We start from the raw sequence: 141,277 nt of genomic DNA, 5'->3' as shown, positions 1-141,277 counted from the left end.
GATAGGATTTCTTTGTGGAGCCTTGGCTGTCCTGGACTGCTTTGTAGACCAGGCTGGCCTTGAGCCCACAGAGATCCACAGAGGTCGGCCTGCCCCTGAGCCCCTGAGTGCTGGGATTACAGGCATGTACCAACCACCACGCCTGGCTTGGATCTGGGTCTTACCTCATCAATTCTGTCCCAGCAGAATTTGGTGACTTAGATAAGTCACTTAGCCTCTCTGATTATCAGTTTCCGGGTCAGTAAAATGAAGCGAACAACCCTCAATGATCACATCCTAAGTTTGTCACAGAACTCAAAGGAATAATTTAGTGGGAAAACAGTATATGAATTTTAGTAGGGTTTTGTCTTGCTTTAAAAACAAAAAAACAGGATCTCTCTCTGTGATCCACGCTGGACCAGAACTCACTACGTACAGTCTGTGGTTGCCTCTAACCCACTGAGATCCCTCTGCTTCATCTTGCTGGCTTACAGATGTGTGTACACACGCGAAGAGGCCAGAGGCTGATCCTGTCTTCTTTATTTTGTCAGACAGGGTCTGACTAAACCTGGAGCTCACCGATTGGCTAGACTGGGTGGATGCTGAGTTCTGGGGGTCTGCCTGCCTCCATCTCCCCAGCCTGGGACCACAGGTGTGTGCCACTGAGCCTGGCTGGGAATGGAACTCAGTGCCTTATACTTCCCAATCTCAGCTTTTCTTGTTTCGTTTTCTTTTTGAAAGAATTTCCCTTTGTAGTCCGTACTGGTCTCAAACTTACTATGTGGAAGAGACTGGGTTTGAACTGACAGTTAATCCCACTGCCTCAGCCTCAAGGTGTTGGCATTCCAGTCATGTGCCACCGTGCCCAGTGCAGTGGATGAATTGTGAAGTGTTCTGTAAAATGTAAAGCATTTTGGAGCTGAGGGTGTGGACAGCAGAGGGTCTTCAGGAATTTCTTTCTTGGTTTTCAGAAAAAGATTTATTTACTATGTATATGACTTCCATGTATGTATGTGTGCCGTGAATGTGATGCCCACAGAGGCCAGACAAGCATCGAGCCCATTATCTTCCAGGAAGCTGCCAAGAAGGCAGTGCTCCAACCTAATTGAAGCCAGAGTTTCTCCCAAGCTTTTACCTTGGCACCTGGCAATCCTTGGAGAATGGGGTGTTCTTGCAATTGGAAAAAACCAGGCTACTTTCTCAGCACTCCTGGGAGGGACCATCACTCCCCAAAGCGCTTGGGAAGGTAGGAAGTGCTGGGCCCTGGGGCCAGGGAGGGAGATGCTTTCTCACACCACACGATGAGTGAGAGTGTTGGCAGTAGAGGCGGTGATCCTCCCTGTCCAGGTCTGCCGGTCTGCCAGGGAACTCAGCCTCTGAAGGAAATGGAAAGGTCGTAATAACAATTTGGTGTGAGGGTGGGGGGCAGTTGAAAGAGAGAGAGAGAGAGAGAGAGAGAATATGAATGAGCTAGCCTAGATGGTCCCTCACCCACTGTGAGGAACAATTAGCTCTGTCCTCTCGTGAGCTGCAAATTAAGGATAAGTTCAAGGGCCTGTTGTGGAAGTTTTAGCTTATGATTTGTGAACATGTTTGTTTGTTTGTTTGTTTTAATCCCAGGTGTGGGCTATGGGACTGATTCAGACGGTCCACAGCAGCCAACTATGCCTCGTGCGGGCTCTGAGAGGGGCTCTTTGCCAGCTGCAGATAGTTTAAATCTGAGGACCCTGGAGAGTGAAATAAATGCCAGAGGCCAGAGAGTGCTGAGGGGCTCCAGGAAGAAGGCTGCTGGTGCTTCCCCCCTTCCTGCTCCTGGCTGCTGTTGCTGCAGCGCGATGAGAGGTTGCTGGTATCCTGAAATGAGGATTGGACTTGCCCCAAGGAACCCACCAACTCCAAACAGCAGGAAGTAGCTAAGGAAAACTACAACCCCCTCTCACTACTAACTCCTTTCTCTCCTACCCAGTATTGGGGTGTTGGAAAAGATTGGCGCGGAGAAGGAAGGAAGAGGCATAAGAAATGTAAATAAAATAGTTTTAAAAACCCACAAAACATTCCAGCAAGGGCCCTGGAGAGATTGAGTGGGTAAAGGTGCTGGCCACCAAGCCTGATAACCAGAGTTCATTCCAGATCCCCATGCCGGGAACTCACATGTGGAAGAGGAGAACAGACCCCAGCAAGTTGTCCTTTGACCACACATGGTACTCCTATGCCCTCCTCCCTACAAATACATTAAAAACCAAAACATGATAAAACAAAAATTCCAACCCCAAACCCAGAGACGCAAGGGAGATGGATAAACTGGCAAAGTGCTCAAAACACAAAAATGGAGAACTGAGTTCAAATTCTTAACTTCCACATAAAGGCCAGATACAACAGCTTGCCTGAGGGTGTAATCCCAGTGCTGGGTGTGTGTGTGTGTGTGTGTGTGTGTGTGTGTGTGTGTGCTGGGCAAGGACAGCTGATCCTTGGAACTGGATGGCCAGCTAGCCTAGCTGAAGTTTTGAGCTTCAAGGTCGGTAGAGATCTTATCTAATAAAACGAGGTGAAGAGCTGTGGAGAAGGATCCTGGACATTGACCTCTGGCCTCTGAGCACAGACGTGTACACAAATACAAGAACAAGTACCTAACTCACCACCACGGAGGGGTGTGTGAGGGGTATGATCCCGGCAGTCCAGCAGAGCCGGTGTAGGAGTCATACTACCTATCTCAGCACTTGGAGATGGAGGCAGAAAACTTCCAAGTTCCGAGGAAGTCTGAACGAACTCCAAAACCAGCCAAAGGAACCAGAGAAAAGGCGAAGGAGGGGGAAATCACCTTCCAGCATCCTTTGTTTCCATTGTAAATACGCCAGCAGCGCCAACAGCGGTTCTCAGCGCCTGAGCAGACAGACTGCCAGCTGCTCCATCCCCGCCAGTGTTGGACCTGACACCTTCACACCCACAGGCGAGAAAGACAGGCAAGGCCGCAGGTTTGCTCTGGGCTAGGAGGAGCTCCAAAGGTGGAGGAGACAAACAGCCCAGCCAGGGCACTTTAAACCTCAGCGGAGCTCGAGTCCTTCCATGGCTGGGGACAGAGCGGAATTCTGAGCTCTGACAAAGCCTGGAGGTGAGAAGTGGCTGGTGCTTGATGTGGAAAATGAAGTGTTATGGGCTGGGAGCGAGGCTCTGTGGCAGAGCACTTGGTCCGCATTCATGAGACCCCGGGTTCCATCCCGGGCACAGCAGGAACATAAAAATAGACTGTAATACTCTAGCCCCCATCCCCAAAGCGTCCGGTGCGCCTTTTCCCTCCAGAAGCAGAGGTGACTCACTAAGCTGAGGAAGCCTGGAAGGCTGCAGGCAGTGTGTGCTGGGCTTCTGGTGTGATGGGAGAGCGCTAGTGGGGGGGAGGGGGGGCCCACCTGTGCTCTCCTTTCTCTGGAGACCCGGGGTTAGAAACTGGATGCGAGTTAGGTATGGTGGCTCAGACATGCAATCCCTGCACGTGGGAGACTGAAGTAGGAGAATCCTGAGTTTGGGGGCAGCCTGGGTTACACAGGGAGACGTTTCCACTTAAATGTATGTGTCTGGGGCCTGAAGAGCTGGCTGAGCGGTTTAAGAGCACTAGCTGCTCTTGTAGAGGAATCTCGCTAAGTGTGTGTGTGATGTGTGTTTGCAAGTGTGCTTGCACATCTGTGTGTGTGTGTAAGCAAATTACACGTGGGTACAGTACAACATGAAGAAAAGAGAGCAAAGAAAGGCGAATGAAGAAGGGCCAAATGCAAGTGATGGGTATCCGTTATGAAAGAGGATATGGTATTTCTGGTTCCAATTCTCTCATGGATTCTTTTTTTTTTTTTTTTTGGTCTGTAAGTACATAAAATATGTTAGCTACTGAAAAGGTACAATTTAATGTGAAGCACCACAGTTTCTATTCCAAATGCCTGTGCAAACTCTACAGACGTTCATTGAGTTGTGTAGGCTTTCAGTCAGGTTAAATTTGATACGTAATTTTTTTTCCCTTTAGTTTTTTTTTTGAGACAGACTTTCTCTGCACAGACCTGGCTGCCTAGAACTCACTCTGTACATCAGACTGGCCTTGAACTCGGAGATCCGCCTGCCCCTGCCTCCCAAGCACTGGGGCTAAAGGAGTGTGCCGCCACTGCCCAGCAGTGTGTGGTATTTTAATTTATGTGGAAGTGCTTTGTAATCAGGTTTATAAAAGTAGGGCATCTTGGGGGCTGGAGAGATGGCTCGGTGGTTAGGAGCACTGGCTCCTTTTCCAGGGGTACTGGGTTCAATTCCCAGCAACCACATGGTGGCTCGCAACCATCTGTAATGTGATCTGAAGCCCTCTTCTGGCACGCAGACATATGTGCAGATAGAGCACCCAGAGACGTTAAATAAATAAATTAATTTAAAAAAATATGCATCTTGGGGGCTGGAAAGCTGGTTCAGTGGTTAAGAGCATTGCTTTCTCTTGCAGATAATTCAGGTCAGAACTCACAAGGCAGCTCACAACCATCTGTAACTAGCTCAGGGTGTCCATCACCTTCTTCTGGCTTCCAAGTGCTCCTGCCTTTATGTGGTACACATAAGCTCATGTAAGCACACACACATACACAGAGGTAATAAATACATAATTTTAATAAATACATACTTGTATTTGTTTGCTTGTTTTTATTTTATTATTATTTTATGTGTATAAGTGTTTTGCCAACATGTATACCTGTTGTAGTAAATATAAAAAAAAATGAGTGTTGGGCTATATAATGTCTATTATTAGCCCTAAGATTATTACGGCAATATTGTTTAACCTGCTATCACAAATAATAAGACACAGACACCTGTTAGATTTTATAATTGCCTTATTTACCTTGGGCTGGGCAGATATTTCGCTTACGCTGTCTCAATAACCTTGTGATCCATCTCCCAGCCTCCATCCAAGGCCATCCACCTTAATCCTCCTCATTTGGTCTTCATTTCATCCATAATCCCTCGATAGTTGCTTGTATTCTCTATCTGGGCCTTTTTACGCCATTACTGGAGTCCTTCCTCCCAGGCCACATGGTTTCTTCTCCATGCTAAACTATCGTGGCGTCCTCTTTCCTCCTCTCTTCCCTACCCTCTGTTTCCCATGATCCTCTCTTAAACCCAAAAGCCCTGGAACCTTAGCACCATCTACCCCATTCTGCCCTGCCCAGGCATAGGCTGTTTAATCAACCAATCAGGTATGTCTCAGGCAGGGTGGGTGTAGCCAGATCTTGAGGGCCAGTAACATGCATCAGACCAACCAACCTCCAACATGCACCTGTACACAGCATGCATGCTTTTTGTCCACAACGATCAGAAGATGGTACTGGATCTCCTGAAGCTGAGGTTACAGGTGGTTGTAGGCTACCATGTGGGTTCTGGGAACTGAAACTGGGTCCTTGGCAAGAGCAACAGTGCTCTTGACCACTGAGCCGTCTCTCCAGGCTCTGTCCTTGAGTTGTGTGTCCTCGAATTTGGGTTTGGTTATTTACTACATTGTCCTGATCCAGGATCCAAGCACGGGATTATAAAAGATGATTACAGAAAACAAACACACACATACACACACACACACTCTCTCTCACTCTCTCTCTCTCTCTCTCTCTCCTTTTTCTTTCTTTTTCTTTTTGAGACAAGGTTTCTCTGTGTAGCCTTGGTTGTCCTGGACTCACTTTGTAGACCTCAAGGCTGGCCTCAAACTCACAGAGATCCTTCAGCCTCTGCCTCCCTAAGTGGTAGGATTACAGGCCTGTACCGCCACACCCTGCCTCTCTTTCTCTTTCTGACAGAATTTCTTATACTCCATGTTAGGGTGAGTTTTTTTTTTTTTTTTTCCCTGTGTAAAGATTGTCCTTGTCTATTCAAATGCTGATTTCTGTACCAGCAGAAAGCTGAGTAGAGACCAGACTTTGGTATTGTTAAGCATTACCTGCCTCAGCATTTTCTAAACACTCCCTCCAACGCCTTCTGATCAGTTTAAAAAAGAGCTGAACAACCACTAGTAAAGACAGGAGAGAAAAGGCAGGAATTCCAAGCAGAGCGAGGAACTCTGGGAAAGAATCTAAGGTGCTAGCCAGACACAAAGAGGACACAGGAAGCTGGGATTGAGGGGCTAAGGTACTGAGAAGAGGTAATGAGCCATATGGTGGAATGTAGATTAATAAAAAGGGATTAATTTAAGTTTAGAGCTAGTTGAGGGACAAGCCTAAGCTACAGCCAAGCTTTAATAATTAATAAAAGGTGTCCGTGTCATTACTGGGAGCTGATGGCCGAAGAAATTCCCATTATATTTGGCACCCAGACGTTTATAATTGACCTTAACATTCATAAGTCCAAGTTGGCCTCAGACTCTGAACGTAGCCAAGGATGATTTTAAACCGATCTTCCTGCCTCTCCGTCCAGAATGCTGATGCTACAGGCTATGATTCCCTGTTTTTTGGTTCAGGATCAAAGTGCCTGCTGGAGCAGTTCCACATCGACAAGCCTGACGCATGAAAAGCGGTTAAGGAACGTAGAGCAAAACTGCAGAACCACAACGAAGGCTTAAACACTACAGCAACACCCACAACTACCCCTGAACCTTGTACTTAGAGGAAACAAAATACCATCATGTTCCCCTTTCTTCTTCTTTTGAAACATGTAGCCCAAGCTTGCTCCAAATTCACTATATAGTCCTGGTTATCCCAGACCTAGAGCAATCCTCCTGCCTCAGACTCTCAAGCACTAGAATAAGGCATGAGGTACCAGGCTCTACTTACTATCCCCATTAAACAAAAACAAAACAAAATCTTGGGTTGCCTGGCAATAATGATGCGTACTTTTAGTCTCAGCACTCAGGAGGCAGAGGTAGATGGATCTCTGAGTTCGAGGCCAGCCTGGTCTACACAGTGAATTCCAGGACAGCCAGGGCTACACAGAGAAACCTTGTCCCAAAAACAAAACAACACACAAAAAACCCAAACAAACAAGCCAAACAAAAACAAATAACCCAACACTGCCCCCCACACCCCAAATCTTGGGGTTGAAGAAATGGCTCAGCAGTTCAGAGCACGTGCTGGTACTACAAACCTGATTTGGTTCCTAATACCCATGCTGGGCAGCTTATGACTCTGGGACTCCAGCTCTCCCTGGGTGTCGCATATATCCTGTGTGTTCTCTCTGTTTCTTAAAAATTAACAGTATGTATTCACTGTTAGCGCGTGTGTGTGTGCGTGTGTGTGAGTGTGTGTGTGTGCGCGCACGCAGTGGCACTGTTATGACACATATGTGGAGTTCTGAGGATAACTTTATGGAGTTCTCACTTTTCACCTTGATAGCAGTTCTGGGAATAAAACTGTGATGGTCAGGTTTGCTTGGCAAGCACCTTTATCTGCTGAGCCGTCTTGCCAGCCCTGTGTCCATGTAAGAGATGGGAAAACGGAGGCTCCGAGGAGTTAAGTGACTCCTCCTAAGGTCAGATAGTTAGGAAATGGCAGGCTCAGACTTTGAATCCAGGTTCAGGAGCCTCCATATGCTCTTCTGCAGCTGGGTGGCCAACTTACCCAAGTTTACCCAAGACTTCCATGTCTTGGGACATTCAAAATCCCCTATCCTGAGGCACCCCAAGAAAGTTGGTCACCTTGTGTCTCAAACACAGCTTTTCAAGGTCGGCTATCAGGTAAATAATGTAATTATCTCTCATTTGTGCGGCTTCCAGTTTGCTGATCTCTACTAAGATAAGGGGCTATAAAAAAAAAAAACAAACCCGACCTCTTGGGCTGTTGCTATTAAAGGAGATGCTACAGAGAAGAAACTTGTGGATGGGACAAAAACGGGGGCCAAGGAAAACAACTCCAAATGAATGATAATGACGGGGAGAGAGAGTTCTTGGCAAGCTGGCGGCTGAGAGGAGGGTGAGGACAGCCGGCAGGAACCTGGGGCCAGGAAAGGCGATGAGGGCGATAGCTTTGCGTCACGTGCCAGCGTCTGTCTTGTCAGCTCTCTCGGGCAGCCAAGAGATGACACGCGACAGGGATCCCATCATACAAAGATGAGATGGAGCTCGAAGAAGTTAACTGAGAGGAATCCTTTTTGCAACAGTGGAAGCCGCCCACCCTGCCGGAGAGTGAGAAGGCCCCGGGAAGGAAGGAGGAGCTAGACCTGGGCTTGGTCTCGCCCTAATGGATGCTTCCAAATGTTTCCCTTTTTAATTTTTTTTCTTATTTATTTATTTTTTTTCGAGACAGGGTTTCTCTGTGTAGCCGTGGCTGTCCTGGATTCGCTTTGTAGACCAAGCTGGCCTCGAACTCACAGAGATCCACCTGCCTCTGCCTCTCCGATGGCTGGGATTACAGGTGTGCACCACCGTGCCCAGCTCCAAATGTTTCCTAGAGGAGTTTTTTTCCAGGCTTCCCCCCCGAAAAACACAGAAGCACGTTTTCCAGCCCTGTGGTCTTGCCCACATTCGGAGTGGAAATCAGGACAAGGATCAAAAGCCAGTGTAGCCGTTTTGCTCACCAAAGACATTACATTCCTGTTGTTGGTCAGCCTTCTCTTCTTCAGAGTTTGGTGCATGACCCAGGGTCTAAGAGCCAGCCATCTCCTGGGTGACCAACTGGGCTGCATACCTGGCTGTTAAAGAGTGCCGGAGGAGAACTCCCGGAAACGGGGGTCCCACGATGTGTCCGGTTGCCGCAGGCTAAGCGCCATCCCTCTGGAAGAGAGATTTCAGCTCTTGTACCGTGATGTATTAGTCATCTATCACCCTGGAAGGTTTGCAGTTACTCTCCTTTTGTCGCAGCCTCTCTTGACAAGGGGATTACAATGGCTCCCTTCCTGCTCTTCCATAAGAACCTTTCCTTTTCAACTGGAGCGATGGCTCGGTGGCCAAGAGCACATACTGCCCTTGCAGAGTCTGTGAGTTTAAGACTGTCCTGGTCTACATAGTGAGTTCTAGGACAGCTAGGGCTATGTAGAGAGACCCTGTTTCAGAGAACTAACCTTTCTCTGCCCCTGGGGTGGGGGTGGAAGAGCGAGTGGGAGTGGGGACATAGGATGACAGCTGAGTCCTTTAAAAGTTTGCTTTGCAAACATGAGGACATGAGTTGGATTCCATGACCCAGATAAAGAATCCCTGGTTTCGTGGGGTTTGGTGATACATTGCTTTAAGCCCAGAATTTGGGAGTCATTAGGATCACTGAGTTCGAGGCTAGGCTGTTCTATACAGTGAGTTACAGGCCAGGATAGTTAAAACCTATCTTAAGAAGTAGAAGAGGAGGAGAAACGAAAAAAGAGAAGAAGAAAGAAACCTGGGTTTGGTGGTAAATGCTGTAATCTCAGGAGTTGGGAGGTGGAGACAGGTGGATTCCTGGAGCTTGCCAGCTCTCTTAGGCTGCTTGATGACGTCCAGGCCAATGGGACACCCTCTCAATAAAGAGAAACAGATCAATAATACCTAAGAATAAACGGACTGGCACGGCGAGCCAAGTGGGCAAAGCACTTGCCCAGAAAACCTGATGACCTGAGTTCAACCGCTACAGTCAGCATAAAGGTAGAGGGAGAGAACCAGTTCCACAAAGTCCTCCTCCGACTGCCACACACACACACGAGCCATGGCACAAGTGTGGGAGCGCACACACACACACACACACACACAACATTAGGAAAGGAGCTGCTGTTACTATCGGAGAACTTTGCTTTTTTATTAAAAGTTTTGCCTCAGGCAGATCTGTGAGTTCTAGGACAGCCTGGTCTACAAAACGGGTCCCAGGACAGCCAGGGCTACCCAGAGAAACCCTGTCTCGAGACAAAACAAAACAATTAGAAGTGTTGCTTTATTTATTTAGTTTCCGTAAGGATTATTCTAAGGACCCAATGTGCGCATGCGCTATCCCGGAGCCGTTCCCCAAACCCTCTTTTTAAAAGCACATGGATGTGTGGGGTATGATTTAGTAGTTTGGCACGGAAGAGTGGCTTTCGTCACGTCTCTAAACATTTGTGACAAAGTACACGTCAACAAGAAATTTACCTTCTTGACCTCTTCCCAGAAGTTCAGTGGCACTAAATGCATTCATGCTGTTGTATAACCACTGCTCCCTGCCATCCACGGACTCTTCTCCTACAAAACTGAAAATCTGAGAATCATAAACCGTAACTCCTCATTCTTCTGCTCCTACTTTAACAAAAAAAGTTTCTTTTAGGAGGTTCCTAAAGAGCGTTAAAAATAGGCAATTCTGGGGCTGGAGAGATGGCTCAGTGGTTAAGAGCACTGGCTGCTCTTCTGGAGGACTCAGGTTCAATTCCCAGAAACCACCTGGCAGCTCACAACTGTCTGTAACTCCAGTTCTAGGGGATCTGACACCTCTCCACCAATGCACATAAAATAAAATTAAATATATAATTTAAAAAAAATAGGCAATTGTCTCCCTTAACTGGCTTCGATCTCTGTTCATCGTTTCTGGGAAAGCTATACAAACATACATACATACATATAGATATACATACACACATACATACATATACATACATACATACATATAAACATAGCATCTACCTATATGGAAGTTAAATGCTCCTGCACAGAGGTGGGCAGCAACGGGACCTTGAAGTCATAGTTCTCTGAGTCTCATCGAGTTTAACAGCAAGTTACTGGGTAATCAACAGTTCAGATGATAGGTAGGTGGGAAAGACGGGTGCTAGGCTGATAGCGTTGGCTTTTTTGGGGTGGCGGGTCAGAGAGGGATTCAGTGCTGAGACGGAGCTCAGGACCGTCCTTGCACATGCTGGAAAGCACCCTACAATAGCAGTCTGGAAGGTGGCCCTCCTCTTCTTGAAATAGAGTCTTGTTAACATAACCCAGGCTGCTCTCAAACTTGAAATCCTCCTGCCCCAGCCTTACAAATGTTAGGATGACAAGTGTGAGTGACCCTTGCACATGGTTTGTTTTTTTTTAATTCTTTTTTCCTTCTCTCTCTCTCTTTTTTAAATGTTCATTGGATGTTTTGCCTACATGTGTGTCTGAGTGAGGGTGTCAGAGCCCTGGAAACTCAAGTTACAAACATGTGAGCTGTAACTTGTGGTTGCAGGGAATTGAACCTAGGTCCTCTGGAAGAGCAGCCAGTGCTCTTAACCACTGAGCCATCTCTCCAGCTTTCAGTGGGAGTTTTAAAATCGCTTTTAAAAGGCCCACAATAGTTAGTTCTCACTTCTCTCTTTCCTTTTTTTTTTTTTTTTTTTTTTTTGAGGCAGGGTCTTATGTAGCCTAGGATAGCCTTGAATTTATTATATAACCAAAGGGCTATAGAATGCTCTTGCAGAGGGCATGTGTTTGGTTCCCGGCACCTATATGGCAGCTCACAACCGTTCATGACCCCAGTTCTAAGAGGTCTGATGCCTTCTTCTTACCCCTGAGAGCACCAGGCAGGCACTTGGCGAACACCTGCTTAACGGCAAAATGCTCATGCATGTAAAATAAAGGAAATAAACGCAGGAAAAGAAAAAAGGAAGCGGAACGTTGGGGACTGGGTTGCAGCTTAATTGGTACAGTGCTTGCCTAGTGTGCATGGAGACCCAGATTCCATTGCCCAATGGAGGCGCTGTATGCTCTGTAATCCCATCACTCTGCAATTGGAGGGAGGAGGATCAGGAGTTTAGGGCCAGCCTTGGCTATGTGCGAAGACCTTCTCAAAAAACGAAAACAAACAAGCAAAAAAGTAGACTAGGGCTGGTGAGATCACGCAGTGGGGAAAGGTGCTTGCTGCCAATCCTGACAGCCTGAGTTCAATCCCCAGGACCCACACGGCAGAAGGAGAAAAACGACTCCTTTTGGATTGCCTTCTGACCTCCACGTGTGTATGTACCTTGATATGAGTGTGCCTCCCCTCCTAGAAAAGGAATAAAACGCAGTCAAACTTGTTTTAAAAGCAGACTGACGGGCTCAAATGGTCAAGCCTGTGGGCAGAGAGGATCTAAAGGTGTTTCTGCTGAATAGCTCCCTGGCTTGTTTGCCTCTCCCATCACTTCTTTAACTGAACCATAGGCATTTGCCCTGGTGCTTAGTGACTCAGATCCTATTTTGTGGACGCTGCTTCTCCTCTTCTTGGCTCTTCGCTCTTACCTGGGATGGAGGACTGCCCTCAACTCTGTGTCCTGCCTTGCCTGGGATTTGTAAGTCAAAGTCTTTGCCTGCCTTTCCGGTCGTAGTAAATAAATAATAATGTGTTGGGCTACATAATGTTGATTATTATTTGCCCTGTGATTATCACAGTGGTATTATCTAACCTGCTATCATAAACAATAAGATACAGACACCTGTTAGATTTTATAATTGCCTTATTTACCTTGGGGCGGGCGGGTAGATATTTCTACCTTTGCTGTCTGAATATCCTCACCATCCATCTCTCAGCCCCCATCCAATGCCACCCACCTTAATCCTCACCATCTGGTCTGCCTTCCATAGATATTCCCATAGTACTTGCTTGTATTCTTCATCGGGGCCTTTTTACGTCATTACTGGAGTCCTTCCTCCCAGGCCACATGGTTTCTTCTCCATGCTAACCCATCGTGGCGTCCTCCTTCCTCCTCTCTTCCCTACCCTCTGTTTGCTGTGATTCTCTCTTGAACCCCAAAGCCCTGGAACTTTAGCACTATCTACCCCATTGTGCCCTGCCCAGGCATAGGCTTTTAAATCAACGAATCAGGTACGTCCTAGGCAGGTTCACACAAACAAGGATGGGTGTATCCGTGGGGCAGGATCCAGATCTTGAGGCCCAGTAATTAGCACTGGACCAACCTCCAACACTTGCCTTTTGTGGCTGTTTGTTGCATGTGTGGCTTCTGCCTGAAGAGCTAGCAGATACCACCGCTGGATTTTCCCCAGGGATGCCGGGGGCAGGGGCACTATAGTAACAGTCACATAGGTGGAAGTGAGACACGGGTCAGCTAAGACACAGAGAAGAGTCTGCCAGGAGAAATCAGTTTCCCATGTCAGGGATCCTCTCCACCCCCAGCTGTGGGTCAGGTGGCTGAGTATTAAGCTGTAAAAGGCACACTGCACGCACTGAAACCCAACTCCCCTTTCTTCCGTGCTACGGCATGGTGGCTAGCTGCTCTGCTGTCAGAACCCCAGTCTAACTGGGTTTCTCCAAACACCAGAGAACAGAAGCATCTGTCATGTGCCAGGAGGGTGAGTGACAGATGCCTCTCAGGGGACTTGAGAAGAGAAGGCAGCTTCAGCTGCGGGAGATTCCCCGAGTGACAGCTACGCCTCTCTCCACATTTACATCTTGATCTAATTTCTGCATGTGACTTCAGAACCCATATTCTTCTGGTGGCGAGGGACTCAAACAGTGACAGGCCTGAGTCATGTCCGTGCACAGAGCAGGGACTTCACATCATCCGTTCCCGGGATCGCCTGTGAAGCAGACCTCCCTGGGCTTGAGGAGATGGGATGCTCTGCTGTCTCCTTCAATTAATGTCATGTGTCATAAAGAGCAACAATAAAAAAAAAAAAAAAACGTGATCCTGGCTTGCTGGCTCCTGCTATTATCCTGTTTTCCCCTCTGAACATTTTTTTTGTGCTTGAGTCTTAGGGTCCTGATAGAATTTGCTTGAGAAGGAAGACCTTGCAATATTAGATCTGGGTTGTTGGGCCAGCAAGCATTTTTCTTTGTAGAATGTTCTGCAGTACTGGCAGGTGTGAGAGGTATCTGGTTCTGCAGTGGGGGAATTAGGGTCTTTGGACTTGTACATGGATTCCTGACTGGGTTAGGAATGCTTACAGTTTAAAAAAAAAAAGAAAAGAGAGTGTTGGGGGCTGCATCTCAGAGAAGAGCACCTGTCTCATGTATCTGAGGCCCAGGGCTCAACTGCAAACAAGCAAAAGCAAACTAAACCCTGGGCTCACTGGGCAGTCAGCCCTTACTTGTAAGGCAAGTTCCAGTCCAGTGAGAGACCCTGCCTCAAAAAAAGCGAGGCAACAAAGTGGATGGCTGACACTGGGGCATAAAACCTGAGCCTCCTCTACAGGAACACAACACAGAGGGGCAGGGGGTTAGTCATAGCTTGGGACCCAGGCTCAGTGCCTCCTCTCTAGCTGCTATATTGGTTTTTGAAACAGACTCTCACATAGACTAGACTGGTGAATTTAGTATTGAATTCCCCATAGAGTCAACTTTTGTGAAATGTAGTCAGGACTGTACCTGCTTTCTGTCCCCCCGGGCTTGCCAGAGAGTCAAGATAGGACCACAAATGGGAAAGTGCTTTGCAACAGCAAAGGATATAATCTTGTAGAGGCCTGTACCTTTGCCTTTTGCTCTGATCTTCTCCATCCTGTTTTGCCCTCTCATCCTTCTGAATCTGCAGGAGTTTGCCTGGGTGTGTGCTTGGTCTTCGAGTCCAAGGCTGACTGTCACCCTGGGAATATAGCCCTTCCTTCTGAACTCATGCCTCGAGGCACACAAGTCATCTTGAAATGTTCGACATCAGTGAGACACCAGCTTCCCAGAGAGAGCAGATTAAGGCTGAGCTGTGTATGAGTCAGTGGCGCTGAAGGGGCTGGGTTTGGTGGCTTTGCCCTGCTCATTTCCATATTGTCAAGGGTTAGATCTGTACCTGCGATCTTGGTCCAACCACATGTAACTCCAGATTCTGGGGATCTATGCCGTGTCATGGGCTCCCTGGGTACTAGGTATGCATGTGGTGCATAGACATGCATGAAGGCAAACCACTCATAAACATAAATTAAAAATTTATTTAAAAAAAAAAGGGCCAGGTGGTGGTGGCGGCACGTGCCTTTAATCCCAGTACTGGGAGGCAGAGGCAGGTGGATTGCTGAGTTTGAGGCCAGCCTGATCTACAGAGTGAGTTCCAGAACAGCCAGAGCTACACAGAGAAACCCTGCCTTAAAAATAAATACTTTAGGGGCTGGAGAGATGGCTCAGAGGTTGAGAGCACTGGCTGCTCTTCCACAGGTCCTGAGTTCAATTCCCAGCAACCACATGGTGGCTCACAACCAACTACAATGAGATCTGGCGCCCTCTTCTGGCATGCAGGTGTACATGCAGGCAGAACATTGTACACATAATAAATAAATAAATATATATATCTTTTAGGGTTGTGAGCCTAGCCTTCAATGGCCGAGCCATCCCTCAGCCCTAAATAAATATTTTAAAAATAACATAAATAACTAAAAATTTTTAACAAAAGTACAAGTTTAACAATGAGCTAATAACAGAAATCACAAAAAAAGACACTAGTGGAACCTTAGTGACTGTGAAATTCTGTTTTATATAACCCAGGTTTCAAACTCACAAAGGGGAAGAGAATGTAGAAAATTAAAGAGATTCTTAATTTTTTTTTGAGACAGGGTCTTATATATAGTTCTGTTCTGGAGCTCACTATGTAGACCAGGCTGGCCTTGAACTCACAGAGATTCTCTTGCTTCTCTTTCTCCATATATATATATATATAATATATTTATATTTATATAATATATATTATAGATTATATATTTATTTTTATATTAGATATATTATATATTTATTTTTATATTATATATATATTTATATATATCAGGTTTGGTGGCACACACCTATAATCCCAGCACTTGGGGAGGCAGAGGCAGGTGTATTTCTGTGAGTTTAAGGGCAGCCTGGTCTACAAAGCAAGTCCAGGACAGCCAAGGTTACACAGAAAAACCCTGTTTCAAAAAAAAAAAAAAAAAGACAGGCCTGGTGGTGCTTGCCTATAATCACAGCTCTTGGGGGGCAGAGGGAGGAGGATCAGCTGTAAGTTCAAGGCTTCCATGGTTTCCACAGCAAGTTCCAAGCCAGATGGGGTTTCATAGTGAGATCCTGTCTTAAAAAATAACTAAGAGACGAGTGGGTAAGTTGCTTGCTATGCAAAGGTAAGGACCTTTGAACCCCTAGACCCTGAATAAAGCTGGGCGAGGCAGTGTTGCCTGTAAGCACAGTGCTCCCATGGTGACATGGGAGGCAGAAGTCCCAGCAGCCCCTGCGCCATCACCTGGTGCACACAGCAGCAAACAACGAGAACCGCTGTCTCAAACAGGAAGGTGAGGACCGACCCTCGAGGTTGACCTCCATTTCCACATGAGCACACCTGCGCTCACACATATGCATGCAGACGCTCACATGCATGCATCTTTTATACACACCACATATGCAAAATACATGGAGAAAAAAAAAAACACCTTACAGTTCTAGTAAGCCAATTCATTAAAAATAGCATTTTGGGTCTTGAGAAATGGCTCAGCGGTTCAGAGCACTGGCTAGTCTTCAGGGCCCTGAGTTCAGTTCCCAGCACCCACGTAAAAGCTCTTAACAACCAGTAACCCAAAATTTAGAAGATCTGACATTTTCTTCTGGCCTCCACAGGCACCAGACTGACTGCAAATATCTTACTATAAATGCCATTCCTGTCGCTCAGCTATTGGCCACGGTGCCCTTTGAATTGTTTTAACTGTTTTCACAGGATCTTACTGTGTTCTCAACTAAGCCAGAGCAAGCTCGTTTTTTGAGAGCTGTCTTGTTCTTTTAAATGTTTTCCTGGCCTGTGAAGAATCAGGCAGGCATCTAGTCCATGACAATATTTTAAAAATGCTTATATTATTTACATTGCATGATACAGGCACTCAAGATGGTAATTATAGCGTACGGCATGCCAAAGACTCAAAATAGCGGAATGGCGTTCTAAATTGCAGTTTAAGCATTCTCAAATCACTACCTTTTCCTAGCAAGCCCGTGTCCTTCTGACACCGTCAGCACAATAAAAAAGGAGGAGCGATGGAGTCTAGCTTCTGAATCTATGTCTTCCACCATGTGACAGAATATTTGTGACGGGCCACGTGGCTGTGGGCAAAGCCACAGTATTTTCCATTTGGAAAAACATTCGTATGTTTATGGCATGTGAGGTTTTGAGGTGAACTTTTGGGAGATGGCTCACACGAGCCTTTAAAGAAGGGCGTGATGGGTAGGGGCACTCAGTAGTTCAGAGTCTGCAGTTGTTTTAGAAGCATAGGACACCTTCAGGAGTGGCGCCAGAGCGATGTGTAAACTGATTGAAGCATCCAGGACGTGGCGAGAGTATGGCGGGGGGTAGGGTGCTTGGAAACTGTTAACTCACAGGGCCCTAAAGGACTATGGCTCATTGAGTCCCAGAACTGCAAAATAAGTAAACACGTAAACGGGTAAAGGAAGAAAGCAATCCTAGCTGGACCCCAGCCCACGCCACCACCAGCCTTCACCTTTAATGAAGATGGTGAAGAAGATAGAGTGTTTCCTGGCCGGCTTGGTCTTGGGGGCAGCTGGCAAAAATGTGTATTGTGTATGTATGTGTGTGCACATACCACATACATGTAGAGGCCAGAAATCACTGTCAGTTATCTACTGAACTACAGGCTCCTCTTGTCTCTGCTTCCTCAGGAACGAGATCTCACACGCAAGCCACCTTTTGCTCCTGCCTGGCTTTGGATTTTCTCTTTCTTTCTTTTGATTTTCTCTTTCTTCCTTCGTTTTCTTTTCTTTCTTTCTTTTGTATTTTTTTGGCTTCTTGAAACAGGGTTTCACAGCCCTGGCTATCCTGGGACTCACTCACTCTGTAGACTAGGCTGGCCTTGAACTCACAGAGATCTGCCTGCCTCTGATTCCTGAGTGCTGGGACTAAAGGTGTGTGCCACCACCGCCTGATTTATTTCTTAATTTTTTTTTAAAAAAAGATTTATTATGTATACAATGTTCTGCCTGCATGTACACCTGAACCCCAGAAGAAGGCACCAGATCTCCATAGATGGTTGTAAGCCACCATGTAGTTGCTGGAAATTGAACTCAGGAACTTGGGAGGACCAAGCAGTGTTCTTAACCTCTGAGCCATCTCTCCAGCCCTTATTTCTTAATTTGTAAAGTGAGTGGTAGGCATTGAATTCAGGTCTTCATGCTTGGTATGGCATTATCAGCTGAGCCATCGTCTCGTGTCCCTCCTGATGGAAATTCAACTGACATTAAAATTTGAGAGTAGCCTGTGAAGGTTAGAAAAGATAAGTGTCTCTCTGGGTCATGAAAAAAGCCAATACATGGCAAAAGAAAGAAAGAAAGAAAGAAAGAAAGAAAGAAAGAAAGAAAGAGAAAGAAAGAAAGAAAGAAAGAGAAAGAAAGAAAGAAAGAGAAAGAAAGAAAGAAAGAAAGAAAGAAAGAAAGAAAGAAAGAAAGAAAGAAAGAGAAAGAAAGAAAGATAAAGGAAGGAAGGAAGGAAGGAAGGAAGGAAGGAAGGAAGAAATCATCTTTGTTCCAGACATACCCACATAATAGAGGGCTACCTCCCCTTCTTCCCCTTCTTGCTCCCTTTCCCCTCCTTCAGTCAATTTGCACTTAAAAAAATGAAACAAAACAGGGCACGATGGTCATATCCTGGAACAAATGACTTTGAAAGGCTGAACAGCAAGTTGGTGTTTATGACTGGCTGAGATTCATACTAATGTGTGGCGATTGGAGAACTGGATCCTCGGTTAGGGCCCAGGATCACTATGGGGGTGGGAGTGGGGAACCCAGCCCCCCTCAACTCTGGGCTCCCTCCTAATTGCCCCACATGCTGGTTTTATTTGGTGGCTCATCTGGGTGGAGGAAACTCTGGGAAGAGATGAATTCATTCTCAGTTACCTCACCAGATTGCTAATTTTCACTGTGGTGGCATAAATCACCATAATTACTTGGGTCCCCAAATGGACAGGCAGCTATTCTGGCACAAGGGCAGCAACTCTTGCTTCTGTTAAAGCTGTCCCACCGCGAGCACGGGGCTAGCTTTGTGGAGATGCTCTGGGATTTGGGATGGAGGGCAGTTACTCTCCATCGCCAGGGAAAGGACAGCAAAGGTTAATGGCAGGAGCCTGTGGCTTATCAGAGACCACTGGGAGCTCAGTGGCAGATATCATACTTAGAATGTCCAAGGTCCTGAGTTCAATCCCCAACACCTAAATAAATAAGCAAACAGCCCTTGGCTCCAGGCTGCCTGGAGGATGCTTCTGTGTTTGCCTCACAAATAGAACGTCAGCACACTTCAGCCTCTTCTCTTTCTTTTTCTCAGGAACTCACTTATTGGAGTGGCTTGGACTTTGTTTCTCTCCTGAGGAAAATGACCTCAAGCCAAAAACAGAGGCTGCAAAAATATCCAGTCTCTAAACGGGGATGCTCAGTTTCACTTGGGGGCGGGGCAAGAAGCCTAGTAAGTAGTTACTTTGTCTTCTACCCGTAATGTTGATTAAACACACACATATATATATACACACACACATGCACACACACACACAATAATGTGCTATAAACTTCTTGGAAACAAAAGAAGAAGATGAAAAGCTGGGATTGAGAATATAGTTCAGTGCTATGATTGCCTAGCCACTGCAAGCCCAGGCACCAATCAATCTTAGCACTACGTTAACAGATAAACAATAAACAAACAAACAAATTAATCTATACATCTATAGTGAGATGGAAATGTGACCTTTCATAAATAACGACTCAGCATTCCCACAGAAGGTAAAGAGACGGAGATAGCACAAGAAACACACTCTCTTTGTGGCCATTGCTGTTTTCTTTCTCTGAGACGCGGTTTCACAGGCCTCAGGATGGCCTCAAACTTGTTCTGTTGATCTGGGGCATGCAGGAAGCCCTAGATTTCCTCCCCAGGACTGCACAAATGACCCAGTGTATGGTTGGCCCCTAGTTGTGATACCAGCATTCTGGAAGTAGAGGCAGGAGGATCAGATTTTTTTTTTTTTTCAAGACAGGGTTTCTCTGTGTATCCTTCACTGTCCTGAAACTCACAGACACCCCCCTGCCTCTACCTCCCAAATACTGGGGTTAAAAGTCTGGGCCACTATCTTCTGGTGAGGATCAGGAATTCAAGGTCATTCTCAACTACACAAAACAAAACAATAATGAACAAACGCAAACAAAAAAATCTTTTTCTGTAGCTGGGAATGACCTTGAACTCCTGATCCTTCTGCCTCCACCTCCCAAGTGCTGGGCTTGCAGGCATTTGACACCATGCCAGCTAAATACAATTTCTCTCTGCCTCTTTTTTGCCTTTATACTCTCCCTTTCATTACCTTTTTTTTTCCTTTACATTGATTTGTGTGTGTGCTTGCGCTCGTGTGCACGTGCCTCTGTTTACCTGCTGGGCCACTCTACAGCTCTTTCTTGTATTTTTGGTTAGCATGTAATGAAAGGTTTTCACTGTAACATTTTCATATATAGAAATCGGCATATGAATCATATTTTGTTCTTATTCGCCCCTCCCAGCTTTCATGACAGATATATTCCTTTACCCCTTCTTGTCCTCCCGGCTTCAAGCCTCTTCCTTCCTTTTCTCTATCCTCTCTTTACTTCATTGTCCTACATGTACATATGAAATATATTGTTTGTTTTATTTTTTAAGACAGGGTCTCACTGTGTAACCCTGACTGGCCTGGAGCTCACTATGTAGACCAGGATGTCTTCAAACTCACAAAGATCCAGCTGCCTTAGCCTCCAGAATGCTGGGATGATATATGAGAGAAAACGTGCAACGTGACACAGTTCCTCAACAAGTCCGTATCGTAGTGTCTGGTTTTTGTTTTGTTTTGCCTGGCATTTTAAACACAAAGGGGGAAGGTTGGGGGGGGAGGCTGGGGGAAAAAAAGGCCCGCTGAGGAGGAATGTTTTTTGCCTAATACCCCAAAGCCTGGAGGGATTTAGAGCACAGAGCATCTGTTATTATTGATGGCAGGTTGATGGCCTAAGAACAGAGAGAATGTTAGGTCAGGAATGCTTTGCGCAAAATCAAGGCTGCGCCTGGCCACTGGAAGATAAGACCGATAAATAATGGATTTCGACAGGATAAATGGTTCTGTCTAGGGTCTGCTCCTCCCTCTCTTGCCCCAGCTGCTCTCTGAAGACAGGGAACAGACCTGCTTTGTGTGCTCTTGCCTTCCAATCACCTGCCTTCGTGTTTAGGCAGGGGACAGACCTAGGTTATAAACACAGCTCTGCAGAGAGCTCCCTTGGCCAAGTATGGCACTTAGAGTATTCTGATTCTCTTTTGATGTTTTCCACTGTCCTTTAGGTCCCTTATGAGCCTGTCCAGAACACTCCACAGTGCCGAGATACAAAGTAGGTGTTCAATACAAATTTGATATATAGGTTCCAACTGGGAGAAGAATTTGAGGGAGAGAGTTGTAGAGGAACAAACAGCTCACTCCTCTGGAGTCCGTCTCCCCATAAGTACCTAGATGAAGCGGCTCTTGGTACGTGTGGGGTGTGGGGTGTGGGGTCAGGCCATTTTCTTCTGAAGCATTCCTGCCTTAAAGACAATGAATGTTTGGATGGTAGTTACACACTTGGAAGCAAATAACTGTGATTTTGCCTTCTAGAATGCAGGTGTTTCCCTCAGCGTCTCAGTTTCACACCTGCAGAAAAGGCCAAAGGCCGGGGCTTGCTTGGTCACAGCTACACTATTTGTTTTGGTGTCAGGAAAGCCTTTGACTTTCCTCACCAATTTCCCTAAACACTATTTTCCACCTTTAGGTTATATCTCCTTGCTCTCATGGCTACAGGGCCGCTACAAGGTCCAGTACTTTGTTCTCTGCTTCTTATTTCTTTCCAACCCCAAAATTCTTTTCTCTCCCCCCCACCCCAAGAAAGGGTTTCTCTGTGTAGCCTTGGCTGTCCTGGACACACTTTGTAGACCAGGCTAGTCTTGAACTCACAGAGATCTGCTTTCTTCTGCCTCCCTGAGTCAACCCCCGAATTCTTACCCAGATGTCAGCCTCTGGGACAGGGCAGCAACAGTGTGATAATTAAGGTTAGGGTTGGACATTTGCATCAGTCTAGGAAGAAGCACAAAAGCTGGAGCTGAGGATGCAGCTTGGTGCTTCAGTACATAAGCACAAGGCTCTGGGTTCCAGTTCAGGGCAGGACCGAGGGATGGAAGAACACCTCAAGGACAATAATCACGTTTTCATTTCATTTCTAGTCTATGTGTATGCCTACATTTATGTGTGCCATATGTATGCAAGTGTCCACGAAGACCAGAAAAGGGTTTCAGACTGGAGTCATAGGCATTTGTTAAGCTACCTCATGTGGGTGCTTGGACTCAAACTGGTTCCCTACAAGAACAGTGGGTGCTTCTAAATCACTAAGCCATCTCTCTAGCTCCAAGAAAAAGTGTTTGCTGTATTTATTATTGTGCATGTACGGGTGTGAGTGTGCAAGCGCCGTGGTGTGCGAAGTTCAGAGGAACGGCTTGCGGAAAGTCAGTTTTATCTTACTACCTTGTGGGTCTCAGGGAACGAACTCAGTTGGTCAGGCTTGGCCGCAAGTCCTTTCACCACTGATCCATCTTACTGGCCTGGAAATAATTTCTTTCTTTTGGCAGGGAGGGAGATTTGAGACACAGTTTCTCTGTGTAGCCCTGGCTGTCCTGGAACTCACTCTGTAGACTGTTGCAGGATATTTGATCCCATTGTGAACCCCAAAACTGTGAACTGTAAAACCCTGTTTCTTGGTTTGTGTGGTTGAGCCCTACCACACACCTTTATTCCAAGAAGTTTCTGTTTATTCTAAACAGGTGGTATGCTTCAGCTAGCCCTACTACGCACCTTTAATCCAAGCGCTTTCTGTACACAGGATTTAATAAAGTTAGCACTAGATCAAGAGGCAGAGCAAGAAACTAATGGACAGAGTAAAAAGTAGAAGGGACTTTGAGTTAAAGGGGTATTTAAGACAGCATGAAGTAGAAGGACCTTTGGCTCTCTGGTCTTTTGGGCTTTGAGTTAGTAAGCCTTTGGACTTGGGTTTTTGGCCTTTTCCTCTTAGGCTGTCAGTTGAGCTAGTGAGCCTTTTAAGCTTTTTCCATCGGGATGTGAGCTGAGAAGGAAGGTCAGCTGGGTGCTTTCTCGGCCTCTGAGAGCAAGCAGGTTTTCACCCCAGCATCTGGCTCCTGAGTCTTTGTTGGTAATATAGAATGGCTGGGCTTTTAATTTTTTTATAACAACAGTAGACCAGGTTGATCTCAAACTCACAGAAATTCTGCTTCTACCTCCCTAGTGCTGGGGTTAGCAGTGCCCATGTCTTCCAGAAGAGGGTGTCAGATATCCTGGAACTAGCATTACAGTTGTGGGTGTTGGGAATTGAATCCAGGTCCTTTGGAGGAACAGTCAGCACTCCAAACCACTGAGCCGCCTTGTCTGCTTTTATATATTGTTGGAGACTGAACCTAGTGCTTCCTGCATGCTGAGCAAGCACTCTCCCAGTCCTCAAAATAAAATGAAATGCATCTTTCTGTTCATATTTACTATTGACAAATACATGCAGCAATTCCCAAACAATTCTGAAAGCTCATACAGTACTTACTATGACTACGTGTTATGATTCTGAAATCCTCTTTGTGTGTTTGTTGACAGGGTCTTTCTTGCTATGCCGCTCAGCCTGGCCTCAAACTCATCATGTAGCTAAGGCTGACCTTCAACGCACACTGCTCCTGTGGCCTGCAAAGTGCTGGGATTTGTCAGGGATGTAACACTCCTGGAACACAGAGTCTTTTCTAGCTGTCCTGGGACTCACTGTGTAGACCAGGGCCGGCCTAGAACTCACAGAGATCTACCTGCCTCTGCCTTCCAAATACTGGAATTAAAGTTGAGTGCAGCCAAGCCTGGCTTGGAGTCTTTTCTGACAGAGCTTAAAAAAAAACATACCCCTATACTTTCCTCCTTCCTATGAAAGTGCAGCCAGATAGCAATATGAAGTTTTATTAGCAAAGGGTTGCAGAGAAAAGAGAGTCAAGTGGAATAAGCTCCTGCAATCTAACTCCACACTGGCAGGTGGGTATGAGGCACCAACGGCCGGCTTTCCCAAGGGAAGAGCATCAGGAACTCAGATGGCAAAGTATTAAATGTTTAGGAACCTGGAAACACGGAGCTGTTGGAGGCAGTGAGAACCACTACCCTGGTATTCCTCTGCCTGCAATTTTCAGAAGGGGGGGGGGGGAAATGCTGCTTTTACTACGTAGCTTTGTCTGGCCTCAAACTCAAGAGGTCGGCCTGATTCTGCCCCACCAGGGCTGGGATTAAAGGAGAGCACCACTGTGTCCAGTTTGCCTGCATATCTTTATCATTGAAGTGAGAGTTCAAAGATACAATAGTGCAATGGAGTCACAGCAAAAAATAGTGGAGAAAGCTAATATTTTTTTTTTTTCCTTTTGATTGATGGGAGGCGTTTTCTTATTTTTCACACAGAATATTGTGATATGAGAAACCCTTCACCTCCACCATAAAGGCTCTGCCAAAGGGGGGGAAAAAAGATTCAGTTGGGACCCCTGAATTTAGGCCCTCAGGTTCACAACCCAGCTGACATTTAGAGAAATGGGTTCTAAGAGGACTGAGGGTATTGGCAACAGGAGTGTTTGCGATCAGCCTTACTGGGACACTGGCAGTTTTGGGGGTATTAACAGCAACTCAACTACAGTCTGCAGTGCGCCTACTGTGTGGGCCGGCCACTTTGCATAGCTATTAGATTTAGTCTTTACCTAAGCCATTTAGAGCGTATTATCCCAGTTTACAGACGAGAAACCAGAATCTATCGTTTCCTGGTGTAAGGTCACTTGAGATCGCTTGACGAGAGGTCACCAACCAAGAGGATCAGAGACAAGTCAATTTGTATTTCCCAGGTGCTGTTCCATCTGACCCTCCCTGCAGTGATTCTAATGCGCAGGCGCGCGGACTCTCCAGCCCTGCGTCTTCGGGAACCCCTTGCGCAGGCCACGGTCGCCCTCTGCTGACGTAGTGCGGAAGCGCGCTGAGCGTGAACGTGAAGCAACCTAAGGGCGGGAAGAGTCTTCTTGCCCGATAGAGGGCGCCACGCAGCGCACGACGTAACTCAGAGCGTCTTGCCCTTCTACGAGGGCTTCCTGTCTGGTCTCGCTGATCCATACAGCGACGCTCTACGTTCTCGAAGTCATTGTAAACAAGAGACGAGCGCCGACCCGGAAGTGGAAGCTGTAGCTTCGCCTTCTGGCCTACCGGAAGGAGGCCGAAGGGAAGTTGTAGCCATGACTGTGGCGGTGGCCACCGCCGGGGTCCTGATGGGCTTGGAGCCCGGCCCCGCGGAAGAGCTCGCTAAACTCGAGTACTTGTCTTTGGTGTCGAAGGTTTGCACGGAGCTGGACAACCACTTGGGCATCAACGACAAGGATCTGGGTGAGCAGGAGGAGGTCCCTGTGGCCTCTGAGTTTGGGGTCGAGGGAGGCTGGAGAAAAATGGTTGATAGGCTTAAGGTTGGTGTGTCCTCCTGACTTGGGCTCCGAGAACCTGAGGCGGTGGTCTCTTCCTGAGAGCCCTCTAGACCGAGCTGTTACAGACCATGTCTCAGAGCTGCCAGTGAAGGCTGGGGCAGCGGTCAGCATCTACTTTGAGCTTGTGCTTTGAGCTGTTTCTAATTATCCACATATTCTTATCTATTGGATAGTAGTCATTAGATTTTTCGGGGCAAACCATGACTAGGGGAACCCAAACAGAATTTAAGAAAGGCTATGGACCCAAACCGTGTATACCTTATGAAAATGAGAGGGCGTGTATGCGAATGAGCATGTGGGGAGCAATCCGATTGATAGGTACAGGGTTACTTCATTTGTCGTCAGAGGAGAAGACGGTTGTAGATGGAGGAAGATTTAGAGATTGGTGATTGAAAGATGGGTGAGAGTGTGTCACCTTTTTTGTTGTTGTTGTTTTTAGTTATATTTTTCTTCCTTTGTTTTTATTTTATGCGTATGGGTGTTTTTCCTGCATGTGTTTCCATGCATCATGGGGGTGCCTGGGGCCTGAAGAGGTCAAAAGAGCTTTTCAGATCCCCTGGGACTGAAGTTACAGACACACAGCTGCGAGCTGACATGTGGGTCCTGGGAATAGAACCTGAGTCCTGGAAGAACAGCCAGTGCTCTTAACCTATAAACCATCTCTCCAGCTCCAAGTATTTTATTTTATGTGCATGAGTGTTTTTGTCTGCTCGTATGTCTGTGTTATCACCTGTATGCCTGGTGCCCACAGAAAGTTTCAGATGATTTGAAACTAAGTTATAAATTGTTGTGAGGTGCCATGTGAGTTCTGGGAATTAAACCCAGGTCTTGCTCTGTTTTTGTTTGATATACATTGATGTTTTGACTACATGCATGTCTGTGTGAGAGTGTCATATCCCCTGGAACTGGAGGTACAGACAGTTATGAGCTGCCATGTGGGTGCTGGGATTTGAACCTGGGGCCTCCGAAAGAGCAGTTGGTACTCTTAACCTCTGAGCCATCTCTCCAGCCCCTGTTGTTGTTTTTTGAGAGACAGGGTTTCTCTCTGTAGCCTTGGCTGTCCTGGAACTCACTCTGTAGACCAGGCTGGTCTTGAACTCACAGAGATTAGTCTGTTTCTGCCTCCCAAGTGCTGGGATTAAAGGCATGTGCTACTACTGCCCAGCTAAACCCATGTCCTCTTAATTGCTGAGCTATCTCCAGCCCCCCTCCTATCTCTCTCTGTCTGTTTGTCTCTCTCTATTTATTGAGACAGGGTCTCAATATACAAGGTCACTGTATATTTCTTACAGGGTTGGAACTCAATGTAGAACAAGCTGGCCTTGAACTCACAAACATCTGTTGGCCTCTGTCTTCCAAGTGCTGGAATTAAAGGAGCCAGTCAGCAAATAATGCGGACTCTGTTTTGGTTTTTTTGAGACAAGGTTTCTCTGTGTAGCCCTTGCTATCTTGGACTCACTTTGTAGACCAGGCTGGCCTTAAACTCATAGAGATCCACCTACCTCTGCCTCCCTGAGTGCTGGAATTACAGGTGTGCACCGCCACATTTGGCTTTAAAAATTTTTTTTAATTAAATTATCATATATACAGTATTCTGCCTGCAGGCCAGAAGAGGGCACCAGATCACATTATAGACGGTTGTGAACTGGGAATTAAACTCAGGACCTCTGGAAGAACAGTGAGTGCTCTTAACCGCTGAGCCATCTTTTTTTTTTTTTTTTTTTTTTTTTTTTAATTAAAAAATTTTACTGCCTGTAAAATTGGCTCATCAGTTAAGAGCACTCACTGCTTTTTCAGAGGACCTGAGTTCAGTAACCAGCACTCACATCAGGAGGCTCACAACCGCCTTTAGCTGCAGCTCCAGGGAATCTGATGCCTTCTGGCCTCTGGGGGTATCTGCATGAATGTGTGCATACGTATTGTCTTAGGTACCGTTTTATTGCTGTTAGGAGACACCATAACCAAGGTAGCACCTAAAAAAGAAAATATTTTGTTATAAAAAATGAAAAGCACAACTGTTCAATTTTATCAATGAGGACTCAGAAGCCAGGTGCTGGGGTGAAAACCTGCTAGCTCACAGAGGCCGAGAAAGCTCCCAGCTGATCTTCCTTCTCAGCTCACAACTCAGAAAGAAAAGCCCAAAGCTAAAAGCCCAAGAGCTTCTCCTCTACAATGTCTTAAATACTCCTCAACTCAAAGTCCCTCCTTTGTTTTCCCTCTGCCTCTTGACCTGCGGTTACTCTTGGTAAATCCTCTAGGAAAGCTCTAGGACTCAAGGTTTGTGTTAGGGCTGAACCACACCATAATCACCTGTTTAAAATAAACAGAAAGTTCTTGGATTAAAGGTATGTGTTTGGGCTGAACCACACCAAACAAAAGCCAGGTTTTTACAGTTCACAGTTTCGGGGATCACAGTGAGATTGAATGTCCTGCAACAGTGTATAATTGGGGACTTGCTTATAGTTTCAAAGGTTTAGTCTGTTACCATTATGGCAGGGAGTGTGGTGGAAGGCAGGCAGGCATAGTGCTGGAGAGTTCACATCCTGATCCGCAGGCAGACGGACACAGACACACACAAACACACAAACATACAAACATGCACAGGACCTGACATGGAGTTTTGAAATTTTGCATCTCCCCCCCCAACACACATACCATCTCCAACAAGGCCATACCTGTAATCCTTCCCAAACAGTTCGACTAGCTGGGAACCAAGCATTATGAGCCTCTGGGTTCTCATCCTCATTCAGAGCACCACACTTACTCAGCTTGAAGATTCCATCATCTAGTAATAGCTTACTTCTTTTGTATAGAAAGGGTCTGATCTTCCAGAAACTATGAAAAATATTCTTGTGTGTGTGTGTGTGATGTGTCTTCTTGTGTATGCATGGACTTGTGCTTTCATATGTTGTCTCCTTAGAGAAAGTGTGGCGGTGTGCATAGTTGCTAGTTTTATGGTCAGAGGGTATGTACCATCTTGGACAAATCAGTCTTCTCAGTTTAAATACATTCGAGCTTGGTTGAACATTTTGGAGTAATATCTTTTCATTTATAAAACCCCCGAGAACATACACAAACTGTCTCAGCCATTTACACTTTCTTCCTCTGGAGCAAAACAGCCCACTGGTCCACTTCTACCCCCAGGAATGGTTGTTTTGTTTTATTTTGAGGCAGGGTCCTCCTAGATAGCCCTGGCTGGCCTGGCACTCAGTGGATAGAGCAGACCAGGCTGGTCTCAGACTCAGAGTTCCATCTGCCTTTCCCTTATGAGTGCGGGGATTAAAGGTGTGCACCACTATGCCTAGTGTTTTGTTTTTTTTTTTAATTTTTTTTAAATTTTTTATATGTGTGTGTTTTGCCTGCATATATGTTTGTGTACCACTTTTGTGTGGTGCCTGTAGAAGCCAGAAGAGGGTATTGGATCCCTTGAAACTTAAGTTACAGACAGTTGTGAGCCTCCTTTCAGGTGCTGGGAATTGAACCCAGGTCCTCTGGAAGAGCAGCTAGTGCCCTTAACCACTGAGCCATCTCACCAGCCCTGCTTTTCTTAGTCTGCGGTCTTTATTTCGATGTCTAATCTGTGTCCCTGGTGCAATTCTTGGTCCTGGGACACAAGAGCTTGGAATGGGTGGGCTGGTACTAAGCATGCTTTTCCCTTTCTCCTTACCTCATTTTCAGTGACTGGTCAAGAACTAATGCCTGCTTTCCATGGTGCTCTGGGCCTTCTCACTGTTTCTCTGACCTCCATGCCTAAATTAAAAGACATGGCTTTTGTCTCTCCCTGCAGCTGCCAGGAATTTCAGTTTGTCTGTCTGGTTGCTTGCTTTCAAAAGCTAATAAAATTTTTCTTGAGCTTCAAAAACTAAATAAAAATAGATTTTGGGGGTGGGTGGGTGGAGCTAGAGGGATGACTCAACAGTTAAGAGCAGGGGCTGCTCTTCCAGAGGACCTGAGTTAGATTCCTGGCCCATGGGCATGTGGTGGCTCACAGCCATCTATAACTCCAGTCACAGGGTCCTTGTCCTCTTCTAGCTTCTGCAGGCACCGGGTGTGAATGTGGAACACAGACATACTTGCAGGCAAAACACCCATACACATACAATAAAATATTTTTTTAAATAGATGTTCTTCCTTTATTTTTTTTTTTCTTTGCTCCAAGTAGATGATAGTTCTTAAGACAATTGGGTAACCTGATTAGTTTTTAACATACTTAAAAATTTTTTTGGATGGAGTCTGCATTTACAATTCCTTAAAAAAAAATTTTTTTTTCTCATTTACAGCTGAATTTGTGATCAGTCTTGCTGAGAAAAATACCACCTTTGATACTTTTAAGGCTTCTCTGGTCAAAAATGGTGCAGAATTCACAGTATGTATATCTGAAGATTCTTTGTCTTCTTCCTTTTGTTTTGGTGTTGCCTCTGAATTTAAATTTTAATAGGACTAAAGGATTTTCAGGTAGGAAGGAGAGGAGACCCTTTGTCCAAGTTAAGTAAGCCATCAAATGTGTAACGTTGGCATGCTGGTTAGGGAGCCGCATTTCCAGCCATACTTTCTAGGAGAATGCAGTAGGATTCCATCATTAACTTTCTGAGGATGTTTACATTCTTGTTCTGCGAATCAGGAAGTCAGGAACAAGAGTCTAAGTTCGGAGACAGTTGTAGAAGATGGGAAATAGAATGATCTGTGGGCATGGTGTAAGCCAGTGGTCCCTGACCTTCTAGTGCTGCAATCCTCATATTGAGGTGACCCCAACCATAACATTATTTTTGTTTCTACTTCATAGCTATATTTGTGCTACTGTTATGAATCATAATGTAAATATCTGTTTTTCAGTGGTTTTAGGCAGCCCCTGTGAAAGGGTGGTTCCGCCCCTCAAGGGATTGCAGCCCCTGTGAAAGGGGTTCCGCACATTGAGAACTGCTGGTCTAGGTTATCTCTGTCCCAGGTTGACCGTCTCTGTCTTGCTCTCGTCGGCGCAGGTCGAGTGCAGAAGCACACTCCTCTGCAGCACACCCTTTCCCTTCCCTGTTGAAATAGTTAATCACTTTATCTGGGGGCTGACATGCTCTGTCTTGTGCTTCTTTTCTTCGAAGGATTCTCTCATTAGCAACCTGCTGCGTCTCATACAGACCATGCGGCCTCCGGCAAAGCCTTCTACTAGCAAAGGTAAGTGGACCCCCAGCTGAGCCGAGCCTCCGGAAGGCTCTGGGTGGTGGCACTTGCTCTCAGGTGTTGCTAAGTGAGAGAATGCTCCAGTCACATTCTGAGACATTCAGAGGACTGACATGTTCCCTCTCCTCCTTCATGGAGACAGCTTGTTGAGGCTTTCATAGTCAGTGAATTCAGAAAATTTAAATTGTTAAATTGTTTCTCGTAGTTATGTGATATATGTAGCAGGAGCAAAATAGTATTTGTTTTTTTGCTTGATACAAATCTAATGTTGAAGTTATTTTATTAACCTGTAATAATATTGAATATGTCTCTTTTTTAACCCTTTCCATGCTTCTTAATGAAATAAGATCCAGTTGTTAAGCCCAAAACTGAAAAAGAAAAGCTGAAGGAACTCTTCCCTGTCCTTTGCCAGCCAGACAACCCTTCAGTTCGGGTATGGATGCTATTTGGGGAATGTCTGCTCTAAGTGTGTGTCTTCTGTCCTTATTCTTTTTCTTCTTGGCTTGAGTGTATGGATTTTAACTTTGTATCAGTTGTATGAAGTTTTTCTGAGCAGAGAGTAACATTAAAGGGACCTATGCTTGGGAACTTGGGGAAGCAGTAGTGAGGGATATCAGATAGGTGTGAAATGACTTCTCCTGACAGAGATGCCCAGTGTACAAAATTAGAATTTCTTTCTCTATTCCATGTTAAGAAGTATACTTTTTTAAAATCTTTAAATTGTTAAAAAATTTCATTTTAAGATAAGTGTGCTATGAATCCTTTTAATTTTGGCATTTGGGAGGCAGAAGCAGGAGGATCTCTGTGAATCCAAGGCCAGCCTGGTTTACATATTGAGTTCCACGACAGCCAGGGCCACGTAGAGAGAAACTCTCAAAGTTTGTTTTTAAAACATTTTAGAATTTACTGAGTCCCTATTAACCTCAGATATTTGAGGAGAAAGCCCATTGACCCAAGTCCAATTAATTAATGAAAGCAATTAATTAAAGCAAGCTTTTTTATTCTGTGTATATGTCTGCCTCCTGCTAAGGTGAGGTTCAGAGGTCAGCCTTGGATATTGAGAAAACAGTTTTTATAGCTCGGGAGTAGGGAGTTTCCAAATGGGGGATTTTTTTTTTTAAAGATTTATTTATTTATTATGTATACAGTGTTCTGCCTGCAAACCAGAAGAGGGCACCAGATCTCATTATAGATGGCTGTGAGCCACCATGTGGTTGCTGGGAATTGAACTCAGGACCTCTGGAGGAGCAGCCAGTGCTCTTAACCTCTGAGCCATATCTCCAGCCCCCAAATGGGGGATTTTGCAGGCAAATAGGTGGGCTATAGGAGCAGAACATAGCAAGATGGTTGTAATAACAGGTGTCATAATAACCTTTGGAAACAAACATGGTTGCCTTCTGGGAACAGGCACTTCAGAACCATTTGTAAGTAAGGTTACAGGTGGACATAGCCCACTCCTTGAGAAACAGAGGTTTAAACAGAAACAGGAACGAACCTAGTCTATTTTTAGTATAAGATGGCTTTTGAGCCCAAGATAGAGGCAGGCTGATTTATCATACTTGCTGTGTGCCAGGTAAGTAACAGTAAAGAGAGCAGATAAGGTTTTCTGCTATTTTTGGATGGAGAGTAGGAAATGAGCATGTAAGCAGCCTGCCTAGTGGGAGAGAAAGATGGATAGTAAACAAATGGGTGTCAGTGTACCCTGATACCTACAGGGGATTGGTTCCAGAACCCCTGGGTACCAAGATCTGATGCTCAAGTTCCTCAGACAAAATGGGTAGGATATTTGCAGATAGCGTATATACATCCTCTCACATGCTTTACATTGCTAGATTACCCAATACAGTGTAAGCACTTACGTAGCTACTAGACCACATTGCTTAGGGAAGTCAAGGAAACATGCAGTTGCTGAGTCTAGTGTCCCGTCCCTTGGGACTTAGTTATTCGTGGGGGCGAAGGGGGTCAATCCTGGAAAAGATGGGCGAGAGAGAGAAAGGACACAAGCAGACGGTTGCCAGTCAAGTGTCAGCTTTATTGAGCTTCAGTGTTTCTTTTAAAGCACGGTTCTGGCAGGGCGGGGGAGAGGGGCGAGAAAAGGGGAGTAGTAGTGGAAAAATACCAAGGCCCTTGGTGGGAAGTCCCCAAGATTGAGAAGGTGGGGTAAAGGGTCACAAGGCCCAAAGATAACATCTGCGGTCATAGATGTGTCCCGAAGCAAACAGTTTCGGGAACAATGGGTCTTAAGAAACTATGGCCTGCTGACATCCGGTGCTTATCTGGCAGGCCAGGCCCTCAGGGAGGGTCCCAGGGCTCAGCTCCCAACAGTCTAGGATATAGACCTTGCCCATGGTCTGTGTCACAGTGGACAGCAGTGAGAGCTGTAGAATGTAAACGGGGAAGCAGGAAAGGGAATGCAGAAAGAATGTTGCTATTAGAAAGTTTTGACGCTGAGCGTGGTTGCATACTCCTTTAATCCCTGCACTTAGGGAGGCAGAGGCAGGCGGATCTCTGAGTTTGAGTCCAGCTGGTCTACATAGTGAGTCCAGGACAGCCAAGGTTACACAGAGAAACCCTGTCTCGAGAAAAAAAAAAAAAAAGAAAAAGTTTTGCTATCTGGGGGTGGAGAGATGGCTCAGGGTAAAGGTGTTTGCCATTATGTCTGACAATGAGTTTGGTCCAAAGGACCCACATCCTACCGGAAGGAGAAAACTGACTTCCACAGGCTAGTGATGTGAAAGTGGGCAGATTTTTTTTTTTCTCCTTCTCATTACTTTGCTGATTTCTGACTGATAGACCATGTTGGATGAGGAAGACGTGAAAGTCGCTGTGGATGTTTTGAAAGAGCTGGAAGCCTTAATGCCCAGTGCAGCAGGCCAAGAGAAGCAAAGAGATGCTGAGCACAGGTTTGTCCTTTACATCCTGTTCCTTTGCATGCTTACTATACTATGACAGTTGAATTTTATGGACCAGTTAAGCAGACTGTGAGGCAAGGGTGTAGACTCTTACCTGGCTGTGTACTAGATTGGGTTTCATTGCTCCGTGCCAAATGCATTTATACTGCAAACAAGTCAGGAGGCCAACTACAGGTGTGGAATTCCTGTTGGGGTCAGCCGTGAGAGCACATCTAGCTTATACACAGCGGCTCTGTCCTGGATGCTTGCGGATGCAGAGGTGAGATCGGGTTGATCTAGTTTTCAAATGGGTACTTGCTGATTTATTAGGGACAGGACAAAGAAGAGGAAGAGGAGTCGGAGCCGAGACCGCGACAGGGACCGAGACAAGGACCGAGAGCGAGACAGAGCCAGAGACAGAGAGCGAGATAGAGACAGAGACCACAAGCGGAGACACCGCTCCCGCTCCCGGTCGCATTCCAGGACCCGGGAGAGGACTAAAGGGAAGTCTAGATACCGGTCCAGGAGCAGAAGCCAGAGTCCCTTCAAAGATCGGAAGGACCGGGAAAAGTATGGGGAGAGGAATCCGGACAGGTGGCGCGAAAAGCATGTGGACCGCCCTCCCCCTGAAGAGCCTGCCATTGGGGACATTTACAATGGCAAAGTGACCAGCATCATGCAGTTCGGTTGCTTCGTGCAGCTGGAGGGCCTAAGGTAATGGTTGGCACTCATTCACGTCAGTGATGGCGAGCCGGCGCTGAGATAGGGTGTGCATGTTCCGAGGAGCTGTGACTAACTCCACTTCAGTCAGCTCAGCTCTGCCAGCTGGACGTCTTGGTTTTTCTGTTTGTTTTGTTTTTGAGATGGAGACTGTCTTCCATGGCTGTCCTAGGATTCTCTGTGCAGACCAGGCTGGCCTCAAACTCAGAGACATCCACCTGTCTCTGCCTCCCAATTGCTGGGATTAAAGGTGTGTCCTACAAAGTCCAGCTTGTTGATTATTATTATTATTATTATTTCTAGGGCCTTGAGTATTCTAGGCCAGCTCCCTGCCACATCCTTAGCCTTCGATTCTTTTTTGATTTTGAAATGTCCCATCATTCCTTCCTTTGCTCTCAGGAGATCTGCCCTTTGCTGGTTGTGGCAATTGAGAATTGATCTCTCCTTCCCCCTCAGTCAGTATCTTTCTTTGGGAGGGTGTTGGTGTCAACACAGTTTCATTGCTTGACCAGCTTCTCGGTGCTGTGAGTTTAAGCCCCTTCCTCGTCCTTTCCTTCCTTATGTGTGTGCTGTATCCATGTGCGCATGTTCCTGTGTGGCACTTTACCAGCTGGGCATCTTCCCTTATCTTTTAGAGACAAAGTCTCACCATTGTAGGCAGTGTGTGCAGCCTCAGACTTACGCATGGAATTCATGATGTCCTTCCTGCGTTATATCCTAAGGCAGAGGTTTCAGTCCTGTGCAGACTGTTTTGTTCAGTTGCAGCGGGAGTAGAGCTCAGTTAGGGAAGAGGCATGTTGAGGCGTATTTCAGAGCTGTCTGACTTTCTCTCAGGAAGCGGTGGGAAGGCCTGGTGCACATCTCTGAGCTCCGACGGGAAGGCCGTGTGGCCAATGTGGCTGATGTTGTGAGCAAAGGGCAGAGGGTCAAGGTCAAAGTACTGTCCTTCACTGGGACCAAGACCAGCCTGAGCATGAAGGTGGGTGATGTCTAGTCTGTTCCCACAGCTGATGGCCCAGGGCGTGTCAGAAGACAGTGAGTGAACAGCACCCTTCTTATTGTGCCTTAGGATGTGGATCAAGAGACAGGAGAAGATCTAAACCCGAATAGACGTCGGAATCTGGTCGGGGAGACCAACGAGGAGACGTCTATGAGGAACCCAGACAGACCCACTCACCTGTCCCTCGTCAGCGCCCCTGAAGTGGAAGATGACTCTCTGGAACGCAAGCGGCTCACCCGCATCTCTGACCCTGAGAAGTGGGAGATCAAACAGGTCAGGGTCTCAGCCACTCAGCACACAGTGTGCTGCTTAGGAGTGTGGGCCCTAGGCGTGGCAGCCTGTGGCGTCTTCTGTCCACTCAGTGGTTTTGTGAACCAAATTTTTCTACCTACCCATTGTGCCTCAGTGTCCTTCATCTGTCCACCAGGGCCAGTGGTGGCAGTGTGAGACTAACAGTGAACAGAGGTGAACCTAGGGCCTAGCCTAGGTAGGTGTGATCCTGACTTCATTCTTTTCCTCTTTCTTCAGCGAGCGTTAGAATGATGGTGTGTGGGGGCTGGAGAGATGGCTCAGGTAAAGAGTGATGGTGTGTGTAGCACTAGGCTGCAGAGACAGTATTTCATGGTTCCTGCCCGTGAGCTCAGCATCCTGTGGGGCAGAGACAGGGGTAAACACGTAACTACACAGTGATATCCATATGACGGAAATGTGCCCAGTGCTGTGGCGATGGGGAAGGCGTGGTAACCTTTCCCAGAGAAAATGCCTCTGTGCCCGTGCCTTCAGCACCATGTTGTGCTGGTCCCTGGGACAGGATGTGTGCCTCGCTCTGACTCCAATGTGCTGGACTCCAGGAGAAGACAGTTTGCTTGCCTTGTGTGAAATCTCTGGACTTAATGGAGAATAAAAGGATTTTGGGGAGCTGGAGAGATGGCTCAGAGGTTAAGAACACTGCTCCTCCAAAGGTCCTGAGTTCAATTCCCAGCAACCACATGATGGCTCAACCATCTATAATAAAATCTGGTACCCTCTTCTGGTGTTCAGGTACACATGCAGGCAGAATGCCATAAAATAAATAAATCTTAAAATTGAACTCCAGTGATCTATGAGACGGGGGTGGGGTGGGTGTGCATCCAGGATGATTTAGGGCAAGGAGTGGGGTGAATATGATGAAAATACATTGTATGCATGTGCCTAATTCTCAAAGAACTAATAAAATATTATATGTATATGTATATGTGTATATATATAGATATAGATATAAAAGGATTTTGGTCCTAGCTACAGCTCTTCTTTACAAGTGCTGCCTTCTCTCCTTCACTAGATGATTGCTGCCAACGTGCTTTCCAAAGAAGAGTTTCCAGACTTCGATGAAGAGACTGGCATTCTCCCGAAGGTGGACGATGAAGAAGGTAGCCTGCCCCTGGGGTTAGCTGCGGGATTGGGACAGTGACTGCCGAGGTGTGCTGCTAGAGCGGGCTGTTTTTAGTTTAACTGAGTGGGTATTCGTCATTTGTTCCCTGGGCTCACCACTCATCTCGGGGTAGAAGCACATGCTTACACAGATCAGTGTACCTGTTGAATTCGTTTTACTTTTTTTGATCCCAGTACCATTTTAAAAAATATTTTTTAAAAGGTTTATTTTTTAATTCAACTTTTTTTTAAGGCAGAGTCTCTCTATTATGTAGCCCTGGCTGGCCTTGAACTCACAGAGATCCGTCTGCCTCTGGCTCCTAAATGTTGAGATTAAAGATGCATACACCATGCCCAGCTAGATCGATCATTCATTCATTCATTCATTCATTGGTGTGTGTGTGTGTGTGTGTGTGTTTGACCTGTATGTAAATGCACCATGTGTGTGCAGTGCTTGAAGAGGCCAGCAGACAGAAGTCTGATTCCCTAGAACTGGAGTTAAAGAGTATTGTGAGCTGCCATGTGGGTGTTGGGAATTGGGTGGGCATGGATTATTTCTCTGCAAGAGAAACAAGTGCTCTTAATCACTGAGCCACTCTCCAACCCCTTAATATGTTTATCTAGGTTGGCACTTAAGAGTTACATTTAATTTGTTTCATTGCCTTGGAGTAATTCACATATAAATTTACTTGCCCATTTTTCTTTTTTTTTTTTGCTTGGGACTCTCATTATGTAGTCTAGGCTAGACTTTGACTCTTGATCTTCCTGTCTCAGCCTCCTGAGTATCATATACATGTGACATACACCCAACTTTTCTGTTATACTTTTTATATGCATATATATTTAGTTTCTGGGTGTGTGTGTAGTATTACTATTGTTATTATTTGTTTTTCTGAATCATAGTTTCATGTAGCCCAGGCTGGCCTGTAATTTATTATGTGGCTAAGAATGTTTTTGGACTAATGATCCTCCATTTGCTTCCACCTTCCAAGTGCTGGGATTTACAGGCATGTGTTACCACTCCTGGCTCTTAATTTTTATATAATATTCTCTCCTTAATGGTGCTGGGGGTTGAACTTGGCCTTGTATATACTAGCAGGCACTATCACTGAGCCACAGCCTGTTTTCATCTTCAGGAGTAAGATTATACGAAGGTCCAAAGTTTGTCTGTTAGTACGTGTGTAAGACTCCTTATTTTTCGACATGTAGAAAAGCTAGATGTGATGGTGCACAGCTGTTAAATCAGCACTCAGAAGGTTGAGGCAGGACCATTACAAGCTTGAAGCTAGCCTGGGCTACATGGTGATGCTGTCTTAGAGAAAGGAAAAAAATATTATTCCGTATTGAAGTTGGATGACAAGAGTCTTAGTGCCATCTAGAATATCAGTACAGTATTCTCCCATAGGCTTGGCTTCTTTTGAAAGCAGTTCTGATCAGTTCTTTGGTTACAGTACAAATGTCCTAGAAATGGCTAGAGGGCCCTGGAAGGAGAGGGACAGTCATCTTGGGTAGAATTTCACTTGTACTGCTGTCTTTTTTTTCTGGGAAGCTATTTTTTTATTTTTAAGTTTTAAAAAATTGTATTTGTTTTGTATATGCATGCATTTGTGTGCATGTAAACACATATGTGCCAGGTCCCATATATGGAAGACAGGATAACTTGCTATAGTTGATTTGTCCTTTTACCACATAGGTCCTGGGGACCAGACTCAGAACATCAAGTGACTTTACACGTTAGCCATCCTGCCAGTCTTGGGAGGCTGTGTATGCCCACGTGCTTCTGTGTGCGTGCCTGCCTGCCTGTGTGTCTGTGTGTCCGTCTGTCTGTCCATGTGCACATGCAGAGCTTTCAAAGGACAATTTGCTGTATTTGGTTCTCTTTTTCCACCATATTCTTGTATTGGTTCCACCTCATTCTCACCTTGGTTCTCATATTCCACCACTCAGTTACCCGCTGAGCCATCTTGTCAGCCTGAAATTAAATTTTTTTTTTTTTAAATGAAAATGACTGGTCATTTCTTGTTTATGGCTACTTTTCTGTTGACTTTCAGATGAGGATCTTGAAATTGAGCTGGTTGAAGAGGAGCCTCCGTTCCTGAGAGGGCACACCAAGCAAAGCATGGACATGAGCCCCATCAAAATTGTTAAGGTGAGAAGAACAAGCTCTCTCCCTGGAGCTAGCCACGAGCCGGTCTTCCTAAAGCAGTGGTGTCAGCATCACAGGATTCAGGCGTCCTGTTGGTAACCAGGGTCCGCTGTCTTGTAAATGGAGAGTAGCTCAGCTCTGTTGCTCCTGTCTGCTTAACCTTTGTGTGCATTGAGAGAAAGCCGAGATAAATAGACGTGCTTGCTCAGCCATTATTGCTTTGTTTAGGTCCCTCAGGGCTTGACCCTTTGGTGTCCTGGAGGGTAGAACTGCCAGAATGTAAACCAGAATCCTTAAAAATTTTGATATGGAAATGATTATCTTAAAGCCTGTCTGTCCAGCAAACCTGTATAATTCTCGGAATGGTGGTTTGTTTGTTTTTTGAGGACAACTTGAGGCATCAGTGCTCACCTTCCACCTTGTTTGAGACAGGGTCTCTTGTTCACCATTTGAGTACACCAGGCTAGCTGGCCCTTGAACTTTGTGGACTTTTCTGCATCTGCTTCCCATTTCCGTGCAGAAGTGCTGGGATTATACGTGTCTACAACATTGTGCCTGGGTTCCCATGGGTTCTGGGGATCCAAAGTCAGGCCCTCACACTTGTGGGCCCTGTGCTTTCCCACTGAGACAGCTGCCCAGTAGTCCACTTTTTCATTGTTGCTTTTGTTTTTGAATCAGGGTCCTGCTGTGTAACCCTGCTGGCTTAGCACTTGTATTCTAGCCAAGAATGGCCTTTCCCGCACAGTTCCAGGATCATAGGCATCTGTACATGCCTTGCCCCTGCCTTCTCTGTCTTTTACGAATCTAAAAGTAACACCCCTTGCTCTGAGGGTTCTCATCTTCAAGCCAGAAGTCCTCCCGCTGATTTTTACTTGTCTGTATTACAGGAGATTCATTTCTTTCCTGCCCTGAGACACTCGCGTGAACTTCATTTTTCCTCGTGTTTTAGGTGACAGTAGTTTAACCATGTGCTCTTTTCTACATTTTAGACCATCTCAGTCAGGTGGCTGTGGCTGGCCTGACACTCACTGTGTAGACCAGTGTTTAAAAGGCAGAGCGGTGGTGGCGCGCACCTTTAATCCTAGCACTCAGGAGGCAGAGACAGGCAGATCTCTCCGAGTGCAAGGCCAGCCTGGTCTACAGAGTGAGTTCCAGGACAGCCAGAGCTACACAGAGAAACCCTGTCTTGAAAAACAACAAGAAGAGATACTTAGTGCTCGCTGCCTTTTCCTCTGTCGTCTTAGAACCCAGATGGCTCACTCTCCCAAGCAGCCATGATGCAGAGTGCCTTGGCCAAAGAAAGGCGGGAACTGAAGCAGGCCCAGCGGGAAGCTGAGATGGATTCTATACCCATGGGACTCAACAAACACTGGGTTGACCCCTTGCCTGATGGTAAGGAGTGTGGACATGAATAAATCTGAGGCTCTATGTATATGTAACAGTTGGCAGCTGGGCATGGTGGCACGCACCTTTAATCCCAGCACTCAGGGAGGCAGGCGCAGGAGGATTACTGTGAGTGTGAAGCCGGCCTAGTCTACTAATTGAGTCCAGGACAGCCAAGGCTACATAGAAACCTTGTCTCCAAAAACCAAAACAAACAAACAAACAGCTGATACTACAGACAGTGAAAAATTTGCCTCAGTTTCCCTTTTACCTTGTTGCCTGTTCAGAAATACTTTTTCTAAAAGGAATTATTTTCTAAAAAGAATTATTTTAGCCTCATGGTGGTGTACACCTTTAATTCTAGCACTCAGAAGGAAGAGGCAGCCAGATCTCTGAGTTCAAGGCCAGCCTGGCCTACAGAGAAAGTTCCAAAACAGCCAGGGCCACACAGAGAAACCCTTTTTTGAAAAAACAAAACAAATCTATTTTCATTTATTTTTTTAAAAAGATTTATTTATTTATTTATTATGCGGTGTTCTGCCTGCATGTATGCTTGCATGCCAGAAGAGGGCACCAGATCTCATTATAGGTGGTTGAGAGCCACCATGTGGCTGTTGGGAATTGAACTCAGGACCTATGGAAGAGCAGCCAGTGCTCTTAACCACTGAGCCGTCTCTGCAGCCCAACAAATTTATTAAAGATTGATAATTAAATTTATTAAAAATTTAATAAAGATTGATTTATTGTGTATATATTGCTCTGCCTGCATGTACACCCTCATGCTAGAAGAAGGCCTCAGATCTTATTATAGATGTTTTTGAGTCACTATGTGGTTGCAGGGAATTGAACACATTTATTTTTAAAGATTAGTTTTTTGTATGTGTTTGTATGTATATGAGTCTAGTGTGTGTGTGCGCGTGCACATGTGCATACCTATGTGGGTGCATACCTGTCTTCTGAGGTAGAAGATGGTGTTACAGGCAGTTGTAACAGACTCTGGTTTTCTTGAAGAGCAGTAACCAGGTCCTTTGAAAGAACAGCAGATGCGCTTAACAACTGAGCAACTGAGCCACCTCTCCAATGCTCGCTTTATTTATTTACCTATCTACCTATGTGTGTGTGTGTGTGTGTGTGTGTGTGTGTGTGTATTGAGACTGGGTTTCTCTGTGTAGCATTGGCTGTCCTGGACTTGCTTTGGAGACCAGGTTGGCCTCTGCATCCCTGAGTGCTGGGATTAAAGGCATGCACCACCATGCCTCCCTGCTTTATTTTTTAAACAGTTATTTAAAATAAGTGTTTCAGTAACCGTAGTCAAGTCATTAGAGTGGCTGAGTTTTTCCTCTCAACAGCTTTAAGACTTTTATTTTAAAGATAGTACAGTATAAAGGCTGGACATGATTCTCAGTAGTAGACTGCATGAAGCTCTAGGATTAATTCCCAGAACTGGGGGAAAAAAAGAGTACAAATGGGGGGGATGTGGTTGCCTGTGCTTATAATTGCAATCCTTTGGAGGTAGAGGCAGGAGAATTAAGAGTTCAAGGCCAACCTTGAGAGTTGTGGTACACATCTTTAATCTCGGCTCTTAGGAGGCAGAGGCAGGGTTCTCTGAATTCAAAGCCAGAGTGAGGGCCAGGACAGCCAGGGCTACACAGAGAAATTCTGCCCTCCAAAAAAAGGAGGGGAAAAAAAAGAGTTCAAAGCCAACTTCAGCTACAGTCTCAAAAACAACAAAAAGCAAAAAGCTAGTCCAGTCTTTTACTGATGTGTGTGCAGGCTTGAATGTATGTACGCATGTGCCCTTAGAGACCAGGATGGGCCATCGGGTCCCCTGGAATTAGAGTTTCTCGTAGTTGTAAGCCACCTAGTACAGGTGCCAGGAACTGAATTTGAGTTTTCTATGAGAGTAGTGAATGTTCTTAATGGCTGAGCCATTTTTCCAGCCCTTGTTTTTGTTTTTTAACTATGTGTGGCTGTTGTGCCTGAATGCTACCTCTTTACATCTGTGTGTGCCTGGAGCCCGACAGGGTCTCATTATGTAGTACTGGCTGGCTTTAAATCTCCCAGCTAACCCTAAACTTGCAGCAGTCCTCCTGCTTCAGCCTCCTGTGTACTGGGATTGCAGCTGTGAGCTGCCATGACTGGTTAGAACCTAGACTCTTAGAGGGGTTTGGCGGGTATGTGGAGGTTAGAGCGTCAGGGGAGCGGTAGCCGGTGTTAAGAGCTTTGCAGTAAACAAACCTTTAGGAGGTCTGTATGCATGGAGTATTGTGTTGTGCGGGATGGCAAGGGCAAGGCAGGGCTTTGTATGTATCTAGGTTAATCCTCAGCGCATCATGGAATGGAACAGTGTTGGAAACAGGAGGATGGCGTGATCAGAGTTGCATTCCCAAAGGATCATCAGAGGCTCTGTAGGAGGAGTTGGATAGGACAGAAATAGATGCTTCTAGTGGGTTAGCAGGCTTATGTGACAGTGAGAGGAGAGGTGAGTGACGGCCTGGACATAAGGTATCAGAGAGTATTTGAGAAGCTTGTTGAAAAAGGGGGACATGAAGTGGGAGTGGCCAGAGATAGTTTCCAGGTTTAATGTGAGCAACAGAGTGACTGGTGGTGCCTGCGGGGTAAGAGACTGATGAGGAACAGGTGTGTGGGGAAGAGTGCGAATGCAGGTAGCCAGAAGACATCTCAGTTGCAGTATCAGGCATGTTCAGAAGAGGGGTCTGTGCTGTAGAGAGAATTTGGGGCATTGTTGGCTTAGGTAACAGTTTAGATTGTAGCACAAATGAATTAGCATTTAAGCGTTGGAAATACTCTTTTGTTTTAATACAAAATCTTCCGGAGCTGGGAAGGCAGCAACAGATGAATCCATGAGACTTGCTGGCCAGCATAGCCCACCTAGCTAGTTCTAAACCAGTAAAAGACCCTGTCTCAAGAGAAAGAAAAGGTGATGACACCTGAGGGACACCTGATGCTGTCCTGGAGGTTCCACAGGCATGGGCACATAAACACATACATGTACACGTTGGTATACATGTGCTCATGGTGTTGTATTGAAGTAAGAGAGACTGTGTTTGTGTTGAAAGAGGGATTTACTTTGTAGCCCTAGTTCATACTTACATATATATGTAGTTAAGGATTTACTTTTATTGTTTTAAGTTATGTGTCTGTGTGTGGGTATGTACCCACAGAGCTAGAGGTGCAGGACCTCTCCTGGTGCTGAAGCTACAGGCAGCTGTGAGCCACCTAAGTTGGGTGCTGGAGTCTTTTGGGAAGAGAAGCTCACAGAGCCATCTCTCCTGTTCCTGAGACTGAAGTATATTTTTTATGGGTGTTTTTGCCAGCAGATTTGTAACATTTACATATTTGCAAGAGCCACCAAAATTCTCTTTATCTTGCTCATTCTTTTGCTCCCAATTCAAGCCATAAATTTTAGGGTTAACCTTGAAAATATGGAAGCAGGTGACGCTGCCTGAAGTATTCAGAATATGCCAGCCCGAGAGAGAAAAAGCAGACTAGTGCTGTCAAGGGAAGGCAAGAGGAAAAGAGGTTTCCTTTGGGGTGATGAAAACGTTGTAAAGTTAGGTGGCGGTGATCTGTGGGAGTAGATCAGAAGCCACTGAGCTAGCACTTGAAAAAAATGGTGCAGGAGTAGTTTGAGGACAGCACTCTGTTCATTTTCCCTTCCAGCGGAGGGGAGGCAGATCGCTGCCAACATGAGGGGGATTGGGATGATGCCCAACGACATTCCCGAGTGGAAGAAGCATGCGTTTGGGGGCAACAAAGCTTCTTACGGGAAGAAGACCCAGATGTCAATCCTTGAGCAGAGAGAGAGCCTGCCCATCTACAAACTGAAGGAACAGCTGGTGCAGGTGGGAGACGTTTTGGTGTGAGGGGATGGGGTGTGGAGTATTTTCTAAATGGGGTGTGTGCTGGGGTGCTAGAGCTCAAATCAAGCACTGTCCTGTGAAGCTCCCCAGACTTCTTTATTTATTTATTTGTGTGTGTGTGTGTGTGTGTGCACACGCTTAGTATTTGTGTGTATGATGTATGGGCTGGGGCACAGGCCACAAGGCCTGTGTGAGGCTCAGAGGACATTTTGTGGGTTGGCTGTCTCCTTCTACCCTTACATGGGTTCACACTCTGGCTTGTTTTAAAGTGCTTTTAGCTACCAAGCCATCTCAGACTCCTTATTTATCTTTTTTAGGCATGGCTGGCATTGTTCTAGCTAGCACAGACTGACCAGGAGCTCACTCTGTATCCCAGGCTGGCCTTGAACTAGTGATCTCAACCTTTCCAATGCTATGATTACAGGTGTGAACCACCACACCTGCCTTCCAATTTTTTGTTGTTGTTGTTTTTGTTTTTGAGCTGGGAATCTCATGTGTTTTCCAGCTGGCCTCAAACTTTCTGCAGATGATCTTGAATACTAATATTTCTGCCTTAGTTCTGGAATTATGGCCATGGACCACCATGTAGTCCTAGAGATCAAGCTGGCAAACATGCTATCAACCTGGGGGTGTGAGCCACCCCCCCACCCCCCCAGACCTTCCTTTTGGTCTTTTGAAACACAGTTTTTTACCATATCCGTGTTGACCTAAAACCTACTGTGTAGCTTAGGTTGGCCTCAAGCTCAAAAAAAAATCCTCCTTCGGGCATTGTGTTCTATCTGTGTGTGTGTGTGTACGTGTGTGTGTGTGTGCATGTGTGTGCAGCATGTGCGTGTCTGTTGCCTGCAGAAATCAGAAGAGGTCACTGGGGTGCTGAGCTGCCATGTGGGTGCTGGGTATCTAACTTAGGTCCTCTATAAGAGCAGCCAGAGCTCTTAATGGCCGAGCCATTACTCCAGCCCCGTGGCAAATTTTAATAACTGTATTTATATTGTATTGCTTCCAGGCTGTGCATGACAATCAGATCCTAATTGTAATTGGAGAGACCGGATCTGGGAAGACAACACAGATCACCCAGTACCTGGCAGAGGCAGGCTACACTTCCAGGGGCAAGATTGGGTGTACCCAGCCCAGAAGAGTGGCAGCCATGTCCGTGGCAAAAAGAGTATCAGAGGAGTTTGGTTGTTGCCTGGGTCAAGAGGTAAGTGATTGAGAAGCTGATGTGTGTATTTCAGGAGAAAAATACATACCCTATCTGTAAAATGGGAGTGTTTTATACCTTTTAGATTTTTCCCAAAGGAGAGAGATTTTCATTGTCATCAGGTTCATCAGGTCAAGTCCAGGGCAGGGCAGACTTTACTAGAGGAAGGCACTGTGATCTTGGTTAATTTTCTCTCTGATAGGAGTAGGAGGGCCAGTCTGATAGGTTTTCTTCTTCTGTCCTGCTGTAGGTGGGCTACACCATTCGGTTTGAGGACTGCACCAGCCCAGAGACTGTCATCAAGTACATGACGGATGGCATGCTGCTGAGGGAGTGTCTGATTGACCCTGACCTCACTCAGTATGCCATCATCATGCTGGACGAGGCACATGAGAGGACCATTCACACAGATGTGCTCTTTGGACTGTTGAAAAAGGTAAGTAGGTAAACACTGGTGTCTGGGAATAGGATTTGAGTGCCCTCTGACACTTGGCGTAGTCCTTTGTAGTAAGCCACCTTGTATTTCCCTTTAGACAGTTCAAAAACGACAGGACATGAAGCTGATTGTCACCTCAGCCACGCTGGATGCAGTGAAGTTTTCTCAGTACTTCTATGAAGCACCCATCTTCACCATTCCAGGTCGAACCTATCCAGTGGAAATACTGTACACAAAGGAGCCCGAGACAGACTATTTAGATGCCAGCCTCATCACTGTCATGCAGATCCACTTAACAGAACCACCAGGTGAGGGGAGTGGGACGCTTTTTTCTTAGGCCAAAAATCCTTCTGTGAGTATATCTTTTGCTGGTCTTGTAAAAACACATTTTAAATATTGTTCTCTCAGGCATGGGTATTTGGATGGTGGTAGAAATATTAAAAAGTGATGTGAAGTTTAAATGCACTTATTCAAGTTTAGATGGATGATAACCTCTTGGTTTATTTATTTTTGTGGTTTTTTGAGACAGGGTTTCTCTTTATAGCCCTCTTGGCTTATTTCGAGTTCATAGTGTGAGTTTTCTATATGTATGTTAATATGTTAATATGCTGTTGGTGTTGCCGCAGCCTTTCTCACACAAGCAGAATGTGGAGGTTTGTACCTGTGTTCCCAGCTACCAAGAGGCTGCTTGAGCTAGAAGTTTAGGACCAGTCTCGACAACATGGTAGAACTCTCATTCAGAATAAAACAGATCCAAGCCTGGTTACAGGCTGTAGTCCCAGCTGTTTACTTGGGAGGCTGAGGCAGGTCTCAAGTTCAGGGGATGCCTGGACAACTGACTGAAACCTTGTCTCAAAACCGAAAGAGTGGAAAGAGGGCTGGGGATGTGGCTCCAGTGACAGACAAGCCCAAGACTCTTAAGTTCTACCTCCCATTCCACAGAAGAAACAACAGAGCATCCCCTTCCCTGACAGAGGCAGTAAATGATGCTTCATTCTCTTCCTAGGTGATATCTTGGTTTTCCTGACTGGTCAGGAAGAGATTGACACTGCTTGCGAGATCCTGTATGAAAGAATGAAATCCCTGGGTCCTGACGTTCCCGAGTTGATCATCCTCCCAGTGTACTCTGCCCTTCCGAGTGAGATGCAGACCCGAATCTTTGATCCAGCTCCTCCTGGCAGCAGAAAGGTAACGTGGGGCTAAAATGAGGTGTGCCACATACGCTGAAGTCACGTGAACTGCACAGCCAGGGCTCTGCTTGTCGCGGCCTCCCTGGTGATGGGCTTACAAGCACATGTTGCCATGCCTAGCACTTTTATATGGTTCAGGCCTTCAGACATTTGAGGCAAGCACGTTAGCAACTGAGCTATCCCCTGCCTTCATTTATCATTTTTAAATTTAAAAGTTTCATTTTACGGCTGGGCGTGATGGCATGTGGACATCATTGTACACGTGTGGTTTCAGAGGGCCCTTGCAGGGGTCAGTTCTTTCCTTCTACCATCATTCAGATCATCAGGCTTGGTGCCAAGTGTTTACCCACTGAGCCATCCTGCTGGGCTCTGGATGTATTGTATTTTGAATATTGCGTTCGTTACTAGATAGACATTAGGTTATTTCTACTTTGAGACACACCGTGAGTACTTCTGCTGTGAAAACTTGTTTACCAGCTCATTGTGATGTGTGTTTCTCTGAGTATACATCAAGCAGTGGAGGTAAGTGGGAAAATACTCCAGTGTCAAGAGGTGGAGTGGTGAAGAGTGAGGGAAAAGTCAGGCGTGGCTCTCAGACTTCTAAATTGTGTAGCTGGGTGGAACGTGGTTCTAAGAGTTAAACATGGAGAAGGAGAAGGTTTGGGAAGGATGGTTGGGGTTCTTCCTCTGTTCTGTTCTGTTGATTGGACTTGTTTCTAAGTAGTGCCTTTGTGGCTGTATGGCAGGTAAATGCCTTTCAGGGCCGGTAAGATACTGCCATGATGTGAGACATTTTGGTACCTCCTAGCAATGATTTTTCTAAGCAATTGTCTTTTATGAGCTGAGCCTCCGGGTGGAAAACCAGTGGCAGAGCCAAGCTGAGAGTAATAATCTTCTAGATCACATATACTGCTGCACACACACAAACCGTGAAATCCCTCTGTCCCTCGTGGTTCATTTTACGATGAGGAGAAAAGATCCAATCCTCTTCTTGTTCCACATATATGAACAGCCCATTCCGGAGTCCAGATGTCTCTGTGGGAGAAAGAAAACTCTCATTTTGCAGTGGCACATGTGATGCCAGGAAATCGGTGCTTTCCCAGGGAGCTAGAAAATTAAAATTATAGTAATCATCTGCTCTAGCCAGTGAGATACATAGCCATTTATACAAATGAGATTGGCTCTGAGCAGCCTGGGCCCTTTGCTGCTTTATAGCTCTGAGGTACCACCACTTCCAAAGGAACCCTTCAGATGCGGACCCCTTCCCCTCTGACCCCTGGGGACCTGGACTGAGGTTAAGTGTCAAGTGTGTGGAGGGAGATAACAGCAGATTACTTGGGAAAGCCTAAGGCCTGTTTCAGACTCAGCTCACTGTGGCTCCGTCTTTCTCATCTGTAGGTCGTGATTGCCACCAACATTGCAGAAACGTCTCTGACCATCGATGGCATCTATTATGTGGTTGACCCTGGATTTGTGAAGCAGAAAGTTTACAATTCTAAAACTGGGATTGACCAGCTTGTGGTGACCCCTATCTCTCAGGTACGGCTGTGTCTGTCATAAACCTTTCTCAGACTTCTGCTGAAGGCCTTTCCGGGATTTGTTATGGTCCCTTCCTCCCTTTTCCCCAATCTTTCTTCCTTTCCTGTTTGTTTCAAGACAGGGCCTTGCCAAGATCTCTGTAAGTTCTAGACCAGCCTAGTCTACATAGCAAGTTTCAAGGTGGCTAGGGCTTCGAAAAGAGACCCTGTTTAAAAAAAAGTAGAGGGCCAGGACTTGCTGTGTAGCTTAAGCTGAACTTAAATGTGGAATCCCCTTGCCTCTGTCTCATGGGGTTAGAGCCACTTGACACCTAACTTGGTTCATGTTTTGAACCTTATTTTCCTCAAAAGTGAACTTAGTGGGATAAGGAAAGGCTTCTTCATATGATGTGTGCTGGCTGCTGTGTGTATATGCTTCTCGGGGTTAAATTTATTCCCTACACCTGTCACTGAGCTATAGCCCAAGCCCTGTATTTATGATCATTAGAGTGGAATTTCAAACTAAAATTGCCCCATAAACTCCAAATTTTTTTTTAAAGATTGTCTTACACGTGTTAAATATTTTTATTATTTGTGTATGTGTACGCACTATGGAGGCCAGAAGAAGGCTTCAGATCCCTTGGAGCTGGAGTTATAGAAGGTCATGAGCTGACTAAGGTGGGAACTCTGGTCCTCTGCAAAAGTAGTATGTGCTCTTAACCACTGAGCTGTCTCTCCAGCCTACACACACACACACACACACAGTGTTAAAGTTTATCTTGTTAACCTACCTATTCTGTTTCTAGGAACATATTGGAGAGTTACATATGATTGAGTACATATTCAAGGAACAAAAATGGCTGTTCGTGGAAGGATGGCTCCTAGATCAGCCAGAAGGGGAAGCAGTTTAATCCACTATAGTATAACCATGCCATAGAGTATTGTGTGAAATTAACTGCTGGTGTGTATTTATATTTAATGTTGTAAATGTGTAACTGTGGCATATTAAAGGAAGTGAGCTACAAAATATGAATGAAACAATCCAATTTTTGTTTAAAAAAAATACATGGTGTGCATTTCTGGGCTAAGCATATGGCTGTGTTCCACACTGGAAATCTGTAGGCAGGATGTTAGTGAGGGCTTTTTTGTGGGTGCTGCTATGCTATTGATTTCTGTGTTGGTAGATGGTGAGGTTTTTTTTTTTTTCTTTTTTTTTTTCTTATACACTTTAAGTATTGTGTTCATCTTTTATAGCAGGCATGCATTAACTTTTATAGTTTGTAAAAACCACAAAGCTATTTTCATTCTGCTCCTTCAGTAATAATAATGACTAGCGTTCACCAGGTGCTTATCAGGTGCCAGGCACTGTCCTAAGTATCTCACATGCTCATATCTAACGTGGGGCATCCTCACACCAGTCCCTAGCTGGGAGGAGGTTAGGACGTAGAGCGAAGGACTTGCCTGTTGTCACACAGCCGGAAGAGGCTTTACTCTACAAACCCTGTACAGCACCTGTGGTTTGTGCAGCTTCTTAGGACAGTGTCTGTCATGATGACCAGATAATTGGCTACTTGTGCCTGTGCTGATCTGGAGAGGAGCCTTCGGGTGCTGCAGTCCCAGCAGTGTGAATGCCACCTGGGTTGGTATGGCTCATTGTCCTTTCATGCTTCATTTTGTTGTTGTTTTGTTTTTCTTTTTTCTTTCTTTTGAGGCAGGGTTTCTCTGTGTAGACTTCGCTGTCCTGGGACTTGTTCTATTTAAGGCTGGCTCACAGAGGTTCGTCTCTTTCTGCCTTCTAAGTGCTGGGATTAAAGTTGTGAGCCACCATGCCTGACCTGTTTTGTTTTTTCTTTTTTTTTTAAGGGCTGATTTTCTTCACTGTTAACTATTGCATGTTCTACACTGGATGTTTACTAAAGTCTTAAAATAGAAGTCATATAGTGCTGGAGAGATGGCTCAGCAGTTAGAGTGCTGACTGCTCTTATAGAGGACTCGGTTCTGTTCCGAGCACCAGTGTGGTGGCTGACACCCTCCTATAACTCCAGGTCTAGGTGCAGTGCCCTCTTATGGCCTCTGAGGGCTCCTGTGTGTGTGTGTAGCGCACATTCACATTGACATAAAAATAATAAGGAAATACAAAGAAATAAAAGCCATGCATAAGCCACCCACAGCCTAAGCCACTGGCAAAATGTAATGGTGTTTCATCCAGTCATTTCATCCTTATATATACATCAGATATTTCATAAGCTAGACATGATGGTTCATGCTTATAATCTCAGTACTTGGGAGGCCAAGGTAGGAGGATCTCTGTGAGTTCTAGGATAGCCTAACCTACATATCAAGTTCCATGACAGCCAGGGTTAGGTAGAGAGCCTGTCTTTAAAAAAAGCCCCCAGGCATGATGGCACACACTCATCTTTAACACTAATCACTTTTCATTTCAGGCAGCCTGTCTCAAAAAGCCAACAATTAATAAAGTTAATGTCAGATTCATTGTAACTTGTATTTTTTTCTTTTTTTTGTTTGGTTGTTTTTAAGACAGGATTTTTCTGTATAGCCCTGGCTACCCTAGAATTCTATCTATAGTTCAAGGCTGGCCTTGAACTCACAGATCTGCCTGCCTCTGCCCTCCAAGAGCAGGAATTAAAACTCATGTACCACCACTGCCCAGCTGTAACTTGCACTTTTTATCTGATGAGTGGTCACTTTTGTCATCAAACACTGCAAACCTGATTTTAGAATGGCTACAAAATTATTGGCGTGGTCTACATGATTTATTTAATTTGCTTCTAATTTCGGTCATAACTTGGGGCTGGTGTTTTATTGTCTGTTCTGCTCTCTGTATTTCTTGGGTTTACCCGCCTTATATGTGCCCCTGGAACAGACGTCGTAGAAGTACTGAGAGTTGGTAAGAGCATTTCTAGTATTGGAAATGTTCCTAGAGGAAGTGGTTGCTCAGGCCTGCCCTATGCTCTGGTGTGTCTGTCTTTCTGAGTCTCCCTTTCCCTAAGGCTCATGCTTAAAGTCTAGACTGAAATATCTTTGTTAAACTCTGCCTCTGCCTCATAGAAAGCAAACAGAAAACATTTGCCAGTCCCCTCCCCAGCAGATTTCCTGGGTAGAGCTGCCAAGTGATGTTTTACAGCTGGTACTCTACATGCTCACCCTCCAGGCTCAGGCAAAGCAGAGAGCTGGCAGAGCTGGGAGAACCGGCCCAGGGAAGTGTTACAGGCTGTACACAGAACGTGCCTACCGAGATGAGATGCTCACCACCAATGTGCCCGAAATCCAGAGAACCAACCTGGCCAGCACGGTGCTGTCCCTCAAGGTAAGAACCACTGACTGTCTCCTGGGAATGCCCTAGGGAACCAGCTACTTCATGGCCTGTACTCATGGATTTGAGTGAGATGCAGTGTCTGTGCTAACAGCTCCCTGTGCAGGTCTGCACCGAAATTGCATTCTTCTGTGAATGCACATTTGTTTCTTGCTGTAATAACCAGCAGGATATTTGGTTGTGCTAGGTTTTAGTTAGGAGGCATTTTCTAAAAAGAAATTAGACAAATATAATCAGAGCCAAACTGCAGGCCAGCACATTTAAACCCATATACTTTAGCTTTCAGATATAAATCATCTCTTCTTCCCTTGCAGTGTGTGTGTGTGTGTGTGTGTGTGTGTGTGTGTGTGAGAGAGAGAGAGAGAGAGAGAGAGAGAGAGAGGTGGAATTACAGATGGTTGTGAACCTGACATGGCTGTTTGTTGGGAATTGAACTTGGGTCCTCTGGAAGAACAGCAAAACTGCTGAGCCATCTCTCCAGCTTTGAATTCTGGTTTATAAAAGGGGAAAAGATGTGCTGGTTCTGAAGCTTTGAAGGAAGGCCTGTCTGGGCCCAGCTGTCCTGTCTTCCTGTCAGGGCTCCAACGAGGATCTTCACTCTCTTCTGGCAGGAGGAGCCACATGAGTCATTTCCTAACTCATGGCTTATCCCCCCACACCAGTGCTGCCCTGGAGCCCTGGCACTTCACCAATGCAGAGTGCTCTTTTATCATTCATTATTCATTTCATGTAAGAGAGGATAAAACAGAGCTGCAGAGAAAAGCCCACTGTGGTCCCCAGAGGGCTGGCAGCAAGGCCTCGGTGGCCCTGACTTTGGACTTGGCCACATGAATTTGAGCAAGTTTATCTGCTCAGCCTCTGTTTTGTGATCTTGTCCTAAAAAGGGAACTGTTAATAGTGTTTGCTGGGGAGATGGGTGGAATGAGGTAGGCGAGGGGACTTGGCACAGTGATTGCTGACATAACTCTTCATGGTTATTATTCACACAATAAGCAGTTATTAGATACCTGCTGTGCTTATGATCACAGACACTTTATGAGGAAGAAGTAGAAAGCACATCACCCTTCATACGGACATGAATAGAGCATCATTCAGACATTTCTTCACCAAATTAGCTCTCGAGTATATTAGCCCGTTTTGTGCCGTACACATGTGTCATACTGTGTGAACATAGTTCCCATACACAGAACTCTTGGGAGCAGGAGCCATGTTGGCGCTGTCTTTATGTCCCTGCCACCTCTTGTCGTATGAAGCACTCCACAGATCTGCAGGAGACAGGGCGGAGATTCTACACTGTCTTTAATTATTGTAAAATATGCATAATATAAAATATATAACTTGCTCTAAGCTTTTGTTGGTCTGTCTTTTTTTTTTTCCTTCTTTCTTTCCTCCTCTTCCTTCTTCCTCTTCATACTGTTCCTTCCCTCTTCTTGTCTGTTTCTTTTTAAGAATGGACTTCACTGTGTAGTCCTGGGTGGCCCAAACTCAACTTGTAGACCAGGCTAGCCTCAGACTCTCACAAAACCTGCCTGCCTCTGCTTTGAGCACTGGCATTAAGGTGTGGACTGCCGTGCCTGGCTGGGTTTTAGACCTACAGCTCTAGCACGCCAAGCTCTTACTCCTCCACTGAGCTCCACTAGCCACTGTGGCTTCTTTTGTTGTTTTTGTTGTTATTTTGAGGCAGAGTCTTGCTGTGTAGCTCACGCTGGCCACAAACTTGTGATCCTCCTGTCTCTACTCCCAGAGTGTCAGGATTATAGATGTGTGCCATTGTGCTTGGCCAGTGTAAGCTTTGAAGTGTTAACTCCACAACATTAGGTCCAGGTGCAGCTTTGTGCAGCTATCATACTGATCTGTTCCTGGAGTGTTCGCACTGTCTCTTTAGCCAATTTCCCTTTCCCCATTCTCCAGCCTTTGTAACTATACTACATTCTGTGTGTGTGTGTGTGTGTGTGTGTGCATTTACGCAGTCTGTATGAGCGACTTCATGCAGTATTTGCCCTTTAGTGTCTTCTTGACTTCACTTAACAGAATGAAGTGTTTGAAGTGTTCGCAGGCTGCAGTGTGTGCTGGGGTTTCATGCCTGACTTAGGGTAATATCCCATTCAAGTATTCAGTGTATTTTCCCTTCATTCATCTGAGGGTAGTTATCTGGAGTGTTTCTTCCTTCAGGCTTTTGTGACTTCTGCTGCTGTGAACATTAGGATACAAATATCTGAGTTCCTGCTTTCAATATATGTTTTAAGTCGTTTATTTATATGTGTATTGGGTGCTTTGTCTGCAAGTATGTCTATCTGTTTACCGTGTATATGTGGTGCCTGAGGAGGCCAGAAGAAGGCATTGTATCCTCTGACACTGGAGTTTCAGAGGGTTGTTGGCTGTCCTGTCCATGTTCATGTTAGGAATCAAACCTGGGTCCTCTGGAAGAACAGTCAGTGCTCTTAACTGCTGAGCCATCTATCTCTCTGACCCAGCAGTATGATTTTTGTTTGTTTGCGGTTTTTTGTTTTTTTTTTTTCCCAAGACAAGGTTTCTCTGTGAAACAGCCCTGGCTGTTGGCGGTTTGGCTGTCTCACTCTATAGACCAGGCTGGCTCGAACTCAGAGATCCACCTTCCTCTGCCTCCTGAGTGCTGGAATTAAAGGTGTGTGTCACTATGCCAGGCCTCAATATTTTTTTTTTTTTTTTAAGATTTACTTTATTATGAGTGTTTGGATATGCACACATAGTTTTAGGTGCTCACAGAGGCTGGATGGTTGGATGCCCTGGAGCTGGAGTTACAGGCTGTTGTGAGCCTCGGGGTGTGGGGACTAAACTGAGACTTGACCATTGGACTGTTTCTCTAGCCTCCTCTTGATATGGTTAAGTAAGTACCTACAGATAGGCAAGTTGGATTATACTGTAACTGTTTAACTTTTTAAAACATGTTGTCTTTTGCTAACTATTTAGCCCCAGCTGGCCTGCCTGAAACTTAGAGAGACTGGTCTTCCTCTGCCTCCTGAGCGCTGTGGTTAAAGACACGCACTGTACCAGGCTGTGTTCTACTTTTTTCTTTTACCATCACCATCTCTTTTCCACAGTGGCTATTTGACATTTCTGTAAGAAATATAAAAGGTTTCCTGGTTTGTTTGTTTTTTTGTTTTGTTTTGTTTTGCTACCTTGCTGCATCCCCGCCTTATTCTAGGCCTGACTTGCATTGTCCTGCTAGAGCTTGTGTGTCATCTTTGGTGAAACATCTATTTAAATCTTTAACTTTGTTCACCACCCCACTTCTGTGTACTTCTTTCCTTTTCTCAGTGTATGTGAGTGGAGGTGAGTGTTCGGAATGCATGTGGAAGTCAGAGGACCACTTTTGGAAATTTGTTCTTGCTTATCTCGGGCGTTCCTGGGATCAAACTCAGTTGTCAGGGTTGCGCAGCCAGCAGCTTTACCTGATGGATCATGTTACTGGGCCTTCTTTGATGTGTTAAGACAAGGTCCCAAGTGTTTTGGTTGGCCTAGAACTTGATGTGTAGTCAAGAATGACCTTGAATCAAGTTTGCCACCACCACCCCCTTTTTGAAGGGGGCAGGCATTGAGACAAGGTGTGTGACTGGCTTTGAGCTTACAGAGGTCCCCCTGCTGCTGCCTCCCTCTTGAGTGCTGGGATTAAAGACATGTGCCACTGCACATAGCCCCAGAATGTTTTTAAAAATGGGTTAAATTTTGTCTTTTTGTTGTTATTTTGTGTGTGTATTTAATTATTTATTTTACATTAATGGCTTTGTTTTGTTTAAGGATTGATTGATTGATTGATTGATTGGGTTTTTCGAGGCAGGATTTTTCTGTGTATCCTTGGCTGTCCTGGAACTCACTCTGAAGACCAGGGCTGGCTTTGAACTCACAGAGATCCACCTGCCGCTGCTTCCCTGAGTGCTGGGATTAAAGGCATGTGCCACCACCACCTGGCTTTAAAGATTTGTAACCATGTGTATATGTATACTTACACTTGGGTGTTTGCACATCAGTGCAGGTGACTGAGAAGGCCAGAGCAACTGGATTGCCTGGCGTTAGAGTTCCAGATGGTTAGGAGCTGCCTGTTGATAGTTCTAGAGCCTGAACTCCAGAAGAAGAGCAAGTGCCCTTACCTCTGAGCCATCTTTCCAGCATGGAAGGAACGTTTTTAAGTTTCCTGAGGGGACTAGGGATTTAGCTTAGTTGGCAGAGTGCTTGCTTACAATTCATGAAGCCTTAGCATCCGTTCCCAGCACTGCATGAGCCAGGTGTAGTGGTGCACACCTGTAATTCCAGCACTCAGCAAGTGGAGGCAAAAAGAAAGTGTCCTGAGAAAACACATGCTTGTTAGTGGGTGAGCTCTGAGTCTGGAGGCTGCTGCTCTCTGTGCCTCCCAATTGCACTGAAGAATCAGCAGAGAATATGGCAGGGGACTGCCTCCGTTTTAGCTGGTGGGGCTCATCCTTCTATTGCTTTATTCCCTAGGCCATGGGCATTAATGACCTGCTGTCCTTTGACTTCATGGATGCCCCACCGATGGAAACTCTGATCACAGCCATGGAGCAGCTGTATACGCTGGGAGCCCTGGATGATGAGGGCCTGCTCACTCGCCTGGGCCGCAGGGTAAGGGGCAGAGGAGCTTATAGTGCTCTGAGGAGGACTCCCTAGCCAGTCTTCCACCTTGTGTTGAGACCTCGGAGAAGCTTTGAGGAGGATTAATTGCTCTTTAGAGTGGTGGGGGAGGGGCCCAGGCTTGTTTTGAACTGTATATTTACTGAGGATGAGCTCCTGATCTTCCTGCCTCTGCCTCCCAAGTGCTGGGATTGCATGAAGGCCCCACCACACCTGGCCCTAGATGCCTTTTATTTTCTTTCAAGGAATGGGTGCAGTTTATTTCTGCCAAGGCTGATGATAGTGATAATGATCATTATTGTTGTTGCTATTACTAACTATTACTGTTATTATTAGTGTGTGACTACTGGGGATGGTCACGGGTGTCAGGTTTGTGCAGTGGGTTCTCTCCTCCTCTGCGTGGGTTCTGGGGATTGAACTCAGGTCACCAGGCGTATGTGGCAAGCACCTACTAAGCCATCTTACCACTTTGAGATTTTGCTTTTTAACTTGAATTTTATATTTACATTTTAAAATGTTCCTTCTTGCTGGGCAGTGATGGCACACGCCTTTAATCCCAGTGCTTGGGAGGCAGAGGCAGGCAGGTTTCTGTGAGTTCGAGGCCAGCCTGGTCTAAAGAGTGAGTTCCAGGTCAGCCAAGACTACACAGAGAAATCCTGTCTCAAAAAGCCAAAAAAAAGTTTCTTCTTAAAAGTAAAGACTATTTGCAGTTAACTTTACTCAGAATATATTACTGAATCTAATCTTGATTACATTTATGGTTGCTATTATTGCTGTTATTTTATAACAGGTCATTCTGTATGTAGCCCATCTTAGCCCGGAACTAGCTCCCTATATAGTCCCCAAAACAAATAAAAGTTATGTTCTTAGGTACTGAGAGCTTATTTGACAAAGAAATTTTGTGGTGGAGACAGACACCCTATACCGTCATGAGAACATCTTGCGAAATCTGTGCCTCTCGTGGTTACTAATCAGTCTGTGTGCCTAGTCTACAGGGAAGCAGTTGTAGTTTCTCCTTCTTCCTGTAGATGGCGGAGTTTCCTCTGGAGCCAATGCTTTGTAAGATGCTCATCATGTCTGTGCATCTGGGCTGCAGCGAGGAGATGCTGACCATCGTGTCCATGCTGTCTGTGCAGAATGTTTTCTATCGACCCAAGGTAAGGTGCTCTACCCCGGGTCCCCATGCACTGGTGTATGACATCAGCCTGTGCTGTGCTGTGCTGTGCTGTGCTGTTTGTGGGAGGGGCTGTAACAAGGGCTCCCATACGTTTTTATGCTAGCTGCTCACGTAGTAGTTGTTAGACAAGGAGTGACTTTCTGTCCCACTGCTTGGCAGGATAAACAGGCCCTTGCAGATCAGAAGAAGGCCAAATTCCACCAGACGGAAGGGGACCATCTTACCCTGCTGGCCGTGTACAATTCCTGGAAGAACAACAAGTTCTCCAACCCATGGTGCTATGAGAACTTCATCCAGGCTCGTTCCTTACGCCGGGCCCAGGACATTCGCAAGCAGATGTTAGGCATAATGGACAGGTCAGTCAGGAATGTGGTGGCGTTACTGTTTGGGTTGTCAGGTCTCCCTGGGTCTATGTCTGCTCACCTCCAAATGTATTTGCACAGTTACAGGCACTTGGAGGCTTGTTTCTCACAGAACACTTTCCCTCCAGTGTCCATCTTACTTCTTGTAGGCTGTCCTTCCAGGCAGGAGTGTGGCTAAGAATCGCATCAGAAACTTCCTAAGAGGAAGCTAATTTAAGTAGTTAAGAATGCTTTGCTTACAAGCCTCTGGCTCATTAGTTTGAATTCTTTGAGTCTAGTATCTGGCTTTTAGCCCCTTCATATTGCACACCATGTCTAGTGCTGCCTCTGTAGTGTGCTGCGGCCAGGAAGGTCCTGGTGGCCACTGTGAAGACCGTGGGGTGGAACACTGAGCAGCTAGCACCGTGCGCACAGAGCAGCTCATGTCTTCTCTGCTTTTACGTCTCGGTAGGCACAAGCTGGATGTGGTGTCCTGTGGGAAGTCCACAGTCCGAGTGCAGAAGGCCATCTGCAGCGGGTTCTTCCGGAACGCTGCCAAGAAGGACCCGCAGGAGGGTTACCGGACCCTGATTGACCAGCAGGTGGTCTACATCCACCCCTCCAGCTCTCTCTTCAACAGACAGCCGGAATGGTAGGCCCGGGTCCACGCAGAGAGAGCCCAAGTCTCCAGCGTCCCCCACCTGTGTCTCGATTTTAACCTGTGTTTCTAGAGTAGCAGAAGCCTAAGTTAGGTACACCAACAAGCTCCCCTCATTTGCTTTAACGTGTGTGTGTGTGTGTGGGGTGCACCTTTGTGTATGTGTGTGGAGGTCAGAGGACAGCCTCAGGAGTTGTCCTTGGGAAAACAGACTCCCTCCTTTTAAGATAATGTTGTTGCCTGGAGCTCACCAATCAGACTAGACTGGTCACTGAACCCCAGAGGTCCTCTGTCTCCCCCTCCTCAGCGCTGAGATTACAAGCACACATGGCCGTGTCCAGCATTATGTTGTGCTGAGGATGAGTTTATTCTTGCAAGGCAAGCATTTTACCTACTGAGTTGTCCTTTCTAGCCCATAAACAACCTTTTTAAGAGAAGTAAAATTATAGGGGTGAAAGCAGGGAAAGATCTTAGAAATCATCTAGTAAGATGGTCTTAAAAGGGTTTTGAGGTTTTTTTGTTTGTTTGTTTGTTTGGTTGGTTGGTTTTTGTTTTTGTTTTTGTTTTTTTCCCCCAAGACAGCATCTCACTATGTAGGTCTGATTGGTCTGGAACTCATTATGTAGACCAGGGTGGCCTTGAACTCACAGAGATCAAGGCTTCTGCCTCCAGATCTTAGGATTAAAGGCATACACCAATACACCATTACACGACTACCTGGTCTTAAAAAGTTTAAGCCAGGCATGGTGGCTCAAGCTTGGAATCCCAGCTCCCAGGAGGCAAAAAAAGGATTGCCTTGAGTTTGAGACTAGTTTGGGCTTTACATGGAAACCCAGTCTCAAACAAACAAAAACAGGGCTGGTGAGATAGCTCAGAAAGTAAGGGTGCTTGCTGTAAAAAGCCAGATGTCCTGAGTTTGGTCCCCAGAACCCACATAAAAGTGGAAGAAGAAAACAGACTCCACATAGTTGTTTTCTAATGTCCATAGGCATGCAAATGCTCACACAAGCACAGGTGTGCTTGCAGAGGCGTGTGACACCATGCCTGGCGCTATACACTGCTGTGTCCACTTGGTCCTCCCCATCCCTTAGTGGTAATCTATGTGGCCCCTCTCCAGAACCTTAGAATTCAATGAAAAAGCACTGTTTTCTTTTGCAGAGTAAGGAACTGAAATCTAGAGAAGGGACAGAGCTGTTTTGTTGTCACTTAATTAGTTCGTGCTAGAGACAGGTCTCTGGTTCCTGGTGAGCAGTCTTGTATTGGAGGGGTTTTAGGCTTATAGTATTGGGACATGGCTTTCATAAACAGACCACATAAATCCTGAGGCAGGAGAAATGCTAGAACCAAATGGCAGCTCAGATATGGTCCTCCAGGGGACCAAACTGGCTGTGGAGTGGGGCGTACTCCAAGGCTTGAGTCGTGCCTGTGTCCCACAGGGTGGTATACCATGAACTGGTGCTGACCACAAAGGAGTACATGCGTGAGGTCACCACCATCGACCCCCGATGGCTTGTGGAGTTTGCTCCGGCTTTCTTCAAGGTTTCCGACCCAACCAAGCTGAGCAAGCAGAAGAAGCAGCAGCGCCTGGAGCCTCTGTACAATCGCTATGAGGAACCAAACGCCTGGAGAATCTCCCGCGCCTTCCGTCGGCGCTGAAAGACAGCTCATCGCTCGCCTCTCCTGCAGAGTGGCTTCCTCTGGCTGATACCAACCAACCTGACCCTGTGATGACCTATCTTAACCTGAACCTTTTCCAAACCTGACTGTCTTCATAGTGTAAGACATCAACACATCTAACTAGGGCTTTGGCCAGAACCTTTAATCCCAGCACTTGGGAGGCAGAGGAAGCTGGATCTCTGAGTTCAAGGACAGCCAGGACTGCACAGAGAGACCCTGTCTTGAAAAATCACCACAAACAAAAAGTCAGATAGGTTGTGCATCTTGGGATGGGCAAGGGAAGTGAGTGAGCATCTGTGATGCATGACAGACACAGCAAGGACCCTCACACCCCAGCTCGGGCTTGCTGAAGGAATGAACTGTGACACTCATGTACCACATTGGCCTCACTCCCTAATCCCTCCCTAGTCTCTGTACTTGGGTTTTTACATCCTGGAAATATTTATTTTCCTAAGAAAACAGTGGCTTATTATGACGTTTTCCTGTGGGCAGGGGCAGCTGAAGTGTTAGGCTCTCAGCCCGCGTTCAGCGTGGTACACATGGTGAGGTTTCCCAACACCAGAGCCCAGGCCTCACTGGGCCCAGACCTGATGCCCAGGCCAAACCTCCAGTGTCTTTCAGCACCGCTGGAGCTAGCTCAGCCTTGGCAGGACACGGCCCCAGATGAACCACGTCTGTAATAGAGTGCTGCCGCACCTGAACAAAAAGCTCTCCCTGACCCTCTGTCCCCTCCCTGCCACACTCCCACTGAGCAGTGCGTTCTGTTACCTTTGAAACAAAGCGCATAATGACACCGTGACAGTGTTGGTGCGTTGTCCTGTTTTCTCCTGCAGTCTGCTGTGGACCGAACAAAGCCTCCCTGCCCCTCGCTGCCAGCAGAAAGTGAGCACAGCGCCCCTCACAGCTGGTGCACGCTGACGACACCTGTGTTCTGGGCAGAGTGGCACACACCTTCATTCCTCTTGAAGTTTTCTCCTAGTGGCCCCTTCAGAGAACTAAGGTGGCTGTGCTGAGGGAGAGCTGTTGTCCTGCTCAACTAGACTGGGGCTTGCTGAGGAGCCCTGGGGCATTGGGCTCACCCTGGGTCATGGTATCCTCCTGTGGCCCCTCCCACGTTAGTGGCTGCTAACTGTAACTTAAGTGCTGAATGGTAGGCCAGATGCTGAGACTCCAGCACTTGGGGGAAGTGACCGTGTGTTAGCTGCTAGCAAAGAAGCCATCCCGATGACAAGTCCGAGAATCCCAGGGACAGGAACGAACATAGACCAGGAACTGAGGGGCAGAGTATGTTCTTTCCTCTCGCCCTGGGAGGGCCTGTGTGAAACTGAAGCAGGAACCCAGGATCCAGCTCCCGCTCTTTTCAGTAGAACCCTTGACAGTTGACAAAAAGCACGTGCCATCCTTGTGTGGGGCCAAGCTAACCTCTTTACTCCACTTTTAGTGTATTTGCTCTCTCCTCTCTGCTTTCCCTTCCCTCCTTTCCTTTGGAGATGGAGTGAATGTCTGCTACACTCAGCCCCAGCCCTAGCCGGGGCAGGACCACAGGGCTGGTTGTGGATGTGTCTGTAGCTATTCCTTCACCTTGTCACTTCTCTGCTGTGACCGCACCTGGGTCTGACCGTCTGACTGCCCATCAAAGCAGCCACCTCAGTGTCAGGCTAAGGTTACTCTGAGGGGAGGAAGTCTCCTGTTGAGATTTAGAAGAACTGGCCTGGGAATTGGGCAGTGGGTATGTTTGAAACTGGGTCTTACTCCGTAGCCCAAGTTACCTTTGGATTTAGGGTGGTCGTCCTGCCTCAGCCTCTCAAGTACTAGGCTTACAAGTGGACATCACCAGGCAGGGTTCATCTCTTTAGAAAAAAAGGTGTTTAAAGTATTTTATATGTATGGGTGTTTTGCCTGCATGCATGTCCATGTACCTCTTGTATGCCATCCCTGGTCCCTGCAGAGACCAGAAGAGGAGGTTATCAGACCCCTGGAATTGGAGCTACAGATGGTTGTGAGCTGTCATGTAGGTGCTGGGAATGAGACAGGTTCCCTGGAAGAATAGCCACTGCTTTTAACCTCTGAGTCATCTCTCACTAGGCTCTTGTCTCTTATTTTTTATTGTTGTTTTGGTTTTCTTTTTCTTTTTCTTTTTTTCTTCAAGACGGGAGTGTTGTGAATGTTTTGGTTTATGATAATGTAAACAGGTTTTTGTTAAAATTCCAAGGGGGATTTTAGTTTTTCCACACCTGTAAGTGTCTCGTGCAGAATGTGGTCTTTGCCAGGTGGAATTAGTTGAATTCTGAGGACTTTGATGGGTATAAATATGACAGCCCAGAGAACAAAGGCTTGGAGTACTGCTTGCTGCTGGTTCGTCCTGCTGCTGCATTTGCTGCTTGCTGATTCACTAGTTACCTTAACCTCTGGATTTCTCGACAACTGATACAGGTATTGCCCCCAAAAGAATCTTATGACCCTACCCAGTGGGAAGTAGCAGAGAGAACTCTGCCCCGTCTCCACTAACTTCTTTCCTTCCTACCTGGTGTTGGGGGGTTGGAAGGGAGGTAGAAGTGTTTAATAACCCTAAATAAAGTAGGTTTGTTAAAAAAATCAAAAGTCAACACACGATTTCTCTATGTAGCCTTGGCTATCCTGGGGTCATTTTGTAGATCAGGCTAGGCTCAAACTCAGAGATCCAACCTCCTCTGCCTCCCTGTCCTGGAATTACAGGCCTGTACCACACGGGCCAGCTCCTCACTCATTCTTGAGCCAGTATCCCCAGGCCTGAGACCCCAGATGATGGTGTGGGTCTCATGCACAGAACTAGAATCTTGGCCACTGTGTGCATGTGTGTGGACAGCCCAGGGGAGTGTCTGCTCTCCTCCACGTGGATACTGGGGAGAGAGCTCCAGTAGTTGGGCTTGGCCCCAAGTACCCTCCCCACTGAGTCATCCTGTTGGGCCTAAAACTTTTTCTTCCCAGAACTGGTTTTGTTTTTTGCCCTGACTTGTCAGTTCATTGGTTTTTTTTCCTGGTGTTTCTAGGAAAAAGTGGTGCATTTTATTTGTGGGTAGCAGTTGGGGTTCTGTTGAACGGGCTTGTTTATACCTGAGCCTAGTTCTGGAAAGCTAGCTCTAGATCGTCTGTCCCTTCCTGTTATCTACCTGTCACAGTTCCTCAGTCCTACCCTGTTAGCTTTCTCCCACCTCAGGACTGGTCTTAGGAGAACATTTGCCACTGCCATCCCATAAAGAGCCTATCCAGTACCTGCTGTCACCCCCTCCCCTGAAGCTGCTTGCTTGGGTATGTTTCTCCTTTTCTACTCTTCAAACACTTGTTCCTGGCCTAACAGCAGCAACCTGGAGCTTGTGTGGGAGGAGGAACAAGCAGCTCCTGGTCATGGGAGCAACTATGATCACACAAGCCACAGACTAAGTCTCTACATGAGGATATTCTAGGGTCAGGCCAACCATGGAAAGATGATCAAGGGGCCCATATGGGTTAAAAAGTATCCTCTCCATTTCTGGATCCTCACATAATCCTAGGTCAGGGAAGGGCAGATTCCCCCAAATCCATTTTCCAGAGGAAAATCAACAGCAAAAGGTGAATTGCCTTTTTTCCCCCCCACAGATGTGCCAGGGAGGGCCTGAGCTCAAGGAGCAGGACATCATGTGTCATGTAAGGCCTTGTGGGGACAGACTCCAGACTCCAGTCATCTACTTCATGACTGAGCTCCTTTCCTCCTCCTCTTGCCTCACAGAAGCAAAGAGCAAACAGAACAGGGAAAGCAGAGCCTTTATTAAGGTCTGGCATGAGGCGAAGGTGGAAGTAGGCCTGGGTGGGCCTAGGACAGAGAGCCAGCGGGCCCGCTGGAGGAGGACCTCATGCAACCCTGCCTCCCAGAGCACAGCACCAAGAACATGGGACCCCAGCTCAGGGCAGAGCCCAGAGCCCAGGCTTCCGTCTCCCACGGTGGGAGAAGTAGGGAGTTCTGAGAACCCCCTTGGCCCTGCTGCCGTAATGAAGTTGCAAAGCCCCCCGTCTGTCCCCAGAGCAGACCAGACACTGGTGCTCTGTGGTGGGGTTGGGGAACTGGGCCTAGGCAGAGGCCAAGCTGAACTCCTGAGGGGCAGAGGTGAACCACAGCAAACTTCAGAGTTGCTGCCTCCACTGTCCTTCCCGAAGACTCTGGTTAGCAGCCAAGTCTGGCCAGGAGTAACAGATGGGAGAGTGGAGATCTGACCCCAGAGACTTCTACAGGGATCAGAATGAGGGCTTCACCAACACCAACTCTGTTGATATGTACACTGGGCAGCCTCGCCGTGGCAAGGGGAAGCAGGCCACGGATGCTTAGTAAGAATATCCACCTTTGTGGCCAAAGGGCTGCGCAGGGCCAGCCAGTTCTGGGAGGTAGGCAGGGCTCTCATCCAAGTGGGACAAAGGGACGGTGTCCTCCTCACTGACTGGCCGGTCAAACTCGGCCTTCAGAGCTGGACGCTGATTATCCGGGAAGGCCAGAGAGAACAGGGCTTCGGGCTCACACACGAATTTGTACACGTAGCGCTCGCCAGCCACCTGTGGAGAGAGGGCTGTCAGGCCAGACACGCGTACCCTGCCTCACCAGAGAACTTAAGAGGATCCTGCCCTTCTCATGGGCCATGGAAGCACATCAGGACCCTCTGCCCTCCCTTCTGGTCTTTGTTCTTGGCTCGGTCTCGGCTCTCTTGGGACCACTTGGTCACTGTTTAGCAACTTTACAGGGGAACCTTGGGATTGACATTTTCTGTTCTCGAAAACCTGCTGAGAACTGTGCTCTTATTCTCTCCCTCCCTCCCTCCCTCCCTCTCAACTCTTGACCCTTTCCTGACACTCTCTCAACCCTCAGCCCCTCCTCATGGCTGCGCTAGGACCTCAGCCCGACCTTCTGCATGATGCCTTTCTCGTAATAGTATCGCAGCGAGCGGCTCAGCTTGTCGTAATTCATGGCTGGCCGGTTCTTCTGGATGCCCCAGAGCCTGGCAACCTGGGGACAAGAGACGAAGTATTTAGGTGGAGATAGCATCTTGGAGGAAAAATGGGGGGGGGGGAGGCAGGGTGGAAAGAACATTTGAGATTCTCGGGGCAGAGATAATCTAGTCTTGTTAGCAGTACAATGCTGACTCAGGCTCGGTGAGAACTGGGTCAGGCAGATTGCGGGTGCTGGCGGAAAGCAAGTGCCACCATTTCTCCCCTCAAGGCTGGAGGGGAGGGTGGGAACACCTAAGACCCACCTCTTCAGGTTCAATTAACTTAAACTCCATCCCCCGGCCTGTCCAAGCAATGAAGTGAGCATTGGTGGGGTCATCCAGCAGGGCCACCAGAAACTGCCATAGTTGCAGGGCGCCCCGGCGCTGGTAGGGTGGCCCCTCACGGAAAGCTCCAACCCCTTCCTGCTTGATGTCTCCTGGAAAAGCGGAAATAGGTGTGAGGTGTGTAACGCCCAACCAACCTCCTCCCGTCCCCCATGGGGCTTCCCCAAACTTTCCTGAGTGTCCCGACCTCTCCTAACAATGCAAGGTGACTCCTACAGGACCCAGGGTGGGAGAAGGTGGAGAAGACCCTGACCTAACCCGGATTAAGTCACTCCTCTGACCTTCAAATTTTTCAGGGACAATGCAGACATCATCTGGGAATGGTCGAAGAGGTTTCTCATAGCCGTAGCCTTGTGGAGGGAAGTTGGGGATTGCTCAGATCTGAGGTTCACTGTTGGAGGCCCCGTAGAGGAGTCTAAAAGGAATCCTGGCTGGGGTGACCCTCCCCCCCCATCAGGAGGCCTCAGCCAGGGGAGGAATGGCCCTGCCTTACCCATTCCTCCATCACCTGGAGAGGGCCCAGAGAAGCCCTCTGGGTGGAGGTACATCGATGCACACCCAGGGACATCTGGGGGAAGGAGGAGAGGGTGATGTAAGTAGCTGAGGTGTCGCTCCCCCGAGGAGCAGGGGAGAAAAAGGTCCTACACACATTCAAGACCTTCATGCCGCCAGCCTGAGGTCCAGCAACTGTCCTCCTCCCGCCACCAAATCCCAGAGGAAGTCCACCAGAGGGAGGTGGGGGCGTGAGGCCCTCAGTGGGAGGACTGGGGTAGAGGGCACGGTGGCAGCAGCTGGGGCCACGCGGCCTGTTCACAGGGCCCAGGATTCCAGGGAGCAGCTGTTTCCTGTGAGTTCGGGGGAAGGAGGAGGTGCGAGATGAACCTCCGGGGGTCGGGGAGGGTTTGCTTAAGACTTCCTCGGGATGGGCACACGTCCGGTCAGCAGGTCAGGTTCCAAGCCCCAGCACCTCCGTGCCCGTGTGTGTGAGCGCGAGGAGCCAGGGTGGAGGTGGGGGACGCATACACCCAGCGAAGAGGCACTGGGCAGTTCCCCCCCCCCCTAGATCTAAGCACGTTCTACTGTGCTCCCTGCCACAGAACTGAAAACTCCTCCCAGCTCCACCTAGGGAGGGCAACTGTGCGGAGCCGCGCTTCAAGCTCCAACCCTTTCCCGCCCCCTCCACTCCCACCTATGAATGAGCCGCTGACACCCGACACCTCCTCGGGGGAGGAGGCAGGGGGGAGGGTTCATTCATGCCTCCATTTTGTGAATGGAATTCCTGACTCCATTCAGGAAAGCGGAGGGAAGAGGGACAGGAGTTCAAGGGCAAGTAACACGATCCCCTCCGGTCTGGCCTCCAGCCTTTTAAGGTCGGCGGCTCTGAGCGCCTCCCTCCTCCAGCCGCCACTTCACCAGGAGCAGGCTCCGCGGTTTGAGGAAGAGAAACACCTAGCCTGTTCTCCAAGCAGTGGCTAGGCGTTTGTGGATAAGCCCGACCCTGAAATACTGTGGGCACCGAGGAAAGAAAAATCCTAAAATTCCAGCCAGCTCTGCAGTTTCTATTTGTCTATCTACCTACCAACCTATCTGTCTTATCTACCTATGTCTCTCTTATATCTATATTATCACATCCTATCCTATCCTATCCATCTATCTAGAGACAAGGTCTCACTCTGTAACCCAGGCAGTCCTGAAACTCATTACTCATATACTAGCCTGGGCTAGTCTTAAACTCATGGCCATCCACCTGCCCTAGCTTCCTGAATGCTGGCATTATTAGCAATGACCAACCATGGCTTTTTTTTTTTTTTTTAAAGACACTAGGCTAGCCTTGATGCTGATGATCATCCTGCTCCACTTCCTGTGCTCGGATTACATGCGAGCACAAATATTCATCTCCCTTCATATTTCAAATCACTATGGAGACAAGGACTGACAGTCTCTTTTTTTTTTTTTTTCCTCGAGACAGGGTTTCTCTGTGTAGCCTTGGCTGTCCTAAAACTCTCCCTGTAGACCAGGCTGGCCTAGAACTCACAAAGATCCACCTGCCTCTGCCTCCCAAGTGCTGGGATCGAAGGCGTGCGCCACCACCGCCCAGCCAACAGTCTCGTTTCTGTATCCTCCAACTGCATATTCTAGTTCCAGGCACAGTACTATAGTCTTCCACTAGAAGACTAAGCCCAACCTTGTTGCCCTTATGAGGGCAAAGGTCTATATTCCCTATCATCTTATCTGAAAGTTGGCTGGCTAGAAAATTATCAGTCTTTAGAGTATTTTTTTAAGTGAATGGGTGAGTTATGAACTCACGTATGGACCATGGAAAGGTACGGACCTTCCCGTGACCTGTGCTTAACGTCCCTGCTCACTGGAGTACATGCCACCCCACCTGGCCATCCCAGAAAAATCTCCAAGTACCTCCCCACCCCGCCCAAGAGTCTTACCTGAGTCATAGGTGAAGTCTGTGCGCTCCTGTTTGATCACCACCCCCGCCCCTGGGTACCTGTGCCCACTGACCCCACCCTGGTTCGAAGCAGGCTGGCCAGCCTGTTCATACAGGGGGTCATGGTACTCCTGCTTGAAGCTCTGCTGGGGGTAGGGCGGGCAGGGCTCCGACAGTTGGTGTTGATAAGGGGGTGGGAGGGGTTCCCGGCCCCCTCCCTGAGGAGATGTGAAGGAATGGCACATGTCCAGGGGCTGCTGGAAGACGGAGCTGCGTGTGATGGATGCAGAAGGAAGAAAAGAGAATCCTCCATTAGCTCCCTTGAGCCTGTCACCCGTCGACTCCGGAGGCTCCGGAGGGATGAGGAGACAGCAGCACCTCTCCTCCCAGACGGCTCTCTATAGAGAACTAGGGAATGGAGCCCAGGCTGCCTGGCCAGGTCTGCGTCTCCCGGTGGGGCTCCGGATCTGTCTCCTTACCCGTGCTCGCCAAGGTACCCGTGGCCAGGGTGGGACTGGGAAGCGCTGGAGGCTCTCAGGAGGCTCTGCTGCTGTTCTGCCCTGGGAAAGGGCTGCAGGGGCGACTGTCCAGGGGCACCGGGGGCAGGGGACTTGATGGCGATTTGTCTGGGGGAGTCATAGGCACTGGAGTTGGGGAGAAGATGGGGATGAGGGGGCAGAGAAGCTAGGTGACCATCTTTACCCTTCATCCCCGATTAATGCAACTACAGGAGTAGGGGTGCTCAGGACATTTTGGAGGGATGGTGGCTTGAAGACAGGGTTTCACTGTGTAGCCCCGGCTGTCCTGGAACTCTGTAGACCAGGCTGGCCTCGAACTCAGAAATCACCATGCCTCTGCCTCCCCACAGCTAGGATTTTTTTTTTTTTTAAGATAGGGTCTCATGTAGCTCAGGGTGGCCTCAGACTCTCCATATGTAGCCAACAATGACCCTCAAACTTGATCCTCCTGTTTCCACCTCCCAACTGTTAGATTATAGGCACGTAATTGCCCTGCAATATTTATGCAGTGCTGATGATCCAGTCCGAGGCTCTGTGCGTGTAAGGCAAGCCCTGTGCCACCTTAGCTACGTTCCTAGCGCCCAGGTGAGTTCTGTTTTTCTCTCCCCAAAAGGGTCTTACTCTGGAGCACAGCTTGACCCCTCTGTACGGAGCTAAGGCTGACCTCAAACTCACGTTCCCTCTGTCTCAAGCCCGTCGTACCTAAGTGAATACCTTTTCTTTGTCCTGGAACTGGGCCTCTCAGCTAGACAATCTCTCTCCGGAGCCCAAAGAAACTGGTCTAAGTTGGACATGGCCTCCGGGTAGAGACTCACTCTCGTGCCCTTGAGGCCCTCTGTCCACTGTGTGATGTCTCTTGCTAATACTCCAAGAAGTCCTTGCTACTGCTGCCTACGAAACCCCTGCTGTCCAACCTTCATCTCTCGTTGTGCCTCAGCTCAGGGATGCCTTCTCCTACCCTAACCCTCAGTCCAAGCCTTCACCTCTTGATGCCTCGCCCAAGACTTCTTCACACCCTCCTGGGCTGGGACTCACCTGGAGTAAAGGCACTGCTCTCCATGGTGATAGGGGAGTGGCGGCTTCCTGCTGCAGGACAGGGCGGGTTCTGTGCGGGGACTCTGGGGTTCCTTCTTGATCCTGGTGGTGGGACTGTGGAAAGCTACTGTGGGGGAGGACAGGGCAAAGGCAGAGTGTCACACAGGGGCTGACAGGGTTTCAGCTTTCTGAGGAATGGCTGGGTTAATCCCTCCCTTCCCGCTCCCATTCTCTCATTCTCTGAAGACTGAAGCTGGCCGCTTTGGGAACATGTTACTCACGTTACGTCTAGTTTTAAACATTAGGTTAATGTCTGGTATTAACCAAGGGAACCATCTAAGAATTCACACTCAACCCCTGCTGAGGAAAACACCTTCGTAAGAGTGACCATCTCAGACCCAGGGCCTTTGCTTTCCTGAGTGCCCTGGAAAATTCCAAGTGAGGAACACGTTTTGTTATTTGGGACTAGAAGGATTCTTTGGTCTTCTGAGGGAGTCTGAGATTAGCTCACTTGCTTGTCAGCTGAGTGACATACACACGCTCCTAGTTATCTCAGAGTCCAGCTACCACTGTGGCTAAGCCCTGGTGTGAGTGACATCCTGGCTTCTGGCAGTCCGGTCATATGTCCTGGGAGCCACAGTTCCGGTGACTGCTGTTTCCCATTCTTGTGCTCGGTTCATTTCATGGGTGATGACATCTGAGAGGAGCCTCTGATGTCCAAACATCCTTTCCTCATACGTTTCTTTTCTTTTTTTGGTGTTTTTGGTGACAGAGTTTCTCTGTATAACCCTGTTTGTCCTAGAACTTACTCTGTAGATCAGGCTGGCCTCTAGATCTGCCTGTCTCTGCCTTCCAAGTGCTAGGATTAAAGCCGTCACACCCAGCATCCCTTTTTCTTTTTTTCTTTGGGGCAAGGCCTCACTGTGTATCCAGACTGGTCTCAAATTCAAATTCACTACCCTTCAGATTACAGGTGTGGGCCACCATGCCCGGCCACGCAGCATTTCTCAACAGTGACACTTGTGATTCTGGGATCAGATTTGGGGGGAATGTCCTGAGCACTGTAGGGTATTTTTCCAACACCACAGACCACCCCTTTTGCACCCAACCCTCAACTCTCCAGAGACATCAGGACAATGCTGAGCCTTGTTAAGTCCCTTGCTTTGGGTGCAGAGAGAAAGTATCTGCTCCATGTCACATGGCCAGGACCCCAGAGGGAAAGGAAGGTCACAACCGGGTCACAGTCTTGGTCTCAGAGCCCATAGTGCAGGATGGGTTTCCCTGACCTTCACTCTGTCTCTAGGTGAGAGCAAAATGCTCTCCTCTGGGCGACTGTCCCCGTGACTCACTTCCTGTCATTCCCTCGCCCCCTCCCCCGACCCCTGTACCCAGCACTCACTACTCACAGTTTTCTGAATGGAAATCGGGAACAAACTGCTCATCGCTGTCTGGTACCTGAGCTGCAGAGAGAGGGCAGAGGTGAGGCTGGGGAGTAACGGTGCTAAGTGGCAACCCCAGGGAGACACCGTGGTCGCCACCCTGCAGATATTCTCCAGCCCTGAAGAGGTCAAGAGCCTCCCTAGACCAAAGGTGACTGCAGCTCCCTGCCCCCACCCCCACCACCCTGCATCCTCCAGCTCCTGACCCATGAAGACACCCCCCCCCCCCCCGTCCCCCAGGAGGACTCTCAAGAAACTTGTCTGAGCAGATGACAGTCTTTGCCTAGATGTTTTGTCCCTGGTCCCTCCATTTTTCTGAAGTGCAAATGACCCCCCCCTTCAGAGTTTACAAGGTTTTATCAGGTTTCACAGCAGAATGCCATCACAGGTGGGCAAGAGCTACAAACCCTGGGATCCTGTGGACCTGGAATCAGATGAGGAGACCCTAAATCTGGGGAGGGCCCAGGAGTCCGCACTTCAGACACCTTCCCAGGTGCTCTGGAGACACAAGAGTTCTAGAGCCTGGGAAGGGGAATGAAGGAAGGAGGATGGCGGCAGAGAAGTGAAAAGAGTAAAAATAGGACAGGAGGAAGCTGCAGATACTGTCTTCTGGAGGGCTTCCCAAGCCTGGAGTTCTGAGGAATCAGGGGTGGGCATCTCCGTGCCGAAGGACACCTCCATGGACTCCATAGTTTTTTCCTTTTGCTGTCCACCAAGGGGGTAGGAGTGGGGATTACAGCAGAAAGAACAGACACAAAGAAGGACTCCCCAGTTGTCTGGGATAATAGTGGATCTGAAGCAGGACAATGGAATTCGTGACCTAAGTGACTGGACTGTCCCTCCCTGGAGGCTGGGCAACGAACGTGCAAGTGGCAAGAGGAACGATTCGGACTTCAGAGAGGCTGGTGAGGCGAGGGGTAGGGGACACTCTACACCCCAATGCCACATGAGCACACAGGATCCTGTGTTTCCCTGCTTATGTCCTCCAGGCCCCGCAGTCCACACAGCCAGCACGGTGATCTCGCTCGCTCGCCTAAAATGTGAAATCGAAACTCTTGCCCTTGGTCACCTCCGCTCATCTCTCTTCTGCCTCTCCTTGCGGTCACTCCCTAGCACCTTGGTCTCCTGTAGCCCTCAGTCCTGCTGAGCTGGGTCCTTTTCCCCCCTAGATCCTCACCTGCTCCGTTCTGGATCTCTAGCCCAGGCTGACCTATAACTCGCCATCTTTCTGACTCTGCCTGGAATGCCAGGCTTAAAGATGGGCACCCTGCCAGGCTTATTAGAGACCTCCTTTGACCACCGGAAGCAAGACTGTCCCTTTCGCTTTCTGTCTCAGCTGGCATTTCCCCCCACCGGAGCACATCTTATCAATGTATGTTTGCCATGTTAATGTTCATCTCTCCACCAGAAAGGTAGGCTGTCAGGACACAGGCTTTGTCTTCTTCAGATCAGTCTCTAGCCACCCAGAACAGGGTCCTACTCCAACCAGATACTGAATGATTGTTATTTACAAGTAAGCATCAATGAGACCTGCCCTCAGGCAGGCAGGGGAGCCCAGAGCACCTAACCCAGGGAACCCAGAGAACCTAACCCAGGCAACCCTTCCCTTCCGCTGCGAGGCTCCTCCTCTCCACATACCAGCTCCAGCCAGAGCCAGCACACCCCCGGAAAAGCTCATCTTGCAAGGAAACTCAGGCTGTGGTCAGGTGCTTGTTTCAAATGTCAGAGGTACCAAGTGCTTTCAGACAGAAGTTGATTTTTACGTATTTACTTATTGCAATGTGGGGCTTGAATCATGGTCCTTTTGAACCTCCAGCCTTTGGCTTTTCGAGACGGAGTCTTGCCAGGCACCCCAGACTCCTGTCTCGGCTTCTCTGAGACTACAGGCCTACACAACACCACACCTGGCTTAGAGGCTTGTTTTCCAAACAGAGACTGGGGCAAGGGGGCTTAAGAACCTTTAGTTTCTGGTAGTCAAGGACCTACCTAGATCAGCATACTACAGTTCCAAAGTGGCCGAACACATCAGCGGGGCACTAAATCCCTCAGCGAAAATATACGCAAATACCCAGCTTTTCGGAAGTACAAGTATAATCCCACACAGCCGGCCCCCAGCCGGCCTGACTGAAGAACCACCCGGCTTTGTTAGCCACACCAATTGCCAGTCCTCAACTCTGGAAAGTCACTGTATGGGCCAGAGGTGGGCCAGGCATCCACATTTGTGATAAATGCCCCTGGTGACTGGAAAGCACTAATCAAAGGGAAGGGCACGTTCATTCCTGCTGGGTCACTGGGCCCCTTCAAAGGTGACGGACACAGGCACCCTGAAGGTGGCAGGAGCAAGTAGGGCGAGTGTTATTTCCCTGCCTGGTCCTTTAGGCAAGGAGGGTCCCGAGGGCAAGGAAGGGGGTGCAGAACTTGGCAGGGGGTAGCTGACGCACTCTGGATCCCCTCTTGGGGCCTCATTAACTACCGGTTTCCAGTGAGGTAATGGTCTGGGGGCATCTCCTGCTGACGCCACTGGGTGAGAGAGCCCTGTGGTCAGCTGACCTTTCCTCCTGCCTCAACCCCCAGAAGAGACCTCCCCTTAGCACACAGATTGTACCCTCAAAGGGGTGACGCTATCTTCTTCCCAGGACGGGGAGTAAGCCCTACTCTGTGCTCAGTTCTCCCAGTGTTGGCCTTCTCCCCAAAGGGGCACAGCCAGGCTGTCAGTCACCCAGAGACCATCAATGAGGATAGAAATAGGAACAGAAGCAGAGCCTCGTGTTCCTGGAGAGCAGGAGAAATTTTAACTACCGTGTTTGGTCTTGCGTGTGTACCATTCCGTTTGTCGACTCGGCTGTGTTTTGGCTGCTGAGCCAGAGTGCCAGAGTCTGCCCCTAGCTCTACTGACACTAAAAAAAGGACCGTCTGGGTGAAGACATGGCAGATGATTAAGGCAGATGTGTGTATCCAGTGTTAATTCACATGCATGCACGCGCAGAGAGAGAGAGAGAGAGACTGAGAGAGCAAGAGAGCGAGAGAGGGAGGAAGGATATATTTAGGGCCTGTCCTTCTGACAGGAGCCAGGGGACCCCAAAGATGGGCTCCAGAAAAAAAATGGGACCTTTAACCAGCTAAGCAATGAGACCTACCACAGGCTAGCTACCATGTACCCCATGGAAGGACTGACATCCTCCGGGGTTGGGGACAGCCAGTCCCACACACGAGTGAATGGCAGCCATTCTCTGGAGCTTCTACTCTATTGTGTCACCAATGGCAGGAGCACTCACCCTCACCCTGCCCCCCCACACCCCGGCAGCCCCTATATTGGAAGGAACCAATTCTCTATCTGTGGAGGGGGCATTCCTCTCCAGGAACCTTCTGGAAGGGGAGGAAATAGAAAGATGGAGGAGGCACTGAACTAGGAGGGACCAAGGGGAGGACTGAGGATTAACCCTACTCCCCAACAGGCCCCCTGAGACACCAGGATACAGGTACACATCTTCACCCAAATTTCTTGTGCTTCACTCTGAGGCAATATATAGGAAAAAGCACCTTTCATGCTTTCCCTCCACACACGGGGTCTCTTTTTGTACCTATAGTCTAGGAGGCCAAAGGGCCCGGGGAAGGTTGCCCAGAAGGAGCATTTGACTGCAGTAATTCTTGTGGAAGGAAGTGCCGGGAGCCTTAAAATTCTGATAAACGCTATAAGCCATTCTCTTCCTAGAAAAATCCATATTGTCTTAATACATAGTGCAATTTTACATGCAGAACAGCAATATCAAAGACCCAAAAATCTATCCATAAGCCTTCTGGGAATTCAGACCCCTCCCCAACTTCATACAAAGGACACACATAGCCCAGTCAGTGTTCCTAAGTGCCAAAGAGACCACAGAGTCATTGTCCCAAAGGGTTCTTGAAGGCTCCTGACAATCCCACAAAGGAACCCAACCCTTCATCAGATCCACAAATCTTTTACATAACCAGCCATGTCTTGGCTCAGTCTGCCCGAGCCTGGGCTTCTCTGTGGCAGCCTGATCCTTTTCCCAACATCTCAACACATCACAGGCACCCAGAAACCAGATGACCCTCCTCGGCTCACTTCATCCCTCTTCTACCCAGGAAAATCCCAACCCTGAAGATGTGTGCACTGCCTCAAAAGAGCCTCACCAACACTCACCCCAAAAATGTCAATCAGCAGCCGGCATGCCTAAATCCACATCCACTTCTTTCTATTCCTGCTTGCGTCCAGCCTGGCAAGCCCCCCCAAATTTCCACCGCCCCACCCACACTCTAAGAATTCACGGGGAAGAGGGAGGGCGGGTGGGACCAAGAGGAGATGAGGGAGGGGGCTACAGCCAGGATACAAAGTGAATAAATTGTTAATAAATAATAATGAAAGAAAGAAAGAAAAATAATTGTTTCTCTCTAAATTGAGGCTTCAGGAAGAAACCAAGATGAGAGAGAGGAGGTTGGGCTCTGGGCCCCTTTCCTCCTGATGTTCCCAACCGCTGGCAAGTTTCCAAAGGAGCTCATCCCTCCCTGTCACCCCTTTGGAGTATGGGGGGGCCACTGACCTGGTGGGAAGAGGCAGGAGAGGAGACTGGGGTGGTGTTGGGATGGTGCAGGGGGACAGGACCCCGGCAGCTGCATCTGTCTCCGCAGAGAGAGTGAGGAGCGAGTGGCCTCAGCATCCCCCCCTCAGGCCTGGCCATCCATCGCCAGCTGGGAACCTGAGCTGCTCCCTCAGGAGGAAGGAGAGGGAACCAAGGAGATCCCAGCCCCCCCTTGCATTCCCCACCCCCACCTCCCCACCCACTAGATTTAAATGTACAGGAACTCCCAAGGCAGTAGTATGTGACACACGTATGCACGCGTGCGCACATAGCTGTGTGCGCACGCACATACACACACACAACACACACACACACACACACACAGCTGTCCAGGCTAGCACACACAGACAGACATATGGACAATCATCAGCCACACCATCAAGGGGAGGGGCTTCCACGGTTGGGTAAAGAGAGCATTTTCCTTCCCTTGTCATCCAGATAGGCCAAGTATTGCCAAAATGCCACCCTGAGCCCATTCCTAATTCACAGCTGGGGAGTTGCCCACTCTGGGGGCCCTCAGTTGATGGGCAGGGAAGGGAACCCAGAGCGCCAGACCAGAATCAGGGACCAGGTAGTAAGAGAGGAGGTCTCTGAGAGCCTACGGAAACCCTGGGTTCTTCAGCTCCAGAACCGGGGGGCTTTCCTCGAATACCCAGAAAAGCCCTGTCTGTAACCGGGATCTGGGCACTGAGGACCTATAGCAGAGGAAGAAACACACCCACTGTACCCTGGACCTCCCCCCTTCCACATTTTTGGAGGATAAAGTCCATGCTACGCAGTAATTCTGCCACAATAATTAACAATAACAATACTAAAGTGTGAGTGTGTGTGTGTGTGTGTGTGTGATGGAGATAGTGTTCAAAACTGACCTCACCTCATTCCTCACATCTACTTACTGGTCCTTCTCACCCACGCTCCTGTAGAGAATTCTGTGAGAGATGGATCTGAGCTTTGAAATTCCAAAAGAAAGGTACCCACAGTGGAGGAATGGGGAATCCCTCGGGAAGAGACCTCCAGAAAGAGATCACTTCTGGTTTCTCGGTTTTTGGAGTATCCCGTATGAAGGGGGTGTTGGCGAAGAGGGGGTTGAGAGGGGGTTGTTAACACTTCCTGAACCTCCTTCCACTGGCAGCCCCGGCAGCAACACCCTCAGGCTATGTAAACAACCTCACCAAAACACAACCACCAAGGAGTATCCAACTAGGACACAGGGCCCCACCCAGCCACTGGACCCCATCCTGGCCAGGCTCACCACCAACCCACCAGTATACAGGAAGGGGGGCACTGCCTGGGGGTGGAGGTATTGGGGAGGGGTGGAGGGAGGGCCAGTTGCTACTGGAATTACAATCAGGGCTATTTGGGGAGGCTGCCCTGAGTCTTCCTTTACCATAGTGCCAAAAAAAAAAAAAAAAAAAAAGAATTATTGAAACTTTTGTTGTTATTTTGGCTTGGGCAGTCAATTGGCCCCCGGAGTTAGGGAGAAGTGAAAGGAAGGGAGTAAAAGCCAGTAAGCGTTCGAAGCGACTCCAGAAGATAGGTAACAAATTACTCCTTATCCCTGCCGTTCCTCGTGGCTCTCTTTCAACAGCTCAACACCTCAGCACTACACTTGAGGCCTGGAGAGCCTCCTGCCAAACAAACTTTGCAAATGAAATTTTCAACCAGGAAAAAAAAAAAAAACCGGCCTGGGGCCAAGTTCCATTCAAATAAGCAAATACCCCACACAATAGTCTGATTCATCCCCAGGCCTAGTTATACAAGCCTGGCTCAGGGCGAGAAAATAAATGTCGATAGAAGTGTCCACACGGGACGCTGGGAAGTACGGACTCTAACTGGTTAGGGGCTGAGGGAGGGCAGCGGGGGCTGAAGGACTCACTGGGGGAGAAGGCAACAAAACTACTCACCTTCAGCGAGCCACGTCTCCTGGAAGTGACTGAGATCCTGGAAGAGATCTGACGGGTGAATATTGGAATTGGTGACGAGGTGGAGGGAGAGACCTGGCGAGCCCGGGTTACAGCCTCCCCACTGGGGATAAGGGACGGAGAAGAGTGATCGAGAGTCCTCTGGGTGGTTTGACTTTTTTGGAGGAACAACGTGGGTTGGGGAGGTTCAGGAGAGGGCTCTGGGATGCGTGTGCGGGCTGAGGAGAGGGGTCGCGGTTTGCCTGGTTCTTTACCTTCTGAGTCGGAAGGCGGCAGGGAGCCCGGGTCCACGAGCTTCCCCTGCGGGACCATCAGCGCTTCGCCCAGGCTCCCATTTCCGGGAGATTTCTGCTGGAAGGAGGGGGGGGGGGGAGAGTGCCCCCGAGTCACCCTGAGGAGTCTAGCCTGGGGTCGGGGTCCCGGGGTGGCTCAGAGGCCAGGCCGCCCCCCCTCCCCAGCCGCTGAGCTCCCCCCTCCCCCGGGGAGGGGGCCGTGGGGCGGGGTGCGGGGCGGGGGCGGGCGCGGAGGCCGGCGAGGCGCTCACGCTGCAGAAGGTGTAGGGCACTCGCTGGTCCAAGTATCCGCCTTTCATCCTCCGCTCCATCCGGCCGCTCCCTCCGGCCACACGGCCGGGCCCCCGCGTGGAGGCAGAGACCTGGGGGGGGGGGGAGGAGGCAGTTCGTACACGGTCCCGGGAGCGCCGGGGGGGAGGGGGGTCGGGAGGGGGCAAGGAGGGGGCGATCGCGAGGTTTCCGAGCGGACGGCGAAACTTCGCCCGACTCGCCGGGACCCGCGCGGCCGGACGCCACTCCCCCTCCCGCCAGGGACGGTCCCACCTGCTCCCCGCGAGCTGGGGTCGGCGTGTGCGCGCTGCGGCCCCGCTCGGCCCCGGGCTTGGGTTACATAAGACGCGCGTGTGTGTCTGAGCGTGTATGTGTGTGTGTGTGTGTGTGCGTGTGTGTGTGTGCGCGTGTGTGTGTGCGCGCGCGCGCGCGAGGCGCACACCATCCGCACGCCCGTAACTCGGGCGCCCCCCCACACCCCGCTCTAGCCCCGAATCCCGACGCCTCCCACGCCCCCGCCCCGGAATGTGCGGAAGCGGGCGCCAAACACAGAGGGTAGCGTGTGGGAGACGAAGCGGGGAGGGTAATGGGGTGGGAGGGGGGGACCACGGACGCTCTCCCTTCCTTCCCCTTCCGCAGCTTCACCTGAGGCCGGGGCGTCCGTGCGGGAGCCGCGGGGGGATGCTCAGCATGCCCGGGGGATGACACAACTTAAGGTGGCGGGGCTGGGCCGGAGCGCGGCGGCCTGAGCCCCCCGGTCCCCAGAGCCCCGGCTTGTTTTCCGGGCGCAGCAGACAGTTGTGAGCCCAGGGGAGCCGCTGATTGGTGCGTTTCCTCGGCCTCGGCCTCCGTTCACGCTCTTCCCCCCGCCCCTCCCCGCCGCTTCCCTTTGTTTCATTGACTTTTGTGAATGAAACCCTAGGGCCGGGCACGACCGCCAATCCGCGGACTCGCCTAGCTGGGCCTGGGGGCGGAGTTTCCCAGCCGCGGCGGCCAATCAGAATGTAGGGGCCGGCTCCCGGCTTCATTCACTTCTTGGACTTCCATTCATAAAAAAATAAACTCCTCGCGGCCTCAGTTCATTCATAAAGGATCGAGGGGGGTGGGGAAAAAAAAGGGAAGCTGAGTCCCGGGCAGCTTCTCCATCTGTTCCGGCGTGGGCTTTGGGTCCGAGGAGCCCTCAGCTCCTCCCGCTGGCGTTAGCGCACGCCTCCGAGCATCTCTACGTACGTGGGAGTGGGAACACGTCTGTGTGCCCTGGGGGGGGAGGGGGAGGCAAACGGACTGGCGTGCCCAGAGGACCCATAATAACTAGCGTTTATGAAGCGTTCTGCCTCCACGTGCTCATCTCCTTTTCCCCAAACCTCGGGCTGCGGGGCTGTTGTTTGCACTTTACAAATGAAAAGGGAAGGCAGCTAAGGAAAGGACCTCTGCCCCTCACCTGAGAGGTAGCTCGGCTAGTCAGTAAGGCTGGGCGTTAGCGTCTCCGGCCCACCGCGGTCTAAAGTGCAGCCCCCGGGAGCATGACCTCAAGTTAAGCTACGTGGAAACAATGGATGCACTCTTGGTGCTTAAATAAATGTAAACTGGCCCGAATCCAGCTTTCTCCTCGAGGGCCTGTGATCTGTAGAGCTGGGTGTTCTGTGACCTGCTTTATCATTCCTTCGAGGCCCCGAAAGCAAGAGGCTCAAGGACAGGTGATGGCCCTCGTCTTATTTCTTACCCGATAACAGGAAGCAGGAATCCCAAGCGACTCGATGATCAAAAAGACAAGGATGGGTTTCAGTTTTGGCCAAGAAGTTGATCACAGTGCCGGCCGTTTCACTCATTACTTCATTCAGTAAAGACCTGCTGTGTCAGGCACAGCGCCGGGTGGCAAGCAAGCATGACCATAAAGGACTTCCTCCCTTGGGCTCTGGGTTGCTCTAGCTGTCAACACAAGGGCCTGCAGGCCCGCCGAGCTGCTTTCAAAATTCATCTGTCTAATCAAACACTACAGATGAGGCAGTTGGAGATCCTGAGAAAGAAGTGATAACGTGGAATCTCTTCCAGCCTGTAGAAGTCAGAGCTGGGACGAGAACATTAACTCCCTGGCACCTGAATAGGGCTCATTCTGCAACCTCAGCTCCTCCTTATCTGCCAAACTGTTCTTTAAAGCCTGCAGGCCCCTGCCCTCCAGAGAGCTTTCCTTCCATGAGAGCCTGGATCCATCCATATCTCTGGTGAGGGATCTTTCCTTCTTCCAGTTTCAGGGAGCTCTGAGGGGCCAAGAGGAGGCCTGGCTTTGTAAGACCTTGAGCCTTGCTCCTATTCAAGGGAGTTGTACAAAATGCCAGTCAGGTGAATAGCTACAATAAAAAGCAAAGTAATGGAGTTTTTGCAGGCATCCTGCCCAAGGAAGGAGAGGCAAGCCCAAGCAAATCCCAGCTTGGGGCAGATGGAGCCAGTTTAGGGAGGGGTGTGAGTTCCTAAGTCAGGAGGAGTGGGGGAGGAAGGCAAGCAGTTCTAGGCAGAGAGCTCGGATGTGGTCTCCGTGAAGGTTCAGGGGGGTTCCTGAGTGGGCCCTGGGTGCTCCAGTTGGGGCCTGTCCAGGGCTGCCTGTCTGGTTTTTAGTTCCTCCATTTCTCTGGGGGGGGGCCTCTCCTTTCCACAGCCTCCCCAGGCCTGGCAGAGACCAAAGGAGCCTACCTCCCTGTCTCTGGCGCAGACTACAACCCAGTGAGAGAACAGACTGCCTGTGCAGCTGTAGCTGCCACACTTGCCCTGGCCTCTGACTGAACACTCAGGTGAAGATCAGTGACGCCGAGGGAGGGGCCCACGATCAGGCTATAAAGTGAATAAGTTATGAAATAATATAAAAATAAAATGGAGAGAAAAAAGAAGGATCAGTTTCCAAAAGGAGTGCTGGACATTCTTCTCCAATGGGGCCCAAGGTAGTTAAACTAGGAAGGAGAGGCTGGAGGTGTGGATTGGGCACCTCCTTGCGGGTTAAGTGACATTGAGGGAACTAGCCTTGAGTCCATGCTCTTAGTCAGCTCCGGCCATCCTCACCTCATTTCACAAGAGGTGACAGTGGAGGCCTTTCAAATGCACGCTAACCCCCCTAACCCCCCCCACCCAGATGGAGGGTACTCCAAAGAGAGTCACTTTAAGGATGCTCACGAGGCCCAAAAAGGATGCTCCTGGCAGGCTCCAGGCTCCTTTATCCCCAGTATACCTCCAAGAGAGGTTGGGCAGGTAAAGGCTCTCTTCCTCCTGTAGGCTGGGGAGGCTGGACTCTAACCTCTTTCCTAGGAGTTTAAATTATAAAATGCAAATGTGGACGTTAGGTATGTAAATTTCCATACAAAGGGAGCCCATAGTTGGCCTTGGGAGCTGGGAACCTCCCCCCACTCTCCCCTCCCCCCCTCCATCCCCCCCCTCCAGTACAGACTGGGGAAGGAAGAAAGCTGTTTAAGGTGCCTGGATATAACAACCTGCTGCCTCTGGAGCCCCCGGAGAGGCAGACTCATACCACACACAGCTTTTATAACATTTTTTTTCCTTATTTAGCTTTATTTATTTATCTTTATTTTTACTTTATGTGTGTGTGTGTGTAGGTGTGTGTTAGGTACCTACGGAGGCCAGAGGCATTGGACCTCCTGAAGCTGCAGGAAACAGGCAGTTGTGAGTTACCTGGTGGTGTGGGTGCTGCAATCAGAACTCAGGTCCTCTGGAAGAGCAGCAAGTGCTCTAAACTCATGAGCCATCTCTCCAGGCCATGTTTTGCTGTGGCCTTCCTCCCTCCCCCCCTCCCTTCCTTTTCTCTCTCTCTCTCTCTCTCTCTCTCTCTCTCTCTCTCTCTCCCTTCCTTTCTTTTCATTGTTCAAGGCAGAGTCCCATACAACTCAATCTGACCCAGAACTCCCTATGTAGCTGAGGATAGTCTTAAAATGCTGATCCTCCTGCCTCTGTTTACTGATGGCTCAGTCTTTTGGAAACAGGGTCAGATTCTAGGCCTCCCAGGCTGCCCTTGCTTCCCTGGAGTGCTGGAATTACAGGTGAGCAACAAACACCACACCTGGCCCATGTAGGCTTTGGGGAGCGAATGGCAGGGGCTGTGCTTGGTCCTCGGTGGTGTTGTGTTAGCTGGGGACATTCTGTGAGTAAGCTGTCCAGCCTGACTGTTGGCAGGGATGTCTTTAGGCTTGGCTTCTGCTTCTGCTTGCAAAGCAGAGTTTCAGGCACATGAGGGGAGGACTCGGAGGATAATGCAAGGAGACAACTAGATAGAGCCCAGAGATGAGACCAATAGGATCCCTTTGGTGTCTCCTAGGTTGCAGCATTTTCACCAGAGAGAATGAACCAGAGAGCAGAGTCTGGGGTGGGGGTGAGGGGCAGGGCTGTGTTAGAGTCTTTCCATGAGCTGCTGATGGGTCAGCGCCGCTAGAACAAAACCAAACCAAACCCCCAAACATGTCCCTGTCGGGCTTCCTTTCCTCCTTTTCTCACTGCCCCAATTTCTCTTTGCTTCCTTCAGACTGCAGGGGCTCCAAGCCCTCCTCCACGCCCTCCTCCACGCCATGGATGGAATGTGCACCTCAGGAGACTAATTACCTGCGTCAGTGTGCGCGCGCGCCAGTGTTCGGCTCAATGAAGAGACTCGATGGCTTTTTATCAGGGTCACCACAGAGCAGATCCGTAATTGCCCCATCCCCACTCTTCGGGTTAGAAACACGGCCCTTGTGTCTTTTTATCTCCGTGTCTTCACATTACTAAGGAACAGAGAAAGGAAGCAAACGCTGCTATGGCACAGGATGCTTAGAGAAGGCAAAACAACAAAACAAAACAAAACCTGCTGCCCTTGTTCCAGTTTACCTTCCAGGAACTTGACTGTGTTTGTTGACTGTGTCGTTTCATTACCCCGACCCCGACCCCGTCTCATGTCACTCAGTCAGGCCTCAGGCTCAGTGGATAGCATCCTCATCTTTCAGACTCCATCTGAGGGCTGAGATCACAGATGCGTACTCAGCATGCGGATGAACCCTCTGTTAAACAAGGGCTCTCCAGGCCATCAGCAGAAGATATAACCGGCCCAAAGGAGTGAGGGTGAGTAAAATCTTGGCCAATCCCTGGGGCTCCCTGGCGGAGGCCAGCAGTATCTGTACAAAAGTCCTGCAGATGAGGACTCTGTCCCCAGTGATGCAGGGCTGAGGGTCCTCAGGAGCCTCCATGACACCAGGAGGAGCACAAAGGACTGCTAAGGCGTCTCCTCTGCGGGTCAATTGTTTGATGTAGTTCCCCCAAAGACAACCCCACCCGGCGGGACAATTGCAACCTTCCCAGGAATACAGTGATGAGCTCAGGACTTACTGGGCTGAGCCAATACCAAGGAGGGTCTGCTCTAAGGACCCTGCAGGAATGGGGGTTCACAGTTTGCATACTTGTAAATCTAGTAAGCACCTGGGTGAGATGGCTTAGCTGGCAAATGTGCCTGCTGCTGGGTCTTGTGACCTGACTTTGATCCCTAGGACCTGATTGCTGAAAGAGAACCAACTCCCCCAAGTAGTCCTTTGACCTCCACACATGGGTGTCTGTGAGCACACACACACACACACACACACACACACACACACACGCAGCACCTTTCTCCTTTCTGTGTGTGTGTATTGTGTGTATTCATGTTTGCATATGTGTAGGCACACATGTGTGATGCCTGTGCCTATGTGTGTCTGCAAACATGGAGGTCTAAAGTTGAGGTGGCTGTTTCCTTGGTCACTTCCCACCTTGTTTACTGAAGCAGAGTCTCAGGCTGAACTCGGAGCTTGCCCATTTGGCTAGTGTAGCCAGCCAGCTTCCCTGGAGGGGGGGGGATCCTCCCTTACTTCCCTCACACTGGGACTCCAGACAGGCCTCCAGGGCCTGAATTCTGATCCTCATGCTGTGCAGCAGGACCTTTATAAAACCCCACATTTTAATATTTTAAAATTGTCAATTGCATGTATTTATTTGTCTGGAGGGAACATGCTTGTGGGTCCTGGGGAGCAAACTCAAAAAAGGGGGGCGGTCAGGCTGGGCTGCAAGTGAGTCAACCTGGTGCCACCATCTCACCGGCCCCATTTTTAATAATTTTAAACATGGCACTGCCTTCCTTCTCTTTGAAACACAGTCTCACTGGCAAAGAGGGAGCCTGAGCTGAGAGGCCTGGAGACCAGCGGTGGCCAGAGGAAAGCAGTTTCTATTTTTAGAAGGTGCTGGTGACTCCAGCTTTTCCACATTCACTGCCTGCAGCAGCTCAGGACTCCCTTAAACGTGCAAAGCTCTTTTTTTTTTTTCTTTCTACTTTTGGCTCTGTCCTGTCTCTCCCTGGGCATTTAGATTTCCAACTCTCTGGTTTCTAGAAGCACAGCCATTCACGGATGAGCCCCTCCAGAAAAAAACTGCAGGATGGAAGGTTTTTGTTTGGCTTGTTTGTTTTAAATTCTTTTCTCTTTTGTTGGGAGAGAGACAAACGGACCCGAGGCTGGCAGTCTGAAGGATCAGAATGCAACTGGAGCCAGTTGGCCGGAGTGCAGGATCCTCCCCTATTTAATTAACTGTGGACTTGAATTATGAGGGGCCACGGTTCCTGCCGGGTGGGGCTCAGCTGAGGGAAGGAAGTTTCTCTCCGTAGATTAAGCATCGTTTATTCCACTTATCCTCTCCTCAGCTCCCCGAGAGTGTCTATATTTGTTCTTGTCAGAAATAATGAACAACGATGTGCTCAGCCAGCTAAAGCGGGGCTAGGGAACCCCAGAGCTAGCAAAGACCCGGGGACAGTTCCTGGAAATTGTTTTTTGGAGGGAATAGTTGTGTGAGTGTAATATTTGAGACACAGTCTCATGTATCAGGCTAGACTTTTTTGTTTTGTTTTGTTTTGTTTCCGAGACAGGATTTCTCTGGGTAGCCTTGGCTGTACTGGACTCACTTTGTAGACCAGGCTGGCCTCACAGAGATCCACCTGCCTCTGCCTCCCTGAGAGCTGGGATACAGGCGTGTGCCACCGTGCCCGGAATCCCAGGCTAGCCTTAATTTAAACCCACAATGCAGATGAGGATGGCCTTGAATTTCTGATCCTCCTGCCTCTCCATCTTCGGAGGGCTGGGACAGCAGGCTGCCCCAACACTCCCAGTTTTCACTCAGTCCTTGATATGGAGCCCAGGCTTCTCAAGGACTTTGTCCACTGAGCTGTGACTCTGGCCCCAGGTTTTACGTGCAAAGGTTTTTTTTTTTTTTGTCTTTGTTTTTTTCTTTTCCCCCAACAGAAGTGCTTTCTTTTGTCACTTCTAGCCATTAATAGCCCCAAAGTCACCACGGCTTCTCCTATAGCTCAAGGAGCTAGCTGCAGCTGCAGATTGATTTCTCTAGGCCACCCAAGCCTAGCTAGATTCGTCAGGCAGTTTACAGCGATGGCTGTCGGTTTATAGTTTCAGTCACTCCCTGGGGACTCGGGTGGAAAAGAATGTCAGAAGACACGCTGAGAGGACACAGTGCCTAGCCAGGTGGAAACCAGGCATTCTCGACTTCAATTTGACATTCCAAAATAAGGTGTTCGAAGCCCATTGTTTTTCCTGAGCCTTTCCACACGTGCCGTCTTGTTTCGTTTCTCCCGTGCCCTGCAAAGTGGGCATCTGGAGTTCCATGTTATAGCCAAGCACTCAAAAGTTTAGAGAGCAAAATTAGCCTTGTGCCACCTTCATCGGGAGAGGGGACTCTCCCTTCTCACGGAAACTCTCATTTCCAGACCACCAGGGTCTATGTCTCATCCTGTAGAGAGGAGAGCGGCTTGTTTCTTATTGTTATTTGTTTTGTGTAGGTGCTGGGAATTGAACCCCAGGTCATCTGGAAGAACAGCCAGTGCTCTTAGCTGCTGAACCATCTCTCTAGTCCCCCGACCTTGAACTTTTGGCTGCTATTATAGGCCGGTGACACTACATCTGGTTTATGCAGTACTGGGGACGGAACCCCGGACCTCATGTGGGCTAGAGAGCCCTCTCAGTCAAGCTGAGCTACAGTACCGGTGTGGCAATAGCAAACTTTAAACGTAAAACAAAACAAAACAAAACAAAAAACCACCTCAAAGCTCTGTCGTTCAGTTTTCTAAATTATTTTTTAGAGACAGATCTCATTAGGTTGCCCAGTTTGACCCTATTCCCAGTCTTTAGATACTTTGACCCTGCCTAACCCTTACCTGCTTGATATTCCCAATTTCATTTTCCCTCCTACAAGTCAGTCTCTCTTTTTTGTTAAGAAATACACGTTAAGGTCTTGTTAATTGTGTATCCTCTTAGGGGGCGCTTCGATATTTTCTTAAATTGTGCAGTAGGCTTGAATGTCTCCCACAAAGAGAAAGCTGCTGGGGAGGGGGAGGGAGAGGGAGAGGGGGAGCATTTTGCTCTCTCTCTCTCTCTAAAAAAAAAATTGAGATTGTAAAGTATATTTAATTAAAATGATAAATCTGATTTTCCGTTTGGTTTTTACTGCTGCTTAAAACGAATCTATTTTACGCACGTTTGCAGAAGGCTACAGCCATCAAACCCAAAGAGCTAGAACTACTTTTTCAGATCTGTCAGTCTGTACCTTTCATTTTGTCGACAAAGAGGCTTAGCGGCCCCAGTTGGGAACCCTGAAGTCCCATAACGAGTAGGTGGCCAAGGCAAACACAGCCACAGTTCACTGTTCTCCACCCGGCTTCAGTTCTCTGGTGCACCCCGGGGTGGGGATTGTCAGGCCCTCCTTTTGAAAGGATGCCCCTTTCTCGGGGTTGTACGAACAGCTCAGCTGGCCACTGCTTACCTAGAATGCACAAGCCCTGGGTCTTCCATACCCAGCTCCTGTTGCATCCCTGGCATCGCTCACCCTGGGCATGGCGGTACACATCTCTGATCCCAGTAAGCAGAAGGTGAAGGTAGTTCAAGGCCAGCCTCAGATACACAGCACCTGTCAAGGGCAGCCTGTACTACATGAAACTGTCTCAAAAGAAAAAAAAAATTTAAAGTGGTTTCCTCTACCACACAGCCTCCAGCCTCACCCCAGCCTCCCAGGAGATGCCACTCCCTCCCTGCCTGTTCTTTCCGGCTTGTCTAGTCCCTCATGACTTCACAGCCTGGAGTACTAGTCCATGGCCAGTTACATTCGGTTCTCTGCTTTTCCTTCTGTCCTTTTGGTAGTCAGACCTTTGTTTTTCTTGTCCTGGCAGAGTTGAAAACAGATGCTATTAGATTCATAGTTCCCATTGCGCTTAAGGTTGCACGTATGAACCGTTTACCGAGTAGGTGAGACATCTGAGTGGGATCAAATTCAAAAGTCAGACAATGGGGTGGTCTTCCCTCGGACTTTTCCCTACCCTTGGGAGTTTTGCTTTGTTTTTATTATTATTTTCAAACCTTTCTTTAATAAGGCTGCATTGATTCTGCTTTTATTTTTATTTGTTTTAAGTCAGACAATGCTACTCAGTGAAACTTTATTTATTTTGTGGCTAGGGGTGGAACCCAGAGCCTCAGATACACAAGGCAAGGACTTCACTACTGAGTCACATCTTCTTCAGATCCACTGAGATTATTTTTGATTAATTTTTCTTTATTTAATTATTTCTTAATTTTCTATTCACTGGTGTTTTGCCTGAGTGTATGTTTGAGGGTGTCAAGTCTTGGAGTTACAGGCAGTTGTGAGCTGCTGTGTGGGTGCTGGGAATTGAACCTGGGTCCTCTGGAAGAACAGTCAGTGCTCTTATCTGCTGAGCCATGTCTCCAGCCCCTATTTAATTGTTTTTGGAATTGGTGTTCAATTGGGGTGCACATGGAAAGGTAAGAGAAGAACTTCCTAGTCAGTCTTCGCTCCCATTTTTCACATAGGTTCTGGGGACTGAACTCTCGTCACCAGATTTCCCGGTAAACATCTTTTCGGCTGAGCCATCTCATTGGCCCTCCAGTGAAAATTTGAAATACACCATTGAGTTCATATTTCATGTTGTGCTCAAAGTTCCACGTGTAAACAAACCATTTACCATGATTACTTTGTCACGAACAGATCAGGAACCCAAGAGCTGGGTATATCGGGAAATACCGTTGGGTAGGCATGGAGACCAGAGGACAGTCTTTGGTGTCCTCCTTCAGGCTCAGGCGCTACCTACATTTCGTTCTCTCTTTTGGTTTTGAGTCAGGATCTCTTACTGGTCTAGAGAACCTGCCAAGTGGGCCAAGTAGGCCAGGGCAATGCATAATGGAAGTTTTGGTTTCTTTAAAAACTCAGTTATGTTATGCAAATATGTTTTTGTTTTACTCTCAAGTGTGAGATTTTAGTTTGGGCTTGAATTTATCCACAGCTGATAATTACCTCCTTCCTTCCGGCTGTGGTCTTTCCCAGCTGGTAACAGCCTGCCTGGTGCAGCACAGAGAGGGGTGTGGTCTAGCACTCTGAGGGATATAAATACGAGAGCCCAGAAACAAGGTGTGGCAGTTCGGAGAAACTAAAGACAGACAGAGAGAAATGTTTCAATGCAGCAGCTTGGAGGAGACTGCTGCATTTGCTGTTGACAGAGATTGGTATAGCCCCAAGAGAATCCATCTTCCCTAAATAGCAGGGAGAAGTAAAGGAGTCTGTGACTTCTCTCCCCACTAACCTTCTCTCTCTTACCTAGGGTCAAAGGATTGGTGGAAGGGGGGTGGAGGCTTAAATATCCAAAATGAAATAGAGTTTAAAAACTAGCACAACACCAATGAGATTCTGAGATTCCCCTGTCTCTAGCTCCCCAGCCCTGGCGTTGCAAGCATGTATTACCACACGTGGCTTTTTATTTTTGTTTTGTTTTGTTTTGAGACAGGGTCTCTCTGTGTGTATCCCTGCCTGTCCTGGACTCTTATAGACAAGGCTGGCCTCAAATTCACAGAGATCTGCCTGCCTCTGCCTCTCAAGTGTTGGGATTAAAGGTGATTAAAGTATAACCACCACCACCTGGCTATACTCGGCTTCTTTCCTTTGACATGGCTTCTGAGGATCAAACTCTTTGCTCACTGAGCTATCTCGTCACCTGCTTGCTACTTCTCTTTTCTTCCTCCTTCCTTCCCTGACTTTCTCTGTCTTTCTTCTTCTTTCTTTTAGGTTTTTAGAGATAGGGTCTTGTGTACCCTAGGTGGCTGTCTTTGTCACTGTTCTATTCCTGTGAAAAGACACCATGACTGAGGCAACTCTTACGGAGGAAAGCATTTCACTGGGAGCTTGCTTACAGTTTCAGAGGTTGATTCCATTATTATGGCAGGGAACATGGTGGCATGAAGGCAGGTGCTGGAGCAACAGCTGAGAGCTACATCCTGATCCTCCATCGGCAGAGAGAGAGAGAGAGGAAAGGCTGGCCTGCAATGGGCTTTTGAAACTTCAAAACTCATCCCCCAGTGACACCCTTCTTCCAACAAGGCCACACCTCCAATCCTTCTAATCCTATCAAAGAGTCCCACTCCCTGGCAACTAAACACTCAAATCTATGAACCTGAGGGGGCCATTCTATTTTATTTTTTTTAATTTATTTATTATTTATACAGTATATAGTATTCTGCCTGCATGTGTGCCTGTAAGCCAGAAAGAGGGCACCAGATCACAATATAGATGGTTGTGAGCCACCATGTGGTTGCTGGGAATTGAACTCAGAACCTTTGGAAGGAACAGCAAGTGCTCTTAACCTCTGAGGCCATCTCTCCAGCCCCTAAGGGGGCCATTCTTATTCAAAGTGGCCTTCAACTCTTGATCTTGTCTCAGCCTCCAGAGTGCTGGGATTACAGGCACGCACCACTATGCCAGCTATATTTTTCAATGATTATAAAAACCAAACAAAAGGAAGCAGGGAGGGAATTTGCCTGCAGCCACCCAGCTGGGAAGGGGTTCTGCCAACATTTCAACTCATGGGATATGATTTCAGAATGCAAAGTCCTGACTGCAGCTCGGGGGTAGGGCTGAGCTTGGGTGCTCCAAGTGGGTAAACAGAGAGAGCTCCTCTGTACTGAGAGGATCATAGAAGAACTTTTGGAGAAGGTGGCATGGGGTGGGGCAGGTTATCTCAAGCCTGAGGAGAGATCATCAGGACTGAAGAGAAGGCTGGGAGGCAGAAGGTCAGTTTGGAAAAGGGAAGATGCCTGGGTGGTGCGGAAGGGGTGAGGGGAGGGGGGAGACAGGACTCTGGAAACCTTTGGGATCCCAGTCTAAGAAGTTTCTCTGTGGCATCTTGTCTTTGTGACTTCTCATTTGCTGGCTGTAGAGCAGAAGAAACTCCAGGTCGGCGTACCCAGCTCTGTACACATCAGTAGCTTGGGACATTGTCCCGAAACTCAGGCAGCGGGATTTCTTTGAGTGCAGCCGGAGCTGGATCCTCTCTGAGATTCCAGGTCCAGCTCGTGATTGGCCACTGGGTCCTCAAACACTGGTAGGAAGGGAAAGAGGAAGAGGAGTCATTCCTCTTCATAGATGCGCAGCTGCGGAGACTGTCGTTACCAGCCTTGGCTGGACCTCTGCTGTCCTCTGGGATGCAGGGAAACAAGCTTCTATCAGGGGCTCCATTTAGAGAGTTAGCTGCTAATGCCCCAAAAGGATGAGCCTCGGGGTTAGGGAGATGGGCCAAGTGGGTAAAATCCTTGCTAAACTAGCACGAAGGCTGGAGTTCAGATCCCCAGCACCCAGGTGAAAACCCAGGAATGGTAGGGAGCACTCGGTAAAGCTCGCTGCTGGCAGGAGGATGGCCGTGCTCACCGCTCACTAGTCTAGCCTGTTGGTGAAGTCCAAGCTTAGTGAGAGACCCTGGCTCAAACAGTAACGGTGGACAGCAACAGAGGCAGACAGCTGACCTCTAGACTCCACAGTCACACATACATGTATAGGCATGTGCACAGACAGACAGCACCTCCCTCCCACCCCATAAGTAAAAAAAAAAAAGGATGAGCCTCGGGCCTCCAGCCTGGGTCCTTGCATAATGAATACTTGTGGGTGGAGGACTGGGTGAGTGGGTGCCAGAGGAGAAAGATTGTCCACAGGGATGTAAAGCAGGCCTCTGCCTGCCAGGTGTTTCCTGTTTAGTCAGGGAGGTGGGTGGGCCTGGCAGAATTATATTTACTAATAGCCTTTTTCGTCCGTCAAGTTTGAGGTACCAGAGGCCACCTGGGGGACGGGGCGGAAGGGTCAATGCGAGGGTGGTGGAAGCCACTCCCACTTCCGGAAGAGGTGTTGCTATTCCCGGCCCAAGCGACTGTGAGCTCTCTCTGTGCTCAGCTGCGGTGAATTTCCGGGAGGGAGGTCTCACGGTCTCTCGTGTCAGCCTCTCGCTTGGCCCCTGCCGCTCTCTGCCAAGGATGGAAACTTTGGGCCGTGACCTAGTGCGGAGGTGTCCTTGATAGGTGTGTGTTCTGCTGGCAGTCGGAGGCTCCTTGGGAATGGGAGTGGGGAGAGCTTGGCGGCTTATGGTCCTGCCCCTCCCTCCAGGAGTTGCACAATTTATTTTCTCAGTTTAGGCAGACGAGCGCCAAGAGTGACTGGGTGCGAAATGGGCCGCACTTTTTTTCTTTTGAGACAGGGTCTCACAGGCAGCTCAGGCTGTGACACACCTGGCTTCCATCGTGCTGGTGATCAAACCCAGGGCTTCGCACATGCTAGGCAAGCACTGACAAGTTGAGTTACATCCCTTATTACTCAGGTGTGTATTTTTTTTCAAGACAGGGTTTCTCTTTGTAGTCTTGGCTCTTCTGGAACCCACTCTGTAGACTAGGCTGGCCTCAAACTCAGAGATCCGCCTGCCTCTGCCTCCTGAGTGCTGAGATTAAAGGCGTGTGCCACCACTGTGGTCTGGCTTCATACTCTTAAAGATTTTATTTATTTTTACGTGTGTGAGTGTTTTGCCTGCTGCATGCATGTTTATGCACCGTGTGTATGCCTGGTACAGGCAGAGGCCAGAAGAAAGCACCAAGATCCCCCTGGAACTGGAATTATAGATGGTTGTGATCCACCTGTAGGTGCTGGGACTTGAACCTGGGTCCTCTGGAAGAGCTGCCAGTGCTTCTCATCTCTGAGCCATCTCTCCAGCCTTGTCACTTGCTTCTTCATTGAGCAACTGCTAGGTGGCAGGTGCTGGCACGACAGCCAGTCCCAACAGCGACGCTTCCTTTCAGCCCTTGTCTTGTGCCAGACTAAACGTTTTACACATGTTACTCATTTATTCCCACGTCACCTGTTCAGAGAAGCTATAAAATGTTCCCAGAGTCACGGTGCTGGTAAGTCACAGGAGGGGCGTGCCGAGAAGGCTCACTCCAGCAACCCCGCTGACCAGAGCTGGAAGAGGTGTGCTTTAGACTTGGAAGAGCTGAGCCGGGGCATCTGCGACAGGGGACTGGATTTCAGGACTCAGGGACCGGGTTTTTCAGTCAGGCTGTGTGGGTTGAAAGAAATGACAGCAGTAGCAAGGGGACAGCTCCAGGCTGGGAAGACTGACGTCATCATTCATCCCCAGACAGATGGCCGAAGCATGATGAAAATATGGGTTACGAAAGGCTAAATTTTTGCTGTATTCACCCGCAAGCTTCGATAGCCACTTAAGTTAGCTTGCCTTCCTTTCTTCCCTCTTTCCCTTCCTCCCTTTTACCTTTTCATGAATGTGTGTGTGTGAGCGCGCGCATGCGCACAGTTTCACGAGTGCAGGAAGGCGCAGGTGCTGGTGTGTGCTGGTGTGCGCATGGGTGTGGAGACTGGGGGACACCCTCAGATTTTGTCCTCCAGGCACCATCTGTCTTGTTTTGTGAGACACGGGCTCGCACCGGCCTGGAGGTGGCCAAATAGGCCAGGCTGGCCCGTCAGAGAGTCCCAGGGGATCTGTCACCAGGCTCCGTCTCCCCCGCACTGGGATTGCAAGTGTGTGCCACCGTGCCAGGGTGCTGACCACAGAACCCGGATTCTCATGCCTGCGTGGCAGTCACTTTATTGACTGAGCCCAGGCTCCCTCTTTAGCTATTAAGATAGGGCTTCTGTCTACTGCCCAGGCTGGCTGAAAATGCTTGGTACTCACTCCTACCTCTGTGGCTCCTGTGCCGGGACTACAGGCGTGACCCAGCATACCTTGATGACTTAGCTTTCTTTCCTTAAAATTTTTAGAAATTCATTTTTTTTTCCTCCCGTGTGTGCTTGCGAATGTGAGTGCAAGTATGCTCAGAGGGCAGAGGACAACTCTTGGGAGCTGCCTTTCCACTGTGGGATCCGGGCTTGACCTCAGGCTCCTAGGCCTGCATTCAGACCCCTCTACCCCCCTGAACCACCTCACTGGCTCCACTTAACCTTTCTTTGCCTGGGTTTGCTCACCTGTCAGATAGCATTAACAGTATGAGTACGAAGATAAAACAAGATGATTTAGAGTGGCACAGGCTGTCAGCAAAGAGGGCCATAGAGTTTTTTTCTTTTCTCTTTTCTTTCCTTTTTTCTTTTCTGTTCTTTTTTTCTTTTCTTTCTTCCGTTGTGTTTTTTTTTTGTTGTTGTTGTTTGTTTTTTGAGACAGTTTCTCTGGAGCCCTGGCTGTCCTGGGACCCGCTCTGTAAACCAGGCCAGCCTAGAACTCAGAGCCGCCTGCCTCTGTCTCCTGAGTGGGAGAGCCGAGGTTAATCAAGGCAGGCGCCGCCACCACCCTGCCACCCAGATCCTACCTGCTGTTTTCCGAGGTCACTATCAGGGTCTTCACCCCCTTCTGATCTAATTCCCTGCTGCTGGGACCACGGACCCGGTTTCCCTTACAGCCCTCCAAGATGGAAAGCTGGGTGTTGCAGGCTCCCCGACCCCACCTCACCTCTCTGCTCTGATCTCAGCGCCTTCCTTTCCCCTCCCCTGTGATTATGATAAACCCCCTGGAGCTAGTGGGCAGGCTCAGCTGGGCCTCCTGCCTCTTTGAAGTCCCAAGCCAAATTCCCAGTCCCACATACTGACTTCTGAGAAAGCTGCTTCCTATCAAATCCTGCCGCCAAAAAGACGCCCCTCTTTAGGTATTCCTGCCAACTCCGTTTTATAATCTCCGTGCTGGGGAGGGAGGGCAGTGTAGGCACTTTTGTCTCCGTGCTGGGGAGGGAGGGCAGTGTAGGCACTTTTGTCTGCAGGAAGGAAGCAATTAAATTATTAGCACTTTGAGAAATTAAACGACATAACTTATGGTGGAATAAGTTTAGCAAAAAGAAAAAAAAAAACCCTGTAATGTGAGAAAACAATTAAAAAGAATTATATAAGGTTGGGCTCACTCCTTTATGGCAATAGAGTTAGCAGTTCATTGATTATCGTCGTTATAATGCAGCAGGATGGTGCGGGCTGCCGCGGTAGCAGCCACGCTCAGGAAGCTAAGCGCTTAGCTGGATCCTGTGAGAGGGCGAGGGGTGGGGGGCGGGGTGGGTATGGGTGGAGGTGGGGAGGACCTGAAAGGTTTTCCTGGAGGAGGAGCGGAGAGGGAGGGGAGTGAGGTCAGGGGAGGAGCACCAGAGCAGCCCCACCTGTGCCCCCTGACTTTTCTGCTTAGGGAGTTGTCCTTCCCAGTCTACCCACTTCCTGTGCCCCCCCCTCCCCCCTGGCATCTCTGTGCCTGGCTTTCCGTCCCAGCGAGATAGGTACCCTACTTCATGAGAAGGCAAAGATGTGACTGGGCAGCCGAAGAACCTTTCCTGGGATGACGGACCTGTGAGGCAGGATGCTCTTGAGATGCAGCCAGCAGTATGGCAAGCAGCAGATTGGATGTACACGGCGTGGGGAGAGGTTCCCCGGGTTTAGTGCCCCGGCAGCTGAAAAGAACAAACTACAGCTGCCCGTGACCGCGTAGAAAAAAATCTCCTAGGCGGGTTGATGGAGAGAGGCAGGACACGAGCTAGGAGCTGGTCATGATGTTGTGTGGATGAAGTTCTAGAACAAATTCAAAGTGGGCGTGGTGGTCCACGGATTACGCCTGGAGGCAGGGGCAGGAGTTGGTGGGGTCTCGGGCAGCTTTGGCCACATAGTGAGTAGGAGACTAGCCTGGGCCACGTGAGATGCTGTGTCATCACTTCTGCCCACCCGCCCCCTGCAAGAAAACCACAACAAAAGGACAAATTTAACCAATAGGTGGTGATAGGATCTGGACTAATAACTACCTTGTAGGGGAAGGAGAGTAGTTTATTGGCTGAGAAGAGGCACAAGTAACCTAGGTTGGTACACACAGATGTTTACAGCTGTGAGGGTTCTCTGAGGATACCCGAAATCCACCGTGCAGCATGGGGTGTGGTGTTAGGTGCACTCTGCACCCTTTAAGCCACCTCTGTCTAGCTTACGGTGTCTAATGCAATGTAAACTGTTTCCTTGTGAGAAAACAACAAGGAAAAGTAGGTACGGGTCCAGTACAGACACCTTAAAAAAAGTGTAATACCTTTCATTCTGTGGTTGGATGGATTTGTGGATATGGACCCCATGGTTTCAGAGGGCCAGCTGGACAAGTGCAAAAATCATCCAGCTTTAAAGGAAAGGTCAGGGGTCAAGGAGATGGCCTAGTAGTTAATACTACTTGCTGTTCTTCTGGAGGATCTGAGTTTGGTGCTCAGCCTCCATACTGGGGGCTCACAACCATTTATAACTCCAGCTCCAGGGCATTTGACACCCTCTTCTGTCATCTGTGGACAGCCTAACAACACCACACTTAAAAACGCAAAAATTTAGGTGTGGTGATGGCACACGTCTTTAAATCTAGCACTCAGGAGGCAGACTCAGGCAGGTCTCTGAGTTCGAGGCCAGTCTGGTCTATAGAGCGAGTTCTAGGACAGCCAGGGCTACACTGAGAAAAAAACAAAAAACAAACAAACAAACAAAAAGATAAATAAAATAAACTTTAAAAAATTAAAAATTTTATAAAATCACTCGCTGGGGCCCTAGTGCAATCAGTCGAGCGCTTTCGTAGGATGTATGAAGTCCTGGGTTTGATACCTGGCATGGTGGCACACACGTGTAACTCCAGTTCCGGGAAGATGGAGGCAGGAGGATCTGAGATTCAATGCCGTTCCTAGTGATACAGAGCGAAGCCAGTCTGGGTTTCAGGAGTCCTTGTAGAAACAAAACAACAGCCAGGTGAGGCTGAGAGATGGCTCAGAGGTTAAGAGCACTGTCTGCTCTTCCAGATGGTCCTGAGTTCAATCCCCAGCAACCGCATGGTGGCTCACAGCCATCTATATGTGCAGTGTACATGAAGCTAGAGCACTCATCTACATTAAAAAAAAAAAAAAAAAAAAAAAAGAAAGACAAAAACCACATGTTAATTATACCAGAGAGCCTTTGGACTGAAGATGAGTAAAGCTTTATTTGCTGATGCCCGGGGGAAGGTAGAGACGGGGTACCCCTCTCAGGACTTCAGACTTCTCTGCAGTGTGCAAGTCCACGACGCCCTGTGCCCTGCCCTAGAGCCTCATGTTGGGGAGCAGGACTGAGGAGCCCAGAGCCAGCCTGCCCCCACTGCTTCCTGGCCGGTCAGGTTACCCTCTGATATCTCAGCTGGGAAGGATGGGGAGAAGGAGAAAGAGTGTGCAAGGCTGGGCATTGGGACGAGAGCATCCTTTAGAAGGAGACTTGGCCAACTTTCCCTTTTTAGGGCCAGAAGGTAAATAGTCTAGGCTTTGGGTCCTGAGGGCTCTGTCACAGCTCCTCCGGAAGTGGCCACCGATATGGGTGAGTGAGCTGAGCGTGGTGGCTGTGTTTCAGCAAAAACATATTCATGGATCCAGACTTTCAGACTTCATGTGTCAAGAAGGATTAGTCTCTCGATTGTCTTTGCAAACCATTCGTGTGCGTGTGCAGGTGGTGGTCAGAAATTTGTTGAGCTCTGGTCTGTAGGCATGGCAAGTCCTCAAAGGAGCTACCCTATTTTATTTTTAAATTATCTTTTATTTTTAATTCATGCATATGCATGTCTACCTGCCATGTATGTGGGTACCCCAAGAGGATGGAAGAAAGCGTCTGATCCCTTGGGGCTGGAGTTATAGAAGGTTTGTGAGTCATTATGTGAGTGCTGGGAACTGAAGCTGGGTCCTCTGGTAAGAGCACCTAGTGTTCTTAACCACTGAGCCATCCCTCCAGTTCCGGGGCTACTCTCTTTTCATTCTCACTCCACTGAGGAGAAAAAGAGGCCCAGGGGTAGAGGGTGAGGTGGCTCATTCAGAGTCATCCAGGAGATCACACGCTATCCTAGATCTCCTGAGTCTGGATCCATCATTCTGAACAAATTGCTCTGTGTGTGTGTGATAGAGAGAGAGAGAGAATAGCTACAGGTACTTATCCAGTGTGGTGTGTACATGATGTGTGTATGAGAGAGAGAAAGAGAGATAATAGCCTTAGTTACTCACCCAGGATGCTGTGTACAGGAAGTGTGAAAAGTGTGTGTGTGTGTGTGTAAAAACGGGCAGTGTGTGTGTGAAAGCCACTTTAAATGGGGGGGGACACACAAACTTCCCTCTCCTTTTGGAGTTTGGGTGTGGGACTTCTCTAAGATGTGCGTGCTCTCACAGGTGGAGTGTGGCATGTAGGGTGGGATTTGTCTCATCCTAAGCACCCACGTTTCCCAGCTCTGGTGAGCAGCCATCGTGTGGTTTTTTCAGTGCACCCACTGACCGCTGACAGTGGACATGGGGAAATGGGTTCTGGTCGTTCTGACAGATCCTTTTAGCTGTTGTCCATTTGGGTGGCTCTCAGGCCATCTGGGTGTCTAGATGGTTTGCTGGAATTCTTTGTGAAATGTGCCAAGCTTCCTGCCCAGGAGAAGACATTCACTTAATTTATGTAATCTGGATGACTTAATTCTCCCATTCAGATGGAGAGGAACACAAATTTTGCATTAGAGGGGGCTGACGGAGAGAGGAGGATGGAGGTTGAGAGGCAGCGATGTCACTGTCCCTGCAGCAGAATATCTCACCCACAGACCACGGGCGCCCCACATTCGAGCCTGGCAATTTGAAGGCCTGAAGAGTAACACCTGCTTGAAGGACCTTCCCAGGCAGAAGAATTGGTCTTGTCAGGTAGATTTGACAGAACATTTCTATGCTTCCATTCCAGGCTTAGACTCTCGACCCTTGTCCTTCCTAAGTCCCTGTCCTCAGCGGCCCCCTCCAGCCTTGCTCCTCTCTTTCAGGCCTTAAACTTGAGCGCTGCAGTTCAGAGAACACTGGCCATGCCTGAGCATGTCTAGGGTTGGCCCACCCTGCGAGCCCTGCCTGTTCTCCGTTTAGGTTTTGCTGCGTTTCCATCTGCTTTCTCATCCTTATCTCTCTCTTGCCTCCTTCCTCTCCCCTGCATCTTGACTGTGGCACTCACCACACCCAGCTGAACCCCCCCCCCCACCGCCCCCTCCAAACAGCTACGAGTCGAGTTTCTTCTGGGCAGAAACTGTCTTGCTCATCTGTGAATCACCAGGTCCCAGGGCAATGCTCACCGCAGAGGAAGTGCTGGGCCAACAGAAGCTTGCTGAATGAATAAACGAACCCACAGACGGGATGACCAGGATGAACTCCTCGGGCCTAGAGCACGGATGCACAACTCCCCGCCCCCATCCCAGGCCTCATCTGCTGAAGTCATCACACAGGTATCCACTCCCACAGAAGTCAAAGGGTCTGCAGTGTAGCGTCTGCGTGTGGTGGTCCTGCGCTTTCAGAAGGACCCTGGGTAGCTGAGGCTATCCTTCTAAGACTTGTACAGGACTGGGAAGAAGGGTGGGATTGCAGGGGCATTCCCATGTGGCCACTCAGGCAAAGCTCTGTGGCGGGGCCCGGTGGGCTACCCTGCCTGTGCTAACAGGCTGGGGTGGGAGGGCGAGGGAGGAAAAGTCCCGTAAGTGACCCAGATAAAGATCAAAGCGGCAGGGACAGAAGACTGCCCCTTAGGTAACTGGCTTCTCCAGTCTCCACGCCTCACTTAAGCTCCTGGGAATGTTTGCAAGTACCAACATGCTAATAAGTACAAGCATGTGCATGCGAATGCTATTTGACCTTGAGCAGATAACTTTTCCTTCCCTCCCCCCCTTCCTCCTTCACTTCCTTTTCCTTTTAACAGGGCCTCACATCCCAGGTGAACCTCCACTTATCTGTGTAGTCAAAGATGAATTTGAACAACTTCCTCTTCTTTTCTTCTTCCTCTTCCTCTTCTTCTTTCTTCTTCTTCTCCTTCTCCTCCTCCTCCTCCTCCTTTCTTCTTCGAGACAGGGTTTCTCTGGGTAGCCCTGGCTGTTTTGGAACTTGCTGCATAGACCACACTAGCCTTGAACTCACAGAGATCCACCCGCCTCTACCTACTGAGTGCTGGGATTAAAGGTGTGTACCACCATGCCTGGCTGAATTTGAACTTCTGATCATCCTGCCTCCACCTCCGTGCTCCCAGATGTTGGGGCTACAGGCACCTGTCACTACACTTGTTTCTATGCCATGCTGAGGATGGGAACCAGGTTCTATGGATGCTACCCAAGCTTTCTCCCACATGAGCCCCACCCCCAGGCTGCTCCCACCCCTCTCTCAACCTCTCTTTCTTCCCTTTCCATGCTAGGGATTGAACCTATGGCCTCATTCACACTAGCCGAGAACTGAACCACTGAGCTAATATCCCCAGCCTGTTATTTTACATTTCTGAGGCTCACCCCCCCCATTTTTGTTCCACAGCCTGGCACTTTCTTTCTTTCTTTCTTTCTTTCTTTCTTTCTTTCTTTCTTTCTTTCTTTCTTTCGATTTATTTTTATCTACTTATTTTTTTAAGTGATTTATTTTATTTTTATGTGTGTGAGTGCTTTGCTTACACGTGTATAATGCGCCATGTATATGCCTGGTGTCCATAAGGGCCAGAAGAAGCTGGTGGTCTATCTTGTCGAACTGGAGTTACAGATGTCTGTGAGCCACCTTGTGTGTGCTGGGAACCCAGCCCCCCTGGTAAAGTAGCAAATGCTCTTCTTTTTTGTTAATTATTAAAGATTTATTTATTATGTATACAGTATTCTGCCTGCATGTACACCTGTGCGCCAGAAGAGGGCGCCGGATTCCATTATCAATGGTTGTGAGCCACCATGTGGTTGCTGGGAACTGAACTCAGGACCTCTGGAAGAACAGCCGGTGCTCTTAACCTCTGAGCCATCCAGCCCTAGCAAAGGCTCTTAACCAGTCCTCTTAACCACCTCTCGAGCTCCTCCTCCTCCTCCCCTGATGAGGAGGGATTGACCTAGTTATCTCTGGTTCTCCTAGGCCCTTTCCCCCCTTTGTCTTCCTAGGGATCTGGGCCCTGTACAAATCCCAGCAGTCACCACCTGCTCACAATAAGCATGCCCCACACCCATCATGAGCTGACCTCTCAGCACAGAACAACTGATGTGCTAAAGGAAGTTGAAGTTTTAGCTTTTAGATTCTCTCTCCCAGTGTGTGTGTGTGTGTGTGTGTTTAACTTTGGCAGGCTTCCTAACCTTCTATCTCTCTCGCGTAAAGCGGCAACAAATTGCAGTCTTATTTATCACTCAGGTTTGTAGCACCAAATGAATGACGGAGTCAGTTTTGCCACCTGTGTCACTAAGGAATTATGTGTGTGTGTATGTGACAAGCCCTCCCCCCCATTAGGTGCCTCGCAGATGCTCACTCGACAAGTGAGTGACTCTCTGGCTTCCCCTGCATCCTTCCTGCAGCTCCGCAGGCTTCTCTTCTCTTTCTCTTAATGGACTTTACCCCGGTGCTTCGGAGAGCGGGAGGCGGCCGGGAGTCCCCCATTACTCCACAAAGGCCACCACGTAAGTGCTTCAACTTTGTCCTCACCCTGCCCCCCCCATAAGTCAACAGGGTGGGTGGGGGCTGGGAGGGGGAAACAAAGGAGCCGATAGCAGGTAGGAGCAAGTCAGCCTTCTCTCTGTGCAAGTCACCACCAATAAAACCCAATCAATGCAGCCCTTTTTAAGTTGGTTGGATCAGTGACCCAGAAAATAGCTCCCCTGCAGCAAAGGAAATGATAGTCAATAAACTGAGCCGCCAATGGGAAAAATCTATTAAACGGAGCGAGATAGCAGGAGACCTCTGGTGTTAACGGAGACCCTTTGGAACAGAGCCACAGAGCCAAGAGCCCGCGATTAACCCTCTAGGCTCAAGGCCCGGGAGTCGCCTCTCTCTCAGCGCCTGCAGCTTCTGGTCCCCTCAGATGGCAAGGAAGGAGCACGCTACAGCTGCGAGGGTTTCTTTGTGTCATTTTCCGGCTCAAATGAACTCTTGGTGGGGGAGTGTTCCCAGTTAGGTGCTCAGTAGGCTGGACGTATGTGGCATACAATACCTTATTCCCCCCCCCCCGGGAAGTATCTTGGGGGGGGGTTGTCTCTTGACCTGCAGATGTAGTTTAGCTGATGGAGTGCCTGGCTAGCATGAAGGAGGCCCCAGGTTCAATCCCACAACTTGGGTTGATAGTGCAAACCAGTAATCCCCAAGCTTAGGTGGTGGAAGCAGGGGGATCTCGGCCCTACAGTGAGTTCACGGCCAGTCTGGGCTCCATGAGATCCCGTCTCAAAAATAAGACGAATATAGAGGTCTCTGTTCTCCCGCTTACAGCGGCTATGCCGGCTGGGGTGTTGGGAGGTAGGGGAGAGGCCTCACCCCACTCCAGGCTGCTGACGCCGCCTTGCCAGCCGGCGGGGCTTCCCAGCTCTGGTATCGACAAAGAAGAAAGTGGCTCCCTCAGTGTGTACTTTGAACCCTCTGTCACCGGATCAATGCGAGGTGGGGGACCAGGGACACTGGGATGGGGTGGCAGGTTTCTCGGGGAAAGCTGTATGAACCCAGAAGGATTCGGACAAAAGACCAGTTCTTCCCATCTGGTCCCGGGAAAGCCACAGTGTCCACCCCAGCCCTTCGGTTGTCACCACGGATACCGAGTCACGTGGGCTGCATCTGCACGTGCATCTGCCAAGTGCGTGCCCAGAGCTGAGGACCCTGATGCAGAATGCCCCCAGCGTGCCGTGCCTAGCCTCGTCTTCAATGAAAGGTCACGTTGACGTGTCACAGGTCGATACGGCCATGTTCAGGCATGTCAAAGGCGGCCTGCTGACGGGCCGTTGGGCCAACTTGGAGGGGGACAGGCCTTGGGCCGAGCGCTGTGGGGAACAAGACCTCAGCTCTGCTATGGCTGCGTTCTTTGCCGCTGCACGGACTCTTATGATGCTCAGTTCTGTTTTTTTTTTTTTTTTTCATTCTGCCAGCATGTGTGTTTGCACACCAGAAAAGGGCATCAGATCTCACCATAGCTGGTTGTGAGTCATCATGCCGGTGCTGGGAATTGAGCTCAGCACCTTTGGAAGAGCCGACAGTGCTCTTCACCTCTCAGCCACCTCTCCAGGCCCCTTAGTTCTGTTCTTATGTGCCCCGCCATATCGTTCTTACTGCTTTTCACTGCTCTTCACGCCACCTCCTAGGTCACTGAACTATGGGAGAGCTGTTGGCATCTTCCCAGTCCGGGTGGGTGGGTGTTTATTCTGCAGGTGGCCGAGGAATGCGTAAGAATATGATGAGACTCTCAGCCCTTCCCTTCACGGATTGAGTCTCATGTAGTCTAAGCTGGCCCAGAACTCATTGTGTAGTCAAGAGTGACCTTAAACTCCCGATCATCCTGCATCCGCCTACCAGTGCTCTGACGACAGGCATGTGCCACCACGCCATGCCTGAGATGAGTTTATGGATGTGGCAATCTCGGGCAATATGTTCAGAGTAGGGGAAGGTCCTCATTGCAGCTCTCCCCTTCCTTCTCTCAGATGGACACTTGCATTATTGTGGAGTATTAGCTGCTACTGCAGGGGAGTGGTCACATTTAGTGGGTGGGGATCATAAAAGATATTCGTGGAGATAAGCCAGAAGCAATCTGTCTGTCTGTCTGTCTATCTATCTATCTATCTATCTATCAGTTTATCGAGACAGGGTTTCTCTGTATAGCCTTGGTTGTCCTGGACTTGCTTTGTAGACCAGGCTGGCCTCGAACTTACAGTGATCCACCTGCCTCTGCCTCTCTGAGTGCTGGGATCACAGGCGTGTGCCACCGGGCCTGGCTTCAGAAGCAACTTTAAGATAGTTTTTAAGAGCTGAGTCGGACTTGTTTCTCTGTTAAGAAGGAAGATGCTTTCCCGAGACTCTGAGAGTCAGATGGCTACTGTTTTCATCGGCCAGCTCAGGGTCGGAGGTGACTTCCCCCGTGGACCAGCAGAACTAGTGGACACACGCGTGAGCCGGGTTTTTGGTCCTTGTGAGTTATGGGTTGATGCCTTTTAAAGACTGCAGTGGTTTCTTTGGCATTCCAGAGAACATCCAGAGGGTGTCCGCTGTATATCCCAAGGTCTGCGTGTCATGCCCAGAATCCCCAGTAGGGACCCACCCATCCCCCCTCTTCCTTGTCACCTTCAACTCAGTGACCTCGCTTGTGTAGGCGAGTTCTACATGCTGAGAAAAGTGAACTGACTACTCATTCCTAGGGGGCGGTATCAGGAAAGATTTTTTTTTCAGTTTCAAGGTCAGCTCATCACTTCAGCTGTGTAACTCTAGGCAAGTCACTTCGCATTTCGTGATTTTTACGGTTTCCTTTGTAAAAACGAGGATCGATAATGTCTTTTTCACACGGTTGCTCTGGGCCCAGACTCAACAAGGTCTGTGCAGCAGAGTGGGCGTGTTTAGCACCAGAACTGGAGTGAGGTAAGGACCTGGAAGTTGACAAAATCCTGGAGCTAGGGAAATGGCTCTCAGTTGGTACAGCGCTTGTGATACAAACACGAGGGTCCGAGTTTGACCCGTGTGAAAAAGCTGGATGTGGGTGGCTCTTTGTACCTACAAGCCCCAGGGAGGTGGAGAAAGGAGGATCCCTGGAGTTCCTGGCCAGCCAGCCTAACCTCACCAGTGAGCTCCAAGTTCAGCGAGAGAGACTCTATCTCAAAACAAAAACCCAAAAAGCTACGACCTCTGACTACACCCATGGACACACATGCACGCATAGAAAAGGACAGGGTTTTTAGAGCTACAGTTATTTATTTACTTATTTTTCTTTCCTGTATGGGAGGCTTGTGGCGGGGGGGAGTGCCCAGTGCCATAGCGTTCCTGTGGAGGTCAGAGGTCAGTCTGTGAGAGTCAGCCCTCCGCTACTGTGTGGATTTCTTTAGCTAGAACCCAGGATGCCATGCTTGGCTATAAGGGCCTCTACCCGCTGCCTCGCCAGCCCAAAAGATAGTATTTTATTTGCAAATATTGGACACCCTATGCTCGAGGCTGTCAGCAGTTTCTTCGGGGGTGTGGCGCTGGGGGTTCAGTGAATCCAGGACCCAGGGCTTCAAACATACCAAGGCCACCACCCTTCCACTGGGCCGCAAACCCCAGCCGGAGAGAGTGATTTAGAGCAAAACAAAACCAAAAACTTAGGGCTGAAGAGATGGCTCGGTCGTCTCTTGCGGAGGACCTGACGACAGTTCCTAGGGCGTCTCCCTCCCGTCGGGAGGCTCACAGCTAGGAATCTCCAGCTCCGGGGGATCGGACGCCTCAGGCCTCTTCAGGCACCTGCATGCATGTGCACGTACCCACACGCACACACATATAATTGAGATAAGATAGGAATTTAATAGCATCCTTAAGAGCGATAGAAACCCAGAGTCACTTCACGGGTGGAGACCTGAACCCCCTAACCGCTCCGCCCGCCGCAGTTGCGTGCTGCCGCCACCAGGTGGCAGTGTTGGCAAGCGCACAAGAACGGAGAGTTTTACCCGGGTTTAAACTTTTATTTAGGATGTGGATACCTTAACGGGCCATCCAATCCCACGCATCTTTACCTCAGGAGATGGAGGGACAGAGAGGGGACGAACTCTGCCCAAGATCACAGCCCAAGATCAAGTTCCTTCAGGCTATCAAGAGCTCTGCCAACTGAGCTACACCCCAACCCTTTTCATAATCTTTTTTATTTTTTATTTTTTTCCAGACAAGGTTTCACTTATATAGTGAAACCTGGAATTCACTGTGTGGACCAGGTGGCCTCAAATTCACAGCAACCCTCTTGCCGTGACTGTATGGCGCGTGGGCTGCTGCTTTGGGCTGGTGTTTGGGACAGGAGTCTGCTGTGGTGTTTTTGTTTTTTGTTTTTTTGTCTTAGGATGGATGACGAGACCCCTGCCACACAGTCTTGTCTCGAAGGTTCTTGGGCCTCTGGGATGGCTCGGCGGATAAAGGTGCTTGCTGTTGCGCGTGACACCCGAGTTTGATCTCAGGGACCCACCTTAACGGAAGGAGAGAATCAGCTCCCACGACCTCCACAGCTTCACTGGGGCGTTCTCCATCTACAGAATACATTTCAAACTGTAATTAAAAAAAAGGAAGGCCCTGTGTGGGGCCTCGCCCTCACTGGGGCACGGTGGGAGGTGACTGGGCCCTGTTCCGCCGAGACCACTGGGATCACCTTGGGTCACACAGCATTTGCCGAGTCTGCGCGGTTTGCCCTTTGGGAGCTGGCCGGGTTGGCTGGGAGTAGACCGAGGTGACCCACCTCGGAGGTTTGTAACCTCTGATGGGTCCTTTGTCCTGCCCGGTAGTGCGGGAACAGCACGCTCTGCGCAGACTCCCAGCCTCCCCCACTGCGGCTCCCCGAGAGTTCCTTTCCAGAGCACTCACTGAGTAGGTTGCTAGTGGAAATGTGGTTTTCAAATTTGGGAAATCTCCATTAAGTCCTTTTATTTAAGGAGGATGTCATTATCACGCCTCCCCGAGGACTATTACGGTTCTATTAGGCAAGGCCGCAGACTTCCTAGGTACTGTCTGGGGTCTGATTCCTGGGCAGGAAAACACGAGACAGGAAGAAAGGGGGCAGGGAGCTGGAGAGAGAGAACGGGATGCGGGAGCCGGGCAGGAGGGAGGAGAGGGGTGAAGAACCAGAGGGAGCCTGGAAGGTAGAGGTAGAGCGCGCTCCCTAGCGGTGGGGAGAGGGCGGGGTGCCCCCTCCCCTGCCCCGGGCCACTTGGTTCAATTCAACCGTCCTCTGTACAGTCAGGGAGGGGCCGTGCCCTCTAGCCGCTGCCCACCCTCGGAATCTAGGTTCAGATCTTGGAGGTGGTCTTTTGGATGGCCGGCGACAGAGAAAGAGTTAACCAAGAAAGGCAGTTCTGGAAACCAGGCCTGGGCCCCGGGGCCCTGGCCTTCCCGGCTGCTCTGAGACATCTTAGGCCCTGCTCTCCGCCTGGAGCCTCTGGGTGAGCTCTAGCGGAGCCTGGCACTTCCCTCCGCTCTGTGCCGTGCCCCTGGCACCTGGTTAGGTGATGAGCGCATGTTTGTGACCCAGAGAGATGGTCCCTCTGCTGACTCCCCATCTCGTCTCTTCCTGTCCTCAGAGCCAAGCTCTTAGCAGAGCTTGGTAATCCTGGATGTCTTCAGAGTATCCCATTGAGGACCCCTACCTCCAGCCCACCCCCCACCCATCCCCTGGGTAGAGTTTGGGGTGGGGTGGGGGAGGTCAGGAGCCGAATGGCAAGCAGCTGACACTCCGTTTGGCTAAAAGGGAAAGAGGAAAATATATGCCCCTCTAGGGACCTGTGTGTTAGGGGTTAGCAGCCCGGGCTGGAAGCGTTCACCTCCGAGCAGGAAGGCTGCTGCTTAGACGAGAACAAACATCCTGGCTGGGCAATCCCCAGCTTGTGGGGCCTGGGCAGCCTCTTTCCACGATCGCCTTTCTCTTGAGAGCTGCCTCACTCTCTCTACCCTGGGAGAGCTAGCCCGGGTGCCCCTGGGGTGCCCCTGCCTTAGAGCTCCTGTGCAGAAGTGATTAATGAGGCGGGGATAAAAACCTTTCTTCCCCAGCTGTGTCAACAAGCCCCTGTGGCCTTTTAGGCTGCGGGGTGGGGGGTGGGGATGGGATGAGGGGGGAGCGGCCTCCAGTTCCTCCAGTTCCCGAGGCCAGTTCTCCCTTTACCCTGGACTCCCACGGGGCCAGGAGAGGCTGATGGTGACAACTATGACGATTATGATTTTATGACACTTGGTATCTGCTGAGAGCAGTGAGGAGGAAGTGAAGTCTCTCTTTTCCTTCTCTTCTCCACTCAGCTGCCTGAGCCACAGGATGCGATGATGGAGCTATCATTGGTTGACAAGGAGCAGCTGGTACCTGATGCCACCTTCACTGTGAAGCCCACCGGGTGGGCTCTGTCCATGCGCTCACGCCTCTTGAAGGGCCCCGCCCCCACCCCTCAGCCAGCTGTGCTCAAGTGGGAGGAGGTTGTTAATCTCCAGACTGCCCCTAAACAGAGGGTGCTATGTGGTTTTTCTGAATCTTTCAGTTTTGTGTGTGTGTGTGTGTGTGTGTGTGTGTGTGTGTGTGAGCATGTGTGCTTGTGTGTTTTGTGTGGGTGCCGGGACTGAACTCAGAGCCTCAGACAGGGTAGGCATGTGGTCTGCTGTGGAGCTCTTTCCAAGCCTCTTTGTTGTTGTTGTTTTTGGTTTTGGGTTTGGGTTTTTCTGAGACAGGGTTTCTCTATGCAGCCTTGGCTGTCCCAGACTCACTTTGTAGACCAGGCTGGCCTCGAACTCACAGAGATCTGCCTGCCTCCGACTCCCCGAGTGCCGGGACTAAAGGCGTATGCCACGGCACCCAGCTTTCAAGCTTCTCCTGAGTAGCCGTCTTTCCCACATCCCAGTCTTAGGGTGGCCTAACTCGCCGTTTCGCCTGGTGCTATGAAATGAACAGATGCCCAGCAGGTCTGTAATGATGTGGTGCCAGGGCTTACTCCACGTCTGTAGTTGTGGCTCAGACGTGCCCAGGACCACACGCCTTGCCTCTTCTCTTAGCTTGTATCTGTGGTGTCCCTAGGGGCTTTCACCCAAGGCATCTGATGGAGATGATCATGGGCCGTGCCCTTGGGTTAGAGAGCAGGAAGCCAGAAGTCATGACATGATATTTATTTCGTTTTTTTCTTCTGATCTTATTCAGATGGGTTTGGCAATTGCTACGCAATCCAGGCTGGCCTTGAACTTGTGTTGATCTTCCTGCCTTGGCTCTTCAAGTGCTGGGATTACAGGCATGAGTTACCGTGTGTGGCGACCTTTAAAAACAAACTCCTTAGCTTTACAGGAAAGCTGCACTTAGACTTTTTACTCAGCTCCTCCACACGCTAAGCCACACAACCAGGTACTTTGGGCAAAACTGAGAACAGTACATCGCTAGTAAATCACGATGGTTGGTTTTAGCTGTCAACATGGCACAGCCTAGGATCCCCTGGGAAGGAAGTCTCAATGAGGCGCTGTGTAGATCAGGATAGCTTGAGCACGTCTTTTTTTTAAAATTGTGTTAACTGATGTGGAGAGACCCAGCCTGAATGTGGGCTGTACCCTTCCCTGGCTTTGGGTCCTGGACAGTAGGTATGGGGAGTGGGCTGAGCAAGAGAGGCAGGCATGCGTTAATTCCTTCTCTCTGCTCTGGTCGGCGGAGGTGGTGGGGCTAGCTGCGTCAGGTCCCTGCTGCCTTTGACTTCCTGGCATCGTGGGCACAGATAAATCCTTCATCCTGTAAATTGCCTTTCCTCGGGGTATTTTTTTATCATAGCAACAGAAACAAAAGGAGAACAGAAGACTTCTACCAGCTTCCGTCAGGGTTTCCATGAACTTGGCCTTTGGTCCATATGATCTTGTTGATATATTTGTTTATTTGAGACGATGTTTCACCCTATAGCCTCGGATGGTCTTGAACTCTTGGAGATCACCCTGCTGCAGCCTTCTAAATACTGGGATTAAAGGCTTGGCCTACCATACCATTTCATTCTTTTGAGGCCAGATTTTGCTATGTAGTGTCTCCCAAACTTCTCTTAAACTTATCATCCTTCTGCCTCAGCCGGCCTCCTGAATGCTGGGATTACAGTGGACAGAACCAAACCAGGGTTTAATCCACATGATTTTAGAGACAGCGCTTTTCACAATTCACACACAGGGCTGAGGGTATAGCTCAGTGGTTGAGCCCTTGCTTAGCATCCACTGGTTTGATCCCCACTGCTACAAAATTGAAAAAAAAAAAAAAAAGTAAATTATGGTAGCATTACTTTACTCCAGGGAACCAATTTGAGTTATTTCATTGTAAGGACAAAAGGTGTAAACAGGCAAACATTCTAGTTAAATATTGTCACTATGTTTATTCCTTTTTGTTTCTCCCTCTCTCTTGGGTACTATCGCAGGCTCTGTGTGAGAGTAAAACACTGTTTGTTTGTTTGTTTTTAAGATTTGTTCTTATTTTTTATTATGTGTAATGTATGTGTGTCTATGTGTGGGTATGTAAATGTGAGTGCAGTACCAATAGAGGCCAGAAGAGGGCATCAGATCCTCCTGAAACCCCGCATGGGAGCTGGGAACTGAAATTGAGGAATCCCTTGGAAGAGTAGCGAGTTTTCTCAACTGCTTTCCCGCCCATGAGATATCCTTTTGAAAAAAACACTCTCAAATTATGTTTTGCTGTACTGGATAAGTCCTTGCATGTGTATGGCAAGCACTCAAGATACATACCCAGACATTCCATCCCCCCCCTCCTTTTTGTTTTTGGTACGTGTATTTGTTTTGAAGTGAAGTCCTACTCTACAGCCCTGGCAATCTGGAACTCACAGTATAGTCCAAACTGATCTGGAACTTCCAGAGGTCTCTTTCCATTGCCTCCCAAGTGCTGAGATAACAGACATAGACCATAGCCCGCCGGCATGAGATCCCCTTCTACACCCATGACATTACCGTCTGATGGCTGCTGGTTTGAGCAAGGAGAAGAGGTTGCCGGGCCAGTGGAGGGGTGAGAAGAGCAGAGGGGGCGTAGGACAGGAAGTGGGGTTGAGGCAGGCCTGTAGAAGAGAAGGCTCTCTAGGTGTGAATGAACCCCTCAGCCCTGCCTCCCCAAAAGGCAGAGCTGTGCCTTTGGGTTGAGAGTGGGGTGAACACCCTGGGCTCCCTGGCCCATGGATCACAGCCAGTTTTCTGTCCCTGTCTGTCTCCCTCTCCTTGATTACCCATCTTCCACGTGTGCACTTGTCTGTAACATTGCATCGTCACAGTCAATTACAAATGTCACCAGATTCTCTGTTAATAGGAGAGGTGAACCTTCCACCCCGCTGTAAGGAAGGCAGGATCCTCCTGTGGAGCTGAGTCTATGGAGGCCGGAAGGGCTGGAGGAGGAAGAAGCAGGAATGCACGTTGACTGAGGGGTCAGTTAAGGTCTCCGCCCTTTGGCTTCTTCGTAGCCAGCTCCCCCTGTGTTCTGTGGGTCTCAGACAATGTCGGCTGATGTCATCTTCCGCCCTTGCTGCTTTCTAATTCTCTGCTTCAAGAGGTGGGCCAGCTGGGGACCGGTGAGCCAGCAAGAGGATGTGGGAGGTGAAGTATTCGGAATTTGGTTCAGGAATTGCTTTCGGGAGGTGAGGGAGGCAGTGACCTCTGGGCGCTGTCCTTGGCAGGCTGTCCACCTGGGGAGAAGGCAGCTGATTGTGGAGAGACTCTTGAATCCTGTCCCCACTCCTGAGGACAGGGCACCCTACTAAGGTGGCCTAAGAGTAGAGGGCCACGCCCACCCTCAGGCTTCCAAGTCTGTGTCTCTCCAGGTGCCACGCTTGCTTCAAGAAGATGCTTGGTAGAGAAGTGGCGGTGGGGGTGGGGGTAGGCACTTTGGGTGCAGTGGAGGCTTCTATAGCCACAGGTGGACTTTTACTCAAGACTTAGGGTGCCGGAAGCCCAGGGTCACGCAAAAACTTCTACTGAGTCACTGGCTTCAGGTTCTTGTCTTTCCAACATTTAGAGGATGCGCTCCCTGGACAGTGGGAGGGTGGATTTGGACAGGAGTTTTCTTATGGGATGATGGGTGGAGCTTGAGGTAAAGCCAGGCAGGGTACCCGTGACAGCAGCAGGGCCTAGAAGTGGGGCACCCATTGAGCTGCTGGGCCGGGAGGTTTCTTTGTTTTTTTTTTTTTTTTTTTCCTTTCACAGTTTTTATTACGCTTACTTATTTACTTATTGGGATATGCGCTGTGGCACACGTGCGGAAGCCTGGAGGACAGCCTGCAGGAGTTGGTTCTTTCCTTCCATCATGGCTCCCAGGGGCCCAGCTCACGTGGTTAGGATCAGCAGCCCTTACTCGCTGAGCGCTCTTGCCGCCGAGGCTTCTTGTGGAAGAACCTGACATGAGGCGTGGGTGAGGGTGGACCAGCCAGTCCTGTCACCCCAGCCCTGAGGTGCTGAGGGGCCTCCCAGTTGCAGCCGCCCGAGTGCACCCTCCAGTCACGAACACAGAATCACAGAGACGGACGTAGACCCACAGAGGAATGCACGGAACACACGGGCGCACACACATGCCAACGCCCGGACTCGCGTACGTACACGCTCTCCCTGACCCATGCAGCGCCACCTCTCCCTCCTGGGAGTGTCTTGAGGGAGCCGTCCACACTCACCGCTCCTGCTCCCTCACTTCTCAGGGACCCCTCGACCCTGGCCCTGGTATTCCATTGAAAAGAAAGACTGTGGTAGTTCATGCTGTTTGTTTTCTGCTGCTGCCTCAGCATACCACCAACTGGGTAATTTATGGAGAGTAGAGTCTGGGCCTGGGGAGATGGTTCGGTTAGCAGAGTGATCGTTGCTCAAACAGGACTTGAGTTGGATTCCCCGGAACCAAGGAATGGCGTGCAGTTATAACGGCAGTGCTGGGGGGGAGGGGCCCCAGCCAGGTGGGTCCCTGGAGCTCACTGGCCTGCCACCCCAGCCTGGTACATGAGCTGCAGGACAGTGACAGACACTGCCTGAAAAGGCAAGGTGGATGTCATCTTCCTAGGGACTACACCCAAGCTGACCCCTGGCCCCCGCCTGAATCTGCAAATATGTAGACCTGCCCATGTGCACATGATAAAGATATAAAGAACAAAAAAAGGTTTATTCAGCTCCTGGTTCATGGGGGGCAGCGATGGCAAGAGGGACAATTCAAAAGACAGAGCTGCACAGGCTCTTAATTTAAAATTTTAAATGGGTCCTTTAAAACAATCAAGAGCTTTAAGACATATTTGTTCTTGTTAAGTTTTAAAATATTTATTTATTTTATTTCACAAGTATGAGCGTTTTGTTTGCATGGATGTATGTGTGCTAGCTATGTGTGTGCTGTGTGCTGGAGGCCAGAAGAGGGTGTTGACTCCCCTGGAACTGGAGTTATGGGACCGTTGTGAACCTCCGTATGGGTATAAATTGACTTGAACCCCGGTCCTCTAGAAGAGCAGCCAGTGCTCTTAACCACTGAGCCATCGTTCCAGCCTATTTATTTTTCAGTGCGTGTGTATGTGTGTGTGTGTGTGTGTGTGTGTGTCTGTGTGTGTGTGTAAGTCTGTGTCTATGTGTGTGTGTCTGTGTATACCCACAGAGGCCAGAGGAGGAGGAGCATACAGAGGCTAGGAGAGGACATCAGCTCCCCTGGAGTCGGAGTCCTAGGCTGTTGTAATAACCACCCTCGAGATAAGCCTATGATCTAATCAAGAACAAACATATTTGCTCATGAAGAGCTTGGCCCTCAGGACCTCACCGTCCCTTAGATCTTCCCCCCGCCACCTCCCTCTATGTCATTTCTTCATACCTCAAATTGGGATTGAATCCCAACACAATTTAATGGAAACGCAGATTTTGGCTGATGTTGAAATTCCTTTAGCTAAACTCATCTCCAGCCAGCCTGTCTAAGCTGCAGTTGGCTCTTGTCTTCATTCCTTCCCATCTGCCACGTGGGTTGGCTCTCCCACCCTCCTAGCCACCCCTCGTCTATTCTTTCTTCTCCCGATCTCCCGGTCTACCCCTTGACGATGCTTAATTCTATTTATTTGTTTCATGCATTCCTTATATTTCTTTGTTTTTAAGTTTATGTTTATGGTTGTGCTTTTGCATACCACGTGTGTGCAGGTGCTCACAGCGGCCAGAAGAGGGCGGTCCGATCCCTCGGAGCTGGAGTTACAGGCAGTTGTGAGGCACCCACTGCGGGTACTGGGAAGTAAACTCAGGTCCTCTGCAAGAGGTAGCTATGCTCTTAGCCACGGAGCCCTGTCTTCAGCCCCAGTGCTCATTTCTTAGGCCTGTCCGCAGTGACCTCTCACCCTGAGCTCTTCTCATGCGCTTCTGCCCAGGCAGCTCACGGGCCCGTGTGCCCTCTGCGCACACAGCCCAGAATCAGCCTGAGCATGCTCCAAGCCCTGAGTCCTGAGCCCTTCAGTTTTCAACTGACCATTTCATTGGCCAGTCTTTCATAAATCCCAAAGCCGCAGGCCCACAGCTGAGCTTATCTTCTGCCCTTCAGATCCCCTTCCTCACACTTGCTCACTGGGTTTCTTTTACCACGGAACATGATTTGCCCAAATCTCAACACTGGGTCTTGATCTAAACTTCTCCATTCTCTTACCCTTCAGCTCCCTACACTAATGCTCACCAGATTGTGTGGCATAAATATCTTTGGCTGCCATCTCTGTCCTCTGTCCCCTGTCCCCTGTCCCCTCCACTACTGCCTGGATCCAGGCCTTTATAATTTCCAATTATGGTGAACTATTGCAATGCAGTTTCTACCTCCAGACCCTTCCCATTTCGGTTCCTCCTCCCTGTGGCTGCCAGTGTTTTATTTCTAAAAACAGATCAAGGAGCCGGTGAGATGGCTTAGTGGGTGTCCGGGTTAGCTGTTTGTCAACTTGATACAGTCCAGAGTCATTGGGAAGAGGGACCCTCAGCTGGGAAAGTATTCCCGACAGGTTGGCCTGTGGGGCATTTTCTGGATCGATGATTGATGTAGGAGGGCCTAGCTCACTGTGGCCAGTGCCACCTGAGTTTTATAAGAAAGCAGGCAGAGCAAGCAATGAGGAACAAGCCACTAGGTAACATTCCTCCATGGCCTCTGCTTTGGTTTCGGCCCCCGGGTTCCTGCCCTGACTTCCTTTAATGACAGACTATGATGTGGAAGTGTAAGCCCAAACAAACCCTTTCCTTCCCAAGTTGCTTCTGCTCATGATGTTCTAGCACATCAACAGAAATCCCTAAGATGGCGGGTAAAGGCATTTACTATCAAACTGGGTAGATGACCCGGTTTTTACCTCTGGGACCCACTGAATAGGATAGGAGGAGGGTACTGACTGTTTGTTTTCAAAACAGGGTGTCTCTGTGTAGCCCTGGCTGTCCTGGAACTCACTCTGTAGACCAGGCTGGCCTCAGATCTGTCTGCCTCTGCCTCCCAAGTGCTGGGATTAAAGGTATGCATTACCATGCCCAGTGAATACTGACTCTTGAAAGTTGTCCTCTGACTTCCATGATACAGTGTCACAATAAATTAAACACAATTTAAAAATAGACCAAGACCTGTCATTTCATGCCTGAAAGCTTCCAGAGCCTTCCCGCTGCCGATGGAATGAAGCCCAAGTTTTTAATCTTCTATTATGAAGAGGCCATTCACAGTCTATGCTGAATGACTTTTGGCTCAGCCTCTTGGTCTCTGGTCGCCCACTATCTCTCACACTTGGCTGGAGCACACACAGGTTCTTGTCTGAAAAGTGCCAGTGCATCTGTCTGCCACAGTTTTACTTGTATGGACTTCAAGGCCTTGCTCTTTGAAACCCTCCCCTACCACCAGCTAGATGGGTGACCTCTTTACAACCTCACATTGCCTCACTGCTAAGGAGTGGCTGGCACACTGGACTACAGCCATCTTTCCATGCTCACCTCACAGCACCATATTATAACTATCTTTTTAATTTTTGTTTTATTTTACGCGTGTGAGTTGCTCGCATGTGTGTCTGTGTAGCATGAGTGTGCCTGGTGCCCTTGGAGGCTAGACAAGGCCATCCAATCCCCCGGAACTGGAGTTCTAGGCAGTTGTGAGCTGCCATGTGAGTGCTGGGAATTGAACCAGCTACAGGAAGAGTAGCCAGTGCTCGTAACCACTAAACCATCTTTCCAGGCCCCAGATCATATATCTTCAGGCCAAAGATTACAGCTGTCTTAACCTGAGCAAGACAAAAGCACAGAGACATGAAGGCATGCATACTGCTTATTTTCACTCAGCTTGGTTGCTGCACTCTTACACAATCCAGGAACCCCTGTCTAGGGAATGGTGCTACCCATAGTGGGCTGGGAATCAATTAACTTGATTAAGAGAGTCGTCCATAAACACGCACTCAGGCCAGGCCAATGTAGGCAATTTCTTAGGTGATTGTGTTGTGTCAAGTTGATAATTAAAACTAACCATCCCAAAATGGTTTCTGTCCCTGGTTCCAATTTTTCTTTTAACCCATGAGGATAGGTTACAGTGTTGGGAATATAAGTCTCATGTCTTATTAATCTGTTTGCCCCAGGAGAGTCTGGCATGTGCTACCCACTCTGTTGGAGAACTGGTTGTGCAAAGGCCCTGGGTTTGGGCAACTTTGCTTCAGCTGAATTAAAGTGTGAGCTGTTTCTGCGGAATATTGTCTTTCACTGGAATTTGGAGCCTAGGGAGAGGCTTTTTGGACAGTTTTGATGTGGGGAGAGGGTGTAAAGGGGCCTTCATGGGTCCAAAATGGAAGGCACACTGTAATTGTTTTCAGTAATAAATATTATTAATAAAGTTAAGGGGTGGGGTTGTGATTGAGCGCTCAAGCCTGCCTAGAGAAGTTGAAGCCGCGAGTTCAAGCAACAGCACCATAAAAAGGAGGAGGAAGAGGGGAAGGAGAAAAGGTAGATGAGGGGAGATGGAAGAGATGGAGAAAAAAGAAAGAAAAGGAGGCAGAAGAGGAGGAGTAAAAAAAAGATGAGAAGGAAGAGAAGGAGATAGAGAAGGAAGAAAAGGAGGTGGGAGAAGGAGGTGGGGGGAGATAGAGGAAAAGGAGATAAAAGAAAAGGAGGGGAAGGAGGGTGAAGAAGAGTTGGAGGGGAAGAGAATGAAGGAGAGAATGAGGCAAAGGGAAGGAGAAAGAGAAAAACGATGATTGCTTATGAGTCAGTTAGCTGCCTGTTATTAAAGTTTTATTGAGACCAAGAGCTAAGCTTGACTGGGGAGATGGACTGGGCAGTGGGGGAGGGGCACGGGACTAGATCTTCTTTTTCTTTGAAATATCAATATTTTGTCCACTGTGGACAAAAAAATGTCTGTTTGTCTTATTAATGCTTTAAAGACCGGATCTCTTATAACCCAGGCTGGCCGCCACCTTCCACAGGCTGGGGCTGCAGACATGCCTTACCACACCCAGCTTCCTTTTGGAGTCTCGCACTGATTTTGAGTTTTCGAACATTTTTCCATGATATAGTATATAGCTTGGATTCTGGGTTTGAGGCAAGGCACCCCTCCCGTTGTGCGTCTGGGGTAAGTGGCTCAGTGCTGTCTCAGAGTCTTTGCTCGGTCCATTAGAAACCTTGAGTCCTAGAACAGGCATCTTCGATCCTGCACCAGGCCCCGGAGCTGACTGGTTAGCTAGGCTAGATCGCCAGCACACCCAGGGGTCCTCCTGGCTCCGCTGCCCCAGCACTAGGCATACAAGTGTGCATCCACCATGCCAGACGTGTTAGTGACCGCTGGGGGTCCTAACGCAGGTCCTCGTGGTTGTGTGGCAAACACTACTGACTGAGCCGTCTCGTCGGTTATTTACTTATTTATTTAATTCGAGGTAAGAATTCGCTACGCAGCCCAGGGTGGCCTTAAATTTGCAATCCTCTCCCCTCAGCATCCCGAGTGCCAGTTTCATGGGTGCCCACCGTCACGGCCATGGTCCAGAACTGGCACACTGCATGTCTTCTAAGCCTTTTTTTTCCTCCCCGCCCCCACCCCAGCTCGGCAGCTCCCACTCTCTCTCCCCTGATTGGTCCCCTACCTCTGGCCCTACCCTTTGCACCCCAGCTTCCACAATGCCACCCAGGGCACCTGCACATCTGGTTTCCCTGTTCTTCAATTATATATATATATATATGGAGCACACACACACACATTTCTGCTCTGTGGGTTTAGCAAAGTCCTATACTCTTGCTTGATGGCTGCTCAGACCCCTCCTCCTCCAGGGTACCAGGCATCCTGTCTCCTGACTTACCTTCATCAGGAAGCCCACCGGCTTTGCTGCCTCCACCGACTCTGCACTGTTCTTTGGTTATCAGTCTTCACCATCCCCCTGGGTGTTTAGAGTTGAGCCTGATCTCTCTTCCCTGTTGCCGAAGCCCACCGTAGTAGCCCTGACTGTGGGCTTCCTCACTGTCTTTTATTTTTGCTTTGAGGTTAGGTCTCATTTAGCCCGGGCTAGCCTTGAACTCCCAATCCTCTTGCCTTACCCTTCTATCTTTAACAACTGTTATGAATAATTTTTTTTCTTTCTTAAAAAAATAATACTCATTTATTTTTACTTTATGTGTACGAATGTTTTGTCCGCACGTATGTCTGTGTATCATGTGTGTGTGGTGCCTGCGGAGGCCTGAAGAGGGCATCAGATCCTCTGACACTGGAGTTAAAGATGGTTATGAGCCACTATGTGTGTGCAGGGAGCCAAAACCGGGTCCTCTGGAAGATTAGCCAGTTCTATTAACTGGCTATTAACCAAGCCATCTCTCCAGCCCAATAGTTCTTTTCCTTTAAAACAGAGAACAAATAGCCTACCAGGGCAGGCCTAGTCCTCAGACCCTCTGCCCCAGTCTCAGAAGATCCCCTGTGGCATGTGTGTCCACCCCTTCTCTTTCCTGTTTTTCCTCTTCACTCTTGGTCCCTTCCTTTCCTGTCCCCCTCCCCTACTTGCCTTTTTAATTCTAAAACCTTAGTTTGTTTGTCTCGTGCTTGTCTGTGTTAGTATGTGCACTCCGTGGAGTCTGAGCGCTCCTTCCGTCCCGTGGGTCCTGAGCATAGAACTCAGGTCATCAGCCTTGGCCACAAGCCCCTTCCCGCACTGAGCCGTTTCACCGGGGCCCTCGGGGCCCTCGGCTGCCTTTAGAAGTGGCTTTCTCTGTGCCTGCTGCCCCTCCTACCCCTCCCACCCCAGCGCCCCGCTTGGTCTCTGCATTTTGTTGTTTATTGATTGGCTCTGTGAAGTAACTCCTCGAGGGCAGGTCACGCCTTCATACCTCCTCTGCCCCTATTCTCACACCCTCCTTACAGGGCCTGGCACAACGTAAGGCATGAATGAATAAGTGAATGAATAAGTGAATGAATAAGTGAATGAACGGAATAAACACTGCAGGAGAAATAAAAATTTCTTTTTCCTCGTTGCTTCGCGGCCAGATCCAGGGGTAGAGCTCTGTGACCCCTGGCCTCAATCCAGAGCTCGGAACGCCAGGTTTGGAGGCCCCGGATCCTGGTTCCCCCAGCCCAGTGAGGACGATACAGGCCACCTCCGGAGAGCCTGGCCATGCCGACGGAGGAAACGGAAACAAAATTGAATTAATTACTCTTTACGTCGAACCCTTCTTCTTGAGTGTGCTAAGCGTCTGATTAAACAGCCCTAAAAGATAGACTCGCTCTGCTATCATTTTTCATAGCAAGAGAGAAAAACAAAGATGTTGATTTAAGATACAGCCCAGTGCTGGGGGCTTTGGGGAAAACCCGGCTAAGGCTCTTGTTGTTGGGGGTCGGAGGTCACAGGAGCAGCTGCTGCCTGGGGATCAAGCTCAAGGTTCTGGAGAGATGGAAAAACCTGGCCTGCCGCTCGCTTTTCCTCCGCGGGCCCCTTAGCTGCTAACAGGAGCCAGCTGAGCGAACACAAACAGAGGCCTGCGACCGGCACGGATCCCAGCTTCCTCTGAAATTTCCAGCCTCGTTTTTCCTGTCGGATTCCAGACAGATGAAACTTTCCTGGCCCTGGCCTGTTCCTGGCAGCATCTCTTCTTTGAATCACCATAAATCAGGGCTGGGGGTGAGCAGTGGGCTTTTCCTGATTGACAAGCGGCTGCCTTGGTAAAGCAGGGTCTCTGCTTTACAGGCTAATAAAATAGCTCTCAGGGGGTGGGGTGTTGACTCTCTGGGTGTCCCTTTGTATTGGAGAGTTTTTGGACCTGTCTATGATTATTATTTCATGGAGGAGGGCTGAGGATGTACAGATATGGGCCTTTGGGGTGGGGGTGGGAGGCTGCGGTGGTCGAAAGTAACACCATTGTTTGAGGGATCGCAAAGGGGCCTGTGCATTCCTTAAAGCCTCCATCATCTGCGGGTCCCCAATTAATTTCAATACAAACACCGGATCTGGCCTCCTCCGCGTCTCTGCAGCCATAACACATGAGGTCATGCAGCTTTGGTTAACCATCCCGAGGAGGTCCAGGATGGAGGTGGGGGGCTTCCAAACCCTTGGGAGCCTGGGGTATGTGTCCTGCCTGACTCCAGCAGGGCTGTTTATTGCAGGGAGGGCTCAGCCAACACCCACGCTCTCTTCTTCAAAGGCTGATTTTACACACCCCAGCCCCTCTCTTCCTCTCAAGCCACTATCTGCCGTGGTGCCACGATGTATTTTTTGTTATTTGTTTTGTGACAGGGTCTTGAGTCTCTCAGATTAGCCCTTTGTAGCCGAGGGAGGCCCCGAACTTCTGATCTTCCTGTCTCTATCTCCTGAGTACTAGGATCGCAGGCTTGTGCCATCATACCTGTTTTTATTAAGTGAGCGATTGAAGCTAGGGCTTCCTGCATGCCAGGCAAGCACTCTACTGACTGAGCTACACACTAGCTCTTTCTCCTTTTATTTTTAGGTAGGGACAGGGTCTCATGTATCCACAAATAGTAATGGCCACACTTGCTGTGTGGCTGAGGGTGATGAGTCCTCTTAAGATAGGGTGTCACGGTGTAGCCCAGCCTGGTCTCCAACTCAGGATGCTCCTCCCTCATCCTCCTGGGTGCTGGGATACAGGCGCATCCCGCTATAGCCTTCCACGCTAGGGTTCTTTGAACTCCCCTCCGCCTCCCCGCTCCTCATGCACAGCTCTGTCCACTCGGGGCACCGCGTGACCCTTTAATCTGACTGCCTGTTTTCTGCAGGAGTTTCTTCCTCCAGGAAGTCCTTCCTCGGCACTTCCTTCCGGGTTTGTTACGGAGCTCCACGGTCCTACGCCTTGGACACCTGTTCACATCCGCATCGCCTGGAAGGTTTATGAAATCGCTGGTTGGTGGCCTGCTCCCAAGTTCTGGATTATCTGGCTTGGGTTAGAGCCCACAAATGAGTATTTCTAACAAGATCCCAAGGGACAAATGACAGCTACCACAGCCTCCCGGCAGCCACCTCCCTTAATATCCCTCACCCTGCTGGCCTGCAACTACCCACTTATTTCTTGTGCCCTCCCCCAGGGATGGCTGGAACTACCTTTTTTCCCTCTCTAAGCCTATGGTTTAGACAGCTCTTGCTGATTAAAAGAGTTGTGGACCGAGAGGAGGCTGGCTGGCCGCCGAGCTCAGTAGAAGGCTGGGGGAGGCGCCTAGCTTCCAGAGGCTGCTGGGCAGTAGGGCTGATTTTCAGGGTCCACGGGGTTGTGAGTGGGGATTACCCCCCATCAAGGGGAGCAAGCACAATGCTTCCCAGTCCACATCTGTGCATATCTCCAGGAAAGCTGAAACGGGCGGGCCAGCGGTTCAGGTGCCTCTCTGAGACCTGGAAAGGCCAGATGCTAAAAGAACATCATGGTTCTTCTTTTGGTTCCTTGCGGTGTGTATGCAGGCCAGAAGTCAATGCTGTGTGTTTTAATCATTCTCTATCATATTATTTTTTGAAGCAAGGTCTCTTGTCTAACCTGGAGTTCACAGATCCAGCTATACTTCCTGGCCGGCAAACATTACAGCCCCTCTGGTCTCTGCCTCCCCAGTGCTAGGATTATAGGTAGGCCTTTATGGACTGAGCCCTCCTCTCTACATGCTTCCTTCCCTTAAATCAGTCCCTGCTCGGCCTCCTGCTACTGAATGCTCTAGATTCTCAGTTTTCATCCACGGTATGAACTCTTTGAGGAGACATCTGTCTAGCCGAAAGCATAGCAGGCAATTGTTTGAGCTGAGCTCCCGAATCGGCTCCAAATGACCAGACCATACAAGATGGAGTTGCTTATACTGTGTTCCCGTAATCAAACCAAAGCTTTAAGGAGGCAGATGGATTCCAAAACAGATTTTGCTTATTCCAAATACCGGAGTTTATAACCGATCTTTGACATCATAAGGAGGTCACCTCTGGTTTAGCTGTTTTATAAGGCTGATTTGACACCAGTGGTGACACATGCCTTTTTAAATCCCAGTACCTGGGAGGCAGGGGCAGGCGGATCTCTGTGAGTTTGAGGCCAGCCTGGTCTACAAAGTGAGTCCAGGGCAGCCAAGGCTACACAGAGAAACCCGGTCTCAGAAAACAAACAAACAACAAAAACAAAAAAAGCCAATACAAGGGCTGGGTCTGCATCTCAGTGGTGCAGAACTTGTCCAGGGCCTACAAAGATCCCGGTTTGAGCCCAGCCCTGAAAAAAAAAAATCTGTCTGATCTATAGCTATGTTGCTGTTAGTAGGTAATTTATACTCATGTCTTTTTGTTTTTTAAGGTGGGTTTCAGGGAGCCCACAACTGGTCCCAGACTTGCCACATCTTCAGGGATGTCAGGGTTGACCTTGGATTCCAGCTTCTCCCGCCTCATCCTCCTGAGCTCAGTTATAGTGGGGGTACCTCCGTGCCCCTTTTCTTTTCTTCTTCTTTATTTTTGTGTAACAAGGTCTCCTTCCAGCCCAGGCTGGCCTTGAACTTGCAATGGTTTTCCTGCGTCAGCCTCCAGAACACTGAGTGATAGGTCTGAGTCACCCTGCCCTATACATCCTGTTTCTTAATCATCTCCTTTAGCTTCTCCTACAGCACATTCAGTGTTCTACCATGGCTCAGAGAGCCTAGCGGGAGAGGGTTCAAAGCCTGGCTCTGCCATTTTACCACCTGTGTCAACTCATTATTGTTGTCATCATGCTTCCATTGCTTCTTAAAAAAAAAAAAAAAAGATATAGGATATCAATGACCTAATAACAACAACGTAGCTATAGATGAGACAGATTTTTTTTTTCAGGGCTGGGGTTCAAACCGGGGTCTTTGCACGCACTGGACAAGTCCTCTACCCCTGAGCTGCAGACTCCCAGGTGCTCCAGTAAGGACCTGAGAGAAAACAATACACCAGACTCCAGGCACAGGAGCCATGGGTCGCCTCTCCCCAGGACCTGACTTCAAGCGTTATCTTTATGTGTCCCAGAAGCGGCCAGCTTCCTGCATAGCCCCTCCTAACCTTCTGACAGTGACCGAGGGCAATAGCAGGCAAGAGGGTCCATAGGGCTGGACACAAAGTCTTTCACCCTGTCTGAGTCTAGCTGGAGAGCCAGACCTCAGACAGGAGGGAGGAAAAATTATTAAAGGATTAAGTCCAGAATAATCCCCTACATCCCAGGAGGCTTAGAAAGCAATAAGCCTCGGACTTAAAAATCTGATCTGTGGAGTCATGGGGGTGGCCCCAGTGTTCAGAGGCAGGGAGTGGGTTTTGAGGATACCAGTGTGGCCAGATCTTTGTTAAAATATGCTCTCATTCCGGACGCTCGGACAGCACTTTCCCATCATCTTGTTATGGTTTTTAATAATAATAAGTGAGCTGCAGGAGTAGGGGGAATTTTTTTCTCTCTCTGAGATTCTACACACACACACAAAATTTAATTAAAACCCACAAGTTGTGAAATTTCATCCTTGTAAAGCAGGCCATCTTGGGAGTCGGCCTCTAGAAGATCTCACTCCAGGGAGGGAGCTGGGGTTCACAGTGTTTCCTCCCTGGTCACTGACGAAGGAGACCAGCCCTGATAGCTGACACCAGCTCAAGAACCCAGCAGTGCTGGGCTATCTGGAATGAGGGAGATTCCTGCGGCCTGCCTAGAAATTCCAGGAGGGTCACAAAGATGGAGCAGGGGACATTTCAATGACTTGAAGGAAGGCCCCAGAAGGTGGGCTGTGGGAGAGACTGAGTGTGCTGGGTTTTGTGGACAGAAAAGGCAGTTTCTTATTCTTTTTTTTCTAGACCAGGAGAACACATGGGATTTGGAGCAGTTTGGTTCCTATGATGTCACAGGCTAGCTCACAACACAGTCAACGCCTTCCTTCATTTCTTTCTTTCTTTCTTTCCTTCCTTCCTTCCTTCCTTCCTTCCTTCCTTCCTTCCTTCCTTCCTTCCTTCCTTTCTTTCTTTCTTTCTTTCTTTCTTTCTTTCTTTCTTTCTTTCTTTCTTTCTTTCTTTCTTTCCTTCTCTTTCTTTCAAGACAGGGTTTCTCTGTATAGCCCTGGCTGTCGTAGAACTATCTCTGTAGACCAGGCTGGCCTCAAACTCACAGAGATCTGTCTGCCTCTGCCTCTTGAGCACTGCGATTAAAGGTGTGTGCCACCACTGCCCTTCTTCAACTCATTTCTTTATGGGCATCAGTTTCCCCATCTGTAAAATGGACTAAGTTAGCTAAATAAGGGCTTTCCTAAAGGGCACATGGAGGAGGCTTGGGGGTTGCATTGAGCCCCTCTTTGCTACTCCCAGCTGTCTTTGAGGGTCAAGCTCCCCCTTTTCCTGTCCCATTCCTGCCTGCTTTGTCTGTTTCCTAGACTGGGTTTTCCTCTTAAGATTTTGTTTGAACAAAATTCTGAGGCTGAGGACACTCACAGAGCCCCTGGAGCAGCCTGGAGCTACCCTCAGCATCTGGCCCCGCTTCCTCTCTTTGCTTCTCCGTTCAGGAACATGACTTCTCCCCCCTCTCTCCTCTCAACTCTCTCTCCTATTTGTTTTCCCAAACATGGAAATGAGGACCCCCTCTGGGGCTTCTATACCCAAATAACACTGTAGGCTTGGGGAACAGATAAGAGGGCCTCCACTTCTGTAGGAAGCTTGTGGGAGTCAGTGATTGGGCCTCAACTCCAATTTTAATTATTATTATTATTATTTATTTTGTGTGTGTGTACGTTCATGTCTGTGTGTTTTCCACAAGTGGACGTATGTTCATGCACGTGAGAGCCAGAGATGAGGAACTGCTCACCTTGTTTGGTGGGACAAGGTCTCTCACTAGGACCCAGGGCTCCGGGTTAGGCCGGCTGGCTGACAAGCCTAAGGAACCCATTGGTTTTTGCCTCTAGTCCTGGGATTACTGGAAAGAGCCACCACGCCCAGTTGTTTTACATGGGTTCCGGGGATGGAACTCAGGTCTTCATGCTTCTGCGGCCAAGTGGTTTGCTGCCCAAGTCCTCTCTCCAGCTTCCGAGCCAATATTTGAAGAAAAGCAGGACAGCTAAGCTCCAGGGAGTGTCATTCACAGGGTGTCTAGTGTCTTAGTTAGGGGTCGCCGCTGCTGTGATGAAGCACCGCGACCAGAGCAACGTGGAGAGGAAAGGATTTATTTGGCTTCTGCTTCCCTATCAATAGTCAAGTCATCATCGAAGGAAGTCAGGACAGGAATGTTAGGAACCCAGAGGTGGGAGCTGATGCAGAGGGCCTGGAGGGTTGTGCTTACTGGCTTGCTCCTCCCAGCTTGCTCAGCCTGGTTTCTTTAAAACCCAGGACCACCAGCCCAGGAGTGGCCCAAGGGGCTGGGCCCTTCTACATCACTAGTTAAGAAAATACCCTACTGCCAGATCTTGTGGAGGCCTCTGTCAACTGAGGTTCCCTCCTTTGAGATGACTCTAACTTGTGTCAAGTTTACATAAAACTGGTAGGTATATCTTCTCTCTCTCTCTCTCTCTCTCTCTCTCTCTCTCTCCCTCAGCGGTGTCTCACCATGCAGTTTTGGCTGTCCTAGAACTCACTATGCAAACCAGGCTTGTCTGTCACTCACAGAGATCTGCCTCCTGAGTGCTGGGATCAAAGGCCTGTGCCACCATACCCAGCCATACCCAGCTACACCCTTCCACCCCCTCCCATGCTCACCCCCTGCCACATATACCTCTCTACCCCCACCCCACCACCAACAAGAGGTCTAAGGATGTGGCTCAGAGGGTAAGGCGATAGCTGTGCAAGAATGAGGACCCGAGTCTGGAACCCTAGGGTTCATGTAAAAAGCTGGGCCTGAGGCTTTTCATCTGTAAGCCCAATACTGGTAGGGAGAGGATATTGGTGGAAAACAAGAGGATCTTGGGGGCTTACTGGCCAGCCAGACTAGCTGGAAACATGAGCTCCAGATTTAGAGAGACCCAGCTCAAAAGAAAAAAAAAAGAAGACAGGATCTCCAAATGTCAACCTCTGGCTTCTACCATGTATATGTGTGTGTGTGTGTGTGTGTACCCTGTACACCCATGTACACACACATACACACACACTTTTCCTCTTGCTGTTTAGCTCTGCAATGTATTTGTACGTGAGTGGTTTTTAAATATTTAAGTCTCACTGTACTGAATCCTGGAGGAGAGCTGCCTTCCAGCCAGGCCGATTCGGAGCAGCAGAATAGAGGTTGTACCTGTGGGAAGCAGGATGAGCCCCAAAATGAATTGACTTGGACGACTATGAGGTCGGTGATAACCAGGATGGCTGTTAGGTCTCAGAATCGCTGGGACACCCATGAGCGGAGCATGGAGGATGTGTTCAGAGCCCCGGAGGATGGGGTGTTTTAGCTGACATCTTTGGGAACGCAGGCGGAGGAGAAGAGCACCTATGAAGGACTCGGCCTTCCTCTCTTGTCTCATTCATTTGTTACACAGCAGACTTGAGGACGCTCATCCACAGCCTCAGGCCCCTCTAGGCCACTCTGAGATGAGATCTGTGCATTTGCCTGTGAACAAATGGTTCTAAAGGACTATAGAGGAAACCTGGCATGTGGCATCTGGACCAACTCTCCCACCTCAGATGGAGACAGAGGTGCCAAAGGAGTAAACGTTTCCTGCCAACCCCAAGCCTTCCCACTCCACCGCCGAGTCTTCCACCCTCCAGATGATGTAATCTCTGGCACTCAGGCCTCCACGAGGAGCAGCTGTGGGTCACCCACTGCAGGCGGCTCCTAGCCGGGGGAGCTGCCACGGCTCCATCCTGGGCCTCAGTGGCTGCGGGATTTATGGCTACCTGCTTTTCTTGGAGCTGACAACTGTAGCAAGCTGGAGAAAGGAGCCTGCATTTGTCCCAAAGAAATAATTCAAGGGAAGGAAAGCGCTCCAGGCAAGAAGGTGGCCAACAGTATGTGTCAGTACCAGGCTAGGAGTCTAGTAATAAGGATGGCCAACCTGCCAGGCGTGGTGGCACACTTTTTATCCCAGCAGTTGATCAGCAGAGGCAGGCAGATCTCTGCGAGTTCAAGGCCAGCCTTCAGTGAGTTCTAGGACCTCCAGGGCTGTTACACAGAGAGACTCTGTCTCAAAAAGCCAAAAAGCCTAAAAGGGGGGGGGGGAAAGGCCAACATTTGCCCCCTGCTTCATACTGCCCCCTCCCATCCCTCAGTGATATCCCGTGAGCGAAGCAGACTCTTGCCCGAAGTTTATATGATGGTACCAGGTGGGACTAACCTGAAACTGGGGTTCATTCAAATACGTCTCTCCAATAATATGTCTGCCACCTGATTTTTTTTTAAGGTCTCACTGTAGCCGAGGCTGGCTGGAACTCACAGGGAACCACCCATCTCTGTCTCCTGAGTTCCGGGATTAAAGGCTTGCATCACCACTCCTGGTCCCTGCCGCCTGATTTGTATAAATTGAACGGACGGCGAATCCCTCCCCCGCCACCTTGGTGGCAGTTCTCTAGGGAATCAAACTCAGGTCCTCGTGTGTTAAACAGATGCTTTTCATAAGCTGCTGAACCATGTGATAATATCTATGTACACCAATAAGTCTTCCCCCAAGCTCCATGCGATGAAATTCTAAAAAATATTTTATCTTTTTTGAAGCTATGTTTGTAACTGTGTATCTTCGTGTGGATGCATGTGAGTGCAGTTTCCCATAGAGCCCAGAAGAGGGCATCAGATCCCCCTGGAGCTGGAGATACCGGCAGCTGTGGGCCACCCTGTATGAGAGCTGGAACCAAGCTCTGGTCCTCTCCAAGAGTAGTTTGTGCTTTTAACCACTAAGAGATCTTTCTTGCCCCTGGGCATTATTTAAAAGATGAAGAAACTAAGGATGAGTTATTTTCCCAGAGTCACAGATGCTGTGATGATTACGATCACCACAGCAATAAATTGCTTGGTAATTCGAGATCTTTTTTTCTCTTAAAATTTATTTTCTTGGAATGTATATACACACAACACCCACCTCCATTTTTTTAAAGCTCTCTGAGCTCCTCCTCTAGTTCTAGGGTTTAAACATAGAGCATTGTGCTTGCTGCTACTGAGGTATATTCCCAGCCCTTGGGTTTTTCAGAAAGGGTCTCACAATGTAGTTCAGGCTAGCCTCAAACTCACACTCTTCCTGTTTCAGCCTGCTAGATGCTGGGATTACAGGTATATTCTGTCACACCTTGGTGAGTCTCTCTCTCTCTTTTTTTATTTTAATCTTGCCCTCAACCCAGAGCTTTATACATTCTAGGTAAGTGCTCTCGTCACTGAGCCACACCCACTCCACTGGCTTCGGCCCCTTTGCTCATTATTTTATGCAACAGGATGGTTCAGAACTGAGTGAATCATCACTCTTTTTTTTTTTTTTTTACCTCACACACAAAATAGTTCAGAGTTGGTGTGTGTGTGTGTGTGTGTGTGTGTGTGTGTGTGTAAGAGTTGGGTGGTAATATAGAACTGAGTCCTATAGAACCACCCTCCTGGCGAGGACAGGCAGAGAACTATTTCCTAGAGGTTCTGACGTGTGACATTGTGTATTTACATTTAAAAGTCACTTGGGCAGGCTAGGGAGATAGCTCAGGATTTGTCTTTGTGCGTATGTGTGTGTGTTTGTTTTGGTTTTTTGAGACAGGGTTTCTCTGTGTAGCCCTGGCTATTCTGGATTCACTCTGTAGACCAGGCTGGCCTTGAACTCACAGAGATCCACCTGCTTCTGCCTCCTGAGTGCTGGGATTAAAGGTGTGTGCCACTTAGCCCGGCTCAGGGTTTGCCTTTCAAGCTTGAGACTCTGAATTCAATTCCCAGAAACCATGGGAAGAAGCCAGTGGTAAGCAGTTGTAACCCCAACACTGGGGAGGAGAAGGAAGAGGAGGGGAAGGAAGAGGAGGAGAAAGAAGAGGAAGAAGAGGAGGAGGAGGAAGAGGAAGAAGAGGAGGAGGAGGAGGAGACAGGCAGATCCCTACAGCCAGCCTAGCCTACTTCACAAGATTTAGGGCAGTGAGAAGCCCTGCCTCAAAACAAAACAAAACAAAACAAAACAAAACAAAACAAAAGGTGGACAATGCCTGAAGAATGACTTTGGAGTTTGTTCTTTGCTCTTCACACAAACGCACATGTGTGCTTGTATACAGATGAACACATGCACAAACATACATACATACATACATACATACATACATACATACATATCGCTTGGCACAAGTTCACAATGGTGGATGGTTAGGTTTTCCTTGCAGCCTGTGGGACACAGGGGTTTTAGGCAGCCAAAGTTCAGGACAAATCATCGATGAGATTGATATGCCCATGAAAATGCCTGAAGTACGTCAGGTGATAACGGACAGCGTCCATCACGCAGGAGGAAGGAGCTTCGTTATATAACTACATCCTGTGGCCTCCACTTGTGCACACACAGTGCGTATCCACACACACAGAAAGTGACAGGGAGGCCGGTCGGAACTGGGGAGTGGGGAGCTCTCTGCTCCTGGCTGTGTCCGAACAGAAGCTGGTGTTTTAGAGGGAAGCGGTGGGGAAGGTTCTGGATGGAGGCTGGGCAGAGCGCTTCCAACCCAGCGCCTCTGACTCTCCGCCATTTGGACTCTCAGGCGTTTGGAGTTCAGGAATGCTTACTGATGAAATCATTGCCCAGTCAGAGAAACTATTTCAACAGACAGCTCTCCAGCTTATTTTTAAAAATAGGACTCAGTTTACAGAGTGGTGGAAAGGGAGTGGGACCCTGCACAGCCCTCTGATAGGCCAAGGCATTGCGTCATTTATCCCTACCAACCCTTGCATCTGCCTGGTGAGGAGATCCAGCTGGGAAGAAGTGGAGGGATCTGCTCGGGCTGCAAAGTGGTAAGTGGGTGAGTTGGCACTCCCACCCGGCTAACTAGGTATGACTGGGCCCCCTCCAGGCAGACAGCAGTGGGTAGGCTCACGTCTCTTGCGCTGTAAAACACCTGTGGCCTTGGCTGTAACTTCTAGCGTCAGTCTAGCTCACTGGTCTGGGGAAGTGTCCTCCGATAGGACACTAGGCATGTGACCTGCCTGCTCTGATGGGCTGTGCTCTTCTCTGGGCTAGCCTGTGGTACCTGCCAGGCTACCAGCCTCTTCCTTGCACAGGTTACCCACAGCAGTCGCCCTGTTTTTGTTTTTGTTTTTAACACATAGTAGATCCCCTAAAAATATGGACTGGAGGTGGCTGGCCTGGGTTCCGGAGAACCTGGGTTCCCTTGTGAGCACAGCACGCGCCCCCTGATGCATCGTTATTGGTCCTTCTCACGATGTGGATTTGACTGGCTTTAACGTACCATCATTTTGGTCCACTTGCCGATCACTTCTCCTGACTTTCTTGATTTACCCTCTCCACCAAGCTCTAAGACTGAGGGGGCTGGAGAGGTGGCTCAGTGGTTAAGAGCGCTGGCTGCTCTTACAGAGGACCCGGGTTCAGTTTCCCAGCTCCCACATAGCGCCACACCATCATCTGTAACTCTAGTTCCAGAGGATCTGATGCCCTCTTCTGACTTCCACAGGCCCCAGGCACGCACACACACACACACACACACACACACACACACACACACACGGTGCACATGCAGGCTGAACACTCATACACATGAAATAAAACAAATCTTTAAAGGGTCTTAAAAACAAACTTTAAAAGGCCATGAGACTGACATGTAGAGTTTATTCATTTCACTTTTGAGTACCATATTTGTGCTTTTGGCTGAAATGAAACCGCAGAGAGAACAATGTGCCTGCTTCACAATCGTACCAAAGCAGCTTTTAAATGCCTGTTTACTTATTCACGTGTGTTTGTGTCTGTGTGTGCGTGACATCATACATATGGAGGCCAGGGGACAGCTTGTAGGAGTTGGTGCTCTCTTTCCGTTACATCACGGACCTTGAACTCAGGTCATCAGGCTTTAAATTGACGTACAATTGTATATTTTTCCAGAAGAATACAGAAGAGGCTGGAGAGATGGCTTAGATCGTAAGGGACGTGATGTTCTTTTATGAACTCTGAGGGCACCAGACATGTACACTGTGTTCACACACACACACACACACACACACACACACACACACACACACACGTATGGTCAAAATGCTCATACAACTTAAATAAAATAAATGTACTTTTCAGAAGAAGGGTCCCGGGGATTGATCCTAGTGCACTGTGCATGTTTCCACACCGACCTACATCCTCAGCCCCGTTGCTAGTTTTTATTTCGAGGCTGGGTCTCACTGTGTTGCACAGGCTGGCTTTGAACTTTCAAACTTCCTGCCACAGCCTCCCAAGTGTCGGGACTGCAGGCCTGCACCATCAGGTCTGGCTTATGGGGCATGTGTTTATGGGATCCGGTGTGAAATGTTAATGTAAGTATGCAAGGTGTGATGCTCAGATCAGGGTAACGAATGACATAGCCAGACATTTTTGTTGTTGTTGTTGTTCTGGAAACATCCTGGCAGTTCTGAAATTCTCAGTGCGTCATCATCTTACCCCACCACGCCATGGAACATTAGGAACAAAGGGAGCTTTTGGGGAGAAGGTTCCATTGTTATCCCCATTTGGTAGGTAAGGAAACAGAGGCACAGAAAAAACCCATCACGTGCTCACAGTCACAGCAGTGTAGGCAAATCTTTCATCTCCAAGAGAGGGCCCTTGGCACTCCTGCTTTCTTCCATGGAGCTTAACAGCCTCAGGACTGTCTCTAGGTGTAAGGGATGCTGGGAAGTGTAGTCTGAACTGTGCTTAGCTACAATGTGAGCTGTGACTTGACCCCAGGCAGACCGCTCTGGATCCCACATTTAAGAAGTTACATGGTAGTAGAGGAAAGAGTTTGGACATTATCCAGTACTTTCTTCTCCACTGTAATCCTGAGACAAAAGTTTGTCCTCCCCTATGTTAGAATGTAGGTTTGCTGCCTTCATGCTGATGAGCATTCTTGTAAGCTCCCTCCATTTGGTGGCTGCAGGAAGTTGAAGCTTCCCTCTAGCTCCACCCCCAACCTCCACTGAGATCTCAAGCCTTTAGGAATCCAGGAACCCCTGTTATGTGAGCAAATCAATGTTTTCTTAACCTTTCAGTGGCATAATCTTCCTTGACATTTCAACCACATTTTTTGGATGGGGTTGGATTCTGTCTCTCCACGTGGCCAAAAAACAAAGGGAAATGGATAGAGCTTTCTTGTCCCAGAAGGTACACAACGACACTTCTGTTCTCTGGCCTGTCAAGAATGTAGTAGCCTCATGGCCCTGTATAGCTGCAAGAGAGTCAGGAAACATAATCTTTACTGGGCTGCCACGTCCTCAGTGGAAATTCTAGGGTCTGTTGCTAAAGGAAGAGAGAAACGGTGGCTACTAGAGGTCGCATCACTTCTTTACAGTGCTGGACCTGACACTGGGGCTGAGAGAATGGCTTCAAGCAACAGAATTAGAAACCGAGGCTCATCGGCTCTGCAGGGAGACTTAGCGCTGTCCCCAGGACACTGCTCTCTGCCTGGACGGCCACGTGCCCTGTGCGTCCAATTGACACTACCCGTAATTACAGAGCGGTCCCTGCCCTTCCTGAAGTCTGACGCTCAGTTGGGACCCAGCCTCCAGTCTCCAGATGGGTGGGAGAGCTGTGTATGGGGTCCAGGAGCAAAAGGAACAGAGGAAAGTTCTCTCACTCTTCACAGCCCCACTGAGCTTTCCCTCCAGTCCAGACTGAAGAATGGGCTGTGCTGCAATGTCCTTGTGTATTTCTGTGTCTGTCTCCCCCCCCCCCAAAGTGTCACAAGTGTTCTGAAGCCACAGCACCTGTATCACTTCCCGCCGTGTGACAGGCATCTTGCAAATGACTGGTGACTATGTGAGTTAATGAACTTCGGTGGAGGTCAGGGGTTGGGAGAGTGCTATGGTATCCACCCGTGGCAATTTTAACTGCAATAGCACTCCACAACCAGTCACCCCCAAACACCAGCCAACAACACCAGTGCTCACGTGTTTTCTCCACTGGTGAGGCTGAGGGTGGGCCGGTTCCACAGAGCCCAGCTGCTCGGAGCTCCAGGTATGTTTTGGGTATTTCTTCATTTTCTCAGGCAAGTGACTGCCTCACGGTAAGCGAGTGACTCAAGTGGAAACACACAACGGCCTTTCAGGCTTGGCTCAAGCGCTGCAGCCTGTCACTTCTGCTCACGTCCCACAAAGTCAGATGGCCAGGCCCAGTGTCCCTGGAGTAGGGAAATACATTCCACCCTCTCTTCTACTCCAAGGTAGAGTAAGAGACTGTGAGTAAGAGACTGTCAAGAGTTGAACAGCAATAAACTACAACCTCCTTGGACAAAACTCAGAGTTTCCTCAATTCCTCCACCCAGAGTCTCATGGAGAGGGGCTGCTGGGCCCTGGTATCACTTTCCTCTTGAGGGTTATCGCAAGAAGTGATAACTGTCCCCAGTTGTTTCCCTCGTTACCTCCTTTTTAGAAGCAGGACATTCAGACATGATGCACCCTAAGGACTACATTTCCCAGCCTCCTCTGCACTTGGGTTTGGCCAAGTGGCTCCGCTGTGGCCCATGGTATGATGCAGAAATGTCCAAGCACTTCCTGATGACAACCCAATGGGAAACTGCTTGCCTTGCCTTCTTTGTCCTTGCTCTGGCCGAACGTAGATTCTCACGGCGAGGCGGGCCTGGCCGTGGCTCTCAAGATAAAGACTAGCTGGCAAGATGGCTTGTTATGTAATCTTATTTGCCGCCAAGGCAGATGACCCTGCCTTGATCTCTGAGGCCCACACAGTAGAAGGAAAGAGCCAACTCCCACAGGTTCTCTGTAAAATTAATAGCAGGGGCTTTTCTAATAGCCGCCCTTGCTCCCAAATGACACTGAGACCTATTATACCTATTAATAAGCTTCAAGCACTCCAGCTGAGCGGATTCTCATTTATTCTAACCCGACTATGCTGGCGGTTGACCTTACTTCCTAGCCCTTTGCCCCGTTACCTGCCACCTTCGTCTTTCCCTGGCTGCTCCTGCTCCATCCATGTCCTTGCGGTGACCTTCTCCTCTCTCTCCTCCTGGGACCCCCTCCCTCGGACCGGAACTCCTGCCCTAACTATCCTGACCGGCTACAGGCTGTTCAATTGTTTTACAGAACAATTTTTACACAACACTGAGACAAGAGATGCTTCAGTGACGATGTCAACATCATCGTAATGACGATGATAATGGCCGCGCAACCACAGCCCTGGGCACAGAAATCAGCCTTTGAATACACAACGTACAAAACCGTCTCCCAGCAGTTCTCTACTCCCTGCCACGGTATGCTGTGGCAAGACCTTACACACACCCCAAATAATAAAATGTCCTAAAAATTGAAAACCTTAACAATGAGTCTGACGCTTTATATTTTTGAATCTTATTACATTTATTTATTTATTGTTGCATTTATATCACACAGACACACACACACACACACAGCCATGGTGAACATGTCGGGAGTCAGGAGTGGGTCTCTTGGGGAGGACTCAGGCTGTTAGTATTGGCAGCAAGCACCTTTATCCACTGAGCCATCTTGCTGGTGCCGGGACAATACTTTAGGGGGTGAGAGAGACCACAGTGCAATAGAAAATGCCCCCATGGGCTCTTGGAGCTGCCTGCCTGATCCTGATGTGAGTGTGGGAATGGCAGAATCTCCCCCGAACTGTGTTCTCACTTGCTCCTGGGTCTTAGCCTGTGCCTCGGGCCCTCCAGTAGCTCACTTGCCACGCCGTGACATCCCTACTGGGGTCCCCAAGGACCTCCAATCCATCCTCTGTCCCCATTCGCTGAAGTCTGGCCTCAAGTCCCTTTTGATTTTTTTCCTAGCATAGTTGAGATAAGATGGAATAGGAAAACTCGTGAATGACGATAAATAGTCAGAGGAAGTCAAGAAAGGAAGCCCACAACACTCAAGTCTGTAAGGAAGAGCCACCATGCATCACAGCAGTCATGACCAGGTGTGTACCAAGCAGCTGTGCCCAGGTGCCTACCACAGCAGCCATGCCCAAGTGTGTATCACAGCAGACATGGTCAGGGCAGCCCGATGAGGGATTTTACCCAGGGGACTAGAACTCAGAGAATACAAAATTCAGAGCCATAATGACCAATAATGGCTTTTTTTTTTTTTTTTTTTTTTTTTGAGACACGATCTCATTATGGCTGCCCTGGAGCTCACTCTGTAGACCAGGCTGGCCTCAAACTCACAGAGATCTGCCTGCCTCTGCCTCCCCAAGTGCTGGGATTAAAGGTGTGCACCGCTGTGCCCAGTAAGAATGACACATTAAAAAAAATTACTTTAAAAAATTTTAAATTACTTTTAGTGAATGATGTGGCCATGACACACACGTGGAAGTCAGAGGGTGACTTGTGGGAGCCGGTTCTCTCCTTCTGCTACGAGGGACCCGCAGCTGACCTCCAGTCATCAGATGTGGCAGCATTCGCCTTTGCCTTCTGAGCCTCCTCATTGGCCCAAGAACGACAATAGTTAGAATGTCACAGTGACACACTGATGGCATTTGCATTTTTTTTCCCCCTGACACAGAAGCAGAGGGATTTGGCTCTTCCATAGGAAGCTTCCACAGGGTCTGTTGTTAATAACACCCGCCTTGTGACTCAAAGCTGGAAAATCAGAGGGGGTTGGAGGGTGTTTCAGGGCCTGGCCTGAAGCAGCCAAATGCCAGGGCTTTGTGTCCTAGTAGAGGTGACTCACTCTGTGGAGCCGTCACGGTGTAGGCCTTCCAACTGGCGCAGCTCAGCCGCCGCCTCCTGGAGTTTCCCAGGCTGCTCCTCTCCAACCAGCTTTCCTGCCCTCTGTGACCTGGCTGCAGGCCTCACCAGCCCTTTCCGGGGAAGGAGCAGGAAAATTCCCCAACGCCCTGGAACCTTCTTCTTAATTTGATTCCGGGCTTAGCTTAGAGTGGCCTGTATCGTTTCGAGGCTGTTGCCAGGAGTCTGGGGACAGCAGCAGCACGAACCACGTCTCCATATTTCCCAGCGTCCTGTGGGTATTTGATCTTTGTAAACTCAAAGCCTCACAATTTCTTTTCACTTTTCCTTTCTTTCCCCACCTCCTTTCTTTGTGTGTGTGTGTGTGTGTGTGTTTGTGTGTATTTGTGTGTCAGTGATCTGTGTGTGTAAATGAGTGTACGTTAAGACATGTGTGATGTGTGTGTGTGTGTGTGTGTGAGAGAGAGAGAGAGAGAGAGAGAGAGAGAGAGAGAATGTATGGCGTAGGCCAGAGGTCAACCTCAGGCATTGTTCTTTAGGTGATGTAAACTTTTATTTTTTTTTAAAGAGTTATTTCTAATTATGTGTGTGTATGTGTCTGCAAGTTTCTGAAGAGGCCAGAAGTGCCAGATCCTCTGGAGCCCCTAACATGGGTGCTGGGAACCCCAGCTCAGGTCCTCTGCAAGAGCAGCAAATGCCCTTAGGCGCTGAAGCAGCTTTCTAGTTAACCCCTTACTTTCGTTTTAAAAAATAATAAATTAGAAAATCACGTGTGTGTGTGTGTGTGTGTGTGTGTGTGTACAGATGCCCATGCTATCCATGTGGAGGCCGAGGGTAACTTGTGGGAGATGATTCTCTCCTTCCATCATGTAGATCTTAGGAAGCAAGCACAGTCTGTTAGGCTGCTGGCAAGCACCTTTACTTGCCAAGGTATTTCACTGGCCCCTCCCTTCTGTTTTGAGATGGAGTCTCTCACTGGCCAGGGTTCTCTGATTTGACTAGGATAGCTGGCCAGTGAGCCCCAGGGATCTGTTTGCCTTTACCTCCCCATCGCTGAGACTATGATTCCCCCCTCCCCCCTCAGCTTTTTCTTTCTTTTTTGAGACAGGTCTTGCGTAGGCCACATGACCCACGCGGATGCCGAGATTACACACGTGCACCGCCAAGCCGCCTCGGGGTTCCTCAGTTACATAGTGTCCTGTTTCCGTAAGAAGGAAGGGAGAAAGGAGACATTAAATGAGCACCCCCATTTTCTTTCTAATCTAGCTGCCAGACAATATGCTAAGTGATGAGCCTTTGGTCAGAGACCCAAGAGGAAGGCTCAAATGGGAGAGGGCTCAGGTGACTGGGGAAGAGGTGACAAAGGGGATGAAGGGTTCGCTTTGAGGACTTGGGATCCCAAGCGTGGAACCTTTCTCCCACACCATGCTTTCTGGAAACACCTACGTCCCCTCTTGCGATGAGCTCAGCCGTCTTTGGCACTGACTGCCTCTCGGCTCCTGGCTGGGCCAAGCTACCATTTCTACAGGAGGACTATAGCAATAACAGCAATCTCATTTTTCTCCTTACAATAATACCTGTGTGTTCTGCCAGCAAGCAGGAAGCTGCCAGCAAGCAGGGAGCAGGCCTGTGGGAAGCCTGCTCCTGAGCCGAGCTGCAGGGGCCTGCACCAGCCAACAAAAGCAGCCCTCGGAGGACCTGGAACTCCTGGCTTCAGAGCTCCCTGGCTTTTCTGTCCCTGGGCAAGGGGTGCTCACCTTCGAGCCCCCATTCCAGCCTCTCCAGGGTAAACGGGGGCTGTTGTCACGGGCCCACTCTCTGCTCACTTCCTCCCTTCCCATTTCTCTAGAACCCAGGCAACCCTCCATGAGGGAAGGATCGGTGGAAACAACTATTTTAAACAGGAAGACTTTCATTTTTCTTTTTTCTCCTCTCTTTCTTTTTTCTTCCTTCCTCCCTCCTGTTTTTCTTTCTTTCTTTCTTTCTTTCTTTCTTTCTTTCTTTCTTTCTTTCTTTCTTTCTTTCTTTCTTTCCTTTCTCTCTCTCTCTCTCTCTCTCTCTCTCTCTCTTTCTTTCTTCCCAACAACCTCCCCCCACTGCCTTTAAAGAGGAAAAAAAAAATAGTCCTCATTTGCTTAAAGGTCTGAGTGCCTGGAAATTTCTTCCCTGTGTGCGCGTTACCCACTTCCTGGCTGGAGGGACGGAAGGACTCGGAGAATTCGAAGGATATTAACCAGATTCATAATGGACCCAGCAGTATAAACATGTCTCAAGTGCAGACAGAAATGCCACAAGCCCCTACTCGACTTAATGTAAAACATACCCTCGTCGTGTCTGTGCTCCCATTTCACAAATAAACAAGGTGGAGAGATGGACTCAGAAATTGTCCCTGGAGAGCCAGGTGCCTCCGTTCGTGGCAATTTGGAGACTTGCACTGCCCACAAATAAAGCCAGAAAAGAACACTTAATGTAGCATCGCAGACCCCTGCCAAGAGGCAGAGCAAACAGGAGCCCCGGACAAATGCTGTGCAGCCGGTCCCAGCCTTCACAGTGACGGCCCAAGTGGTGGAGTGGGGGCTGGGGGGGTCCCTCACAGGGTGTTGCTGATGAAATGGGTCTAAGAAGCAGGGCCTAGAGAGGCTGATGAAGGTAGGTTCAAGCCCTGGGTTTGTCTCCTTGAGCACAGGCTGTGGGTTCCAGGCGTACTCTCTCCCTCCAGTTTGTCATCTGTGAAATGGGACGGCCATCTCAGTCCTGTGGACGTGTCTGCAGGACCACGAGGGTCCAGGAGGCGAGTGAGTCAGGGTCCCGGGAGAGAAGGAGACTGATCTCAGGAACGGTCCCTTTTCCTAACTGAGTTGTTTGTCTTTGTCTCCTGCCAAGGATTCCTGCAAATCTAGACCCAGAGGGACTTTGCCCGCGTCACAGAGTCTAAACATATGGAGACAGGGATATGTACTCCAAGGGGAGCGCCAGAGCGGGCCGTGAGCTGCTCAGGCGGCCTGGGCGTTCTGTCAGTGCAGCTGCCTGGTCACCACTGCAGGGATGTGGAGGTGGGAGGAAGAGAGGTTCAAGACGGAAGTGAAATGAGTCAAGTTCTCTAACCCTCCTGAGCCCCGGGTTTCTTAGTAGCTGAATAGGGAGCAACTGAGTCCCCCTGAGAAGGGATTTGAAGGCTGAGGGGGGGCGGTTTAGTTAGTAAAATGCCTGCAGGACAAACACAAGGACCTGAGTTCAGATTTCCAGACCCGTATTGGGTATGATGCTGGGTGCAGTGGGACGCACCTTTAATCCCAGCACTCCAGAGGCAGAGGCAGGTGGCTGTGAGTTCGAGGCCAGCCTGGTCTACAAAGTGAGTCCAGGTCAACCAGGTCAGCCAAGGCTACACAGAGAAACCCTGTCTCGAAAAACAAACAAACAAAACAAGCAAACAAAAGAACTAGGTATGAAGGCGGTGTCTATAACCACCTAACACGGGTGGAGAGAATGGGGCCGGGAAGGTCATCGGCCAGCCAGCCTAGATGAATCAGTGAGCTCCAGGTTAGGTGAGATGCTGTTTTATAAAAATGAAAAGGTGGAGCATGATGGGAGAAGATAGCCAGTTTTGATCTCTGGCTTCCATGTGCACACACAGGCACACCCGGGATTTAACAGGGTTTGAGCTTCCAATGGTATCATCTTTGTATGTTTGGGGCTGTGTTGGCCAGCAGGTACTCGCTCAGCCATGTCTGTTGCTGTTTGCGTCAGGCAAACTCTGAGTGTTGACAGCAAGAGAACAAGAGGAAGGCAGCAAGGCTCGTGCATGAGATACAAGCTGACAAAAACCCATCTAGAGTCAACTAGCATCTATTTTCTTTTTAATTGAAACATTTATATTCATTCGTGTGTGTGTGTGTGTGTGTGTGTGTGTGTGTGTGCGCGCGTGCGCGTGTGCACGTGAAGGGGGGTTGTACAAGCGTGTCACGACCTGTCTGTGGTCTGTGGAGGTCAGAGGACCACCCTCAGGGCTTGTTCTTGCCTTCCACCTTGTTGAGTAAGGTCTCTCTTGTTTCTCTGCCTCTGCAGAGTGCTCCGGGCCGGCTGGCCAGGAAGCTTCCTCACAGTTCTCCTCCCACTACCTCCCGCTCCGGTCACAGAGCTGGGATCACAGATGGGTGTCACCACATCCATTTTTTTCTTTTTAAATTGTGATTTCCAGGGCTTGAGCTCAGGCCGTCGTCGGGCTTACATGGTGCGTGGCGGTTTGAATGAGAAAGGTTCCCCATAGGAACCTTCTGGGATTTGAACACTCGGTCCACAGTTGGTGGCATTGTCTGGCAGGCTTGCCCCGTGCATTAGCCAGGGTTCTCTAAAGGAACAGCACTGACGGGATGAACTGGCATGTATAAAGGGGTTAATTAGAGTGACGTACAGGCTGAGGCCTCGGGAGTCCAACAATGGCCACTCCCCGACAGGAAGATGAAGGGTTTGCAAGTTGTTCAGTCCACAAGGCTGGATGACTCAGCAGTCCCAAACTGATGCTGGCAGTCCCAGAGAGGTCCCGGAGAGCTGCTAGTGTTCAGTCCTCGTGGGAATCCTGAAGAGGTGCAGATTCTGACACCACTAAAGGAATGGTTCAGGACAGATGGATGTGCCGTTGAGAGCGAGGGCAGGTGGGCGAAAACCAGAGCTTCCTTCGCCCTCTTCTGTGGGCTGCCACCAGAAGGCGCGGCACGTATTTAGGGAGGGTCTCCCACCTCAGATAATCCAACTGGGAGAGAAAAAAAAAAATCCCTCATAGGTGTGTCCGGCTGCTCGGGTTTTAGTTGATTCCAGATGTGGTCAACTTTGACAACCAAGATCAGCCGCCACGCTCCACTTCCAGGTTTCTCTCCCTGCCCCGTGATGGCTCACATCTGGCTCCGCCACCATGCTGGCGGCTTGCTGCCATGCCCCCAGCCAAAGAACTGGAATCACGAGCCAGAACGGTCTATTTCTTTCATAAGTTTGCAGGGTGTTTTGTCATGGCGAAAGAAGTGTAGCTCATAACCGTAGCGAGCGCTGAGCCATCGATTAGCATTTCCGAGGCATCTTCCAGGCACCGTTGCCATGGTGATACTCACCCTAGGGTACCACCGACTCCTTTCTTTGTCCCAGGTATAGGGCTTCACATAACTGAGTCTTTCCTTTGAAGAGAAAGTATCGCCATTCCTATCTTACAGTTGAGAAAATAGAGGCTCAAAGAAGGGAAGACTTTGAATTCCCGGGCCGGGGGGCTGGCCTCAAACGATCTTGTTTTCCAGAGCACACACCACTGTTTCAGCCAGGTCCAGGCATCTGCTCTGAGCTTCTGGCCCAGACCTCGGGCATCTCTGTGTGGCTTTTTGCTGTCTCATCTGGCCTGGGTATGCAGTCTCACTGGATGCGGGGGTTACAGTGAGCTCTTCTTGGGCTGTGCAGGCAGGCATCACCTTCTTTCTCCAGGTCCTCTTGGCCAACACTCATCCTTCACCGAGCTTGGATCAGCTCCCCACAGGCCTTTGGCCACGCTTTTGGCTCGGGCTCCCAGGATTTTCTGCTCTTGGATAATAAATAACAGGTTCCCAAGTCTCCCAGCAACGAGGGAAGGGAGAGACGGAGCAGATCTCTGGTCTGAGGGCCTTGAGCCTGACCCGAGTGTTCTTGGCATCCGGCTGCAACTGTCCCCAAGGCCATCTACTCTTCCACACCTCTGATCTGCTCCTGTGTAAATTATCCCCAATCTTCCCTAAAGAAAATATAAGAGGAGTGGAGTGGGAGGGGGGGCATGACCACAGCCTGGGGGAGGGATGAGATAAGAATAGACCTTCTCACTTGAGAACTTTATAACACCAAACGGAGCTGCAGTCTTTGCCCAGGCCTCACACAGGCATCCTGCCACAGGATGCGGAGCTGGTGGGGCTGAGAGGATGTGACCTGCTGAGGTAGCTCTGTCTCTGCCCTACACTGGATGATCCGAGGTCCCTGGCCTTTCCTTCCCCTGGAACTCTGCAGTCTCTTCTGGAAGCTATAACGGCTTTGCTCCCGAAACCCACTGTCCCGAGATGTCCCAGAGTGCATCTCTGGCCACCAGATGTTTGCAGTGTGTGTGTGTGTGTGTGCGTGTGTGTGTGCGCATGCACATGCGTGTGTGTCTAAACATCAGAGCTGGGGTTGCTAGAGCTGTCTTGTGCATCTTCCAGAAGCCCTTACCGTGTGTCCTGGTGGGGTGGAAAGAGAAGAGAAGTGGGCGTGGGTAGAGGCAAGGCCACGCCTCCCCAGGGTGTGGTGCCTCAGGCTGTACTCCCCCCCCCCCCAAGAACCAGAGACTCCAAATTCAAGCACAGCTTCCCAAGTGCTCCAGAATATGTGTCTGTTCAGGGTGGAGGAGAGATGCCATACATATCTCCAACGACAGGCTCT

General features: G+C 49.1%; 2 protein-coding genes and 1 long non-coding RNA gene across 10 annotated transcripts; 2 read left to right on the top strand and 1 right to left on the bottom strand.

Moving 5' to 3' along the window:
* The first annotated feature begins 25,018 nt into the window (after positions 1–25,018).
* Dhx8 (DEAH-box helicase 8) lies at positions 25,019–60,870 on the top strand. The gene is made up of 23 exons (XM_021642782.2): positions 25,019–25,213; positions 29,589–29,674; positions 30,402–30,474; positions 30,828–30,913; positions 33,274–33,383; positions 33,702–34,085; positions 34,926–35,070; positions 35,161–35,364; positions 36,413–36,500; positions 38,553–38,650; positions 39,892–40,039; positions 43,715–43,896; positions 44,921–45,115; positions 45,366–45,551; positions 45,649–45,859; positions 46,558–46,739; positions 48,140–48,280; positions 51,431–51,586; positions 56,072–56,209; positions 57,247–57,375; positions 57,555–57,751; positions 58,209–58,388; positions 59,831–60,870. The coding sequence occupies exons 1-23, from the start codon at positions 25,066–25,068 to the stop codon at positions 60,048–60,050; spliced, it is 3,687 nt and encodes a 1,228-aa protein (XP_021498457.1). The 5' UTR covers positions 25,019–25,065; the 3' UTR covers positions 60,051–60,870.
* A 2,962-nt stretch (positions 60,871–63,832) lies between these two features.
* Etv4 (ETS variant transcription factor 4) lies at positions 63,833–78,798 on the bottom strand. Of its 8 annotated transcripts, none has more exons than XM_021642786.2 (13): positions 78,571–78,797; positions 77,907–78,017; positions 77,617–77,713; positions 77,345–77,392; positions 70,807–70,860; positions 69,401–69,527; positions 68,327–68,491; positions 67,849–68,117; positions 65,916–65,975; positions 65,689–65,757; positions 65,327–65,499; positions 64,978–65,079; positions 63,833–64,631 (listed from the first exon to the last, which is right to left on the bottom strand). In XM_021642786.2, exons 2-13 carry the CDS (start codon positions 77,964–77,966, stop codon positions 64,407–64,409), a joined length of 1,449 nt encoding a protein of 482 aa, XP_021498461.1. In that variant the 5' UTR covers positions 77,967–78,017; positions 78,571–78,797; the 3' UTR covers positions 63,833–64,406. The 8 variants fall into 8 exon arrangements, with proteins under 8 accessions (XP_021498461.1, XP_060242635.1, XP_021498458.1 ...); XM_060386652.1 differs by having other exon boundaries at positions 77,617–77,710; XM_021642783.2 differs by having other exon boundaries at positions 65,901–65,975; positions 78,571–78,796.
* LOC132655123 (uncharacterized) lies at positions 77,232–118,355 on the top strand. Its single transcript, XR_009592761.1, has 7 exons — positions 77,232–77,399; positions 82,445–83,013; positions 97,760–97,964; positions 98,359–98,527; positions 100,533–105,581; positions 107,001–111,282; positions 118,144–118,355. It is a non-coding gene; the product is annotated as an uncharacterized LOC132655123 (long non-coding RNA).
* Positions 118,356–141,277: the final 22,922 nt, after the last annotated feature.

Source organism: Meriones unguiculatus, chromosome 7, assembly GCF_030254825.1.
Source record: "Meriones unguiculatus strain TT.TT164.6M chromosome 7, Bangor_MerUng_6.1, whole genome shotgun sequence".
Taxonomy (NCBI): domain Eukaryota; kingdom Metazoa; phylum Chordata; class Mammalia; order Rodentia; family Muridae; genus Meriones; species Meriones unguiculatus.
Note: the sequence above shows the minus strand (reverse complement) of the source record. Positions and strands in the feature narration are given on the sequence as shown.

Excerpts from the sequence above, each read along its gene's own strand:
- Dhx8 (XM_021642782.2), top strand. The coding sequence starts at position 25,066 with ATGACTGTGGCGGTGGCCACCGCCGGGGTCCTGATGGGCTTGGAGCCC. Across the intron at positions 34,086-34,925 it reads GTGCAGCTGGAGGGCCTAAG|GAAGCGGTGGGAAGGCCTGG; the intron begins GTAATGGTTGGC and ends ACTTTCTCTCAG. Across the intron at positions 57,376-57,554 it reads ATGTTTTCTATCGACCCAAG|GATAAACAGGCCCTTGCAGA; the intron begins GTAAGGTGCTCT and ends ACTGCTTGGCAG.
- Etv4 (XM_021642783.2), bottom strand. The coding sequence starts at position 77,966 with ATGGAGCGGAGGATGAAAGGCGGATACTTGGACCAGCGAGTGCCCTAC. Across the intron at positions 70,861-77,344 it reads GGAGACGTGGCTCGCTGAAG|CTCAGGTACCAGACAGCGAT; the intron begins GTGAGTAGTTTT and ends CTCTCTCTGCAG. Across the intron at positions 65,976-67,848 it reads AGACTTCACCTATGACTCAG|ATGTCCCTGGGTGTGCATCG; the intron begins GTAAGACTCTTG and ends TCCTTCCCCCAG.